At 43.2% G+C, this 144,179-nt stretch overlaps 1 protein-coding gene across 1 annotated transcript; it reads left to right on the top strand.

Moving 5' to 3' along the window:
* Positions 1 to 2,602: 2,602 nt before the first annotated feature.
* On the top strand, positions 2,603 to 100,956 carry LOC123766085 (zinc finger protein 271). The gene is made up of 2 exons (XM_045754929.2): positions 2,603 to 2,716; positions 97,559 to 100,956. Exon 2 carries the CDS (start codon positions 97,997 to 97,999, stop codon positions 99,473 to 99,475), a length of 1,479 nt encoding a protein of 492 aa, XP_045610885.1. The 5' UTR covers positions 2,603 to 2,716; positions 97,559 to 97,996; the 3' UTR covers positions 99,476 to 100,956.
* The last annotated feature ends 43,223 nt before the right edge of the window (positions 100,957 to 144,179 follow it).

Consider the following 144,179-nt stretch of genomic DNA (forward strand, 5'->3'; position numbering starts at 1 on the left):
GCCTTTAGCAGCTTCCTGACTTTCAGGTTCCTATTTACTGCAAGGTGAATAGAGGCATTAGTGTGTGTATGTTTGTGTCTGTGTGTGTGTGTGTGTGTGTACGTGTGTACGTGTGTGTGTGCGTGTGTGTGTTTGTGTGTATACTCACCTAGTTGTGGTTGCGGGGGTTGAGCTCTGGCTCTTTGGTCCCACCTCTCAACTGGCAATCAACTGATGTACAGATTCCTGAACCTACTGGGCTCTATCATATCTGCATTTGAAACTGTGTATGGAGTCAGCCTCCAATGTGTAATAGTCAACAAAATAAAATCCAGCCCATCAACCGTGAAGAGCTCAGTCCCCCAGGGTACTGTGCTTGCTCCAGTACTTTTTCTCATCCTCATTTCGGACATAGACAAGAACACAACATATAGCACTGTATCATCCTTTGCAGATGACACTAGGATCTTCATGAGAGTAGGCAACATAGAGGACACGGCGAACCTCCAGTCAGATGTAGATCAGGTCTTTCTATGGGCTACAGAAAATAATATGGTGTTTAACGAAGATAAGTTCCAGCTCATGCGCTATGGAAAAAATGAAAATATAAAAACGGAAACCACGTACAAAACTCAGGCAAATCATAACATAGAACGAAAAGGCAATGTAAAGGATCTGGGTGTACTCATGTCGGAAGACCTTACCTTTAAGAACACAATAAAGTAGCCGTCACAACTGCAAGAAAAATGACAGGTTGGATAACAAGAACTTTTCACACTAGAGATGCTATACCGATGATGATACTTTTCAAAACGCTTGTGCTCTCTAGAGTGGAGTACTGCTGCACAATGACAGCACCTTTCAAAGCTGGAGAAATTACTGACCTGGAGAGCGTGCAGAGATCCTTTACTGCTAGAATCCACTCAGTAAAACATCTAAACTATTGGGACCGACTAAAGAGCCTAAAACTGTACTCCCTTGAGCGCAGGCGGGAGAGGTACATAATAATTTACACGTGGAAAATATTAGAGGGGCTGGTCCCAAACCTGCACACAGAAATAACATCACATGAGACCAGAAGACATGGCAGGATGTGCAGAATACCCCCGTTGAAAAACAGAGGTGCAACTGGTACTCTGAGAGAGAACTCTATCAACATCAGAGGTCCGAGACTGTTCAACACGCTTCCACTACACATAAGGGGCATAACTGGCCGACCCCTCACAGTGTTCAAGAGAGAACTGGATAAGCACCTCCAAAGGATACCTGATCAACCAGGCTGTGACTCATACGTCAGGCTGCGAGCAGCCGCGTCCAACAGCCTGGTTGATCAGTCCGGCAACCAGGAGGCCTGGTCGACGACCGGGCCGCGGGGACGCTATAAGCCCCGGAAGCACCTCAAGGTAAGGTTGCTAAGTATTCTTATATATCTACGTCTAGCTTCCAAGACAAGCACGTTATTACTTGATTGCAAACTGTTTATTGCTCGTAGTGAGGAAAGAGGAAGTAATTAAGCAGTATTAATAGTATGAAGTATTAATAATTAATACTTCAGTGTTGTCAATAATTTCGAGAGACATGAGACAAGCCCATGACATTACTCTAACAAGAGAAATGTTGAACAAGAATACTTGCATAATAGACAAAACCCAAGATTCAAGAAGATTACAAATTCTTGAGGCAATTCACATAAGAATAGAGCGACCTACCATGAACACCCAAATGGTAATTACAGTCTTGGTAATTACAGAATCACGGAACTATTTACTCTACCCACCATGAGAGTAAGGACAAGACAAGAACATATCGATGCCAACACAGAAGACAATGTCCAACATAACAGGCCAATTACACTGGATTAATCTTTGTGTTTAGATAGGAGATGCCTCGTATGGGCCAATAAGCCTTCTGCAGCCCCTATGTTTATCCCTTATGTATCCCCCCATGTTTTCACCTTCATTGTATATATATATGTACATGTATGTATGAGAGTGTGTACATGTATATATAATATTAATAATTTTGTAACTAGTGTCACAAATTGTTATTTGCTTAGCTAAACGAACTAGAGGGTTCAGTTCCTGAACCGATTATGTGCCTCTGTAATTCTTTACACCACCGCCCACGGGATGGGTATGGGGTGCATAATAAAGAAAGAAATAGAGTTGAATTGGCCTGATTAAGACTTTATGACCATGTAATCTATGTTTTGCTCCACTACTTACTGGTTGAGTATGGGGTGCATAACAAATAATAGCCTCCTTCGGGGGCGCCTTGTTTCTAAACGTGTTAGTCTTAAATCCTTTAATCTCAAATCTTGCTACAATGTACCTCTTAATATATGTTATGTACTCTCGCAACCCAATGTACCTTCTTGTATATAAATAAATAGATTTCAACTGTAAGGGGGGTATAGTTTGCACCTTGTTATTCTAATAATGGATAAATAATTCTAATAATGGAAGCGCTAATTATATGAACAAGTGCCATGTATTTATTCAGACGAGAACAACAGCGAACACAAACCAGCGCATATACGAACGGAATGGTTTGTATGTACAAACTTCTCAGTGAACGAAGTTGTTTCTAGCCCGGTATCCGAAATTGCAGTATACGACTTGACCAGTCCCCCCCGTGTTGACGCTCCTGGACACCATACCTGGTGGCGGCTCCCAGAGATCTTTTACTCCACGAGCCCGGCCTGGGGCCGTCCTGCTGGGCTCCTCTCTCCTCCCAGGTGTGTACCGTCTGTCCCAGCCCGCCCCTGACTTGTCATCCCAGGTGTGTCCCAGCCCGCCCCTGACTTGACATCCCAGGTGTGTCCCAGCCCGCCCCTGACTTGTCATCCCAGGTGTGTCCCAGCCCGCCCCTGACTTGCCATCCCAGGTGTGTCCCAGCCCGCCCATGTCGTGTAATGCCAGGTGTGTCGCAGCCCGCCCATGTCTTGTCATCCCAGGTGTGTCCCAGCCCGCCCATGTCTTGTCATCCCAGGTGTGTCCCAGCCCGCCCATGTCTTGTCATCCCAGGTGTGTCCCAGCCCGCCCCTGACTTGTCATCCCAGGTGTGTCCCAGCCCGCCCATGTCGTGTAATGCCAGGTGTGTCCCAGCCCGCCCATGTCGTGTAATGCCAGGTGTGTCCCAGCCCGCCCATGTCGTGTAATGCCAGGTGTGTCCCAGCCCGCCCATGTCTTGTCATCCCAGGTGTGTCCCAGCCTGCTCCAGTGTTGTTTTCCCAGGTGTGTCCCAGCCCGCCCCTATCTTGTCATCCCAGGTGAGGCCCAGCCCGACCCTGTCATGTTTTCCCAGGTGTGTCCCAGCCCGCCCCCTGTCATGTCATCCCAGGTATGTCCCAGCCCGCCCCCTGTCATGTCATCCCAGGTGTGTCCCAGCCCACCCTAGCGTTGTCATCCCAGGTGTGTCCCAGCCTGCCCCAGTGTTGTAATCCTTGGTGTGTGGCCCAGCCTGCCCCAGTGTTGTCATCCCAGGTGTGTCCCAGCCTGTCCCAGTGTTGTCATCCCAGGTGTGTCCCAGCCTGCCCCAGTGTTGTCATCCCAGGTGTGTCCCAGCCTGCCCCAGTGTTGTCATCCCAGGTGTGTCCCAGCCTGCCCCAGTGTTGCCTTCCCAGATGTGTCCCAGCCCAACCCACTGTTGTCATCCCAGGTGTGTCCCAGCCCACTCCCAGTGATATCATCCCAGTTGTGTCCTAGCCTGCACCTGTGCTGTCATCCCTGACCCATGTATCAGTTGGGTCAACCGATCTATCAGATTCCAAAAATGTGCAACCATGTTGGAACAGACAGAATCCCAAAGAAAATTGTTGAAAACATCTTCATAACTTGATAAACAAGAATGATTTATATGTCAGAAGAAAGACGAAAACATAATCTATATGTTAAAATTCTACCAGGAAAATATTTTAAGTAAAACCGAAGATAATAATAATAATAATAATTTTTATTTAGGTAAGGTACATACATAAAGAGATTTTACAAAGTTTGTTGGCTTTATAGATAGAGCTAGTACATACAATGCCTAAAGCCACTATTACGCAAAGCGTTTCGGGCAGGAAAAACATTAATGACTAAAGCTTAAAACTAATGGGTAAAAAGAAAAGATGTGATGAGTACATATAAAAAATAGAGGTAAAAGAGGGGGGAACATTGTTGAAAAAGCAGCACAAATACAATTACAAATTATTACAGAAAATTACATTCAAACAGCGTTGATTTGAAAAACAAAAAAAACAAAAAACATACATGGGTTGACAACAGAGGGGTAAGGTGGGTTACATGGAATTTATTAGGTATAGCTTCGTTTTTAACTTAAACTGGTTGAGAGAGGTACAGTCTTTAACATTGTTGGGAAGGTCATTCCACATTCTGGGCCCCTTGATTTGTAGAGCATTTCTGGTTTGATTTAGTCGTACTCTAGGAATATCAAAACTTTATTTCTGGTGTGGTGCTCATGGGTTCTGTTACAACCTTCTATGAAGCTTTTGAGATCAGGATTGGCATTATAGTTTAGCGTTTTATATATGTATAATACACATGAGAGAATGTGCAGTGACTTAATGTCTAACATATTCAGAGATTTGAGTAGGGGTACCGAGTGATGTCTGGGGCCAGAATTGGATATTGTCCTAATAGCAGCTTTGTGTTGAGTAATTAGAGGACGTAAGTGATTTTGGGTAGTAGAGCCCCAAGCACAAATACCATAGTTGAGATATGGATAGATAAGGGAGTAATAGAGAGTCACCAGGGCAGGGCGTGGTACATAATATTTCAGATTCAGATTCAGATTCAGATGTTTATTCAGGTAAGGTATATACATACAAGTGATGTTACATTAATGGATTGATATATAGATAGAGCTAGTACATACAATGCCTAAAGCCACTATTACGCAATGCGTTTCGGGCAAGATCTTAGAAAGAATGCCCACAGTTTTTGAAACTTTTTTTGATATGTTTAGAATGTGTCCCTGGAAATTCAGCTTGTGGTCAATGAGAATGCCAAGGAATTTGCCATCTAATTTGTTACAAATTTGGGTATTGTTTATTTTGAGATTTATTTGATTAGAGGATTTATTGCCAAACAGAATATAGAAAGTTTTGTCAATGTTAAGGGTGAGTTTGTTGGCAGTTAGCCACAGATGGACTTTATTAAGCTCAGTATTTACTGTGGCATTTAGAGCAAGGGGATCAGGACTGGAGTAAATGAAGGTTGTGTCATCAGCAAATAGAATTGGTTTGAGGTGTTGGGAGGCATTTGGAAGGTCATTAACACTTTCGCGCTCCCTGGGAATAGGCTGACCGTAAGCCCTAAGTGGGCCGTTCGTGTCAGCCTACTGCGCGTCAGCACTAAAATGTTTATAATCTTTTCGGGGTGGGGAGCTTAATTTTGGCGGTATGTATTTAAATTTGGTATCATTGTGTTCGCGAGAGAATGCTCTAGAGGAATATATATATAAAATGTCACCAAAGACAACATGAGAACCACACCGAATAACAAACTGTGGCGTTCGTTAGCGGTGAGCGTAAAACCGGGCATCAATGTTTACGATGTTTTTATGTTTGCGAACCCCAGATTTGTTATTCGTGGTTTATTTTGGTATCATTGTGACCTCAATAAAATTCCCTACACGGACATATAAATATACACAATAAATAATGGTGTCGCCCCACCCACAGGAATGTGGGAAGTTGGCTTAGGGTTACCCGCTCCAGCGCGCCCAGCTGCACATGCACTCAACCACAACTGAAAAGTTTATACTCTCCTCATGTCTGTGACCCTCATTTTCGATGTACGTGTTTTTTTTTGGTATCACTGTGTAGCTAATGAAATGTTCTATAAGAACATATGTATAACATTTCACCAAAGCTAACATTACGCGACCAGCAACCAAAGAACTGCGTGCTTTGTTTCGCGCTCACGCTAAACTCCGCTAAACTCTCCCTATATGTTGCTACTCTGATTGTGTTTATCAAGTCAAAACTTGTTGCATATGGTTTTGTTTGGTATCACAGTGATCGCAATAAAATTGCCTACACAGACATATGCATAAAAGTGGGTTACACGTGCGCGCCTCACCCCCAAACGCGTCGATGCCTCACCCGCCCAAACACCCGTTTCCACACCCGCTACACCCAATACACCCGACAAACAAAAATATTGTTCCAATGGAAGTTTTTGTGCTACATTGTTCATTTTGGTGTCAAAATACTCGCAATAAGATGCACTATGTAGACATACCAATCTGAGCACTAAGAACCGGAATATATATAGAGCTACCCACAGCAAAGTATGAAGAAGTAATAACCTCAAAATGTGTAATATAAATTATGTGTACTTACCCACGATGTGATGAAGGAAGGTCAACAAGTTGAGCATTTGATTATCCACTCCACCGGCTTCAGGAAAATGTCCCTGAAGTTGCTCAACAGATGTTACGTTAGGTGAAGTGGAAGCTTGCAGAAGAGTTATTTCTTTGCTTTCCAAAATATCCTCTTGCGGTGATATTTTGTGTAGCATGGTGTGGGACATTGAGCAACTCCACATGTCCTGCACTGCACATGTCTTTTCTAATTCCCGACTTCATACAAACTTGGCACCGTTTCCGTTTAGCAATTTTCACTAATGCATGAGTCAACTTCCTGTTTAGCCTGTCCTCTGAATCAACAATGCGTGGGTTTTTCACAGGTGGAGGAGTAGCTTCAGCTTGAGGTGCAGGCGTTTCAGTTTCAGGTTCAGTGTCTGATGAGGATGAGGCATGTGGTTGGCGTGGAAGACGATGAAATAAAGGACACCTCGCTCCAGATGGGCCAGGTGTTGCCAAATCATGAGAAGGATCCTGGTAATCATCAGCATGTGGGAGAGGGCTTTCAGTAGCAGGCCACTCATCCATGTCCCACCTCAACAGGGCCCATATTGCTACTTCATAAACTGGAGTAGGGTCAGTTTCTTGGCATCAGTTGTGTACATCTTGTACAACACATAGGCATTGTGTATAGCCATCTGAAGGAAGTAAAATGTGATCTTCTTAGTCCACTTATGCGACTTCCTGGTGAACCTGTAATATTTGACCATTTGGTCGAAGTGATCAACTCCCTTCATGTTGTTGTTGTAGTCGCAAATGGCTGTTGGTTTGTTTACAGTTACAATCTGAACAGATGATGTTCCGTCACGTTTCTTCACTCTCTTCCTTCTCTGTACTTCCTGTGTGTCAGCATTATGGCAGTTTGTGATCACTGACACCACTCTCTTGTCTTTCCAAAGGATAACAAAAGTGTTATCCTTGCGCCTGAAAATAGTCTGATCAACAGCGAATTTACCTTTGGCAAGTTGTTGCAGCTCTTTAGGGGCACCACGCTGCAATCTGAGTGTTCCACAAGTGTACACGCCATTCTCCCTTAGCAATTCTGTGAGATGGACAGAGTTATAATAATTGTCCATATAAAGATGATAACCTTTGTTCAACAAGGGTCGCATAAGGCTGTTGAAGACGTCCTGCACGCCTCCTTACAGGTGCCTTGGGGCGGCCCACATCCGCTGCCTCATCCTCAATCCCCTCGCTACTCTCCTCACTCGATGATGAATCAAACTTATCAGACGACGCTGTCCCCTCATTATCACTACTGAAATCACTCTGATGCTCTTCCCCTTCAGCATCTGCCTCCACATCTGACAAACGATCCAACAAATCAGGAATTTTACTATGGGTAAGCTTCACATTGCTGAACCTTTTGTACAGCTCACTCAACTTATCTTCCGTGGTCATTTCACTATCCTTCTTGGGGGTAGAGGTGCTCTGTCCTTTACCACGATCCATGTTTGCAAGTAATAATGCGTTGTAAAGAGACAGGAACGAATAAACACTGCTACACAGGGCAGAGAGTGGCACAGGTTCTGGACGCGGGAGCGCGGTAGTCCGGTCACGAGAGACTTAAACAAAGGACTAGGCCGACCGCATGGCGTGACCCAGAATCCCATGCGGCCTATGGAGGATTGTGGGAAAACAATGCCGCTCATTTCAAAAAAAAAAAAAATTGAAGATCGCATAGAAACTTTTTTTTTTTACAAATTTTTATATCAAGTGACGCACCGATGCGTCACTGGAACACATTCAGTAGAAAAATGAGTGACGAGATATTAAGTCTGTGGAACGCGAAAGTGTTAATGTAGATGAGAAAGAGGAGAGGGCCAAGTATGCTGCCCTGGGGAATACCAATGTTGATGGGTAGTGTGGGAGAAATTGTATTATTCACAGAAACACATTGGAGCCTGTCAGTAAGGTAGGATTTGAGGTATTGTAGGGAGTGTCCTCTGACACCATAATGATGTAATTTAAGAAGAAGGTTTTGGTGGTTGACAGTATCGAAAGCTTTACGCAGGTCCACAAATAACCCAACAGGGAACTCATTTTGATCAAGAGCTGTATGAATCGAGTTAAGCATACTAATAAGTGCATCGTTAGTGCTTTTTTTGGGCCTGAAGCCATATTGGCAAGGGCTAAGTATATTGAGTTTGGCTAGATATGAGTAAAGCTGCTTATAGATTAGTTTTTCAAAAATTTTTGACAAGTTTGGCAGGATTGATATAGGTCTGTAGTTGTTAACATCTGTGAGATCACCACATTTGTGGACAGGCGTTACTCTCGCTTTTTTTAGAATATCTGGAAAGGTTTGGAGTTCAAGTGACTTGTTGAAGAGCAAAGCAATAGCAGGGGCTAAAGATCTGGAGGCTTTTTTGTAGATTAAAGTTGGTATCTCCTCAAGGGCACCAGACTTGGTTTTAAGGGAAAGGATTATCTCATTGACGTCAGTGGAATTAATAGGCTTTAGGTACAGAGACTGTGGATAGTTACCTGTAAGATAGTCCTTAATGTTAGTACTGGAAGATGGAATATCATTAGCAAGGGATGAACCAATGGAAGAGAAGAACCTATTGAACTCAATAGCAGAATCAGAGGCTGAAAGCTGACCATCGTTATTAGACAGGAGTGTTGGTTTGTTATTTATAGACTTCTTTGATCCCAATATTTGTGAAATTGTTCTCCAAGTTTGTTTAATGTTGCTCTTTATTTGGGTAAATTTATCTTCGTAGTATTTAGTTTTGGCTCGTCTAATTATCTTAGATAGCAATAATGAGTAATTCTTTGAGAATTCTTTGGAGACAATTCCTAACCTATACTTCTTCTCAAGGTCATGTTTTTTATTAATAGATTAAAGTATTCCCTTTGTAAGCCAGGGATTGTTAAGCCTTTTGGTTGTGACTTGTTTTGTAAGCATAGGACAGTGGGTATTATAAAGGCTAAGAGTTTTTTGAAGAAAAGATTGAACTGCTAGGTTGATGTCCTCTATGTTACCTAACTCGGACTCCCAGTTGACATTATCAGTAGCAGTTATAAAATTGTCTATAGCAGTTTCATTGTGTAGTCTAAAACGTATCTCTCTTGACTCAAGAGGTGGTTTGCTAATGTTAGTTAAGAGAAATGTGGGGTAATGGTCTGTAGTGCTATCGGTGATTATACCTGAAGTAAGCGGAGAGGTTATGTTTGTCCAGATGTGATCTAGAGTCGTGGAAGTGCTATCAGTGATTCTAGTAGGTCTAGTGATTAAGGGTATGAGGAAGCAGGAGTTCATACAGTTGAGGAAGCTAACAGCAGATATATGTAGTTGTATAATAGTTGCAATTTTCATCACTTGTCGAGCATGGAACCCGCAATATTCATCTCAGAACAATGTTTATCTCACAAAGATACATTAATAAATGTGTTTTATATGTCGCAAGAAAGATATAAATATAAGCTTCATTGTAAATACAGTACAACCTCAATTCAACATATTATATGGGACCAACCCTAGTGTGTTGGAGTGTTGGATTCATTGCACGAGGTGACCTTCAAGAGGCGTTTGCGTCAGTCTTTTTTTCTTGTAAACAATAAAAATGCATAATCATATTATAAACTGTACCTATATGTTACTACTCTACTAAAAAACTCTGTGTTACAGTTGTTATTTACCTTATTGTTGGAGTTATGTCCATCTTGAACTCTCATGGAGATGTGAATGCTGTACAGTAAATACGTACTGTACTGTATTATGCTGTTAGCACTGTGTTGATAAGTAGTTCAGCTGTTTGTTGAGTACTACAATATAGTTTATGAAAAGTATTTTACACTAAAATTACTGTACTGCAACCTTGATTTGAACACTAACACTATGCACCTAAATTTAATACTTATTCTAACTGTACACTCCACACACGATGTTCTTAGATGTTTTATCAGCTTTGCTGATGCTCGCTGCTGCTGTGTTTGCTTCAACTGCTTCTGAGATGGTGCTGGCTGCTGTGCTTGTGCTGGGTACAGCTGTGCTGGTTGATTTTCTGCTAAAATATTGCTTAATTTTTGGCATTAATAAGGCACTATTAGCAAGCCTCTCAGACATCTTCTTGTATAACAATACAGCCTCAGAGGCTTGCTTGTGCTGGGTACGGCTGTGCTGGTTGATTTTCTGCTACTAGTTCTTACAAAATATTGCTTAATTTTTGGCATTAATAATGCACTATTAGCAAGCCTCTGAGACATCTTGTTGTATAACAATACAGCTGTAGTCAAAAAATGGTAAATTCCATGATTATTCTTCCACCGGCGGATAAATTACAGTGGTACCTCGGTTTAAGAGTTTAAACCGTTCCTGGAGACAGATCGTATTCCGAAGCTAATTTCCCCATAAGAAATAATGGGAAATGAATTAATCCGTTCCTGACTACCCCAAAAACCCCACTTCAAACTAAATTTTATACCTAATTCATCTAAATAAACCTACAAAACTATGTTCAAGTTATTACTTACCCTTGTTGTTGAATGCTGTAGGCGTATGGAAGATGGTGAGGAGGGGGGAGGAGGAGAGGTGTTACTGTTTGGAAAGGGAGTCCCCCTTCCATTATCACATCAGGCAGTGAGGACCTTTCTGGTGTGCACTCCCTGGCACGTTTTGCCTGAGTACCACTAGGTCCTGGTTGTGGCTCACTGCTCGATTTTCTCACAAGAAATCTGTCCATGGAAGCTTGTTTTTCCCTTCTTCGCAAGCTGTCTCTGTGGTAAGGCATCACATTGTCATTGAAAAAATTAAGGCAACGGCCTACTACAGCTTTCTCTGGGTGAGTCTTTTCAATAAAAGTTTGCATCTCTTCCCACATCTGACACACCTTCTTAATTTGTGCAGAAGGGACATTTGCTACTGCCTCCTCCTCCACTGGAGAAACATCATCAGCTGGGTCATCTTGCTGTTCCTTTTCAAGGACTTGGAGTTCTTCGGTGGTCAGTTCTTCGTTGTGTTCTTCCACCAACTCCTCCACATCATCACTATCCAATTCCAAGCCCATTTGCCGGCCCAGAGTAACAATTTCCTCAACAATAGGCGCATCATTTACAGGCTCAAACCCCTCAAAGTCTAGTTCTGTCACACATTCAGGCCACTATTTTCTCCAGCCAGAGATCAGGGTTCTGAGTCACTTCTTGCCAGACTTTGTCAATGAGTTTTAAAGCACTACAAATGTTAAAATGGTCTTTCTAGAACTCTTTGAGAGTGAGGTTTGTGGCTTCAGTCACTTCAAAACATTTCCGGAAAAGTGCCCTTTCATACAGTTTCTTAAAATTCGCTATGATTTTCTGCTCCATAGGCTGAATTAGAAGAGTGGTGTTAGGAGGAAGGAACTTTATTGTGAGAAATTTACTGTATCTGTGCATCAATTCATCTTCCAATCCTGGAGGATGAGCAGGAGCATTGTCGAGGAGAAGCAAGGCCTTTAGTGGCAAATGTTTCTCCTGCAGATATTTTTCTATGGCAGGGCACAGCACTTCTTTCACCCACTCCGAAAAAATAATCCTAGTCACCCATGTCTTTTTATTAGACTTCCACATCACACACATTTGGGTTTTCTGCACTTTATACCGTTTGAAAACCCTTGGATTTTCAGAATGGTACACTAGCAAGGGTTTAATTTTCAAATCGGCACTCGCATTTGAACATAGCACAAGCGTAAACCTATCTTTCATAGGCTTGTGTCCGGGCAAGGATTTTTCCTCCTTGGTAATGTATGTCCTCTTAGGCAATCTTTTCCAAAATAATCCTGTTTCGTCACAATTAAACATTTGTTGCTGTAGGTATCCCTCAGCCTCTGCAAACTCTTTAAATTCTTCAATAAATCGTTCAGCGGCTGGTTTGTCTGAGCTGGCTGCCTCCCCATGCCTCACAACACTATGGATACCACTTCTTTTTCTAAATTTCTGGGGGGAGCCCCGTCGGCTCCGGGGAGCCTCCGGGTCTCACCCAGAAAATGGCGTTTCATTACATTCAACGCTGGTTTTTTCAAACCAGCCCCTGCTTGCCTTAAACTCTTAAGTATCTGCATCACTCGTTCCAGGGGTTTTCTTTACAAGGTCTTCGTGCAATACCCTGGCTTTCTCACAAATGATGGCCTCCGAAACACTATCACCCTTTAATTCCTTCTCGTGTATCCAAATTAATAACAACTTTTCCACTTAGTCAAGTATTTGTGGTGTTTGTTTCGTCATTGCTCTTACGCCTTTGGCACTTTAGCACTCATAATCTCATTTTTCTTCTTAAGTATAGTGCATATTGTTGACATGGCTTTGTTGTACTGCCTACAAAGTTCAATAACATGTGTACCGTTCTCATGCTTCCGAATGATCTCTTGTTTCTCCTCTATTGTCATCCTCACATGGGCTTTCTTGCCTTAATCCTTACCACTGGCTTTCTTGGGACCCATGGTGAGATATATAATAACAACTTTTATAGTCAAATGACCAAAAATCCAACAAAACACTGAAAATCCGGGTGAAGAATTGACGAGGGATAGTCACTGGGCGCGAGGCACTGGTAAACTGAGGAGCGGAGGGGCGACGATCACCGTACCACCACGCGCTAGGTCGGCCTGTACGCGTATCAACAAACTCGTGTTCCGAGGTAACCCTCACCTTCCGAGGCACATTTTACGAGGAAATCCGGCTCGTATTCCGAAAAACTCGTATACAGGGACACTCGCATTCCGAGGTATCACCGTACGTCAATCGCAGACAAAGCTAAGGGCACTGGGTGCCTACTGTACGAATGCAGACTTGGTCTATACACCCTACAGTAGGCTGGTGTTTAAGCCAGATCCAGTAACATAAATTTCTCTCAAATACTGTATTGGATTTATATCAAATTATATATTTTTGGGTTATATATTTAGTTTAGCAACATTATTACAATAATAAGAGCTATAAAAAATACTTATTTTAGAACCTATTTATTAATTTTATTATTTCGAAGCCGTAGGTCGCTGAACTGTGGCGACGAAATCGAACGAAACAGTCATGGTGGTGTGCACACGGATTAGACCTATCCACTCACGCTGGATTTGTACTGCCAATAACAAATAATTTCTCAAATAGCAGATATCTATCATATTACAGTATATTTTTAGTTTTAATTAGTTTAGTTTCATTAGGATAATAAAAAACTATGCAGGAATGGGGAGATGGATGGATGGATGGATGGAAGGATGGAGGGATGGATGGAGGGATGGAAGGATGGAGGGATGGATGGAGGGATGGAGGGATGGATGGAGGGATGGATGGATGGAAGGATGGAGGGATGGATGGAGGGATGGATGGATGGAGGGATGGATGGAGGGATGGAAGGATGGAGGGATGGATGGAGGGATGGAGGGATGGATGGAGGGATGGATGGATGGAAGGATGGAGGGAGGGATGGAGGGATGGATGGATGGAAGGATGGAGGGAGGGATGGAGGGATGGATGGATGGACGGGTGGAGGGATGGAAGGTTGGAGGGATGGATGGAAAGTTGGAGGGATGGATGGATGGAAGGATGGAGTGATCGAATGATGGAGGGATGGAATGATGAAGGGATGGATGGACGGAGGGAGGGATGGATGAATGGATCGAGGGATGGATGGATGGATCGAGGGATGGATGGATGGAAGGTTGGAGGGATGGAAGGATGAATATGGGGATGGAGGGAGGGAGGGAGGATTGGATGGAAGGATGGATGGATCAAGGGATGGATGGATGGGAGGTTGGAGGGATGGATGGATCGAAGGATGGAGGGATGGATGGATGGAAGGTTGGAAGTATGGATGGATGGAGGGATGGAAGCATTGATGGATTGTTGGATGGATGGATGGAAGGTTGGAGGGATGGAGGGATGGAAGGATGGATGAATGGAATGAGGGATGGATGGATGGAAGGATGGAGGGATGGAAGGATGGAGGGATGGAAGGATGGAGGGATGGAAGGATGGAGGGATGGATGGATGGAGGGATGGAAGGATGGCGGGATGGATGGATGGAAGGATGGAGGGATGGATGGAGGAATGGATGGAAGGATGGATGGATGGATGGATGGATGGATAGAGGGAAGGTTGGAGGGAAGGAGGGAAGGAGGGATGGATGGATGGAGGGAGGGAGGGATGGATGGATAGGTTTCGAGTTGAACAATGACCAGTGAAGCTGAGTGTGTGTGTGTGTGTAATTACCTAAGTGTAGTTACAGGATGAGAGCAACGCTCGTGGTGTCCCGTCTTCCCAGCACTCTTTGTCATATAACGCTTTGAAACTACTGACGGTCTTGGCCTCCACCACCTTCTCACTTAACTTGTTCCAACCGTCTACCACTCTATTTGCGAAGGTGAATTTTCTTATATTTCTTCGGCATCTGTGTTCAGCTAGTTTAAATCTATGACCTCTTGTTCTTGAAGTGCCAGGTCTCAGGAAATCATCCCTGTCGATTTTATCAATTCCTGTTACTATTTTGTACGTAGTGATCATATCACCTCTTTTTCTTCTGTCTTCTAGTTTTGGCATATTTAATGCTTCTAACCTCTCCTCGTAGCTCTTGCCCTTCAGTTCTGGGAGCCACTTAGTAGCATGTCTTTGCACCTTTTCCAGTTTGTTGATGTGCTTCTTAAGATATGGGCACCACACAACAGCTGCATATTCTAGCTTTGGCCTAACAAAAGTCATGAACAATTTCTTTAGTATATCGCCATCCATGTATTTAAATGCAATTCTGAAGTTAGAAAGCATAGCATAGGCTCCTTGCACAACATTCTTTATGTGGTCCGCAGGTGATAGTTTTCTATCTAGAACAACTCCTAGATCTCTTTCTTTATCAGAATTCTTTAAAGATTTCTCACATAATATATAGTTTGTGTGGGGTCTATGTTCTCCTATTCCACATTCCATAACATGACATTTATTAACATTAAATTCCATTTGCCAAGTGGTGCTCCATATACTTATTTTGTCCAGGTCTTCTTGAAGGGCATGACAATCATCTAAATTTCTTATCCTTCCTATAATCTTAGCATCATCAGCAAACATGTTCATATAACTCTGTATACCAACTATTAGATCATTTATGTAGACAATAAACATCACTGGTGCAAGAACTGAACCCTGTGGTACTCCACTTGTGACATTTCTCCATTCCGATACATTGCCTCTGATTACTGCCCTCATTTTTCTATCAGTCAGAAAATTTTTCATCCATGTTAGAAGCTTACCTGTCACCCCTCCAATATTTTCCAGTTTCCAGAACAACCTCTTATGTGGAACTCTGTCGAAAGCCTTATTTAGGTCCAGATAGATGCAGTCAACCCAACCATCTCTTTCCTGTAATATCTCTGTTGCTCGATCATAGAAACTGAGTAAATTCGATCCGGATATTATCCTTTACCTGCAATCCTCTGGATATTATCCTTTACCTGCAATTTGTTGTTTATGAATTTGTAGAATAGGCCCGGTTCTGTTTTACATTTATCCGGTATCCCTTTTTCAAAATTTCTTTCTACCTCTCTCCTTACTGCTGTATAGTTGTTTCTTGCATCTTTGTATCGCTGGTATGTTTGGGGGTTTGGCCTCTTCCTATACTGATTCCATTTTTGTGTTTTTTGGTCTCTTGCCCTCTCTCAATTTCTGTCGAACCAATCCTGTTTTCTGGCCCTGCATCTCTGTTTTGGTATGAATGTTTGTGTGCCTTCCTCGTATATTTTTAAAAATTTGGCATACATTTCATTTACTTCCCTGCCTAGCAACAATTCTGTCCAATTACACTCATTAAAATTTTTTTGAAGTTCCCCATAGTGTCCTATCCTTAAATCGAGTTTATCAACTGTTTCAATGTCCCCATTTTCTTCTAGATGATATCTTAAAGCATAATCAATGTCTAACAGGACGTGATCACTCTTTCCCAAGGGAGGAAGGTACTGGATGTCAAATATCTCTTTTTCTTTCCTGCTGAATACTAGATCCAGTACTGACAGTACATCTCCTTTCCTCATTCTTGTGGCCTGCTTTATGTGTTGATACAAGAATGTCTCCAAAATGAGGTTCACAAATCTGCATGTCCAAAAGTCCTCCATTCTTGCTTCATAGGCCTCCCAGTCTATTGCTTTAAAGTTGAAGTCCCCCAGTATCAACAGTCGTGATTTATCTTTATCTGCTTGTTCAATAATCTCTCTCATGACCATTATGAGGCCCTCTCGTTTGTCATCCAGTTCTTCCTTTGTCCATGTGTTGCTTGCTGGTGGGCTGTAGGCATTTAAAATTATCAGCTTCTCATCCTGATTCCAGACCTGCAATGCCATTATGTCAATATCTCGAGTGTTTTCAAATATTAACTCTCTTACCTTCAGGTGTTTTTTCACCAGTACAGCCACTCCTCCTCCCTTCCTAGTTTTCCTGTCACGTCTCCAAACTTAATAGCCTCTTGGGAATATGACTTCATTTATTATATTTCCTTTAAGTTTCGTCTCTGATAATGCGACAATATCTGGGACCCTAAGCTGAATTATATCTTGCAACTCCAAAGTTTTTGACCTCACTCCATCTATGTTGGTATATACAGTTTTCAGGAACATGTTCCCTTTTCCTTTGCTCTTTACTCCCCCTTCCACTACTGATCTTGTTGCTTTGTTTTTATGTACCATTTCACAAGCTTTCCAGTCCCTGTCATTTTGTAAAAAAAAGAATTTCTGTCTTCTTCATTTCTATCCCCATTTAGACGTTTTGCCTCAATTAGGTTCATTTTCAGCTTTTCTGTTTTCCTTGGAGAAGTCTTGTCTTATTGACCAAAGTTTGCCAACCTCATCACTCTGCAATTTCCTGGCATTTCTTAGCACATCCATCATGTTTTTCACTCCATTAAACGTCACCCTTAAGGGGCGGTTCTTTTCTTTCTCATATTTTCCTATTCTTCTAAAATCACTGACATTTTCCTTTGAGCCTTCTCCTAAACCTACTATTATCTCTATGATTTTCATCTCTTCTGCCGCTCGGTCCACCCTAGATGAAATTTCCTTCTCTAAACATCCAAAAATGATTATGGACTTAGTTCTATCTGCAGTGTTTTGTACCAGTTTACTGTTGGTAACCAGTTCTTTCCTAATTACTTGCCTAATTTCTGCTTCTTGTTGGTCATTTCTGGTTTTGACTTCCGAACACACTTCTTTGATAGTCTCTTTCTCTTTTACAACTTGAGCATATGTCTCTTTTATTTCTAATTTATACTTGAATACGTGAATATAAATATACTTTATACGTGTAATTACCTAAGCGTAATTACCGAAGTGTAGTTACAGGATGAGAGCTACGCACGTGGTGTCCCGTCTTCCCATCACTCTTTGTCATATAACGCTTTGAAACTACTGACGGTCTTGGCCTCCACCACCTTCTCACTTAACTTGTTCCAACCGTCTACCACTCTATTTGCGAAGGTGAATTTTCTTATATTTCTTCGGCATCTGTGTTTAGCTAGTTTAAATCTATGACCTCTTGTTCTTGAAGTGCCAGGTCTCAGGAAATCTTCCCTGTCGATTTTATCAATTCCTGTTACTATTTTGTATGTAGTGATCATATCACCTCTTTTTCTTCTGTCTTCTAGTTTTGGCATGTTTAATGCTTCTAACCTCTCCTCGTAGCTCTTACCCTTCAGTTTTGGGAGCCACTTAGTAGCATGTCTTTGCACCTTCTCCAGTTTGTTGATGTGCTTCTTAAGATATGGGCACCACACAACAGCTGCATATTCTAGCTTTGGCCTAACAAAAGTCATGAACAATTTCTTTAGTATATCGCCATCCATGTATTTAAATGCAATTCTGAAGTTAGAAAGCATAGCATAGGCTCCTTACACAATATTCTTTATGTGGTCCTCAGGTGATAGTTTTCTATCTACAACCACCCCTAGATCTCTTTCTTTATCAGAATTCTTTAAAGATTTCTCACATAATATATAGGTTGTGTGGGGTCTATGTTCTCCTATTCCACATTCCATAACATGACATTTATTAACATTAAATTCCATTTGCCAAGTGGTGCTCCATCTACTTATTTTGTCCAGGTCTTCTTGAAGGGCATGACAATCATCTAAATTTCTTATCCTTCCTATTGTCTTAGCATCATCAGCAAACATGTTCATATAATTCTGTATACCAACTGGTAGATCATTTATGTAGACAATAAACATCACTGGTGCAAGACCTGAACCCTGTGGTACTCCACTTGTGACATTTCTCCATTCCGATACATTGCCTCTGATTACTGCCCTCATTTTTCTATCAGTCAGAAAATTTTTCATCCATGATAGAAGCTTACCTGTCTCCCCTCCAATATATTCCAGTTTCCAGAACAACCTCCTATGTGGAACTCTGTCGAAAGCCTTTTTTAGGTCCAGATAAATGCAGACAACCCAATCATCTCTTTCCTGTAATATCTCTGTGGCTCGATCATAGAAGCTGAGTAAATTCGATACACAGGATCTTCCAGATCGAAAACCATACTGTCTGTCTGATATTATATCATATCTCTCTATTTGTTTTACCCATTTAGTTTTGATTAGTTTTTCCAATACTTTCACTATTACACTTGTCAATGATACAGGTCTATAATTGAGGGGGTCTTCCCTGCTGCCACTTTTGTAGATTGGAACTATGTTAGCCTGTTTCCACACGTCTGCTACAATTCCTGTACACAGGGATGCCTGAAAGATCAGGTGAAGTGGAATGCTGAGCTCAGATGCACATTCTCTCAGAACCCATGGTGAAACGCCATCTGGGCCAGCTGCTTTGTTCTTACCGAGCTCCTTGAGCATTTTTTCCACTTCGTCTCTAGACACCTCTATGTGCTCTATGTTGTTCTCTGGAATTCTTATTGTATCTGGTTCCCTAAAGATTTCATTTTGTACAAACACACTTTGGAACTTTTCGTTTAGTGTTTCACACATTTCCTTTTCATCTTCCGTGAATCTATTTCCCATTTTCAACCTCTGAATATTATCCTTTACCTACAATTTGTTGTTTATGAATTTATAGAATAGACCTGGTTCTGTTTTACATTTGTCTGCAATCCCTTTTTCAAAATTTCTTTCTGCCTCTCTCCTCACTGCCGTGTAGTTGTTTCTCGCATCTTTGTATCGCTGGTATGTTTGGGGGTTCGGCCTCTTCCTGTATTGATTCCATTTTTGTGTCTTTTGGTCTCTAGCCCTCTCGAAATTTCTATTGAACCAATCCTGTTTCCTAGTTCTGCATCTCTGTTTTGGTATAAATATTTTTGTGCCTTTATCATATATTTCACAAAACTTGACATACATCTCATTCACTTCCTTGTCTAGCATCAAGTCTGTCCAATTATACTCACTAAAAAAATTTCTAAGGTCACCATAATGTCCTCTCCTGAAGTCTGGTTTTTCAACTGCTTCAAACTCCTTATTTTCTTCCAGCTTATAACGCATTGCATACTTTATTCCCAAAAAGACATGGTCACTTTTACCCAAGGGAGGAAGGTACTGAATGTCAAATATCTCTTCCTCCTTCCTGGTAAATATCAAATCTAGCGTGGAGGGAACGTCCCCTTCCCTCATCCTCGTAGCTTGTTTAACATGTTGATACAAAAATGTTTCCAGGATGAGGTCTACAAATTTACAGGTCCAAAAATCTTCTGTTTTAGCTTCATATGCTTCCCAGTCACTGGATTTCAAATTGAAGTCACCGACTATCAACAGTCGTGATCTATCGGTATCCGCTCTCGCTATAATCTCTCTCATTATTGTAATAAGACCTTCACGTTTACTATCTAGCTCCTCCTTTGACCATGTGCTGCTTGGCGGTGGACTATATGCATTTATTATCATTAGTTTATCATCCTCATGGCAGATCTCTAGTGCTATTATGTCAACTTCTTGTGGATTGGCAGTCATTATTTCCCTCACCTTTAGGTGTTCTTTCACCAGCACAGCAACGCCACCGCCTTTCCTAATTTTTCTGTCCCGTCTCCAAATTGAGTAGCCCCTTGGGAATATGACCTCATTTAAAATTACATCTTCAAGTTTTGTCTCCGTGAGTGCAACAATGTCTGGTGTCTGCAGCTGTATTACATCACTTAACTCCAGTATCTTCGATCTCACTCCATCTATGTTGGTGTATGCAATCTTCAGGAACTTGTTCCCCCTCTCCTTATTCTTCACTCCCCCTCTCTCTATTGATTTTGCTGGTTTGCCTTTATGTACCACTTTACTGGTTTGCCTACCCCTATCACTTTGTAGAAAAAAGAATTTATTTCTTCTTCATTCCTGCTCTCATTTAAATGTTTTGCCTCGGCGAGGTTCAGTTTCAGCTTCTCTCTATCTTCTTTTGAAAGATCTCGTCTTAACGACCACCCTTTCCCATCCTCATCACTTTGTAATTTTCTAGCATTCCTTAGTACTTCTTCCATCTGTTTGGCACCATTTAGGGTGATCCTCAAAGGTCGATCTTTCCCTTTTACGTACCTGCCTATTCTGTAGTCGCACACATTCTCTATGGTTTTAAGACCTTCTACGAGGCCAACAATTTTATCTACTACTTTAGTTTCTTCTACAGCTCTTTCTGACCTAGATGTTATCGCCTTTTCTTTGCAGCCAAAAATGATCAGGGACTTACTCCGATTAACTGTGTTTTGCACCAACTTCGGGTTAGATGCCAATTCTTTCCTCACTTCTAGCCTAATGTTTGTTTTGTCTTGGTTGCTGCAGTGTTTGACTTCCTTTACTGCTTCTTCTATTTTTTCCTTCTCCTTTGCCACTTGTGCATAAGTGAGTTGCATATCTTTCTTGCACTGTTCTATTCCCTGTGTAACTTCCTCCATCTGTGCTGACAAAAGCTGTTTCTCCTGTTGAATTTCCTTGCCTAACCTATTGTAGTCATTTATGTTTAAATTTACTTTAACTTCTTCCAAAGCTATTTTTAAGAGTTTATTTTCTTCTTCCATGGCTTTGCAATTTGTTTCCAATTGATTCTTATCCTTGCGCAAGTCTTTCACTAAACCCTCAAGACATAAAACTTTGCTATTCAAATGGTCATTACTTTCTTTCAATTTACTAATTATTTCTACATGAGAGTTCACTATAGTATCTAAATTTACCAACTTGTTATGTAGACTGCTAATATCAATGCTTTCTTCATTGAATCCCTCAAAATCAAGCTCTGTTTTGTTTTTCCCCTTGCCAGTGGCCATCTTGAATGTTCTTCTCTGCACTGTAAACACTAGGGCAACTTTTTCTCATCCGATTTTTCACTTCCCTTAGCACTTTCCTGTTATCTCACCTATTTTTCAAGAGCACTATACCTTTATGTTCTCTGGGACACCACTCACTACCATCAACCTGTACTACAATACTTAGGATTGTTGAAATATGCTGGAGCTCCTCTGCTGCAAGTGTTGACCCTAGGGGTGTCACCTTTTTGTTATGTGTACTCACCTATATGTACTCACCTATATGTGCTTGCAGGATCGAGCATTGACTCTTGGATCCCGCCTTTCCAGCTATCGGTTGTTTACAGCAATGACTCCTGTCCCATTTCCCTATCATACCTAGTTTTAAAAGTATGAATAGTATTTGCTTCCACAACCTGTTCCCCAAGTGCATTCCATTTTTCCACTACTCTCACGCTAAATGAAAACTTCCTAACATCTCTGTGACTCATCTGAGTTTCCAGTTTCCACCCATGTCCCCTCGTTCTGTTATTATTACGTGTGAACATTTCATCTATTTCCACTTTGTCAATTCCCCTGAGTATTTTATATGTCCCTATCATATCTCCTCTCTCCCTTCTTTTCTCTAGTGTCGTAAGGTTCAGTTCCTTCAGCCGCTCTTCATATCCCATCCCTCGTAACTCTGGGACAAGCCTCGTCGCAAACCTTTGAACCTTCTCCAGTTTCTTTATGTGTTTCTTCAGGTGGGGGCTCCATGATGGCGCGGCATATTCTAAGACGGGTCTCACGTAGGCAGTGTAAAGCGCCCTAAAAGCCTCCTCATTTAGGTTTCTGAATGAAGTTCTATTTTTCGCCAGTGTAGAGTACACTGCTGTCGTTATCCTATTTATATGTGCCTCAGGAGTTAGATTAGGTGTCACATCCACTCCCAGGTCTCTTTCTCGAATCGTTACAGGTAGGCTGTTCCCCTTCATTGTGTACTGTCCCTTTGGTCTCCTGTCACCTGATCCCATTTCCATAACTTTACATTTACTGGTGTTAAACTCCAGTAGCCATTTCCCTGACCATCCCTGCAGCCTGTTTAAGTCCTCTTGGAGGATCCTACAATCCTCGTCTGTCACAACTCTTCTCATTAATTTTGCGTCATCCGCAAACATTGACATGCATGATTCCACTCCTGTAAACATATCATTTACGTAAATTAGAAAGAGGATTGGTCCCAGCACCGATCCTTGAGGTACTCCACTTGTTACTGTTCGCCAGTCCGACTTCTCGCCCCTTACCATTACCCTCTGGCTCCTTCCTGTTAGGTAGTTCTTCACCCATACTAGGGCCTTTCCGCTTACTCCTGCCTGCCTCTCAAGTTTGTATAGCAGTCTCATGTGCGGTACCATATCAAAGGCCTTTTGGCAGTCAAGAAATATGCAGTCTGCCCAGCCATCTCTGTCCTGCCTTATCCTTGTTACTTTATCATAGAATTCTAAAAGGTTTGTTAGGCATGATTTCCCTGTCCAGAACCCATGTTGGTGCTTGTTTACAAACCCAATGCTCTCCAGGTGCTCAACAAGTCTTAGCCTAATTATTCTTTCAAGTATTTTGCAGGGGATGCTTGTCAGTGATACGGGTCTGTAGTTAAGTGCCTCCTCCCTATCACCTTTTTTGAAAATCGGTACGACATTTGCCTCCTTCCAGCAACTGAGCAATTCTCCCGACATAAGTGACTCATTAAAGATCATTGCCAGAGGCACGCTGAGAGCCTGCGCTGCCTCTTTAAGTATCCACGGTGATACTTTGTCTGGTCCAACAGCTTTATTTGCATCCAGTGTTGTCAACTGTTTCATTACATCCTCTGCTGTCACCTCTATATCTGATAGTCTTTCATCTTGGGTAATCTCTTCTAACAATGGGAGCTGCTCAGGCTCGGTTGTGAACACTCCATGGAATTTTGCATTCAGTACCTCGCAGATTTCCTTGTCGCTTTCTGTATATGCCCCTTCTGTTTTCCTCAGTCTTGTCACTTGGTCATTTACCGACATCTTCCTGTGTGTGTGTGTGTGTGTGTAATTACCTAAGTGTAGTTACAGGATGAGAGCTACGCTCGTGGTGTCCCGTCTTCCCAGCACTCTTTGTCATATAACGCTTTGAAACTACTGACGGTCTTGGCCTCCACCACCTTCTCACTTAACTTGTTCCAACCGTCTACCACTCTGTTTGCGAAGGTGAATTTTCTTATATTTCTTCGGCATCTGTGTTTAGCTAGTTTAAATCTATGACCTCTTGTTCTTGAAGTTCCAGGTCTCAGGAAATCTTCCCTGTCGATTTTATCAATTCCTGTTACTATTTTGTATGTAGTGATCATATCACCTCTTTTTCTTCTGTCTTCTAGTTTTGGCATGTTTAACCCTTAAAGTGCACATCACTTCATATGAAGTGTAAATCGTTTTACCAGTCAACTGCGCTTCACTTCATATGAAGTGTATGGGTACCGCGCACGATTTGAATGGCCCGCGGTGTAACTGGGGGTCCCATACGCTGCCCAGGGGCTCTAGTAAACAGCGGCCATTTTGAAAAAAAATCCAGCTCACGATCCGATGGCATGGGAGGCCTCAGTTTAGCGAGAGTCACCATGGCGAGCGCAGGGTCAAACGCCTCACGGGCACGCACCACTCAGTCCCTCACCCCAGAGCAAATAGCCCACGAATTATTCTCTGAAGGTGAAGAAAGTGTGTTTGACGATTCAGACAACGATGAGGATTATACACAGTTGTCGGGTGATAGTAGCAGCAGCAGTGAAAGTGAGAATGACCGCCATGCCATGGCGAGGCCTATACGCTCTCCCATGCCTCCTCGCCCATTTTCTACCCCAATTCTACCACGACCTCACAGTTCCTGTGGATATTTTCTGTTTGAGGGTGACGAGTCAGAGGGAGGTGACTCCTTTTCTGGGTTTAGTGACTCAGATCAAAGTTTTATTGAGCCTGTGGCTGGTACCAGTGGTGTAACTGGGCGAGAAATTGTCGCGTCAGCAGCATCTCACCCGGCCAAGCGCCACCGCATGGCACCACATGAGGGACAAAGACCCTCGTGTTCACGTGCACCCACCTCACGTGCACCCACCTCACGTGCACGTAGCCGCCGTGCTTCTCGCAGACGGTATTCAGCTCCTGGTCGCCGGTATGCATCGCTTCCTCGCCGTCTTTCCTCTCTGCATCTCGCAGGACGCCTGGTGTACTTGAGTGGAGTGATGGTGACGATTTTATTCCTAATATTCCTCACTTTGACGATAAAGATGTAGGGATTACAAACCTTTTCCCTAATCAAGGTGAGGACATGGCTGAGATGGAATATTTTACAGCATTCTATGATGAACCACTCATGGAATACATTGTACACCAAACGAACCTGCATGCTGCTTACCTGATTGAGAGGGAAATCACAGAATTTTCACGACTGCAGCGTTGGAAAAATACCACAGTGGCGGAAATGTATGTGTTTTTGGCACTCTGTTTGTTGATGAAGCACTGTCACAAACATGCAATAAATGACTATTGGAGCAAGGACAAGACAATACCAACACCTTTATTCGGGAAATATATGTCACGAGACAGGTTTCAGATACTCCTCAGGTGTCTACATTTTGGAAGTGTTCAGGACCGAACACCTGATGATAGACTGTGGCGAGTGAGGCACTACATGAACGATGTTATTGGAAAATTCAGAGATTTTTACGTACCAGCACAGAAGCTGGTGGTTGATGAATCTCTCATACTTTTCAAGGGACGTGTTCCATTCAAACAGTACATTCCCTCAAAACGAAACCGATTTGGCCTGAAATTTTTTGTTCTTTGTGATTGTGAGACAGGATACGTGTTACACATGATTCTGTACTCGGCTAGTGATGTAGACATTCCCGGTAACGACGAACATGGATTCTCGGGGAGTGTAGTGAAGACCATCATGGCTCCGTGGATGAACAAGGGACACATTTTATACACAGATAATTACTATACAAGTCCCTTGCTAGCTCGGTTCTTGCTAGAAAATAGAACCGGATTGGTTGGTACAGTAAAGCCACAACGAAGGGAAATGCCTGTGTTTGACAACGACATTGCAGTTGGTGAGTGCCAGAGAAGGAAAAGTGATAACATTCTGTCAGTTCGGTGGAAAGACAAAAGAGAGGTGAACTTGTTGACAACAATTCATGATGGAACAATGGTGAACAGTGGGAAAGTGAGCCATAAAACAAACGCACCACTATATAAGCCAGACTGTGTTTTAGACTATAATATCAACATGCGGTTGATTGATAAATCAGACATAATGATTGGCACTGCAGAGTGTGTGCGGAAGACATGTAGGTGGACGAAAAAAGTGTTCTTCCATCTTGTGGACATGAGCATGCTGAACTGTTTCAACATGTACCTTGTGAGAACTGGACGTAAGCCCACTTTCCGTGACTTTGTATTTGATGCTGCAATACAGTTATTAGGAAAGTTTGCAAAAGATGTCCCAGGTATTCAGCGGCCCATCATAAACCCACTGTTGCAGCATGCTGGTACTCCACGCCTCGCTCACACTGAAGGCTTCCTAGCACACAAACTTAAGTATTTGCCACCTGGTGTGAAGCGTGCAATAGCCCAACGTGATTGCTTGGTGTGTAAAACAATGACACGTAGAGACAAGAAACGGAAGCTTGTGCAAACATGGTGTGAAACGTGTGGTATCCCATTATGTGCTGTCGACTGCTTCAATGACTACCACAGTCTAGAAATCTTCTAAGTGTGCTTCAAAGTGTGTATAGCGTGTGCGAGTGTGTAAATATGTAACATATAAGCAGATAGCGTGTGCGTGTGTGTAAATATATACAAATATAAGCAGAACATACAATATAATAGACTGTAATGACATATTATATTGCCGTAATTGAAAACATTTGTGTGCGCCTGTGTATACTCAAATATGCAACAATTATTGATACAAAATATGTTCAAACAGTATTTGAAACACAATTAGTGAAAAAAAATTAGATAAAATGCGCTTAGACATTGTAAATAAATAGCGCGAAAATATATTTGTGGCAACTCTGGCTGTTTGAGGACCGCGCGCAACACCTCCCGGGCGTGTACTGCATGAGCGAACATGCAGATTGTGACGTCATCACCGAGCTTCTCGGCTCTATTGCAACAAAAGTAAGTACAATAGAATTTTTTTTTTATTTTTCCCGTGATCAGTGAACAGAACTTAACAGATTAGCAAAAAAAAAAATTTTTTTTTTTTTCAAAATGACATGCGCCTGTGCGGATAGCAGGATATTAGACCCCGAGCATGTTAAGGGTTAATGCTTCCAACCTCTCCTCGTAGCTTTTGCCCTTCAGTTCTGGGAGCCACTTCGTAGCATGTCTTTGCACCTTTTCCAGTTTGTTGATGTGCTTCTTAAGATATGGGCACCACACAACGGCTGCATATTCTAGCTTTGGCCTAACAAAAGTCATGAACAATTTCTTTAGTATATCGCCATCCATGTATTTAAATGCAATTCTGAAGTTAGAAAGCATCGCATAGGCTCCTTGCACAATATTCTTTATGTGGTCCTCAGGTGATAGTTTTCTATCTAGAACCACCCCTAGATCTCTTTCTTTATCAGAATTCTTTAAAGATTTCTCACATAATATATAGGTTGTATGGGGTCTATGTTCTCCTATTCCACATTCCATAACATGACATTTATTAACATTAAATTCCATTTGCCAGGTGGTGCTCCATATACTTATTTTGTCCAGGTCTTCTTGAAGGGCATGACAATCATCTAAATTTCTTATCCTTCCTATTATCTTAGCATCATCAGCAAACATGTTCATATAATTCTGTATACCAACTGGTAGATCATTTATGTACACAATAAACATTACTGGTGCAAGAACTGAACCCTGTGGTACTCCACTTGTGACATTTCTCCATTCCGATACATTGCCTCTGATTACTGCCCTCATTTTTCTATCAGTCAGAAAATTTTTCATCCATGATAGAAGCTTACCTGTCACCCCTCCAATATTTTCCAGTTTCCAGAACAACCTCTTATGTGGAACTCTGTCGAAAGCCTTTTTTAGGTCCAGATAGATGCAGTCAACCCAACCATCTCTTTCCTGTAATATCTCTGTGGGTCGATCATAGAAACTGAGTAAATTCGATACACAGGATCTTCCAGATCGAAAACCATACTGTCTGTCTGATATTATATCATTTCTCTCCAGGTGTTCTACCCATTTAATTTTGATTAGCTTTTCCAATACTTTCACTATTACACTTGTCAATGATACAGGTCTATAATTGAGAGGGTCTTTCCTGCTGCCACTTTTGTAGATTGGAACTATGTTAGCCTGTTTCCACACGTCTGCTACGATTCCTGTACACAGGGATGCCTGAAAGATCAGGTGAAGTGGAATGCTGAGCTCAGATGCACATTCTCTCAGAACCCATGGTGAAACGCCATCTGGGCCAGCTGCTTTGTTCTTCCCGAGCTCCTTTAGCATATTTTCCACTTCATCTCTAGACACCTCTATCCGATCTATGTTGTTCTCTGGAATTCTTATTGTGTCTGGTTCTCTGAAGATTTCATTTTGTACAAACACAATTTGGAACTTTTCATTTAATGTTTCACACATTTCCTTTTCATTTTCCGTGAATCTGTTTCCCATTTTTAACCTCTGGATAAATCCAGAGGTTAATTTTATTTTAAAATTAATTTTAAATTTTAACCTCTGTTTAACCCTTAAAGTGCGCATCACTTCATATGAAGTGTAAATCGTTTTACCAGTCAACTGCGCTTCACTTCATATGAAGTGTATGGGTACCGCGCACGATTTGAATGGCCCGCGGTGTAGCTGGGGGTCCCATACGCTGCCCAGGGGCTCTAGTAAACAGCGGCCATTTTGAAAAAAAATCCAGCTCACGATCCGATGGCATGGGAGGCCTCAGTTTAGCGAGAGTCACCATGGCGAGCGCACGGTCAAACGCCTCACGGGCACGCACCACTCAGTCCCTCACCCCAGAGCAAATAGCTCACGAATTATTCTCTGAAGGTGAAGAAAGTGTGTTTGACGATTCAGACAACGATGAAGATTATACACAGTTGTCGGGTGATAGTAGCAGCAGCAGTGAAAGTGAGAATGACCGCCATGCCATGGCGAGGCCTATACGCTCTCCCATGCCTCCTCGCCCATTTTCTACCCCAATTCTACCACGACCTCACAGTTCCTGTGGATATTTTCTGTTTGAGGGTGACGAGTCAGAGGGAGGTGACTCCTTTTCTGGGTTTAGTGACTCAGATCAAAGTTTTATTGAGCCTGTGGCTGGTACCAGTGGTGTAACTGGGCGAGAAATTGTCGCGTCAGCAGCATCTCGCCCGGCCAAGCGCCACCGCATGGCACCACATGAGGGACCAAGACCCTCGTGTTCACGTGCACCCACCTCACGTGCACCCACCTCACGTGCACGTAGCCGCCGTGCTTCTCGCAGACGGTATTCAGCTCCTGGTCGCCGGTATGCATCGCTTCCTCGCCGTCTTTCCTCTGCATCTCGCAGGACGCCTGGTGTACTTGAGTGGAGTGATGGTGACGATTTTATTCCTAATATTCCTCACTTTGACGATAAAGATGTAGGGATTACAAACCTTTTCCCTAATCAAGGTGAGGACATGGCTGAGATGGAATATTTTACAGCATTCTATGATGAACCACTCATGGAATACATTGTACACCAAACGAACCTGCATGCTGCTTACCTGATTGAGAGGGAAATCACAGAATTTTCACGACTGCAGCGTTGGAAAAATACCACAGTGGCGGAAATGTATGTGTTTTTGGCACTCTGTTTGTTGATGAAGCACTGTCACAAACATGCAATAAATGACTATTGGAGCAAGGACAAGACAATACCAACACCTTTATTCGGGAAATATATGTCACGAGACAGGTTTCAGATACTCCTCAGGTGTCTACATTTTGGAAGTGTTCAGGACCGAACACCTGATGATAGACTGTGGCGAGTGAGGCACTACATGAACGATGTTATTGGAAAATTCAGAGATTTTTACGTACCAGCACAGAAGCTGGTGGTTGATGAATCTCTCATACTTTTCAAGGGACGTGTTCCATTCAAACAGTACATTCCCTCAAAACGAAACCGATTTGGCCTGAAATTTTTTGTTCTTTGTGATTGTGAGACAGGATACGTGTTACACATGATTCTGTACTCGGCTAGTGATGTAGACATTCCCGGTAACGACGAACATGGATTCTCGGGGAGTGTAGTGAAGACCATCATGGCTCCGTGGATGAACAAGGGACACATTTTATACACAGATAATTACTATACAAGTCCCTTGCTAGCTCGGTTCTTGCTAGAAAATAGAACCGGATTGGTTGGTACAGTAAAGCCACAACGAAGGGAAATGCCTGTGTTTGACAACGACATTGCAGTTGGTGAGTGTCAGAGAAGGAAAAGTGATAACATTCTGTCAGTTCGGTGGAAAGACAAAAGAGAGGTGAACTTGTTGACAACAATTCATGATGGAACAATGGTGAACAGTGGGAAAGTGAGCCATAAAACAAACGCACCACTATATAAGCCAGACTGTGTTTTAGACTATAATATCAACATGCGGTTGATTGATAAATCAGACATGATGATTGGCACTGCAGAGTGTGTGCGGAAGACATGTAGGTGGACGAAAAAAGTGTTCTTCCATCTTGTGGACATGAGCATGCTGAACTGTTTCAACATGTACCTTGTGAGAACTGGACGTAAGCCCACTTTCCGTGACTTTGTATTTGATGCTGCAATACAGTTATTAGGAAAGTTTGCAAAAGATGTCCCAGGTATTCAGCGGCCCATCATAAACCCACTGTTGCAGCATGCTGGTACTCCACGCCTCGCTCACACTGAAGGCTTCCTAGCACACAAACTTAAGTATTTGCCACCTGGTGTGAAGCGTGCAATAGCCCAACGTGATTGCTTGGTGTGTAAAACAACGACACGTAGAGACAAGAAACGGAAGCTTGTGCAAACATGGTGTGAAACGTGTGGTATCCCATTATGTGCTGTCGACTGCTTCAATGACTACCACAGTCTAGAAATCTTCTAAGTGTGCTTCAAAGTGTGTATAGCGTGTGCGAGTGTGTAAATATGTAAACATATAAGCAGATAGCGTGTGCGTGTGTGTAAATATATACAAATATAAGCAGAACATACAATATAATAGACTGTAATGACATATTATATTGCCGTAATTGAAAACATTTGTGTGCGCCTGTGTATATTCAAATATGCAACAATTATTGATACAAAATATGTTCAAACAGTATTTGAAACACAATTAGTGAAAAAAAATTAGATAAAATGCGCTTAGACATTGTAAATAAATAGCGCGAAAATATATTTGTGGCAACTCTGGCTGTTTGAGGACCGCGCGCAACACCTCCCGGGCGTGTACTGCATGAGCGAACATGCAGATTGTGACGTCATCACCGAGCTTCTCGGCTCTATTGCAACAAAAGTAAGTACAATAGATTTTTTTTGTTATTTTTCCCGTGATCAGTGAACAGAACTTAACAGATTAGCAAAAAAAAAAAATTTTTTTTTTTTTTCAAAATGACATGCGCCTGTGTGGATAGCAGGATATTAGACCCCGAGCATGTTAAGGGTTAATCCTTTACCTGCAATTTGTTGTTTATGAATTTGAAGAATAGGCCCGGTTCTGTTTTACATTTATCTGCTATCCCTTTTTCAAAATTTCTTTCTGCCTCTCTCCTTACTGCTGTATAGTTGTTTCTCGCATCTTTGTATCGCTGGTATGTTTGGGGGTTTGGCCTCTTCCTATACTGATTCCATTTTTGTGTCTTTTGGTCTCTTGCCCTCTCACAATTTCTGTCGAACCAATCCTGTTTTCTGGCCCTGCATCTCTGTTTTGGTATGAATGTTTGTGTGCCTTCCTCGTATAGTTTTAAAAATTTGGCATACATTACATTTACTTCCCTGCCTAGCAACAATTCTGTCCAATTACACTCATTAAAAAAATTTCGAAGTTCCCCATAGTTGCCTCTCCTTAAATCGAGTTTATCAACTGTTTCAATGTCCCCGTTTTCTTCTAGATGATATCTTAAAGCATATTTAATGTCTAACAGGACGTGATCACTCTTTCCCAAGGGAGGAAGGTACTGGATGTCAAAAATCTCTTCTTCTTTCCTGGTGAATACTAGATCCAGTACTGACGGTACATCTCCTTCCCTCATTCTTGTGGCTTGCTTTATGTGTTGATACAAGAATGTCTCCAGAATGAGGTTCACAAATCTGCATGTCCAAAAGTCCTCCGTTCTTGCTTCATAGGCCTCCCAGTCTATTGCTCTAAAGTTGAAGTCCCCCAGTATCAACAGTCGTGATTTATCTTTATCTGCTTGTACAATAATGTCTCTCATGACCATTATGAGGCCCTCTCGTTTGTCATCCAGTTCTTCCTTTGTCCATGTGTTGCTTGCTGGTGGGCTGTAGGTATTTACAATTATCAGCTTATCATCCTGATTCCAGACCTGCAATGCCATTATGTCAATATCTCGAGGGTTTTCAAATATTAACTCTTTTACCTTCAGGTGTTTTTTCACCAGTACAGCCACTCCTCCTCCCTTCCTATTTTTCCTGTCACGTCTCCAAACTGAATAGCCTCTTGGGAATACGACTTCATTTATTATATTTCCTTCAAGTTTCGTCTCTGATAATGCAACAATATCTGGGACCTTAAGCTGGATTATATCTTGCAACTCCAAAGTTTTTGACCTTACTCCATCTATGTTGGTATATACAATTTTCAGGAACATGTTCCCTTTTCCTTTGCTCTTTACTCCCCCTTCCACTACTAATCTTGTTGCTTTGTTTTTATGTACCATTTCACAAGCTTTCCAGTCCCTGTCACTTTGTAAAAAAAAGAATTTCTGTCTTCTTCATTTCTATCCCCATTTAGACGTTTTGCCTCAATTAGGTTCATTTTCAGCTTTTCTCTGTCTTCCTTGGAGACGTCTTGTCTTATTGACCAAAATTTGCCAACCTCATCACTCTGCAGTTTCCTGGCATTTCTTAGCACTTCCATCATGTTTTTCACTCCATTAAACGTCACCCTTAAGGGGCGGTTCTTTTCTTTCTCATATTTTCCTATTCTTCTAAAATCACTGACATTTTCCTTTGAGCCTTCTCCTAAACCTACTATTTTCTCTATGATTTTTATCTCTTCTGCTGCTTGGTCCACCCTAGATGAAATTTCCTTCTCTAAACATCCAAAAATGATTATGGACTTAGTTCTATCTGCAGTGTTTTGTACCAGTTTACTGTTGGTAACCAGTTCTTTCCTAATTGCTTGCCTAATTTCTGCTTCTTGTTGGTCATTTCTGGTTTTGACTTCCGAACACACTTCTTTGATAGTCTCTTTCTCTTTTACAACTTCAGCATATGTCGCTTTTATTTCTTCTTTATACTTTTCTAGTTCTTTATTCACCTCCTCTATGTGAGTTGTCAGTGAAGTTTCCAGTTGGAGATCCTTACCTAACTCTTTGTTAGCCCTTAGGCTTGCTTGGAGTTGTTCACCATATGAGTCTATTTTCTTGTTTATTTCCTCAAAGTCACCACACTTCACTTTCCATGCCTCATTTTCTTTCACTAGTTCCTTGATTTGCTCCTCTTGATTTGTTACCTTGTCTGCTAATGCAGTAATAATCTTACCTTGTTGAAGCATACTCCCTTTTAGAGTGCAAAGCTCACTCCAAAGAGCTCCATTGTCCTCTTCCAATTTAAGCACTTTTTCTTCATACTTCTTTTGCATATCCTCAATTATCTCTAACCTGCCAAGAACACCTCCTTTCCTTATATCTTGTGGTGAGAATCCTTTGAAACCATCATCTGTTGGTGTGGCTACATTCTGTGTGTGTGTGTGTGTGTGTGTGCGTGTGTGTGTATGGGGTGTAAGGGGGGGGGTGGGGGCGGTGTGTTGGTAGTGGGGGAGTGACTGGCTCACTCTGATAACCCTAACACACTACACCCTACAGTAGGCTGGTGTTAAAGCCAGATCCAGTAACAAATTTCTCTCAAATATTGGATTTACATCAACTTATATATTTTTGGGTATATATTTAGTTTTGCAACACGGTCATTCCATCTCAAATCTCCAAAAAGTCACCTATGGCTCCCACTCGACCCTCTCCAAATGCCATGAAATTGTGTTGTAAGATAGCCATAGACCCCAAATGACACTTTGCAAAATATTAGAGCTCAATCTGCTTTAGTTCTTAAATAACAGGTCCATATTCAATGGGCTCTCGTCCCGTTAATGTTTAACCCTTTAACTGCGCGGCCTATAAATATGACATCATCCCCCCCCCAGTGTGCAGGAAATAAATTGTCTTGAAAAAATTCTTTTGTTTTTTTAAAGTGTCAAAAACCCTTTCCCCAATATGGGTATGTAAAAAAAATTTCGAACTTGTACTAACTTTGGCTGCTATGGGGTCCGTAAGTTGGCGTGTGACGTCATCATTCCCCGTGCGCCCGTGCAGTTAGCTCCCGGGGCCGGTGGGGCGCCCGGGGCGGGGCAGGCAAGTTGCCGCGAATATATTTTTGTTCATTTTTTGCGCACAGTTCCAAATACATTTCATTTGTTTTTACGTGCTAATCCTATGTATAATGAACACATACACTATATTATGGCAGTAAAACATCCGTACTGTCTGAGGACACTGTGTTTCGTGCATGACACTTGTGTACACATATGTTGCATATATTTACCATTTATCATGCTAATTTATGTATATATACAATCTATTTACAGACTATACACTGTCACACACTATATACATTCACCATCAACACATTCAGAACACCGCGAGTGTGAGCAGCCACACTCGGACAGCCCTACCTCACTCCTCCAACATCTTACCAACATTGCTCCTCCAAATCATACAGTTATTCACACCAATGTTTCATGTTCATTTATGTATATTTACAACATATGTACACACTATAGACTGTCACACACTATATACATTCACCATCAACACACTCAGAACACCGCGAGTGTGAACAGCCACACCCAGCCAGTCCTCCTCACTCCAACATCTTACTCGCCAACATTGTTCCTCCCACAATACTGTTATTGTATTTATTACATGATTTACACATGTTATATATACCTATCTACATGTTTTATTTACCAGAACTATGCAAGTAAGCCGGTATTGTGTCCAAACAGTACAGTGGCCACCATACGCTGCATGACAAATCACACAGTAGAGAGCAGATGATATCACGATTACGACGTCACCTCCCTCACCAAAATAGCTCCTCACAACATACTCCTGGTGCTGTTATTACACTATTCCACACACACTGTATATACCCATGTACATGTGTGTTCCCCATAGCGAACCATGAAGCTAGTATGGTGAGCAAAACATGGTTACTGCCACACAGTGAGGCTACCTCAATTCTCTCCCTTCCTCCCTCCCTCGCCAAAATTCCTCCTTCCTACGCACAACGCTCATTATAACCACAATCCTGGTCACTTATACCTGTAAATGAATAATTGACCACAAGTTTATTTTGAAAAGGAACCTAAAAAGTCGTTTGAAGATTCCTAGATGGACGAAATAATGCTGTGGTGCTGTGGCTAGCGCTGTGAACATCGTGAACAGCATTGAATCACTGATATTTGAACATTGTACCCAGTCATTATCACACTCGGGCTCTTCTATAATACTATCATGGCTAAATAAAACAGATTATATATATATTTTGACAATATTAGGCGATGCTGTGGTCACACGCTGAACAGCAGTGCTGTGTGCTCATGCTGCGAGCGCCAGCCTCGGTTGCTCACTCACTACCGAGGCTCTGACACCCGGGAATGTGGACCATGATTTTTTTTTTAAGATGGTGTCTGTTTACAAGAGCCTTGAGGAAGCTGATGTGAACCCCATGTAGCCGCGGGAGTTTTGAATGGAACGTGAAAAATAAAAACACCCGGAGGCGTGTTGCACACCCGAAGCCTGGGCCTGCAAGCGCGTTGCGCAGTTAAAGGGTTAAGTACCACAAAAATTACCAACTTTGACCCTTTGTTAAATCACTTCTATTACCTGAAGGAGTGTGAAATTTGACATACCAGGACAACTTTTGGTGTAGAATAATGTAGTGTAATCGATAAAGCAGTATGGGTGTCCATTCAGCTATCCATCCATGCTAAAATCACTGCCAAATTTTGTCACGAGAAATTTGGATCCCAATTTGGAGACCACTTACTCATCAGCAAAAGGTCTAAACGCCATGATCTTTTGCAATGATGTATAACAAGCACAATATTATGCAGTGATGCAATAGCAACTCTGTTGTATCCATATATCCAAAGGTGGCCCACTTGAAAGTTGGCCAAAAAAAAATTATGTGCAAAACTAGCCAACTTTCAAGGCAAAATATGAATATGCGTCATTCCCAATTTGGTTTTAAATGACACCATTGGATAGAGCAGATTTTTCTGTACAAGAGTAGCTTTTATTTAGGTTGGGATCTGAATTCCTAGTTCAGCCAGAGGACTCTGAAAATGATATAGCTTGGTGCAATATCGAAAAAATGAAATTATGATTCTCCATCTTCTTTGTGCACTGATCATGATTTTTTTTCTTTCCATTCTCTCTGGGACACATTCGACTAAATTCTTCACCCTCAAAAAACTGTACTACCTTTTCCTTCACTTCCTCAGGAACTGACTTGCCCTATATTTTCTTAGGAATTGCTAATATTCCCTGTTCTTCTTTCAGCTTCCTAGCTTCGCGAACCATATATTCTGAAACTTTAAATTGCTCCATTGTCTTTTTGATAGACCAGCTTTGTGGCACGAGGGTTAGGATTTGTATTTTTTCTTGGCGCTTTGCTACATGGAATTTTAGCTTCATTTCTTCATTGAGTTTATTGAAGTCTTGGCAATTTGCGCACTGTTGGCCAGAGCTTGGTACCAACAGGTTTTGGCAATCAATATTTCCAATTGCAGCAATCTGCTCGGCAATTATTTCCTGTGCTTGGCTAATCTTAGGCTTTGCATAACCATGCTTATCCCTTGCACTAACTCATTGATATTTAATAGGTAAGATGCCTAATACTGATAAACTTGTGTTTACACTTTCACAGATTTCCATATTATCAGCAGGGCCATCAGATTCAGTAGAGCTGGACTCGCTTACCTGCTTACTGTTGAATTCCTTTCTGCATGATGTGCACAACTTTTGGCCAGGCTTAATACTGACTCAGCATATCTGATATTTTCTCTGCAGTAGCTACTGTGATTGGTCGCAAATCTTTTCACTGTACATGGCATTTCTTCTTGAAGGGATTGCAGCAAGTTTTTTGCAAAAATTCAAATTTCGTCAACAGCAAAGCTTCATGATGGAGGCATACTTGAGATTCTCCACCCAAGTTCAGTTCACTTCGCTTTGCTATCAGTTTTTGATCTTCTGCACTATACTGTTTTAGAAACTTCAAGCCTTTGTTGGGAGTGTAGGTTGTCAAGTGACATTCAGAAGAGCCACGCTCATGGCTAGCAATAGCACATTGCAATAAACCAATGGAATCCTGATTCATGACGTATCTGTAATCAAATTCAAATCAAATTATTTAACTGAATACAGTTATTTTAAGTGAGACCTGTAATACATTAATATTAATATTGCTTTTTTTTTATTTGTGTATTTATTGCAAGTAAATACACAAATAAGTAAACAGCAATGTTTGACCAGCTGACACGATACTACAAAGATGTAAAGATAAATATAGAACAGGAACCTAAAATAGCACTGATTGTTTAATAATAATTCTGAATCATACCCAAAAATGTTCTACCCAATGAAGCTTAACATTTTTCCAATCAGTTTAGATATCAATTTGCTAGCAGTCATGATCAGTGCCCAAAGAAGATGGAGAATCATAATTTGATTTTTTCGATATCGCACCAAGGTATGTCATTTTCAGAGTTGTATGGCTGGGCTAGGAATTCAGATCCTAACCTAAATAAAAGTTACTCTTGTACAGAAAAATCTGCTCTATCCAATGGTGTTTTTCAAAACCAAATGGGGAATGATGCATATTGAGATATTTTGCCTGGAAAATTGGCTATTTTTGCACAAATTTTTTTTTTGCCCAACCTTCAAGTGGGCCACCTCTGGACATATGGATACAACAGAGTTGCTATTGCATCACTGCATAATATTGTGCTTGTTACACATTGTTGCAAAAGATCATGGCGTTTAGATCTTTTGCTGATGAGTAAGTGGTCTCCAAATTGGGGTCCAAATTTCTCACGTCAAAATTTGGCAATGATTTTAGCATGGATTGGTAGCTGAATGGCTACCCAAACTACTTTTTTATTACACTGCTGTATTCCGCACCAAAAGTTATCCTGGTATGCCAAATTTCACACCTCTCTGGGTACTAGACATGATTTGATAAAGGGTCAAAGTTGGCCCTTTTTACGATATGTACGCATTAAAGAGATGAGAGCCCATTGAACATGGACCTATTATTTAAGAACCAAAGCAGATTGTGCTCTAATATTTTGCACAATTTCATTTGGGGTCTAGGGCTACTTTATTATAAAATTTCATTAGATTTAGAAAGGGTCGAGTGAGAGGCCTTTGGTGAATTCACATGGGAATTCATGAATTCACCCAACATTATTACTATAATAAGAGCTATAAAAATACTTGTTTTACATCTGATGTATTAATTTTATTATTTCAAAGCCGTAGGTCACTGAACTGTGGCGACGAAATCGAACGAAACACGCATGGTGGTGTGTGCACATGGATTAGACCCGTCCACTCGCGCTGGAGTTGTGCTGCCAATAACAAATAACTTCTCAAATAGCAAATATCTATCATATTAAAGTATATTTTTGGTGTTAATTAGTTTAGTTTAATTAGGATAATAAAAAGCTATTAAAACACCAGCTTTAGAAATTATTTATTAATCTGGTATGTTCAAACTCATGGGTCACTGAATTATGAGGACACAGACGAAAGTGAGTTACTGTACTTTATTCCCTTTATCTGTCCACCCTCACTCATCTTGTTTCATCACTGAAAATGTATATAAGAAGATTTCAACATATTAGCTAGCTATTCACGCTTCAGCCTTTAAATAATTGTCAAAGATACATGAGCCACAAATTGGTGAACGAAAATCATGGAAACACAGTCGTTCACTTGCGTGGACCACTCTGGCTGGTGTTTGGTTAATATGGTTCACTTGTCCACTTGTGTGATCCAACTTGTCATATGAGGAATTATTAATTGTAACCTGTGATGGAATGGGAAAGTTTTCCACCAGTCTGTGAACTCTGTCCCAACATCGTAAGCTTGTGGACCACTTGTGGTCCACTTGTGTGGTCCACATGTGTGGTCCACTTGTGTGGTCCACATGTGTGGTCCACTTGTGTGGTCCAACTTGTCATAAGAAGGAATTATTGTAATCTGTGATAGAATGGGAAAGTTTTCCACCAGTCTGTGAACATTGTCTGGACATCGCAAGCAAATTCGAACATCCCCTGCTTCAGCGAACCATTGTTCGTCAGATCGGGTGGGTAAATCCGGCCTGAAAAGTGTGTGAACTAGCCGGAGATTCGTTGAATCGGGGTACGTTGAAATGAGGTTGTACTTTACTCTACCATGGACATATTTAAAGTTTAAATGAAGATACATGTGTTTTTATAATCATGGAGTGCCGACCCCGCACAGACTGATCAACAGATCAACTCTTTCTCTCAGAACAATGTTTATTTCATGTAAATACGGTAGTAAACATAAATGGTTTATATGTCTCAGGAAAGAAATATAATCTTCATTTTAAGTCCTTTACCATAGACATATTTAAAACTCAAGTGAAGATACAGGGGTACCTCAGTTTAAGACTTTAATCCGTTCCTGGAAACGGTTCGTAACCCAAAAATTCGTAAACCAAAGCAAATTTCCCCATAAGAAATAATGGAGAATAATAATTCAAAAGAAATGAATTAATCCATTTCTAACTCCACAAAAACTTCACTTCAAAGTAAATTTTTATGCCTAATTCACCCAAATCTTCACTACAAAAGTATGTTCAAAGTTATTACTTACCCTTGCGGACGACACCTGATGGCGAATGGAAGATGGTGACGAGGGGGAGGAGGAGAGGTGTTACTGTTTGTAAGGGGAGTCCCCTTCCATTATAACATCAGGCAGTGAAGATTTCTCTGGAGTGCACACACTGGCACATTTTGACTGCATACCACTAGGTCCTGGTTGTGGCTCACTGCTTTATTTTCTCACTTTTCTCACAAGGAAACGTTCCATTGAAGATTGTTTTTCCCTTCTTTGCAACACTTGTCTGTAGTGAGGCATCACATTGTCATTAAAACGATCAATGTAACGGCCTACTACAGCTTTATCTGGATGATTCTTTTCAGCAAAACTTTGCAGTCCTTCCCATACTGCACACATTTTCTAATTAATGAGAAAGGGACATTCTCTACTGCCTCCTCTTCCTTCCCTGAAAATGAAGAACAACATGAGTACCATTTTCATGCTTTCGAATGATCTCTTGTTTTTCCTCAATGGTCATTCTCACATGTGATTTATTTATTTATTTATTTATTTATTTATTTATGCATATACAAGAATGTACATAAGGAATGTGAGGATACAATTATGGTAATTACAGTCTTGTAAAGCCACTAGCACGCGCAGCGTTTCGGGCAGGTCCTTAATCTAAGAAAATTTTAAGGAGGTAAATACTTGCAAAATTTAAAGACAAAAAAATGATAACAGATTACATGGAATGAAAAAAAAAAAAGATGAGAGAAAATTATAGGTACAGTATATTAAAGCACATAGGTAGCTATGATTGATTGCAATGACAGCTTAAAATGGTAGTTGACAACAAATTGGTAGGCACAATACAGCAGAAACAATATAAGATTGATTGCAATGACAGCTTGAATGGTAGTTGACAAAAATTGGTAGTCACAATACAGCATATGGCTAGCACATAAAAGAAGACAGAAATGAACACAATGATAAGGTTGTTTGATATTACATAAAAATTAGGAGATTGGGTACCACTAGGTACAGAGCAAATTTAAAGCTCAGTGTAGGAAACTAAATAGATGAAGTTAGGTACTTTTTGGTTTTGCTTTTAAATAAGGCAAAAGTTTTACAGTTTTTCAATTCACTAGGGAGTGAGTTCCATAGACTAGGTCCCTTAATTTGCATAGAGTGTTTACACAGATTAAGTTTGACCCTGGGGATATCAAAGAGATATTTATTTCTGGTGTGGTGATAATGGGTCCTATTACATCTGTCCAGGGAGAGTTTCAGAGCATGGTTTGCATTTAAGAACAGGGTTTTGTAAATGTAGTTGACACAAGAGAATGTGTGGAGGGAGTTAATATTTAGCAAGTTTAGAGATTTAAACAAGGGAGCTGAGTGTTGTCTGAAAGCAGAGTTAGTTATTATTCTGATAGCAGATTTTTGCTGTGTGATGATGGGCTTAAGGTGGTTTGCAGTGGTAGACCCCCATGCACAGATACCATAATTAAGATAGGGGTAGATTAGTGCATAATATAGTGAGAGGAGAGCAGAGTTAGGAACATAATATCTGATTTTGGAGAGTATACCAACTGTCTTAGAGACTTTCTTAGTTATGTGTTGAATGTGGGTGCTGAAGTTGAGTCTCTTGTCTAGGAATAGGCCAAGAAACTTGCCATCATTTTTATTACTGATGTTAATGTTGTCTATCTGTAGCTGAATTGCATTTGATGATTTGCTTCCAAATAAGATGTAGTAAGTCTTTTCGATGTTTAATGTTAGTTTGTTCGTTGACATCCATAAGTGGACTTTTTTTAATTCATTATTCACAACATTATTTAGTGTATGTGGGTTGAGGTTTGAGTAGATAAGGGTAGTATCGTCAGCAAACAATATAGGTTTGAGAATATTAGAGACATTAGGCAGATCGTTTATATATATAAGAAATAGAAGAGGTCCTAAGATGCTGCCCTGTGGCACTCCAACGGTAATTGGTAGAGTGGAAGAAGTTGTATCATTGATGGTTACATATTGGTGTCTGTCACTAAGATAGGATCGGATGTAGTCAAGGGCAAGGCCTCGGATTCCATAATGCTGGAGTTTAAGTAAGAGGTAGTTGTGATTAACAGTATCAAAGGCTTTTCTTAGGTCAATGAAGAGTCCAATCGGAAACTCATTTTTGTCAAGGGCTGAGTAGATAATGTCAAGGAGACTAATGGTTGCATCATTGGTACTCTTTTGGGACCGGAAGCCAAACTGGCAGGGGCTGAGTATGTCGAATTTTACGAGGTAGGAATAGAGCTGTTTGTAAATAATTTTTTCAAATATTTTTGATAGAATGGGTAGATTTGATATTGGTCTATAATTGTTTATGTCCGCCGGATTGCCTCCTTTATGGACTGGCGTTACTCTTGCTCTTTTGAGGATATCAGGGAAGGTGTGACACTCTATAGCTTTGTTGAACAGTAGTGCTATGGGTGGGGCAAGGGCATGGGAGGCTCTCTTGTACACAATGGACGGAATTTCACTGGTGTTCCCTGCCTTGGTTTTTAGAGAGTGTATGTTGGACACAACATCTGCCGGGCTGATTGGTGAAAGGAGAAGAGAGTTTGGATAGCTGCCTGAGAGATATGTGTTAATATGTGTCTGAGTCTGTGGGATTTTACTGGCAAGATTAGCACCAACCGATGAAAAGAAACTATTAAATTCATTTGCCATTTCTAAATCAGTTGACGGTATATCCCCATCCTTGTAGAGTTTTATTTGGTTATGTGAGTGTTGTTTAGTTCCTAGGATACTAGAGATAGTTTTCCAAGTGTTTTTCATGTTGCCTTTTGCTTCATTGAATCTATTCACATAATATGCAAGTTTTGCCTTTCTTATGATACTAGTAAGCATTGATGAGTACCTTTTAGCTACTTCCTTTGAAACTAGGCCAATCCTAACTTTCTTTTCATATTCATGTTTCTTGTTGATTGAGTTGAGAATGCCACTTGTGAGCCATGGATTGTTTAATCTTTTGTCAGTTACTTGCTTTGTAAGAAGGGGACAATGAAGGTTGTAGAGGCTTAGAGTTTTGGAGAGGAAGAGGTTAGCTAATGAATTTATATCATGGGTATTATTGAATTCAGAATCCCAGTTAATATTGTGAAGTGCCTCTGTAAGATTGTCTAAAGCTGATTCACTGTGTAGCCTAAATGAAAGTTTCTTGCTTTTTGGTGGTGTTATGTCCATGTTCGCTATGAGAAAGGTAGGATAGTGGTCAGTTGTTCTGTCGTAGATTATACCAGATACAAGGGGAGCTGTTATGTTTGTCCATATGTGGTCCAAGGTAGTGGCTGATGTTTGAGTGACTCGGGTAGGTTTGGTGATAGTGGGGATTAGCATACAGGAGTTCATGCTGTTAAGGAAATAGTCAACTTGAGAGCAGTTTTGTTGACCCAGGTCAATATTAAAGTCTCCTCCCAGAATGATGTGGTTTTTGTTGAGATTGTTGTTTATAATAAGATTCCTTAGGTTGTCTGAGAAAGAAGCTATGTTAGTATTAGGAAATCTATAGATGGCTCCAATAGTCAAAGAGGATTTAAGGGATTTAATTGTAAACTGAGCAAAAGTATATTCACAGTAGTCATCTCTGTCACTAATAACACTGTTGCAGATAAATGTATCTCGGTAATATATAGCTGAGCCACCACCTTTTTTATTAGGCCTACAGTTATGAATGGCTTTATAACCAGCTAAGTTGTAGAGTTGGGTATAGTCTTTACTTAGCCAAGTTTCTGTTAAAATAATGAACGATAGGTTAGTACCTAGTGCTGTGAGTAGTGCATTTAAATCGTCAAAATGTTTACCAAGTGATCTAACATTTTGGTTATAAACTGATAGATAGGTGCTATTTTGGAGTTTGTTTTTAGCCTGGTGTGCTGTGAAATACTTACAATAATGATGATCAATGTGCTGGTTGGTATAGATATGAGACAGAAGGTTTTGATCAGGATCAATATCAGTGTGCATAGAGATGCAGAGGGATCACGATACAAGATACACGATAAAGCAAAACACAAGAATAAGAGCAGATACAATAAAATAGTAACAATTTAGAAGTAAAATAAAGATCCAATAGATAGCCAGGGAGGACACAGAAGTTACATAAAATAAAACACAAAAAATCAGTAGAGACTGACAATATAAATGTAAAATAAAAAATAATAAGAAAAATAATAATCATAAAAAAAATGATCTTGAAGATAATTAGCTTAGTAATGGTTAATTAACAGGGTAATAAAAAGCCCTAGGTTTAGTGACAAGGGGATTAACTAAGAACAAATAATTAAGAGTATAAAACAGGCAAAGATGACAAACAAAAAATAAAGAAAAAATAAAAATAAAAATAAAAATAAACACCTTTGGAAAGGAAAGGCAGAGCTTAAGTACACTTTGGTTGTATGTGAGACTACAAATTATGTTCTGGTTATTCAGCTGATATCCCACAGTCATCCAGGAAAGAAGTGAGGTGTGCTTGCCTTGAACCTTACCACTGGCTTTTTTGGGACCCATGGCGAGATATATAATAACTTTTATGCTCAAATGGCCAAAAATCCGACAAAGAACTGTAAATTCTTGTGAAGAATTCAGGCGGGATAGTCACTGGGCACGAGACACTGGTAAACTGAGACGCGATTGCCGTGCCACCACGTGCTAGGTCGGCCGTACGCATATCAACAAACTCGTATCGTGATGCAAAGTTCGTATCCCTATTCAAATTTTCCGAACAAATCGGGCTCGTAACCCGAAAAGTTCGTAAACAGGGATGTTCGTAACCCGAGATACCACTGTACATGTGTTTTTATAATCGTGTCCAGTAGCTTGTCGATCATGGAGTGCATAAGCCTATGTAATTGCCGATATATTATGTAATTAACAAAGATACACTAATGAAGCCTAAAATATTATATGCTTTCAGAAAGACGGGTATATATTCTTTATTGTCAATGCATAACAGGAAATATATCCTGTTATGCAGGAAATATATTTCCTGCATAACAGGAAATATATCTTATCGGAGAATAAAGATACAGCAGTTTAAAATTGAGTTTTCATAGCGACTCTTGCCCCATCTATTGGAGATTTGAGAAGCGACCCCAAGCCTCATAACATTGCGTTTGGATCGTTGACTTTCTATGTTGTCACCTGCCACCTATTTAAGTCTAATTTTGTTATAAAATGAGATTATTTCCTTGTAAAAATGTTCATTTTTACGTTCTTCATTCAGTGGCAACATTATAGTGGGCAAATAAACCATATTTCTTCATTACTGTCTCCACTCGATCATCCGGACTATATGGGAAGGACCCCCAGCCGGATTATCACATTTTTCGGATGATGGTACTTTTTCACCTACGAGTCCAAAAGTGACCATTTCCAACTATTTTTATACTACAAACAACATAATTTGAATTGCCTTGCCACATACAATTATTAAATATTCAACTAGAAACCTCAACTTACCTTGTTGGTGTTCGTCTTCTTGATTGATGCCACACATCTTGAAGTTAAAAATACTTAACAATTTACGTAACCTATACTAACACAACACTAAAATTAACACTTAAAATTACTGTACAGTTCATTAAGCTAAGTTAGTTTTGACTGCCAGCTGCTGAAGCCTCACTGGTTGAGGGCATTTGGGTTGCCTGTGAGGCCTCACTTGTTGAAGGTGCTTGCTTGCACCTCACTTGTTGAAGCGCTTGCATGCCCTCACTTGTTGAAGGCGCTTGGCTTGCCTGTGACGCCTCACTTGTTAAAGGCGCTTGCTTGCGCCTCACTTGTTGAAAGCGCTTGGCTTGCCTATAATGCCTCACTTGTTGAAGGAGCTTGGCTTGCCTGTGGCGCCTCACTTGTTGAAGGCGCTTGGCTGCCTGTGACGCCTCACTGTTTGAACAACACGTAACTTGTCTTTAATTGCTAGGACAATCTTCTTCCTCTTAACACTTCCAGAACGATTGATGCTGCTACCAGACATATTCTTGGCCAAAAATGTTCAAAATTACTATGAAAATTAAGAAAGTTATTTAAAAAAATATTTCACTAATGGCGCAACACTGTGAGGCCGCACTGGTTGAGGCGTATAACTGTGACTTGTCTTTAATTGTTAGGACAACTTTCTTCCTCTTAACACCTCCAGAACGATTGATGCTGCTACCAGACATAGTCTTGGCCAAAAATGTTCAAAGTTACTATGAAAATAAAAAAGTTATTTAAAAAAATATTTCACTAATGGCGCAGCACTGTGTATAACACGAGGGACGGACGCACATGGGTTGACCAGTGTTGGACAGGTCCACTTGGGGCAGCCATAACGCGTTATGTAGGCCGCCAGGAGGAAAAAAATTCACAATATTTTTTAAGGAAACTTCAGCCTGTGCACAATGCTTTTAGGAAACTTATTTATTTGTTATTACATAATTACTAGTAGTTATTTTATTTGTTTTTGGCTATGATTAATTGTTCTAAAATTAATGGTAATTCCTGTACCCAGGTAGTCCCTCCTGACGCACCCCTCCCACTCTCCCAACACCACCCACCCACCCCACCCCCACCTACACCATGCGCCTCGAGTCTCGGGCAGACAGGATTAATACCGTATGGCCTGCCTCATGTTTTCATATACGGACAAAGGCACGATTATCTGGGGGACTGACCGGATAGTGTAATTTCTGCAGAAAACCTGCTTTAATCCGGTCCCTGTGGCTATTTTGGCCGGATATTGTGATAACTTTATCCATTCACGATTTTGGCCGTATAAGGGCGTTTTTCGGATGTTCGAATCCCGGATAATCGCGGGGTTACAGTATATTTACGAAATGTTATGAGGTTTAGGGAAGCTTCTCGAATCTCCAATAGATAGGGTGAGAGTCGCTATGAAAACAATTTAAAACTGATGTATCTTTTTTCTCTGATAAAATATATTTCCTGTTGTGTACTGACAATAACGAACATATCTCTGTCTTTCAGAAGGCATTTAATATTTTAGGCTTCATTAGCGTATCTTTGGTAATTACACGATATATCGATGGGTACATAGACTTCTGCATTCCATGAACGACAAGCTACTGGACGTGATTATATAAACGCTTGTATCTTCACTTGAGCTATAAGTATGTCTATGGTAAAGGACTTAAAATGCAGCTTATATTTCTATCTTTTCTGAGACATATAAAACATATGTCTCATATGTTTTATATGTAAATACGTTTATTAACGTACATATTTACATGTTATAAACATTGTTCTGAGAGAGAGTTGCTCCATCGACTGATCTGTGTTGGGTCGGAGCTCGATGATTATGAAAATACATGCACCTTCGTTACAGTTTGAAATATGCCTATGGTTAGGAATTTAAAGTGAAGCTCCTATTTCTATCTTTCTTGTGATAAATAAAACAAATGTTCATTAATGTATCTACGTGAATTAAGCATTGTCCTGAGATGAATATTGCGGGTTCCGAGCTCGACAAGTGATGAAAATTGCTTAGACAGATTCATAGTATGACAAGCAAGCAGTGAGCCACAACCAGGTCCAAGTGGTATGCCTGCAAAATGTAGGAGAAAGAGCACCCCCAGAAAAGTCATTACTGCCTGATGTTATAATGGAAGGGGACTCCCCTTCCAAATGCTAACACCTCTCCTCCCCCTGCTCCTCACCGCCTTCCATATGCCAACAAGAGTCGTCATTAAAGGTAAAATATAATTGTACGCACTGTAATACAAAATACAAGTAGTAAGTACAACCTCAATTCAACGTACTCTATGGGACCAACCCCGATTTGTTGCAGGGTTGGATTCATTGCAAGAGGTGTTTGCATCAGTTTTATTTTTCTTGTAAACAATAAAAATGTATTACCATATTATATACTGTACCTATATATTACTACTCTACTAAAAAATACTGTGTTACAGTTTTTTTTTTTTTGAGATATATACAAGAGTTGTTACATTCTTGTACAGCCACTAGTACGCGTAGCGTTTCGGGCAGGTCCCTGGAATACGATCCCCTGCCACGAAGAATCGTTTTTTGATCCAAGTACTGTACACATTTTACTGTTGCGTCAAACAGAGACTACAGTTAAGGAATTGCACCCAGTAAATCCTCCCCGGCCAGGATACGAACCCATGACATAGCGCTCGCGGAACGCCAGGCGAGTGTCTTACCACTACACCATGGAGACTGCACCACGGAGTTCTCATTTACCATATTGTTAGAGTTAAGTATTTCCATCTTGAAGTCTCATGGAGTTGTGAATGCTGTACAGTAAATACGTACTGTAGTGTTATTATGCCGTTAGCACTGTATTGATGAAGTAGTTCTGCTGTATGTTGAGTACTACAATACAGTTTATGAAAACTATTTTACACCAAAATTACTGTACTGCAACCTTAATTTTAACACTTTGTACTTAAATTTACCACTTATTCTAACTGTACACTCCACACACAATGTTCTTAGATGTTTGCATCAGTTTTGCTGGTGCTCGCTGCTGCTGTGTTTGCTTCAGCTGCTTCTGAACTGGTGCTGGGTACAGCTGTGCTCATGCTGGGTATGGCTGTACTGGTGCTGGGTACAGTTGTACTGGTGCTGGGTACGACTGTGCTGGTGCTGGGTACGGCTGTGCTGGTTGATTTTCTGCAACCGTTTCTTGCAAAATATTGGATCATTTTTGTTTGTTCCTTCCTTTTGTCATCTTGAGACAAATATCTTTCATCGTTCTTAAGTGTTGATAGAAGCCTGGTAGCTCAAGATTGTCAGTTTGTGAAACAAAATCAAGGAGTTTTCAACATGGAACAATGCATCACCAAATGTGTCAGATTTTAACATGCTATCATGCTCCTCTCCCTCTTTGTCGTCGTTGTCAACAGTGTCAGTAACATTTTGGATAATTTCATCTTCTGTTAAATAACCAGTGGGTGGATCGACTGCATCAGTATCTAAGCACTCCTCAACATTGTTCAAAGTCACCTCCACCTTGCCAGCCTCACGTAATTCTTGAAAAATTTCATTTGAAAATCCTTCAAAATCCATCTCTTCCTCAGTCACTTCATCAGCATTATCAAGCAACAGGAGTTTTTTCCAACAATTTCTTTATGTTGATTCTTTAACTTCATCCCAAACTTTAGCCCAGTTGTAAATTGCTCCCTTAATTGAGTATTTTTTGTAACATTCCAGTGTTGCTTTACCTCGCGAATCGGTTCCTTGTCTTTTGTCTTTGTCTGCTCAAACACCACCGTTATTTCTTTATTTTTGCTCGTTTGTAGAGCCTTTTCATTGCATATATAACACCTGTATCCATTGGCTGGATCAGAGAATTGGTATTTGGAGGTAAGGCCATACATTTGATGTGTCCATTACTTGACGTTAATGTGTCAAGCCGTACATGAGCTGGGGCATTGTCAACCAAGAGTAATGACTTGACATCATTCCACCTCACTCCACACTTTTTTTTATCAGAAAATCTCTTACTTCGTTGCAAAAACGATTTTTGAACCAGTCTATAAAAATGTCTCCAGTAAACCAAGCTGTTTTAAGAGTTGTAGTAAACCACAGGTACCTTGTTCATTAAATTTTTCAAAGCACGAGGAGTTTTTGACGTCCCCACAATAGCGGACTTTATTCTGTATCTTCCGTCTGCATTCGCACACAGCATTGCAGAAACTTTTTCTTTGTTTACCTTACGGCCAGGAACACACTCATCTAGCCTAGATGCCAAAGTATTGTTCTGCAAGCATTTCCAATTAAAGCCTGTTTCATTGGAACTGTATACCTGAAAATGGCTTAAATCATTTGTTATTTTGTAATCATATAAATTTTGCATAAATGGCACGATAGAACCTGTATCTGCACTTAATGATTCCCACAAACTTTCCTGTTCTTAACCACTAAGCTGCTCTGGGCTATTTGGCCTTTAACCCTTAAACTGCGCATGGCGTATATATACGCCCCGAGTAACATGTCCCACAGTGCGCACGGCGTATATATACGCCATAGGGTGCCAGGCCCGATTCAAATGGCCCGCGGCTACACGGGGTTCACATTAGGTTCCTCAGGGCTCTTGTAAACAGACGCCATTTTAAAAAAAAATCGTGGGCAATATTCTCAGGTGTGAGAGGCACAGTACTGTTGGAGCAACCAAGGCTGGCGCACGCAGCATGAGCGAACAGCATTGCTGTTCAGCTTGTGACCACAGCATCGCCGAAAAGTGTCAAAATAAATATATAGTTGTTATTATTTAGCGATGACAATATTACAGATGACCCCTGACTGTGATATAAATAACCAGGGTTGTGATAATAACAAGATTGTTGTAATAATTAGTGCTGTGGGAGGAGTGATGCTGAGAGACGGAGGGAGACAGCATCGTTTACTGACTGTGTGGCCACCTGTTATTGTTTGCATTCACCATACCAGCTCAGTGGTTCTCTATAGTGAACACAAATGTAGATACTAATATATAATGTGTGTATTAGTGTAATAACAGCAAAAGGATTATGCTGGGAGGAGCCATTTGGGTGACAGAGGTGACGTCGTCTGCACGATTTGTCTAGCTGTTTAGAGGGTGGCCACTATGCTCTTTGGGCGCACTACAAGCTTAGGTGTACAGTTACGGTGCATAAAACATGTAGATACTTATATATAATATGTGTATATAGGGTAATAACACTGCAAACAGTATTGTTGGTGGAGAAAGTTTAGTGCGTGTGACCTTGAATGAGTGAGGGAGCCGCCAGCTGTGTATAGCGACGACTCTTAGTGCCTGAACTAACTATATCAGCTTAGCTGTACAGTTGTGGTGAACAAAATATATACATACTTATATATAATGTCTGTATGTAGTGTAATAACACCACAAATGGTATTGTTGGGGAAGAAAGTTTAGTGCGTGTGTTGAGGGAGTGGCAGCGAGTGGCTGGCTGGTGTGTGGCGGTAACTCTTCATTGCTTTTCGACTCTCAATACCAACTTAGTGGTTCGTTATGGTGACCAAAACATGCAGATACTTATATATAACCTGTGTATAGAGTGTAATAGCAGCAAAACTATTTGTTTATTGTTTTATAGACATAATAATTGAATCACTAATATGCACATCATACTTTTGAGTATAGCGATTATTCACCACTTTTATTATATAAATATATTACAATACACACTATTGAATAATATTACTGCAAAAAAACTAAGAAAAAATCAATCGGAGACATTGAAACAATTAGGTAATAATATCTTTGTGGCAACTCCCACCTGTCAGCGCGGGTGACGCTGACCGAGTCTGAAGACCGCTCTGTCAACGCCCACTTTTTGCCAGACTTCCTCGGTCAATTGCGCCCAAAATATGTCACCTTCGATTTTTTTTATTTTTCCCATGCTCAGGGGACACAAATTAACATGTTTAGAAGACAACAAATTTTTTTAATTTTTTAATTTCTTGCGCACAGGGGTGTAAATGTCCCCAGGACCCCTGAGCAGTGTAAGGGTTAACACCCACAGGCACAAAAAAAAAAAAAAAAATTGTATTATAAAATTGTTCATGTGTGTTCCCTGCTCACGGGAAAAATAATAATAAAATTGTAGATGGCATAGTTTGGCTGCAATTGGGCGGGGAAGTCTGGAAAAAAAAGAGGCATTGACAGAGCAATTGTCGGTAACTGTCTGCTCCGCCTGAGCTGTCAGGCAGGGAGTTGCCACAAAGATATTATTACTTAATTATTTCAATGTCTCTGATTGATTTTTTATTTTTTTTTTTGTAGTAATATTATTCAACAGTGTAGTGATATATTTATATAATAAAATTTGTGAATCATTGCTATACTCAAAAGTAGTATGATTATATTAGTGATTCAATTATGATGTTCATAAAACAATAAACAAATAGTTTTGCTGTAATTACACTATATACACACGTTATATATAAGTTTCTGCATGTTTTGTTCACCATAACGAACGACTTAAGTTGGTATTGTGAGTCAAAAGCAATGAGGAGTGGCCACTCGCTGCCACTCCCTCCCTCAACACCTCACTCGCAACATTCCTCCTCCCACCATACTGTTTTTGCTTTTATTCACTAAATACAGACATTATATTTAAGTATCTACATGTTTTGTTCACCATAACTGTGCAACAAAACTGGTATGGTGAGTTCAGACAATAGGAGAGGTTGCTACACACACAATCAGCTGACTGCTGCCTACCTCACTGGTTCAAGGCCAGACACACTAACATTCCTCCTTCAAGTATACTGTGGTGTTATTACACTATATACAAACATCTATATAAATAAAAATTGAAATGTTCGTTTGTTCAAAATCGCTAATCTCCGAAAGTTCTTCACCGATTGCTTTGAAATTCTGACACAACGTTCCATTCGAATATGCACGTCTTTTTATATACCTACTATATAGATGCCACCTCTGTGACAAGTAAAAACATGCATTTTTGAAAAACAGTGCCATCTGTTGCACATAATAGCAACATGCACGCTTTACTAAATATGTCACAAATTCCATTTGAATGTTTCCAATTGCATTAATAAATTTTATTTTCATAGATTTCGATTTATTTTATTTTTTATTGAATAATGTTGTGTGACATTGTGTTGGAATTGAGCTGTGTTGTTTACCATATCGTTTATTCGTAAGTATTAGTATAGATGCCACACCTGTTACAGGTAAAACTATGCATTTCTTGAAACAGCGCCATCTGTTGCATATAAGACGAACACACATGCTATCTATATACAGTAAATAAAAATGTAAATGTTCATTTGTTCAAAATCGCTAATCTCCGAAAATTCACCAATTGCTTTGAAATTTTCACACAACATTCTATTTGCATCTGAGCAGGTTTTTATATACATACTATATAGATGTCATGTCTGTGACGGTAAAAAAAAAACATGCTTTTTCTGAAAAACTGTGTTTTTCATGTGAGGGACATCTTCGAAACCTCTCTACCAATTGCTTTGAAATTTTGACACAACGTTGCATTCAAATAGGCGCATCTTTTTATATATCTACTAAATACATGCCTCACCTGTGAAAGGAAAAACATTTTTTTTTTTAAACAGCACCATCTGTTGGACGTAAGAGCAACACACGCTGTAATATCGGAAAGTTCTTCACCGAATGCTTTTAAATTATGATACAACGTTGCATTCGAATAGGCACGTCTTTTTATATACCTACTATATAGATGCCACTCTTGTGACAGGTAAAAACATGCATTTTGGAAAATCAGCACCATCTGTTGCACATAATAGAGACGTGCACGATATAATAAATATGTCACAAATTCCATTTGAATGTTTCCGATTGCATTAATAAATTTTATTTTCATAGATTTCGATTTATTTGATTTTTTTTTAATTATTTTGTGTGACATTGTGTTGGAATTAGGCTGTGTTGTTTACCATACCATTCATTTCGTAAGTATAAGTACAGATGCAACATCTGTGACAGGTAAAACTATGCTTTTCTTGAAAAACAGCGCCATCTGTTGCATGTAAGAGCAACAAGCAAGAACAACTAAGGAGCAACTAAATATGTTACAATTCCATTTCAGTTTTTCCGATTCCATTGATAAATTGAATTTTCATAGATTTTGATATATTTTCATTTTGATTTAATTATTTTGTGTGAATTGCATTGGAAGTGAGCTGTGTTGTTTACCATATCATTCATTTCGTGAGTATAGTTTATTTGTTTTTATTTTTCATATTTTCATTTCATTTTTTTACTGTTTTTCTTATATTTCAGTGATGGAAACATCAGATCACTTGATGTTCCCAATTTTCTGGAGGGAACATCAGACCATTTGGGAAGGCATCGGATGAGGGAGGTGGTAATGGTGGGGAAGGACGAGGGGACGGTGGAGTTTGGGATGGAGGGGATGGGGGAATGGAGAATGGTGGGGAAGACAAAGGGACAAGGGGGTGGGAGTATGGTGGGAAGGAAGAGGGGATGGTGGAGTGGGAATTGGTCGGGAGGAAGAGGGAATGATGGAGTGGGGAATGGTTGGGAGGCCGAGGAGACAGCTGAGGGGGGGGAATGATGGGGAGGAATGGGGGTCAGGGAAGGTTGCTGTGGCTCAGCAATGCACATTCGTTGCTGAGCCACAGCAACACGTGGCCGGTTACTGCTAGTTATATATAAATATCTACATGTTTTGTTAACCATAACTGTACAACTAAGCTGGTATGATGCCCAAAGAGCATAGTGGCCACCCTCTATACAGCATGACAAGTCATGCAGATGATGCCACCTCCCTCACCAAAATGGCTTCTCCCAACACATCTTTTGCTGATATTACACTATATGTATATACATGTTATATATAAGTATCTACATATGTGTTCACCATAATGAACCACTAAGTTGGTATGCTGAGTCAAAATGCAGCGAAGAGTAGCCTCCACACCTGTGGGATATCTGGGGCTTGACTCAATTATTTAATTATTTGATTTAATAACGAAGGACCACCCACTTTTGAGAAAAGAGGGAAACTAATAAAAAGTGATCATTAGAAAACACAAGGAGGAACCAGTGTCTATGGATAAGTATTAGAAAGAATAATCACTTAAATAAATAATGGACTGTATGATTAATTAACTAAAGTCAAAGCCTCAAACACCTACATTGGGGGGGGGTATTGCTAGAACTTCATATACGTCTAGGAACTAGTGTGGTTTGTCACCAGTTCATTGTTAAGTAAATAATATTATGACCTAAAATTTTATAGAATCAATAGGTAAATTCAAATAGAGAATATTAATGATTATTAAAATTAAAGAGCAATCATCCAAGTAAACACATCAATTTCCAATAATCATATGGTAAAATTATTCGATATGATAATCTTGTGAATTTGTATAATAAAATGGAATAATTAAATGTGTACAAAAAGTCTTAGCTTTAAGACGATTTCTATGACATCGTTCGTGCTTCGTCCTCATGATCTCAGGATCTCCACATAGAAGCCATTAGAGGTGAATAACACGAATGCGGTTAACGACTCGTTGACTCCTCACATACGAGCTGTAATTTAAAGGATATTACGTAGCATTGAACTAGGCTACTTAGATTTCAATATTTATGAAAACAGAAAATAAATATTAATGTGGTACTAACGATGGATTTGGTGTCGTCCCACTATATAACGACAGACTACCCACGAAATATACAATCTCTAATGATGCATCAAGAAAGAAAATATACTTAGCATGAGCGCAGTAACTGCTGAAGTCTGCCGATATCGCGTCTATCAGTCCCAGACTTCCACGGTGTTGTACACGCGATTGAGGGTTTTGGCTTGATTCTCGACGCGTTATTGATTGGCCGAGCACTATGGAGCACGTGGAAGAATAATTATTCGTTATTAGTTGGGTATCAGTGTAATTCTTGCTGATAACTCCCCAACGTCACGTGTCTCTCCACTCTGACGCCAAGACCTTCCGCTGTCTAAGCACGCACGCTGCACAAACGCTCTACAATGGCGTCTCCGCCTTCTTCCCAATCCGCGTCTCGCATTCACCACAGAAATTATTAATCACGAATAATACTATTTCGCGCAATTGTGGTTGAAATACTTTAATAAAGGACTGGGTTGTGATTCTAGGGATTTAAATATTATCGCTTTCTCGTCTTATGGTGGTAAACGAAAAATGGAGAAGATTTTAGTTTTCTCCATGGCATTCACGCGTGACAGAAAAACTATTACTTGATAACAATTGTAACTAAAAACTCTCGATTTAGAATTATTGGGAGTTATGTTATCCGTAAATAATTATCACATGGAATACTGATGATTTTAGAGAACCACATTCAATTCTCTAGCACATTGGTAATAAATGTGTTTAACTAGACATTATCTGACGCAATATTGGTGCTTTATTTTGTAAGAATTCTAGCATTAATACACAGATATAATGGTTAGTTTATGTTAACACTACTGTTAGTAAATTTAGTGACTACTGTATTTAGTATATAATAATAATGATTTATTATAATACAATAGTAGTGTATTAGTGTTGGAAATTTCCATCAACACCAGCGAGCCAGCCAGTCATTGGCTGCCACTCCCTACCTCACCTCACTTGCCAAATTCTCCTCTCACCATACTGTTTTTGCTTTTATTCTCTATATACAGATATTATATATAAGTATCTGCATGTTTTATTCGCCATAGTGAACCACTAAATGTATAGTATAGTATATATATAGTAAGTGAAGACAGCAACAGGTGGTCACACAGATATGGCAGATGACGATACAGCCTTCCCACCCTCAACATTACTCCTCCTACAGCACAGCGCAAATTATAACAACAATCCTGCTATTATCAGAATCCTGGTAAATTTTATCACAGTCAGGGGGTCTTCTGTAATACTATCATCGCTAAATAGTACCAGTTACATATATTTTTTACATTTTTAGGTAATGCTGTGGTCACAAGCTGAACATCAGTGTTGTGAGCTCATGCTGCATGCGCCAGCCTTGGTGGCTCACTCAGTACTGAGGCTTTCATACCTGGTAATGTTGCCCACGATTTAAAAAAAAATGCATCTGTTTACAAAAGCCTCGAGGAAGCTGATGTAAACCCCATGTAGCCGTTTAAATCTTGCTCGGTACTCCAAAACGTCATATGAAGGGGTGTGCACTTTCGTGTCAGTCACTCAACACTTTATATGCAGTTTTGTGCAGTTTAAGGGTTAATATTATGTTATTCTTAAACCTTTGTAACCATCCTTCACTTGCTCGAAAATCTGGAATGTTAATCTTTTCTGCCAATTTATCTGCGGCAGTCTTAATGGCATCGCCACCAAGTGGCATACCCACAGAGTGCTCTTGGTTAAACCATTTATACACAGCTTCGTCTAATATTGTATTTGTAGAACCTTTTATCGTTTTTCTTTTATTTAATGTACCACTATCACTTACAGCAAGGAACTTTCTAATATTATCTTTCTGTCTCTTTATATCACACACTGTACTTTTCGACATTAATTTCTGCTGCTAGCCTAGTAACAGAGTAGGCATGTTCGTGTTTCTCTATTATGTCTAATTTCTGCTCAATGGATAAAAAACTGTCTGTTCCTCTTGGTAGATACGGCACGATTTAGCAAGCCCCTGAGACATCTTGCTGTACAGGGGTACCTCGGTTTAAGAATTTAATCTGTTCCTGGAGACGGTTCGTAACCCGAAAATTCGTAAACCGAAGCGAATTTCTCCATAAGAAATAATGGGAAATGAATTAATCCGTTCCTGACTCCCCAAAAACTTAACTTCAAAGTAAATTTTATACCTAATTCACCCAAATCTTCACTACAAAAGCATGATCAAGTTATTATTTACCCTTGCTGATGACTCCTGTTGGCATATGGAAGATGGTTAGGAGGGGGGAGAAGGAGTGGTGTTACTGTTTGGAAGGGGAGTCCCCTTCCATTATAACATCAGGGAGTGAAGATTTGCTGGAGTGCACTCTCTGGCACGTTTTGCCTGCATACCACTAGGTCCTGGTTGTGGCTCACTGCTTGATTTTCTCACAAGGAAACGTTCCATTGAAAATTGTTTTTCCCTTCTTTGCAACACTTGTCTGCAGCGGGGCATCACATTGTCATTGAAAATGTTATTGCAACAGCCTACTACAGCTTTCTCTGGGTGAGTCGTTTCAATAAAAGTTTGCATTTCTTCCCACATCTTACACCACTTCCTAATTGTTGAGGAAGGGACATTTTCTACTGCCTCCTCCTCCTCTGAAGAAGAAATATCCTCAGCTGCCTCTTGTTGCTGCTCCTTTTGAAGGGCTTGGAGTTCTTCGGTGGTCAGTTCTTCGTTGTTTTCGTCCACCAACTCCTCCACATCAGCACCATCTACAGGTTGTGCATGTGCAGTGTATAAAGGGAATAAAATGAGCATGTCTAGTACACGGAGATTGAACAACTGGGCAAGCACGACACAGACTGAGCTATTGGGTATTTATCTAGCCACTGAATACCTTAAGCTCAATGGTGGTGGAATAATATTCTGTGACTCTAAAAGTGCTCTGCAGTTCTTAAATAACCCATCACAATGTATGTGTGAAGTAGCTTGTAATATTAAATGGAATGTAATTTTTGCCAATGATAATAACTATTGTATAAAATTTGTGTGGATCCCATCCCATGTTGGAGTTGGAAAACATGACTTTGTAGATCGATTGGCCAATGAGGCTTGCAGGAAAGAAAACACTGATTATGACTTTGGACTATCTAATGCAATTATTAGAAACATTCAAATTAAAGAGAGTAATTCAGATTTAGAAGAACTAAGAAATGCCCAGAGACCTGAAAGCTGCAGTATTAAAAGCTATGACAAGTTTTGTAATAACAGGTATTTGTATGGTCAGCACAGTAATAGGACCAGGCAATGTGATGTAGTCATTGCACGAATTCACCTTGACTATAGACACATCTGGCAAGTTAGTGAAGCTGAGCCACTACCAGAATATTCAGATTGTAAACTCTGTGATAAACCTCTAATGCATTCACTAGAACACTCTATTGTTGAATGTGAAACCGTAAAAGATTTTAGACCTCCTGGCCTCTTGTACCACCAACTGTGTAACTATTTCATTGACTCAGGTGTTCTGGACAACATCCTAACAATTTATCCAAAATTTGCTTATCCATTTTAAAGAATGAAGAACAATTTTATTTAAATTACTTCAAAGCTGCATCACTTATGAACCCATCCCTGCCCTTTTGTGGCAGTGCACAATAGAAAGTTGTTTTCACATATTCATACATTAAAACATTGATTGTAACCATGATATATATATGTGCCAGTTTAGACCTATTGTCTTGTGTATGACCCTCTGTCCTGCGTGACAGTGAATACCAGCATTATCCTCACTTTAATAGGACTTAATTGAAATCCTCAGATTAGGCAAAATTGTAATTAATTTTGTCAATAAACATGTTAATAATAATATATCTATTTCCAAGCCCATTTTCTGGCCCAGAGTAACAATTTCCTCAAAATAGGCACTTCATTTACAGGCTCACACCCCTCAAAGTCTAGTTCTTGCGCACATTCATGCCACCATTTTCTCCAGCCAGAGATCAGGGTTCTTTGAGTCACTTCTTGCCAGGCTTTGTCAACGAGTTTTAAAGCACTACAAATGTTAAAAATGGTTTTTCTAGAACTCTTTGAGGGTGAGTTTTGTGGCATCAGTCACTTCAAAACATTTCTGGAAAAGTGACCTTTCATAAAGTTTTCTTAACTCTCAAACCGCTAGGGGCCCAAATGGAATTCACACCCACAGGCGCAACAAAAAAAAAAATTCCAAAAAATTCTTTCGTCTTATAGAAGTGTTCATTTTTGTTCCCTGATCACGGAAAAAATAACAAAAAAATCGTAGGTGGCATATTTTAGCCGCAATAGGGTAGGGAAGTGTGGCAAAAAAGGGGCGTTGGCAGAGCCTTCGCCAGACGAGGTCTACTCCGCCTGAGCTGTCAGACGGCAGTTGCCACAAATATATTATTACCTAGTTATTTTAATGTCTCTGTTTTTTTCTTTGTTTTTTTGCAGTAATATTATTCCATACAGTGAATTGTGGTATATTTATATTATAAAATGTGTGAACCATCGCTGTACTCAAAATTATGGTGTGCATATTAGTGATTCAATTATTATGTTCATAAAACAATAAACAAATAGTTTTGCTGTTGTTACACTATATACACAGGTTATATATAAGTATTTGCATGTTTTGTACACCATAACGAACTACTAAGTTGGTCTTGTGAGTCAAAAAGCAACGAGGAGTGAAACTCCAAACACCAGCGAGCCACTCACTGCCACTCCCTCCCTCAACACCACCTCATTCACCCCTCATTCACCTCCCACAATACTGTTTCTGTATTTATTCACTATACACAGACGTTATATATACGTATTTACATGTTTTGTTCACCATAACTGTACATTTAAGCTTGTATGGTGAGTGAAGGCCATAAGACGTAGCTACTCACACAGTCAGCTGATCGGCGGCCGCCCTCAAGGCCAGACGCACTAATATTTGTCCTCCAACAATATTGTTTGTGGTGTTATTACGCTATGTACACACATTATATATAAGTATCTACCTGTTTTATTCACCATACCTGAACAAATAAGCTGGTATGGTGCCCAAAGACCATAGTGGCCATCAGTAAACACCATGCCAAGTCGTGCAGACGACGCTCCTCCCTCACCAAAATGGCGGCTCCCAACCTACTCCTCTCGGTGTTATCTCACACTATACACACGTTATATATAAGTATCTACATCTGTGTTCACCATAGCGAACCACTAAGCTGGTATGGTGAGTGCAGTCAATAAATGGTGGCCACACACAGTCAGAAGACGGACCAAAGAGCCAAAGCTCAACCCCCGCAAGCACAATTAGGTGAGTACCACAACCCTCCCTCCACAGCCTTACTCCTCCTCCCTCCGTGGAGCACAGCGCTAAATATCACCACAATCCTGCTATTATCAGAATCCTGGTCAGTTTTATCACAGTCAGGGGGCTTCAGTAATACTATCACTGCTAAATAATAGCAGTATCATTAATATTATTGTATTTGTAGGCGATGCTGTGGTCACAAGCTGAACAGCGGTGCTGTGAGCTCGTGCTGCGTGCGCCAGCCTTGGTGGCTTGCTCAATACTGACGCTGTAACACCCAAGAATGTTGGCCTGGATTTTTTTTCTAGGTGGCATCTGGCAACTATCGGTCGTGGCTGTACTATAGCTGCCCCTATCCCAGGCGGGGCGTTTAAATTATAGCGCTAGACACGAAATCATACATAAATGATGTGCGCGGTTTCGGTTTTGTCACTGATATCATTTATATATGATATGCGCGGTTTGAGGGCTAAAATTCGCTATGATTTTCTGATCCATAGGCTGAATTAGATGAGTGGTAATAGGAGGAAGGAACTGTATTGTGAAAAAATTAAATTTGTTCAACAATGCATCTTGCAAGCCTGGAGGATGAGCAGGAGCATTGTCGAGGAGAAGCAGGCCCTTGAGTGGCAAACTTTTCTCCTGCAGATATTTTTGTATGGCAGGGCACACCACATCATTCACCCACTCCGTAAAAAAATCCTAGTCACCCATGCCCTTTTATTAGCCCTCCACATCACACACATTTGATTTTTCTGCACACTATATTTTTTGAAAACCCTTGGATTTTCAAAATGATACACAAGCAAAGGTTTAATTTTCAAATTGCCACTCGCATTTCCACACAGCACAAGCGTAAACCTATTTTTCATAGGCTTGTGTCTGGGCAATGATTTCTCCTCCTTGGTAATGTATGTCCTCTTAGGCAATCTTTTTCCAGAACAGCCCTGTCTCATCACAATTAAACACTTGTTGTGGTAGGTATCCCTCAGCCTATACAAAATCTTTAAATTCGTCAATAAATCTTTCAGCCGCTGGTTTGTCTGAGCTGGCAGCCTCCCCATGCCTCACAACACTATAAATACCACTTCTTTTCTGGGGGGAGCCCTGTCGGCTCCCTGGAGCTATCCAGGCTGAATGTATATGTATAACTTTCTGGCATCAAAGTGCTAGGAGTTCTTGCCTACCGGGGACCACGAGCCAGAACCTGGCCCCCTCAGAGAGGCACAAGGATCAATGGCCTATAGAAACCCCCTTGTGGTTGGGAGCATTCTATGTCTGCCATCGAACGGGATAGGCACCCAGAAAGGTAGGCACCCCAAAACAAACTCCTATTCTGGTAAAAATATTGTTACCGAAAGCCGAACGAGTGGACAGAACTCCCCAAACAAAATTATCTAACTAGCATGACGTCATCACGTCGCTGCGCCACCGTCTGCGCAACCCCCCCTCCCCGGGAGGGGGAAGGGGGAGCCCCAGACCCTCCACGCCAGCGATCCAACTGGCAGTTCTTGGCTGATGGGATTACTGGCTGGTCGAGTGCCTCTGGCACCGGTTTTTGTTTCAGTTCTGTGCCTTGTGGTGTGGACTGTTTCTACCGGTGGGGTGTGAGCCAGGAGTAAGATTCCACGGTACTCGGGCTGCATGTGCCTAGGGCTATCTTCCCTAGGTACTCTGTAAGTACTGCCCTTGGGGCTTGGGGCCACCTTCCACAAGTCTCCTTGGGTTCTACCTCCGCTGTGTCCTTTACTGCTCGGTACTGGGCTGCCCTTGGAGTCGGCTGGGGGTTTGTTACCCTGGTTTGTCTCTGGGTAGGTGGTAGTTTTCGTCACTGGTAAGGTACATTCATATAAGGTACATTCATATAAGGTGTGAAACACGCGTTGATGGATTTATATATTGCCGTGTACATACAATGCCTAAACCACTTCGTATCGTTGTCCCTGCATGTCCCTTGCTCAGGGGGGGCTTGTCGTGGTTCCCGTTGGTTCGCGAGTCTCTTCGTACCTTCCAATATTATTGGAACGTCTGTTGATTTTTTATGAGGTTTCCCTCTGGTCTTTTGTCAGCCTAGTTGGTTACCTTCCGTCATCTGTTTTCTTTTGCTTCGTTTTCGCCTTGTTTTGTTTTCATGTTGTCTCTACTTCCATTTTTGGCGTTCTTCGTCTTCGATATGCACGCCTTCCTGGTGTTTGCATTGTGTTTGTACGTTGTGTGTACGATATGTATGTCCGCCTGGTGTACGAGCCACGCCTCCCGGTGGACGGGTGGGGCATTCGTACCTCGTGTGCTGGGGCTGCAGTGTACGTTTTGTTTATGGGCGGTATGCTCGTGTGTTCGTGTTGTTTCTCGGGTTTTTTCAACGGCTTTTTGTTTGTTTTCTCCCGCCGGTCGTGGCCCTCTGGATGCTGAGGGTGTTCTGGATTTATGTCTGGGGGTGTCACTTTGTTCTTCCTCTGCTTCAGGGTGTGGGATGGCTCGGCGTGGCGCCGCTTCCTCCCTCTCTGTCCTGCTCTGTCTTCTGCGGGGCGCGTGCCTCTGGACGTATTTCTCCTTCGACTTCCGAATTTTATTCAGGTAACGGTACATTCCATGTCTACTGCCTCGAGTATGCTTGGCTTTCGGGCACACCATTAGCGCTCTCCTAGTATGTTACTTGGCTCGCCTGTGTTGTTGCATGGTCGTTTGTCTGCTCTGCAGGTGAGGTTGTCATGTCTGGCACTTCTGTTGGCCATGGGCTGGTTCTCACTTTTTGGTGGGGAGCTTGCCTAGTTGTGCTTGCAGGGGTTGAGCTCTGGCTCTTGGGCCCTGCCTCTCCTGTCAGTTAACAGTTGTGCAGTTTCCTGAGCCTCCTGGGCTCTGTCTTCTCTACGGTTGCTCCTGTGGGTGGAGTCTGCCTCCACCACATAGTTTCTTAGTGCTTTCTGCTTCCTTTCCCCTCTGACATTAATCGGGTTCTTTTTCGTGTCTGTGGCTCCTTTGGGTACTGGCACAAAGTACCATCCCAATAAGATACTTGCTCTAAACAGTGTCACAGTGAGAGGTTGATTTAGCTGGAGCTCTGGAGTAACATTATTATTGCAATAATGGAAGGATTAGTGAAGGATTTGGTGAGTCGGGTTGGAGCTCTGAGAGCAGAGATGGATTCCCTGCGGGAGGAGGTACGACAGCTGAGACTTCGGGAGGAAACGAAGGAGACCAGTGTTGACGAGACCTCATCGTGGAGAGTCGTGAAGGACAGGGGTCATAAGAAGACCTTGACAAGGCCGCCTACAGACGCCCTAAGGACAGCAAATTCATTTGCCGTGTTGGAGGACGAGTGCTGTGGTGCGCCTGCAGCGAGGAAATCAGAGAGGAGCGGCGGAGCGCAGGCCCCTCAGGCTGCTCAGAAAGTTAAGGAGGTGCCGAAGCGAATTTTGGTTGTGGGAGATTCCCAGGTGATGTATTTAGACAGAACGTTTTGTGCCAGAGATAGGGGGAACAGATTAAGGGTTTGCTATCCGGGAGCTGGAATTGGTGATATTGTTGGAAACATGAATGATATTATGATGGGAAATGGGAACAAACCCATTATTTGTATTAGTGCAGGGGGTAATGATGTTGGGCGAGTTAGGAGTGAGGAACTAATACAGAGATTCAGGACAGCCATTGAATTAGTTAGGAGCAAGGGAGGAATCGCGATCATATGTGGCATTCTTCCAAGAAAGGGAGTGGGAAATGAATAGATGTCGAGGGCACTTGGTGTCAATTGCCGGCTGGAAAGATATTGCAAATCAAATGCAATATCTTTCATAGACAACTGGGAACACTTCTATGGAAGAAATGAAATGTATGCTCGTGATGGGGTGCATCTATCGAGGGCTGGGGTTGTTGCTGTTGCGAACTTGTTGGAACCAGTGGTTTGAGGTGTTTGTTTGGGTTTAAATTGTTAGTAGATAGTGGTATGGGAATTGATTTAGAGGAAGGAGGTAATAAAAGTATGTGTTCTTGGGAGAAAAGAATTGACAAAATGATCAGGGAAAGAAAAGGGCCTCAAAATAACAATTCACTTAGGATATATTACACTAACAGTAGAAGTCTAAGAAATAAAATTAATGAATTAAATGCTCTTGTCTGCACAGAAAAAATAGATATTATTGCACTTACCGAAACGTGGATGAATGTAGAAAATAGAGAACTATTAGCTGCATATCAGATAAATGGATTTAAACTATTTCACACAGATATATTAGACGAGGAGGGGGAGTAGCCATATATGTTAGGGACAATTTGAAATGTAGTCTCAAAGAGGGAATCAAAACTGAGCCACACACAGAAACTATTTGGATAGAATTAAACGAAAAAGCAAATAATAATATACAGTAATAGGAGTTATATATAGGCCATCAAATTTAGACAGATTGGAAGCAAAGCATCTATGGGATGAAATATCTAGAGCATCTAGATCTAACAGTATTTATGTCATGGGTGACTTTAATTTTAGTGGAATAAACTGGGTGAACAAAACAGGGAATAGTGAAGCAGAAGATTTTCTAGAATTAATTGACGATTGCTTTCTTACGCAACACATTAACCCTTAAAGTGCGCATCACGTCATATGACGTGCTGGACGTTGTTCCAGTCAACTGCGCATCACGTCATATGATGTGTTGGAGTACTACGCAAGATTTAAACAGCCCGCGGATACACGGGGTTCACCACACCTTCATCAGGGCTCTTGTAAACAGACGCCATTTTAAAAAAAAATCGTGGGCCAAACTCCTGGGTGTTATTGGCCTCAGTATTGATTGAGCAACCAAGCCTGACGCACGCAGCATGAGCTAACAGCACTGCTGTTCAGCTTGTGACCACAGCATCGCCTAAAAATGCCAAATTATACTTGTTCATGCTATTATGTAGCGATGATATTATTACAGAAGACCACTGACTGTGATAAAACTGACCAGGGTTCTGATAATAGCAGGATTGTGGTGATATTTAGCGCTGTGCGCCATGGAAGGAGGAGTAATGCTGTGGGAAGGAGGGTGGTGGCGATGTCTTTTGACTGTGTGTGGCCACCTTTTATTGACTGCACTCAGCATACCAGCTTAGTGGTTCGCTATGGTGAACACAAATGTAGATACTTATATATAACGTGTGTATAGAGGGTATAAACAGCAAGAGGAGAAGGTTGGGAGCCGCCATTTTGGTGAGGGCGGTGGCGTCGTCTGCACGACGCCACCATGCAGACAACGGTGTTGTTTACTGGTTACCACGATGGTCTTTGGGCACCATACCAGTTTATTTGTACAAGTATGGTGAATAAAACAGGTAGATATTTATATATAATGTGTGTATATAGCGTAATAACACCACACAGTATTGTTGGAGGAGAAATATTAGTGTGTCTGGCCTTGAAGGCGGCCGCCGATCAGCTGACTGTGTGAGTAGCCACATCTTTGTGCCTTTACTCACCGTACAAGCTTAGATGTACAGTTATGGTGAACAAAACATGTAGATACTTATATATAACGTCTGCATATAAGATATATAGCGTAATAACACCACACAGTATTGTTGGAGGAGAAATATTAGTGAGTCTGGCCTTGAGGGCGGCCGCCGATCACCTGACTGTGTGAGTAGCCACATCTTTGTGCCTTTACTCACCATACAAGTTTAGATGTACAGTTATGGTGGACAAAACATGTAGATAATGTCTCCACTCGATCATCCGGACTATATGGGAAGGACCCCCAGCCGGATTATCACATTTTTCGGATAATGGTACTTTTTCACCTACGAGTCCAAAAGTGGCAATTTCCAACTACTTTTATACTACAAACAACATAATTTGAATTGCCTTGCCACATATAATTATTAAATATTCAACTAGAAACCTCAACTTACCTTGTTGGTGTTCATCTTCTTGATTGATGCCACACATCTTGAAGTTAAGAATTCTTAACAATTTACGTAACTTATACTAACACAACACTAAAATTAACACGTAAAATTACTGTACAGTTCATTAAGCAAAGTTAGTTTTGACTGCCAGCTGCTGAAGCCTCACTGGTTGAAGGCATTTGGGTTGCCTGTGAGGCCTCGCTTGTTGAAGGCGCTTGCATGTGCCTCACTTGTTGAAGCGCTTGCATGCCCTCATTTGTTGAAGGCGCTTGGCTTGCCTGTGACGCCACACTTGTTGAAGGCGCTTGGCTTGCGCCTCATTTGTTGCAGGCGCTTGGCTTGCCTGTGAAGCCTCACTTGTTGAAGGCATTTGGCTTGCTTGTGATGCCTCACTTGTTGAAGGCGCTTGCTTGCTTGCGCATCACTTGTTAAAGGCGCTTGGCTTGCCTGTGGCGCCTCACTTGTTGAAGGCATTTGGCTGCCTGTGACGCCTCACTGGTTGAACAACACATAACTTGTCTTTAATTGCTAGGACAACCTTCTTCCTCTTAACACCTCCAGAATGATTGATGCTGCTACCAGACATATTCTTGGCCAAAAATGTTCAAAGTTACTATGAAAATAAAAAAGTTATTTAAAAAAATATTTCACTAATGGTTCAGCACTGTGTGTAACACGAGGGACGGATGCACATGGGTTGACCAGTGTTGGACAGGTCCACTTGGGCTGGGGCAGCTATAGCGCGTTACGTAGACCGCCAGGAGGAAAAAAACTCACAATATTTTTTAAGGAAACTTCAGCCTGTGCACATTAATTTTAGGAAACTTATTTATTTGTTATTACATAATTACTAGTACTTATTTCATTTGTTTTTGGCTATGATTAAGTGTTCTAAAATTAATGGTAATTCCTGTACCTAGGTGGTCCCTTCCGACGCACCCCTCCCACCCTCCCGACACCACCCACCCACCCCACTCCTTCCTCCACCATGCGTCTAGAGCCACAGACGGGATTAATACGGTATGGCCGAATATTCATCCGGCCAAACCAGCTTTTATCCGGTTCCTGTGGCCATTTTGGCCGGATATTGTGATAACTTTATCCGATCACGATTTTGGCCGTATAAGGGCGTTTTCTGGATGTTTGAATCCCGGATAATCGCGGGGTTACAGTACTTATATATAACGTCTGTATATAGTGAATTATAGCAAAAACAGTATTGTGGGAGGAGAATGTGGGTGAGTCAGGTGACTTGAGGGAGGGCGGGAGTGGCTGGCTGGTACACGGCGGTCACTCCTCGTTACTTTTTGACTCATAATAGCTACTTAGTGGTTCGTTATAGTGAACAAAACATGCAGATACTTATATATAAACTGTGCTTATAATGTAATAACCGACAAAGTATTTGTTCACTGATTGATGAACATAATTGAATCAACAAAATGCACACCATATTTTTGAGTACAGCAATGATTCACTCATTTTATTATATAAATATATCAAACTACACACTATTGAATAATATTACAGCAAAAAAAGTATGAAAAATCAATCAGAGACATTGAAATAATTCGGTAATTATCTCTTTGTGGCAACTCCGGCCTGAAAGCTTGCGAGCAACAGACCGCCTGGGACGCGCGCGGAGTCAGCGCCTATAATTTGCCAGACTTCCCCGCCCTATAGCGGGCAATATATGCCACTTACGATTTTTTTATTGTTTTTCCCGTGATCAGTGAACACAAATTAACAGGTTAGAAAGAAAAAATATTTTTTTTTTTTTCAAAATGACATGCGCCTGTGGGGATGACTGGATATTAAACCCCGAGCATATTAAGGGTTAAGGAACCAACGCGGGAAAATAATATTTAGATTTAGTGTTAACTAACAGGGAAACACAAATTAATGACATCAAAATAGGGAGTGAGCTAGGGAACAGTGATCACAAAATAATCAGATTTAGCATAGAATGGAATAGACCTGTAGGAGAAAATTCTGTTAAAGTGCCAGATTTTTGAAAAGCTGATTTTAATAGCCTAAGAAATTTTTTGGGTCAAATAGATTGGAAAGTCTTGGGTATGGTGTGGGTCGGTCTTAGAGCGAGACATGAACCCAGCAATAGGTGACGTAAAAGGGGATTTCGATGTGGATTTATTATATAACTTATTGAAGAATATTCTAAACAAAGCACAGGAACGTAGTATACCATACAAATTGAATAGATCGAATACTAATGACCCAAAGTGGATAACAAATAATTTAAAGAACCTTATAGGTAAAAAGAGAGCTTGGTACAAAAGGATTAAGAATGGGGAAGTCAGTTTAGAACAGGAATTCATGCAACTGGTTAGAAATGTTAAAAAAGAGATTAGGAAAGCAAAAAGAAACTATGAAGTTCGCATAGCAGAGCAAGCAAAGTCAAATCCTAAAGGGTTTTTTCAGTTATATCGAACTAAGACTAGGGAAAGGATAGGTCCATTAAAATCTGAGACTGGTCAAATAACGGATAATGACAAGGAGATGAGTAGTATTTTTAACAAATATTTTATATCTGTATTTACTAAAGAAGAACTTAACAATATGCCTTCAGCCGAACAAGTCTATGTGGGTGGGGATGAGGACAGGTTGACTAGTTTAGCAGTTACCAGGGAGGATGTAATTAAACAATTAGAAAAACTAAAACCAAACAAATCCCCATGGCCGGATGAAGTGTTTGCCAGGGTGCTTAAAGAATGCAAAGAGGAGCTTTCCGAGCCACTGTCTACCATATTTAATAAATCAATAGAGTCATGGAGGGTAGCTAATGTGGTACCAATTTTTAAGAAAGGAGATAGATCACTTGCGTCAAACTATCGGCCAATTAGCCTAACGTCTATTGTGGGAAAGTTACTTGAATCAATAATTGCAAATTCAATTCCTCTCCATCTTGAAAAACATAAATTAATAAATGAGTTGCAATATGGTTTTACAAATGGCCGTTCATGTTTAACAAATTTGCTAACTTTTTATTCCAGCATAGTTGAGGCAGTTGATAGTGGTAAGGATTGTGATGTTGTGTACCTTGACTTTAGCAAAGCTTTTGATATAGTGCCACATGAAAGACTAATTAAAAAAATAGAAGCTCATGGTATTGGGGGTGCTATATTAACTTGGATTAGGGCATGGTTATTCCAAAGGAAACAGTTAGTATAAATGGGGTTAAGTCAGAATGGGATAATGTTGTTATTGGAGTACCTCAGGGCTCTGTCCTGGGACCTCTGTTGTTTATAATATATATAAATGATTTAGATTCAGATTTGAGTAGCAACATTTGCAAATTTGCCGATGATACGAAAATCGGTAGGGAAATTAATTCGGAGGAGGACTCACTATCACTTCAAGTTGATCTAGATAGGGTTTAGAAATGGTCAAAGGATTGGCAAATGCAGTTTAATGCTGATAAATGTAAAGTTCTGAGGCTAGGTAATGATGACAGAGTTACAAGATACGAGCTAGATGGTGTTGAGATTGCGAAAGGGATCTGGGAGTTATGATTAGTAAGAATTTAAAACAAAAGGATCAATGCATGAATGTTCGTAATAGGGCGAATAGGACACTGGGATTTATTAATCGAAGCGTTAGTAACAAGACTCCTGGTGTGGTTCTTAAGCTATATCTTGCTCTGGTTAGGCCCCATTTAGATTATGCAGTTCAGTTTTGGTCGCCGTATTATAGAATGGATATAAATTCACTTGAACGTGTCCAACGTAGGATGACTAAGTTAATTCCCCAAATTAGAAATATTTCATATGAAGAAAGATTAACAAAGCTTAAGTTGCATTCACTGGAAAGGCGAAGAGTTAGGGGTGACATGATAGAGGCTTACAAGTGGATGAATGGACATAACAGGGGGATATTAATAGGGTATTAAAAATATCAACACAAGACAGAACACGAAACAATGGGTATAAATTAGATAAGTTTAGATTTAGGAAAGACTTGGGTAAATACTGGTTCAGTAACAGGGTTGTTGATTTGTGGAACCAATTGCCGCGTAACGTGGTGAATGTGGGGTCCCTCGATTGTTTCAAGCACGTGTTGGACAAGTATATGAGTGGGATTGGGTGGTTATAGATAGGAGCTGCCTCATATGGGCCAATAGGCCTTCTGCAGTTACCTTTGTTATGTTCTTATGTTCTTAAACGCATTAGCCTAATGAGAGAAGCAAAGCTCTACGGAGGACCAATCATGGAACTCAAACCGTTCCAAACTTCCAGTTAATATGCCTGCCAACCTTGGAGAACGGCGAGGTTGTCATGTCTGTGCTGGTCGGTTGTGTGCCTTACTTTGCCATCCTTTGTATGTACTTCCTCCTGTGTCCCCTTGTGCATATGACCATACAGACATAAGACCAGAGGAACTGCAGAGGGCCTATTGGCCCGTACGAGGCAGCTCCTATTTCTTCCCAACCATTCCCGCTCATATATATGTTCAACCCACGTTTGCACAAATCGTGGGGCCCCACCACCACGTTACACGGTAATTGGTTCCACGAATAACCAAACCTGTTACCGTGCCGGTCATTCCTCAGGTCTTTCCTGATTCTACACTTATCCCTTTTATGCCCATTGTTTCGTGTCCAAAATGTGCTGCAAGGGTGGCATGTGCCTCTGTCCAAGTTCTATTGTTTCGTGAAGATTGGTGACAATAAACACAACCACTCAGAGGCTACATATGTTTTGTTGCGTATACAGTGGTATGTGGGTGTTATTTTGGCGGGCAATGGTGCGAGTTCAGCGCACTGGGAGTCGGTACGGTTTCTCGCAAGTGTCTGTTCTAGACCACACTTGCAGGTCGACTAGTTATTATTCGCTACTCTGCTACTTCTATGCTCGGGCAATACCTCGCCGTTCTCCAAGGTTGGCAGGCATATTAACTGGAAGTTTGGAACGGTTTGAGTTCCATGATTGGTCCTCGGTAGAGCTTTGCTTCTCTCGTTAGGCTAATGCGTTTAGAGCAAGTATCTTATTGGGATGATCTGCTCACTCCACCACCCTTGTCCACTGCTCCATCCTTGTTTACTCTTCCCCGCTTGGCGGGATCGAGTTGATGGCTCCTAAAAGGGGTGTTTGGTGTGGTGTGTGTGGTTACTTTGTGTGGGTCTTCAGTGACTTTTGTCCCTGTCTTTTGTTCTTTGTTGTCCTGTGGGGCTCTGCTCCGCATTTCGGCGCTTTTAGTTTCGTTGTCGACACCTGGGTCTTTTCGCTCTCGGGACACTCGTTCCTTCCCTAACTTCGGTGCCTGACTGCACCCTGCTGTCCATGAGGTCCATCGGGTATGTACGCCCTCCTCTACACATTTTGTGGTTGGTCGTGTGCCTTACTTCCCGGCCACTCCTTGGGCCGCATTCGGGGTTTTCCTTACCTATTCCCGTTTTTCCTCCTCCCATGCTTCACCTATTTGTGTATCTGGGTCAGTGCTTCTGGCCTATCCTGTTGTTTGGTGCTCAGGTGGACCTCTGTCCATGTTCAGTTCCCTGCTTTTGGACTTCTCCGGTGTTCTGTTATGGTACCGAGTTCCTGCGATTTTCTGTAATTACCTAAGTGTAGTTACAGGATGAGAGCTACGCTCGTGGTGTCCCGTCTTCCCAGCACTCTTTGTCATATAACGCTTTGAAACTACTGACGGTCTTGGCCTCCACCTCCCCTAACTTGTTCCAACCGTCTACCACTCTGTTTGCGAAAGTGAATTTTCTTATATTTCTTCGGCATCTGTGTTTAGCTAGTTTATATCTATGACCTCTTGTTCTTAAAGTTCCAGGTCTCAGGAAATCTTCCCTATCGATTTTATCAACTCCTGTTACTATTTTGTATGTAGTGATCATATCACCTCTTTTTCTTCTGTCTTCTAGTTTTGGCATATTTAATGCCTCTAACCTCTCCTTGTAGCTCTTGTCCTTCAGTTCTGGGAGCCACTTAGTAGCATGTCTTCGCACCTTTTCCAGTTTGTTGATGTGCTTCTTAAGATATGGGCACCACACAACTGCTGCATATTCTAGCTTTGGCCTAACAAAAGTCGTGAACAATTTCTTTAGTATATCGCCATCCATGTATTTAAAAGCAATTCTGAAGTTAGAAAGAGTGGCATAAGCTCCTCGCACAATATTCTTTATGTGGTCCTCAGGTGATAGTTTTCTATCTAGAACCACCCCTAGATCTCTTTCTTTATCAGAATTCTTTAAAGATTTCTCACATAATATATAGGTTGTGTGGGGTCTATGTTCTCCTATTCCACATTCCATAACATGGCATTTATTAACAATAACCCATCAATTGCGCATCGCATCATATGATGCATTGACCGACTTGCAGTAAATTGCGCATCGCATCATGTGATGCTTTGGAGTACTACGCAAGATTTAAACGGCCCGCGGATACACGGGGTTCACCACACCTTCATCAGGGCTCTTGTAAACAGATGCCATTTTAAAAAAAAAATTGTGGGCCAAACTCCAGGGTGTTAGGGGCCTCAGTATTGAGTGAGCTACCAAGCCTGACGCACGCAGCATGAGCTCACAGCACTGCTGTTCAGCTTATGACCACAGCATCGCCTAAAAATGCCATAATATACTTGTTCATGCTATTATGTAGCGATGATATTATTACAGAAGACCCCTGACTGTGATAAAACTGACCAGGGTTCTGATAATAGCAGGATTGTGGTGATATTTGGCGCTGTGCGCCATGGAGGGAGGAGTAATGCTGTGGGAGGGAGGATGGTGGCGTTGTCTTTTGAGTGTGTGTGGCCACCTTTTATTGACTGCACTCACCATACCAGCTTAGTGGTTCGCTATGGTGATCACAAATGTAGATACTTATATATAACGTGTGTATAGTGTGAGATAACAGCGAGAGTAGGAGGTTGGGAGCCGCCATTTTGGTGAGGGAGGAGCGTTGTCTGCAGGACTTATCATGTTGTTTACTCATGACCACGATGGTCTTTGGGCACCATACCAGTTTACGTGTACAAGTATGGTGAATAAAACAGGTAGATATTTATATATAATGTGTGTATATAGCGTAATAACACCACAAACAGTATTGTTGTAGGAGAAATATTAGTGCGTCTGGCCTTGAGGGCGGCCGCCACCAGCTGACTGTGTGAGTAGCTACGTCTCTCTGCCTTTACTCACCATACAAGCTTAGATGTACAGTTATGGTGAACAAAACATGTAAATACTTATATATAACGTCTGTATATAAAAGCAAAAACAGTATGGTGGGTGGAGAATGGTGGCAAGTCAGGTGAGGTGAGGTGAGGGAGGGAGTGGCAGCCAGTGACAGCCAGTCACTGCCACTGCCACTCAGCATACCAACTTAGTGGTTTGTCATGGTGAACAAAACATCCAGATACTTATATATAACCTGTGTATATAGTGTAATAACTGACAAAGTATTTGTTCACTGTTTGATGAACATAATTGAATCAACAATACGCACACCATATTTTTGAGTACAGCGATGATTCACTCATTTTATTATATAAATATATCACACTACACACTATTGAATAATATTACAGCAAAAAAACTACGAAAAATCAATCAGAGACATTGAAATAATTAGGTAATTATCTCTGTGGAAACTCTGGCCTGACAGCTGGCGATCAACAGACCGCCTGGGACGCACGCTCAGTCAGCGCCTGATTTTTGTCACACTTCCCCGCCTTATAGTGGGCAATATATGCCACTTACGATTTTTTTATTATTTTTCCCGTGATCAGTGAATACAAATTAACAGGTTAGGAAGAAAAAATCATTTTTTTTTTTTTTTTTGGTATGCGCCTGTGGGTGTCAAATGGTATATAGCTATGCGCCATTTAAGGGTTAAAAGTAAGTAAATTTACCAATTTTATTATAATATTTCAACATAGTTTTTTTTCAACAAAAGCTACATATTAATCTCTGCAAATGTATATTCTATCATTAGCAGAGAAAAGGTGAGCTCAAAATATTTCATCTTGGCTCAGTGACAAGGCTCGATCACCATTGTTATGGCCTGGCCGCCACAGCCAGTGTCGTAACATTAAAAATACATTACCTGCACTGTTCAAGTTAAAACAAAACACATCTCTAAAATTTTATTGAGAAAATGATAACAATCACTGATTGATACATGAAATATTTTGCAATACAAAGGAATGAATCAATTTTTTCCCACCCATCTGGACTTGATCAGACCGTGTTCAAACATCATCCAAGCAGCAGCCACCAGCTGGCTTAATCGTCGGCGTGGCACTAAATTGGAACGCAATTACACAATGAACTTTATTTAATTTTAGTTATACAGTATAAAATATATCCTACCTGAATGTTACTTAAAAAAATTACCCGACCCGACTTAACTTTGGAAATAATGGAGCTCCGGAAATAACGACCAGGGTACAGCCCCATATAGGCCGTTCAATTGAGTGGATACTGTACAGGCCATCCCTGCTGACAAGGTGGAAGGCCTTCATCAGTTCTACGAAGGCTACGAAGAGTGGTTGCTTCTGTTCCCTGCATTTCTCCTGCAGTTGTTTGAGGGAAAATTCCATGTCGATGGTGGACCTGTTAGCTCGGAATCCACATTGTGATTCTGGATATACTCTCTCTGCAAGTACTTGGAGCCTCTTCAATGTGACTGGAGCAAACAGCTTTCCGACAATACTGAGAAGGGAGATGACACTGTAATTGTTGCAGTTGCCCCTGTCACCTTTATTCTTATACAGCGTGACGATGTTGGCATCCCTCATGTCCTGTGGCACCTCTCCTTCTTCCCAGCAGAGGCAGAGAATTTAATGCATCTCCATGAACAGGTTACCTCTGCAGCACTTCAAGGTCTCAGCAGGAATACCGTCTTTTCCAGGAGCTTTGCCAGAAGCAAGTGAGTCTAGGGCCTCGCTGAGTTCTTCCAGGGTCGGTTCGCTGTCGCGCTCCATTAACACAGGCAGGCACGCAGTGGCACTCAGGGCGTCTATGGTAACCACATTCTCCCTGGCGTATAGCTAAGAGTAGTGCTCGATCCAGCGCTTCAGCTGCAAAGTCTGGTCCTGAATCACCCCTCCTGTGGCAGATTTCAGGGGAGCGGTCTTCTTCTGGAATGGGCCGAGGGTCTGCTTGATGCTGTCATACATTCCCCTTACATTGCCTGTATCTGCTGCAGTCTGTATCTAGGAGTAGAGCTGGAGCCAATAGTTGTTGGCATATCGCCTGGCGCTCTGCTGCACTTTGCAGCGGACAGCCCGAAGGATTCGTAAGTTGCGCAGACTTGGGCAGGCTTTGTAAGCTGCCAAGACGTTTCTCTTCTTTTCGATGACAGGTGTCATTTCTTCCGAGTAAGCCTCGAACCAGTCTGCCGACCTGCTGGTCTTCTTGCCAAAGGTGGACAAGGCAGCGTTGAACACAGCGTCTCTAAAGTGCTCCCATCTTTTACAGGCGGTGACCCCGGCTGGGCCAGGGAGAACTTCCTCGAGCACACGTGCAAAATCTTCCACCTTATCCTGATTGCGGGTTTTGGTGGTGTCGATGCGAGGTCTGCCCTCCTTTTTCGAGTGGTGAATCTTCTTTGTTTGCATCTTGACCCTGCTACATACCAGGGAGAGGTCGGTGTCACAGACAGCACTCTGGTAGCTACCCCTAATCTTGATGCTGGGTTGACTTGCACGCCTGGTAAGAATCAGGTCAAGCTGGTGCCAGTGCTTGGATCTGGGGTGTCTCCAAGAGACTCGGTGTTGAGGCTTTGTGTCAATGAACGTGTTGGTGACACAAAGACCATGAAGGCAGCAGAGTTCTAGCAGACGTTGCCCCGTTCTCATTTATCCTCCCTATGCCGAATTAACCCAGACAAGTGGGCCAAAAGTTGTGATCGGCACCCACTCTGGCATTGAAGTCGCCGAGGATGGATAGTGGCTCCTTTACAGGGATTCTCACTATGACTCTGTTGAGGTCATCGTAGAATTTTTCCTTTGCCTCTGCTGGAGAAGTCAGGGTTGGTGCGTATGCATTAATTACATTGACTGGTCTTGTTTGGGAATGCAGTTGGAGAGACAGAATTTGTTTGGTTTCCCACGTCGGTGGCATAATGTGTCCCAATACTGTAGACACTCGCTAATCCGAAATTTGACTATCTGGAAAATGCCCCAATCTGGCCAAAATGGTGGCCGGATAAAGTTACCTCCCCATCCGGCCAAAATATCCATGGGAGCCGGACTAGCAGGTGTTTGGCCGGATCAGCAGCCTAACACTCGTTGTACACCACCACCAGGAAGGGAGGGAGTCACCCCTCACTGCTACTCACTTCCTCTGTCCTGCCCACATTTACTGCCTCCCTCCTGCCCTCCCTCCCTCCCCAAGAGATCCTTCTGTTGGTGGCAGAAGATTGCCAACCTGGAGAATTTCCATCTAATACAATAAAGCATTCATGAAACAAGTATTTTCTGGGGGGAGCCCCGTCGGCTTTCCGGAGCTATCCCAGGCAGATATGCTAATGTCAGACTTTGGCATCAGTCATGTGTATGGAGTTCTTAGGCCTACCGGGGACCACGGCCAGAACCGGGCCCCCTCAGAGAGGCAAGGGGAGCAATGGCCTATAGAAGCCCCCGTGTGGTTGGAAGCATTCTATGTCGGCCATTGACCGGAACAGGCACCCAGAAAGGTAAGCGCCTCAAAACAAACCCCTATTCTGGTTAAAATTGCTACCAAAAACCGAACTAGTGGATAGAACTCCCCAACCGAAAACAAGCAAACTAGTGTGACGTCACACACCGCCGCGCCGCTGTCTGCGCAGCTCCCCCCTCCCCGGGAGGGGGAAGGGGGAGCCCCAGACCCCCCACGCCGGCTACCCACACCTCAGTTCTTGAGGCTGATGCTATAGGCGATGGTCGTGTGCTCTGGCTCCGGTGTCGCTACTGCACTGTGCTTTGCGTGTGGTGTTGGTTTTGTGGGTGCGAGAGCCAGGAGTTATCTTCAGTACTCGGGCTGCATGCGCCTAGGGCTGCCTTTCCTAGGTGCCCTGTAAGTACTGCCCTTGGGGCTTGGGGCCACCTTCCACAGGCTCCTCGGGGTCTGCCTCTGCTGGTCCGTTTTACCTTTCGGTTTTTCGGCCGCCTGTTGGGCTCTTGGGTGTTCTGTTCTCCCTTGTTACTGGCAGGTAAGAGGCAGTTTGCACTGGTAGGGGCGCAGGGTGCTGCTCACCTTGTATTTCCCGAGATCGCGGCCGGCTCTGTTCCTTGGCGTTCGCTGTCCTCTTGCGGGGTTTTGTTTTTCTTTTTGTTTTTGCCTGGTGGGGGGTTCTGTCATTTTATTCAGTTTGTTTTTGCCCTTCCACTGTTCTCCTAGGTGGCGCCCCCTGCTAGGTCCCCGTGAGTGTACACGTCCCTGGGGTTCAGCTTTAGAAGTTTGCTTGGTAGTTTTGGGTGCCGGTTTGCAGCACCTTGCCTGGGACTACCTGAGCGCGAGTCCTCTTAAAGTAAACGCTCAGGACCCTGGGAATCCCCTAGGGGGCGCGTGGGTCCGATGGATGTGACCCCGGAGTTCCCACTCGCTGTGTGCGAGTTTGAGGGTTGATCGGTCCCCTTGTCTCAGGGTGACCCTCATTGTTTTTGCCTCTGTCACGCTGCCTGTTGAGTCGGTGATACTTTCGACCCTGAGTCCTGTGAGTGTTGCTGCTTGCTTGTGACTCAATTTACCCACTCCTCCGATGATTCTATTCGGGTACAGGCGGCGCGTGCGTTGCAGTCTAGGTTTCGTCTGTTGCAACGCGCTCGGTTGGTTGCTTCCCCGGATGCCCCGGGGCTGCCCCGCTTTGCTTTTCGAGACCCGGACTTGGGGGTGGGGGTCGCTTCGATCCTGGTTCAGTCCGCACCTCCTCGTCCTTCCCCTTCTGTTCGTTCTGGTCCCCCGCCCCTGCTTCCGGCCCCGAAGCGTCTGAGGGTTTCAGGGTCGGAGCAGGGGTTACTTGATCTCGAGACTCGGGCAGCTTCGGGGGTGCCCCTTCCGGGGGGGTGGCAGAGGCATTCGAGTCTTGTCTCCCGGCCGAAGCTTCAGGGTCTGACCAGTGGGCCCCCCTTCCTCCAGCTTTTCCGGCTGCTCCATCCTTGTCTTGTGGGGTCGGGGCTTGGGGAGAGGACTCGGCCTCGGGTCCTGTGGTGAAGGACCTCGAGGCTGGGGAGGGGCTTACTTGGGGGCCTTGGGCCCCGCTGGACCCCGCCTGGGTTTTTCTTCCCACTGAGCGGGGCTTATTGTTACAAGGAGTGGGGTTTTTCTTTTCCCCCCTCTGTGTACGAGTTGGTTTTGGTGTCGGCCCCTCCCCGGGTTCGGTTCCGTGTTCCCCCGGGTACATCGGTTCCGTCCTTCCGGAGGTTTTCGGCTTATCGCATCCAACCTGGAGTGGTGCGAGCGGCCTTTGCAGCTTACCTCCTGCGTGACCCGGATTATGCCTCGGAAATGGATCCGTCCACGTTCAGGTTTGGGACTTCGTTCCCTTTCTGGCTCCGTTACGAGGTTCCGGAGTCGTCCTGGCTAGCAGACTGCCCCTTGTTTGGTCTGGATTCCTGGCATTCCTTCTGTCGTTCCCGCACGCTGGAGTGGCGGGAAGCTTCCACGGTGCTTCAGGTTTTCCTGGGGGGCGAACTTGAGTACCTGAATGAGTGCTTGTTTGCCCCTGCCCTTCCCCGCGATGTGGGCGTTATTCAGCTCCATGTGCAGGTTCCCTCCCTTTCGGCAGCGCTCGTTGCGGAGGACTTGCGCGCCCGGGGCCTTTTGAGTTCGGCCTTGCGGTTCTTTTCCCTCCTGGAGCTGTCTTCGGATTGGCTCGTGGAGGATGTGGGGACGCTTGGGTCCGTCCCGGGGTCCGGCACCTTGTCCTCGGCTGCGCGTTCGTCAGCTGCCTTGTTGAAGCTGTTCACGCCGATTTTGCGGGATGCGGTTTCCCTGTTTTATGCTTCCTGTCTCGCGTGTCGGCAGGCGGTGCTGGGTTCCTCCATGGAATCTGCTTGGGCTCTGACTCTTAGGCGTTCTTCACCTTTTTGTCCTCTCCTGTTTGCGGAGTCGGCCGTGGCGCAGTTTATTCAGGCTGCGTCGGCGGCTTGTCGTCCGATGTCGGACTTGTTGGTTTTCCGGGGATCCCGGGGTGGGTCTTCCCGGAAAGGTCGTGCCAGGGCTCGGGGTTCCTCTCGTCGTGGTAGGCCTCTGGTGTCAGGTTCGGGGTTGGCTCCTCCTGCGGACTCTCCCTCGTCTGGTCGGCGCGGTGTTCGCGCTGTGCGGGGTTCTGGGTCTCGTAAGGGTCGCCGGCCCTTTCGCGGTTTGCCCCCTTGACGGGGCGATGGGGGGGGCGGCTTGCACTGTTCGCCCGCACCTGGTCCCATGATTCGTGGGCCTTTCGGGTCGTGTCTCGCGGCCTGCGGTGGCGTTGGGTGGCCCCTCCCCCCTTTGGGGGGTCGGGGCTGGCAGGGCAGGTTTCTTCCTCTGCACTCTGTCGAGTCGTCTTGGAGTGGGTACGCTTGGGCGTCGTCGAAACGACGTCGTCCCTCAGATGGGTTTCCCGTCTGTTTCCGGTTCCGAAACGGGACTGCGCGGACCTGCGGTTCATTCTGGACTTGTCCCGTCTGAACCCCTGGGTTCATTGCCCCTCCTTTCGGATGACTATGCTGTCTCAGGTTCGGCTCCTCTTGGAGCCGGGAGCTTGGATGGTGTCCCTGGAGCTCCACGACGCTTATTGGCATGTCCCGATTCATCCGCGGTTCAGGGACTGGCTCGGTTTTGTTGTGGGGTGTCTGAGTTACCGCTTTCGTTGTCTCCCGTTCGGGTTGAACCTGGCACCTCGCGTGTTCACGCGCCTTACACGGGTTGTGGTGGCTCGTTTGCGTCTCCTAGGTGTTCGGGTGTTGGCCTACCTCGACGACTGGCTGGTTTGGGCTCCCAGCCAGTCAGCTTGCTTGCTAGCCAGGGATTTGGTTCTTTTCCAGCTCGCCGGGTTCGGGTTCTTGGTGAACTGGAGGAAGTCCCATCTGATTCCCTCTCAGGTTCGGACTTGGCTGGGTCTTGTTTGGGACTCTCGAACCGCCTCCTTGTCTCTCCCTCCGGAGTCTCTCCTGCGGCTGCGGTCCCGCCTTCGTCTGTTTCTGGAGGGCCCTCGGGTCACCCGGCGGTTGCTCGAGGGGCTGTGCGGGAGCCTGAACTTCGCGATGGTGGTCTACCCGCCGGGTCAGGTTTGGCTTCGACGGCTGTTCTGGTTCCTTCGGGGTTCCCCCTTCCGCCTCTCTCACGATCGCAGAGTTCGACCCCCGGGGGCCTTTGCGTCGGTTGCTGCGTCACCGGCTTCCTCTTCGGGTTTTTCGGGGTTCAGTGCCTTGGCGCCTACCCGAGCCCTCGCTCGATGTGTACACGGATGCGTCGTCTCTCGGCTGGGGTTTTGTGACCAGTGCTCACCAGGCCGGCCAGGGGCGTTGGGATCCGTCCTTCCGTCGAGCTCACAGCACGGTGCGGGAGTTCGCGGCAGTGTGGTTTGCTCTGGGGAGGATTCGGGTGGCCCGCGGATCGACGATTCGGCTCCATTCGGACTGCTCTCCGGTGGTTCATTGCCTGAACCGCGGGGGTTCGATGCGGTCCTTGTCTCTTTTGGGTTGGTCACTTCGGGTGACTCGTCTGCTGAGTTCTCGGGGTTTGGCTCTCCTGGCGGTTCACGTACGGGGCGTGTCCAACGTCTTGGCCGACGCCCTGTCTCGCTTTGTTTCCCTCTCCATGGAGTGGACGGTCGACGACGAGTCCTTCCGTTGGCTTTGCCAGACGTTCAGGCGCCCCGAAGTGGACCTCTTCGCGTCAGCGTGGTCGCGGCGTCTTCCCGTTTATGCGGCGCCCTTCCCCGATCGCGAGGCCATCGAGGTGGGGGTTCCTGTACCTCTTTCCCCCAGTTCGGCTGTTGCTCCAGGTCCTGACTCGCTTGGAGATTTACCAGAGGAGAGTTGTCCTTCTGGCCCCTTGGTGGCCGGCCCAGCCTTGGTTTCAGGCGCTGGTTGCTCGGTGTCCGAACCCGAGGGTTTTCCTGCGGCTCCGCCTCTTTCAGCAGATGGGGCCGGTACGTCACGTGGCTGGTTCGATCTTCTCCTCGAGTCTTCGCGTATGGTTTTTTTGACTCGAGTCTATCATCATCTCTATGGTGATCAGGTGGCCTCCTTGTTGGTGTCCCACCTGAGGGCTTCTTCTCGGCGGCAGTATGAAGTTTCCTGGCGGTCCTTCCGTTTCTTTTTGCGTCTTCGTCGTGTTAGTTCCTTGTCTGTTCGGGTGGTCTTGTCCTTCCTCTCGTGGTTGTTTCAGGACCGTCATCTTATGCCAAACACTGTCGCTTCGTATCGTGCGGCGCTGGCGGAGCCGCTTCAGCTTGCTTTCGGTATCGATGTTACGTCTGCGCCGTTTCGCAAGCTGTCTCGTGCATTGTTTCACCTCCGGCCTGCTCATGCGTCGCCTGAGCCGTCCTGGTCTTTGGACAGAGTGCTCGCTTTCCTTTCATCTCCTCGTTTCGTTGTGGCCCCTTCGGTCCAGGATTGTTTTTCCAAGGCACTTTTCTTGTTGGCTTTGGCCTCTGGGGGTCGGGTAGGGGAGCTTCATGCTCTCCTCCGGCGCAGGGGTTTCTGCTCTTTTGGTCGTGGTGATTGTTTTGTTCGTTTGCAGCCGTCTCCTTCTTTTCTGGCGAAGAATGAGACTGCTGCGTTCCAGAGGGGTCCATGGGTGGTTGATGCTTGGTTGGTCAGGTCTGGGGTGCATCATGTTTTGTGTCCGGTTGCAGCGCTTCGCCGTTATTTGCGCGCCACAGCTTCTGTGTCCGGGGACGCGCTGTGGTTGATCCGGTTTCCCTTCTTCCCTGTTCGCGGGTGCGGGTCTCTCAGGTCGTCCGCAGGGTTATTAAGTCCAGCCAGCCTGCGGTCTATCCCCGTACCCATGATGTTCGTAAGTTCGCGGCTCTTGCTGTCGTCTTTGGGAATATGTCTTGGTCTGATATTCGGGTGCGAGGATTTTGGCGGTCGAACAGGGTCCTGGCTGCTCGTTACCTTGTGAATGTCCCTGGGCCTCGTCGGGCCTGTATTGCTTTGGGTCGGCGGTTGCAGCCAGTTGTCTCGGCTTCGAGTTGAGGAGTGAGCGACGACCGCCTCCCGGGTAAGTCCCTCTTTTTCTGTCTGTGGGTAGTTAGCTCCGGGGGGCCGACGGGGCTCCCCCCAGAAAACCAGCGTTGAATGTAATGAAACGCCATTTTCTGGGTGAGTCCAGGAGGCTCCCCGGCATCCCTCCCTCCCTCCGGTCGGCGTTTTTTCGCGTTTTTGACATCCAGCCTCAAGAACTGAGGTGTGGGTAGCCGACGCGGGGGGTCTGGGTCTCCCCCTTCCCCCCTCCCGGGGAGGGGGGAGCTCAGCGGCGGGGAGCACAGCGGCGCGGCGGTGTGTGACGTCACACTAGTTTGCTTGTTTTCGGTTGGGGAGTTCTATCCACTAGTTCGGTTTTTGGTAGCAATTTTAACCAGAATAGGGGTTTGTTTTGAGGCGCTTACCTTTCTGGGTGCCTGTTCCGGTCGATGGCAGACATAGAATGCTTCCAACCACACGGGGGCTTCTATAGGCCATTGCTCCCCTTGCCTCTCAGGGGGCCTGGTTCTGGCCGTGGTCCCCGGTAGGCCTAAGAACTCCATACACATGACTGATGCCAAAGTCTGACATTAGCATATCAGCCTGGGATAGCTCCGGGGAGCCTCCGGGACTCACCTAGAAAATGGCGTTTCATTACATTCAACGCTGGTTTTTTTATAACTTTTTATTATCCTAATAATATTGCTAAACAAAATCTGTAACCAAAAATATATATGATCATGTACATCCATAATTTAAGAAACAATTTTGGCTAACGGGGTCGAGTGTAGGTTTATCTTGAGTGAGCCCGTCCCTCCCCCACTACCTACACACATCCCCCACCTGCCCCACATCCCATACTCACACTGCTTAAAGGTCAGTAGTTCAACTGTCCATAATTCATAAGTAAAAATGTTTTTGTTTAATCAATAAACAGAAAGCAATAAAACATATTAATGATTATTAATGTATCGTAATACTGTACTGTACACTTAACACAAAAATCAACATATAATGGCATAAAGCTAAGATAAAAATTTTAATATGGGCGGGAGGCTTTGGTCGGTGCTTTGTCAGCGAATTAACACGCTGACTTCATAACACATCCCTCACTACCGCTCCTTCACTGACTGGACTCTACTGGACTGACTTTGACTGATTGACTTGACTTGACTTGACTTGACTTGACTTGACTTGACTTGACTTGACTGACTGACTGACTGACTGACTGACAGACTTGGCTGACTGACTGACTGAATGACTAGACTGGCTGACTGAACTGAACTGACTGACTGACTGACTGACTTGCCTGCCTACCTGCCTACCTGCCTGCCTGCCTGCCTGCCTGCCTGCCTGCCTGCCTGCCTGCCTGCCTGCCTGCCTGCCTGCCTTCCTTCCATCCTTTCATCCTTCCTTCCTTCCTTCCTTCCTTCCTTCCTACCTTTCCCTGCCTGCCTTTGGATAACTTAAGTTGGCAAACCAAGTGGCTGTCTGTACAAACATTTTTGGAAATGTGCTAATGTGAACCTTAACCCTCAAACCGCTAGGGGCCCAAATGGAATTCACACCCACAGGCGCAACAAAAAAAAAAAATTCCAAAAAATTCTTTCGTCTTATAGAAGTGTTCATTTTTGTTCCCTGATCACGGAAAAAATAACAAAAAATCGTAGGTGGCATATTTTAGCCGCAATAGGGTAGGGAAGTGTGGCAAAAAAGGGGCGTTGGCAGAGCCTTCGCCAGACGAGGTCTACTCCGCCCGAGCTGTCAGATGGCAGTTGCCACAAATATATTATTACCTAATTATTTCAATGTCTCTGATTGATTTTTTCTTAGTTTTTTTGCAGTAATATTATTCCATACAGTGAATTGTGGTATATTTATATTATAAAATGTGTGAACCATCGCTGTACTCAAAATTATGGCGTGCATATTAGTGATTCAATTATTATGTTCATAAAACAATAAACAAATAGTTTTGCTGTTGTTACACTATATACACAGGTTATATATAAGTATTTGCATGTTTTGTACACCATAACGAACTACTAAGTTGGTCTTGTGAGTCAAAAAGCAACGAGGAGTGAAACACCAAACACCAGCGAGCCACTCACTCCCTCAACACCACCTCACTCACCCTCATTCACCTCCCACAATACTCTTTTGTATTTATTCACTATACACAGACGTTATATATACGTATTTACATGTTTTGTTCACCATAACTGTACATCTAAGCTTGTATGGTGAGTGAAGGCCATAAGACGTAGCTACTCACACAGTCAGCTGATCGGCGGCCGCCCTCAAGGCCAGACGCACTAATATTTGTCATCCAACAATATTGTTTGTGGTGTTATTACGCTATATACACACATTATATATAAGTATCTACCTGTTTTATTCATCATACCTGTACAAATAAGCTGGTATGGTGCCCAAAGACCATAGTGGCCATCAGTAAACACCATGCCAAGTCGTGCAGACGACACTCCTCCCTCACCAAAATGGCGGCTCCCAACCTACTCCTCTCGCTGTTATCTCACACTATACACACGTTATATATAAGTATCTACATTTGTGTTCACCATGGCGAACCACTAAGCTGGTATGGTGAGTGCAGTCAATAAATGGTGGCCACACACAGTCAGAAGACGACGCCACAACCCTCCCTCCCACAGCCTTACTCCTCCCTCCATGGAGCACAGCGCTAAATATCACCACAATCCTGCTATTATCAGAATCCTGGTCAGTTTTATCACAGTCAGGGGGCTTCAGTAATACTATCAGTGCTAAATAATAGCAGTATCATTTATATTATGGTATTTGTAGGCGATGCTGTGGTCCCAAGCTGAACAGCGGTGCTGTGAGCTCGTGCTGCGTTCACCAGCCTTGGTGGCTTGCTCAATACTGACGCTGTAACACCCAAGAACATTGGCCTGGATTTTTTTTCTAGGTGGCATCTGGCAACTATCGGTCGTGGCTGTACTATAGCTGCCCCTATCCCAGACGGGGCGTTTAAATTATAGCGCTAGACACGAAATCATATATAAATGATGTGCGCGGTTTCGGTTTTGTCACTGATATCATTTATATATGATATGGGCGGTTTGAAGGTTAAAAGGTGTACATGTGTTAGTGCCGGGCCTAACACTCGTACACCACCACCACTAGGAAGAGAGGGAGGGAGGGAGAAGTGTTGAGTGTGTGGGTACCAGATGTGACTCACTTAAGCCAATCGAAGGAAGGTGGCATTGGAGGTGTTGCAAGAATCATTGCAGGTGTTACAGTCTCCGTGGTGTAGTGGTAAGACACTCGCCTGGCGTTCCGCGAGCGCTATGTCATGGGTTCGTATCCTGGCCGGGGAGGATTTACTGGGCGCAATTCCTTAACTGTAGCCTCTGTTTAACGCAACAGTAAAATGTGTACTTGGATGAAAAAACGATTCTTCGCGGCAGGGGATCGTATTCCAGGGACCTGCCCGAAACGCTACGCGTACTAGTGGCTGTACAAGAATGTAACAACTCTTGTATATATCTCAAAAAAAAAAAAAAAAAAAAAAAAAAAAAAAATTATATTGTTTTCTTATTGCTGTGGAGAGCTAGTTACGAATATTAAATAACACACTATAAAATATGAACAGTAAGTTCAGTATTTGGTTTGCTATTTACAGTATTCATTTAAATATTTACAAGAAAATAAAATGGGATTTAACAGAACTTAACCCCTCAACTGCTCGACTTCCAAATATGACACTTCCCCCAGTGCGCAGGAAATAAATTCTCTGGAATTTTTTTTTTTTTTTTTTTTTTAAAAGTGTCGTAAACCCTTCCATGAGTATGGATATGTTAACAAAAAGTCGAAATTGTAGTTACTTTGGCTGTTATGGGGTCCGTAAGTTCGTGCGTGACATCATCAATCTCTGGTCACCCGTGGCGTATGCCCCCAGGGCCACTAGTGCACCCGGCTCAAGATGCGCCAGTTGCCACGAATATATTTTTGTTCATTTTTTGCACACAGTTCCAAATATATTTTATTTGTTTTTCGTGCCAGTCCTATGTATAATCAACATGTACACTGTATTATGGCAGTAGAACATCCGTACTGTCTGAAGACACTGTTACGTGCATAACACATGTGTACACATATGTTGCACATGTTTCCCATGCATCATGCTAATTTATGTATATATACAATCTATTTACACACTATACACTATCACACTATATACATTCACCATCAACACACTCAGAACTCCGCAAGTGTCAGCTGCCACAACAGCCAGACTCCCTCACTCCTCCAACATCTTACTCGCCAACATTGCTCCTCCCACCATACTGTTACAGTGGGGCCTCGACTTACGATGGTAATCCGTTCCCAGAGACGGATCGTAAATCGAAGCGATTTTTCCCATAAGAAATAAAGGGAATTAAATTAATCTGTTCCTCACCCTCCAAAATATTAACTTACAAATATATTTTATACTGAATACAATGTTTTTTCTAATTACAATACAGTACATATGTTTATCTTACCTTTATGGAGGACTTATGATGCGTATGGAAGATGGTGAGGAGGGGGGAGGAGGAGAGGTGTTACTGTTTGGAAGGGAAGTTCCCTTCCAATATAACATCAAGCAGTGATGACTTCTCTGGGGTACACTCTCTCTTACGTTTTGCCTGCATACCACTAGGACCTGGTTGTGATTCACTGCTTGTTTGTCTCACTAAAAACCTTTCCAGAGATTTTTGTTTTAATATATGTTTTAATTTTTGTCTGTAGTGAGGCATCACAGTGTCATTAAAAAGATTAAGGCAACAATCTACTGCACCGTGATTTGGGTGAGTCGTTTCAGCAAAAGTTTGCAATTCTTTCCATGCTGCACACATTTTTTTAATTAATGAGGAAGGGACATTCTGTACTGTCTCCTCCTCCCCTGAAGAAATTTCCTCAGCTGTTGCTGTTCCTTGTGAAGTTCTTTGGTGGTCAGTTCTTCACTGTGTTCCTCCACCAGCTCGCAACACACAACACTCAGAACACTATGAATGCCACTTCTTTTTCTAAATTTCTCAAACCGTCCCCTGCTCGCCTTAAACTCTTTCGCATTTGCATTACTCGTTCCAGGGGTTTTCTTTAAAAGGTCTTCATGCAATTTCCTTGCTCTTTCACAAATGATGGCCTCTGAAACTCTATCACCCGCTAACTCCTTGCTGTGTATCCAAATTAATAATAGCTGTTCAACATCCTCAAGTATTTGTGTTTTATGTTTCGTGATTATTTATATGCCTTTTGCCACTTAGCACTCATAATGTCCTTTTTCTTAGCCAGTATGGTGGATATCGTTGACTGACATTTGTTGTACTGCCTAGCTTTTTCAACAACCCGCACACCATCTTCATATTTACGAATGATCTCTTGCTTTTGCTCTATGGTCATCCTTACATCGGTTTTCATATGTTGAACCTTACCATTGACTTTCTTGGGACCCATGGCATGATATATAATAATTACTTTTATGTTCAAAAAGCTAAAAATCATCACAAAAACTGAATTTCTTATAGGCGTGATCGTCACTAAGCGGACAGCTGTAGTAAACTGAGGCAGGTCAGCCCGCGTGACAGGGAACCACGTGCTCGGTCGACCCAAACATGTACCAACAAATATCGTTAGACGATGACACCATCGTATGCCGAGTCGCATTTTTCGATCAAATTTACATTGTAAATCGAAGTTATCATAAGTCGGGGCTATCGTAAGTCGAGGTGCCACTGTATTGTTTTTATTACACTATTTACACATGTTTTGTATACCTATCTACATGTTTTGTTCACCAGAACTATGCAAGTAAGCCGGTATTGTGTCTAAACTTTACAGTGGCCACCATACACTGCATGAGAAATCACACAGCAGCCAGCAGACGACACTACGATTACATCACCTTCCTCACCAAAATAGTTCCTCCCAACATAATCCTGTTGCTGTTATTACACTATATACACACATTGTATATATCCATGTACAAATGTGTTCACCATAGAAAACTAAGCTAGTATGATGAGCAAAACAAGAGTGGCTGCCCGTACCACAATGCCTCCTCCCACTATACATGGTATATATACATGGGTATATACACACATTGTATATAAACCCATGTTCATATGTGTTCACCATAACGAACCACTAAAGCTAGTATGATGAGCAAAACAAGAGTGGCTGCCACACACACACAGTGAGGCTACCTCAGTTCTCTTCCTTGCTCCCTCACCACAATTCCTCCTCCCACAATACTACGCACAGTACTAATTATCACCACACTCCTGCTGTTATCACAATACTGGTCACTAAATCCTGTAAATAAATAATTGACCACAAGTTTATTTTGTAAAGGAACCTAGGAAGTCATTTGAAGAATCCTAGATGGACGAAATAATGCTGTGGTGCTGTGGCTGGCGCTGTGAACATCGTGAACAGCATTGAATCACTGATATTTGAACATTGTACACAGTCATTATCACACTCAGGCTCTTCTGTAATACTATCATGGCTAAATAATACAAGTTATATATAAATTTTGACATTATTAGACGATGCTGTGGTCACAAGCTGAACAGCAGTGCTGTGAGCTCATGCTGTACTCACCTATTTGTGCTTGCAGGGGTTGAGCTTTGGCTCTTTGGTCCCGCCTCTCAACTGTCAATCAACAGGTGTACAGATTCCTGAGCCTACTGGGCTCTATCATATCTACATTTGAAACTGTGTATGGAGTCAGCCTCCACCACATCACTGGTGGAGGCTGACTCCATACACACTTTCAGATGTAGATATGATAGAGCCCAGTAGGCTCAGGAATGTGCATCAGCCTTGGTTGCTCAGTACTGAGGCTCTCACACCCGGGAATGTGGCCCACGATTTTTTTTTAAATATGGCGTCTGTTTACAAAAGCCCTGAGGAAGCTGATGTGAACCCCATGTAGCTGCAGCAGTTTTGAATGAAACGCTAAAAATATAAATACCCGGAGGTGCGTTGCACACCCTTGTCAAGGGCCTGCAAGCGCGTTGCGCAGTTGAGGGGTTAAGGCGCAAAGTGATCGTAGGGTTTGTAAACACCCACGTGGAGGGGAATTGGGGAGGCTGGCGTGAGGTAGGGGGAGAGGTGACCAGGAAGGAGGTCACAGACGTGTGATCTGTCTCTTTCCAGTCTCGCCTACCCACCCACCTGCCTGCACGCCCACCTACCCACCCACCTGTTCACCCACTCACCTGCTCGCCCATCACCTGCCTGATAGCCCACCCCACCCACCTGTTCACCCATCTGCCTGCTTGCCCACCCACCCACCCAACCACCTGCCTGCACAGACCTGCAAACCCACCCACCTGTTCACCCACCTGCCTGCTCGCCCACCTGCCTGCTCACCCACCCACCCACCTGTTCACCCACCTGCCTGCTCGCCCACCCACCCACCTGTTCACCCACCTGCCTACTCACTCAATTGCCTGCTCACCCACCTGCCTGCTCACTCACATGCCTGCTTGCCCACCCACCTGTTCTTTCACCTGCCTGCTTGCCTACCCACCTGTTCACCCACCTGCCTGCTCGCCCATCCACCCACCTGCTTGCTCACCTACCCACCTGTTCACCCACCTGCTTGCTCGCCCATCCACCCACCTGCTTGCTCACCTACCCACCTGTTCACCCACCTGCCTGCTTGCCCACCCACCCACATGTTCACCCACCTGCCTGCTTGCCCACCTGCCTGCTCACCCACCTGTTCACCCACCTGTTCACCCACTTGCCTGATAGCCCACTCACCCACTTGTTCACCCACCTGCCTGATAGCTCACCAACCCACCTGTTCACCCACCTACCTGATAGCCCACCTGCCTGCTCACCCACCTGTTCACCCACCTGCCTGATAGCCCACTCACCCACCTGTACACCCCACCTGCCTAATAGCCCACCCACCCACTTGCCAGCCCGAACCTGCTTGCTCACCAAGCCTATCTGCCTACCATCCACCCATCCAAAACCTACCTGCCTGAACCCACCTCTCCCTGCCTGCTCACCCACCTATCCCTGTCTGCCCACCCACATTCCCTGCCCACCTACCAGCTAGGCAGCTAACTACCCACCCAGCCCCACACACTAATTAGTGTGTGTATATTCAAATCATGATTGTGGTATAAAATTTGTTGGAAATGTTCCCTTTTGGACTCAAAGGTGAAAAAGTATGTAATCTGGAAACCGTGATAATCAGGCTGGGAGTCCTTCCCATATAGTCAGGATTAGCGAGTGAATACAGTAGTGCATTCCTGATGACAAATTTCACACCATGTTCTCTGGTCTCATCTGGAGGTTTTCCTTGCCAGAAGAAAGAGAAGGCCCTCTCTCTCACAGATCCTGATCTTGGAAGGCTAGTCTCTTGGAGAGCAACAATATCCATCTGCAGTTTGCTCAGCTCCCTATCGATGATTGCTGTTTTTCAGGCGTCGTTGATTTCTTGCAGGTCATCAGAGAAACCTAGTGTCAGTGTCCTGACATTCCATGTGCCCAGTAATAACTTAGTAATGTTAGTAATATTAGTATGTTCCTGACATAGCTGTTTTAACTCGGTTTGTCAGGGATTAGTAGTCACTAATTAGATGAGTCAAAATTTCCGATACCAGTAAGCAGCAGTCATTTTGAAAAAATTCCCAGAATGCCTTAGGGCTGCTGACTGGTTCAGTTCTGAGTGTGCAACCATGGGTGGCAGACGCGCCTATGGCTCCCAATCCCCTGTCGGACGCGGTGTTGGAAGATTGCTCTCTGATGGTGAAATTCAGACCTTATTGTTTGAAGAAGATAAGGGTAGTGATATTGATGAAGCAAGACACAATAAAGACCTAACACAAGTGTCGGATACAAGTGATACAGCACGGATGAGGTCGATACAGTGAGTGTATCCAGTAGAGGCTGAGTGCTCACTAGGTGTGCTGCAGCCTCCCACACCATTATTATCATACCCATGTCTGGTTGATACCTGGTTGATACCTGGTTGATGGGGTTCTGGGAGTTCTTCTACTCCCCAAGCCCGGCCCGAGGCCAGGCTCGACTTGTGAGAGTTTGGTCCACCAGGCTGTTGCTTGGATCGGCCCGCAGGCCCACATACCCACCACAGCCCGGTTGGTCCGGCACTCCTTGGAGGAATAAATCTAGTTTCCTCTTGAAAATGTCCACGGTTGTTCCGGCAATATTTCTTATGCTTGCTGGGAGGACGTTGAACAACCGCGGACCTCTGATGTTTATACAGTGTTCTCTGATTGTGCCTATGGCACCTCTGCTCTTCATTGGTTCTATTCTACATTTTCTTCCATGTCGTTCACTCCAGTACGTTGTTATTTTACTGTGTAGATTTGGTACTTGGCCCTCCAGTATCTTCCAGGTGTATATTATTTGATATCTCTCTCGTCTTCTTTCTAGTGAGTACATTTGGAGGGCTTTGAGACGATCCCAATAATTTAGGTGCTTTATTGCGTCTATGCGTGCCGTATATGTTCTCTGTATTCCCTCTATTTCAGCAATCTCTCCTGCTCTGAAGGGGGAAGTGAGTACTGAGCAGTACTCAAGACGGGACAACACAAGTGACTTGAAGAGTACAACCATTGTGATGGGATCCCTGGATTTGAAAGTTCTCGTAATCCATCCTATCATTTTTCTGGCTGTCACAATATTTGCTTGGTTATGCTCCTTAAACGTTAGGTCGTCAGACATTATTATTCCCAAATCCTTTACATGCTGTTTTCCTACTATGGGTACATTTGATTGTGTTTTGTACTCTGTATTATGTTTAAGGTCCTCATTTTTACCGTACCTGAGTACCTGGAATTTATCACTGTTAAACATCATGTTATTTTCTGATGCCCAGTCGAAAACTGTATTAATATCAGCTTGACGTTTTTCAATGTCCTCAGCCGAGGTAATTTTCATACTGATTTTTGTGTCATCTGCAAAGGATGATACGAAGCTGTGACTTGTATTTTTGTCTATATCTGATATGAGAATAAGGAAAAGCAGCGGTGCAAGGACTGTACCCTGAGGTACAAAGCTTTTCACTGCACTTGGACTAGATTTTATATGGTTGACAGTTACTCGCTGAGTCCTGTTTGACAGAAAACTGAGTATCCAGCGTCCTACTTTACCGGTTATTCCCATTGACTTCATTTTGTGTGCTATCACGCCATGGTCACATTTATCGAAAGCCTTTGCGAAGTCCGTGTATATCACATCAGCATTCTGTTTCTCTTCTAATGCCTCAGTGACTTTGTCGTAGTGCTCAAGTAGCTGTGAGAGGCACGATCTTCCCGCTCGAAATCCATGTTGGCCTGGGTTGTGAAGGTCATTGGTCTCCATGAAATTGGTGACCTGACTCCTAATCACTCTCTCAAATACTTTTATGATGTGCGATGTTAGTGCAACTGGTCTATAATTTTTTGCCAATGCTTTGCTCCCTCCCTTGTGTAGAGGGGCTATGTCTGCTACTTTAAGTGCATCTGGTATCTCCCCCGTGTCCAAGCTCTTCCTCCACACTATACTGAGTGCCTGTGCTACCGGCACTTTGCATTTCTTTATAAATATTGAATTCCATGAGTCTGGACCTGGGGCCGAGTGCATGGGCATGTTTTCAATTTCTTTTTCAAAATTTAGTGCGCTCGTGTTTATATCAGTTATATTTACAGGGGTTTGAATATCCCGCATAAAGAAATTGTCTGGATCTTCCACCTTCATGTTGTTTATTGGAGTGCTAAACATGTCCTCATACTGCTTTTTTAGGATTTCACTAATTTCTTTGTCATCCTCCGTGTATGAACCTTCACTTGTACGAATAGGTCCAATACTGGCAGTGGTTTTTGCTTTTGATTTCGCATATGAGAAGAAATATTTTGGATTTTTCTTTATTTCCTGAATTGCTTTCTGTTCTAACTGCCTTTCTTCAGTTTCATATGAGTGTTTCAATTTCCGCTCGATTTCTTCAATCTCCCTATTTAAATTATTCCTTCTTTGACGGGAAATTCGTGTCTGCATAAGCAGTTCCGTTATTTTTTTCCTGCGTTTATAGTGTCGTCTGCGTTCTCTTTCCACGTTAGATCTCTTTCTGGCTTTCCTCAAAGGAACATGTTTCAGACAGACTTGATACGCTTCTGAAGTCAGTTTTTCTATTCCTTCTGTAGGACTTGTATTATTTAGAACAGTTCCCCATGGAATGTTTGTAAGTTCGCTGTTTATTATCTCCCAGTCTATCCTTTTATTATTAAAATTGAATTTACTGAATAGCCCCTCTCGCTTTATCAACGTTTTAGGTCTATTCTGAGTATTGATGGTCGTTTGCACTTCAATGAGTTTGTGATCTGAGTATGTGGTATCTGATATTGTAATGTCTCTGATAATGTCTTCATTGTTCGTAAAGACCAGATCTAGAATATTTTCATTTCTCGTTGGCTCCGATATCTGCTGATTGAGTGAAAATTTGTCACAGAATCTAAGTAGTTCTCTAATCTGTGGTTGGTTAGGTCCTGATAGATTTCCTGGTATAATATTATTGTTTGCTATTTTCCACCTGAGACTAGGCAAGTTGAAGTCACCTAGGAAGATAATATCAGGTATCGGGTTCTCCAAATTATCAAGGCTATTCTCTATTTTGCTTATCTGTTCTGTGAATTCCTCAGCCGTTGCATCTGGCGGTTTGTATATTAGTATAATCACTAAATTTATTTTCTCTATTTTTAATCCCAGTACCTCTACCACCTCATTTGTAACGTTTAGGAGCTCCGAGCATATAAGGTCTTCCCTAATATACAGACCCACTCCTCCATGTGACCTAATTTTCCTATCACACCTGTATAGGTTATATCCTGGAATCCAGATCTCACTGTCCAACAATTCCCCTGCATGGGTTTCTGTGAAAGCTCCAAATACTGCATTTGACTCCGTGAGGAGGCCATTTATGAACTGTACTTTGTTGTTTGTTCTTGTTTTCAGTCCTTGTATGTTGGTAAAGATGAATGAGGTTACTCTATTAGTGATAGTTTGAATGGGAGACTTTTTCGGCACGTCCATTAATCATGGACATAATGAGTTTGTTCTGACCAGTACTGATTGTTGTAGGGCAGTTTTCTGTCGTAGTGGTAGTTCCCTTTCGGTGGGTAATTGTATCTGTAATTCTGGAATGCAAGTGGATCTGGCATCCAGTTCCATACACTCTCCATGCTGCTCCTTTTGATTTCTCTGCCGGTCTGGTATAAAAAATTTACAGAGTTTCCTCCAAATTCATTATCCTGCTTGCCACTCTTTATGTAGCGTTCCGTGCCTTTCACGTGAAAGTGTGGGCAGCTAAGGTCATAGCATTTTCTGTCCTCCAGTGAGGTTTGGCACATGTCAGGATGGAAAAACCTACATATTGATCCAAATCGACACTCACCTTTCCTAAGCATATTTAAACATTTTTTGGGATGTTGGTAACTGCATTCTAATCCTTTCTTATTTCCAGCATATCTATGTCTGCATATGCCCTTTGCATAAAATTTGCATAAGTCTGTCCTTCTGTTCTGAATTGCTCTATTGAGAACCGTCGTGGTGTCTGTACCTATCGAGCTGTCAGTGCTGTCTGGTACACTTTCTAGTTTACTGTCATCTACATCCTGGCCTACTGAGTCAGAGTTTACAACTTCCTGAGTTTCAGCCTCAGTTTCATCCCTGACTATAGCCTCCGCCCCTTGTATATTAGAATTGTTGTTCCTTTCCCACTCCTTCTGGATGGCTGGTAGGCTTCCAATGAATGATGTTTTCCGTTCATGCGTCATGTTATCTAGAAGGTTTTTTAGGATATTCCAAGCTGGCAGGTCATTTTTACACACCCAGAGCAAGTGGCCAGCTCTCAGTGCCGTAGTGTTACTCACTCCTGTACAAGCTGAATGGAATCTAGTCTTACAGATATAACATTCAATTCCCGTTACCTTCGTCTTTAAGAAGTTGTTACAGTGGCCACAAATTTGTTTATTTACTCCCATATTGCCTTGTTTTGTTGTATATATCTATATATTTATAATATTATATGTATATTGTATATTTGTAACAATATATATGTATATATATATGTTTAATATTATAATATTATATGTATATCGTATATTTGTAATATTATGTGTGTTATTTTGTTCAAACTTTATGGCAGGTACTTAGCGTAGGTAGCGAGGCTGGTCCCCCGGTCAGTACAGGTGACCTCTTGTGGCCCAGGTTGATGTCACCAGTTTCCAGTTACCCAATTTATAACCACTGATGCCGCCTCTTGCCACTATTCTATATTTCTAGTATTCTATATTTATAATATTCACTTCCAACTTATATGTTGTTGTGATACCCGTTCCACATCACTGTTCCACGAATCACCGTTCACTATTTTTTTTTTTTTTTTTTTTCTAATACACGCATGTACACAAAGCCTCGTTCACTGGCTCACACGTGGTCTCCCGTTTATTCTCTATTTAACACAAAGTTCTATTGTTAATGACTATTTTCAATTTTCCAGCGGGTCACTATGCACTTTGTTATGTCTGTAATCAGTAATCCACGGCAGTAGTCCAACGAATCCCTGTTAATGTCACGATTTTAATTTTAACGGTACGTCTACCCCCTCCCTCGACCTCCCTCGACTCCTCCCTGTCATCTCTAATTTTTTAATAAAGTGATACTGTACTATATATGAATCGTTTTCTTGGTTCAGTGATGATGCCTCCGATACAAGTAGCATAGATGAACAGTGTGTTAGCGACTTCCATAGTGGTGTTTATGCCAGTGGTGGTGGTGTCACTACAAGGGTGACACGGGTGAATTTGCGAGGTAGGATTGTGATAATTTTGTACCACACAAATCACAATTTGATGATTCTGATGCTGGTCTTGCACCCGCTTTTCCATATACAGATGAAGATATGAGTGATACCAGGACAGATATGAGATACCAGGATAGAATTTTGTAATTGATCTTTTCCTAGATCTTTTCAAGATAACCTTACACATTGAACTTTTCCTAGATCTTTTCATGACTACTGTACACTTCTCAAGCTTGGCTACATACCACCTACAGGAACTAAAGGCAAGGGTGTACGTGAGTGCATTGTTTGCAAGCACACATAATGAAAAACCAGGAAGCAAAAATCTTTGTGTATCATGTGCATCGAGTGCAAAGTCACGCTCTGTCTCATGGACTGCTGCTTTGAATATCACTCACTTCTGCAGTACTGAGTGTGTAATACAATGTGTAAATAGTGTGTGAAATTGTACATATTGTAAATATATTGAATATTGAACAAGTAATATTGCAACAATAAATATTATTTGTGGACACATTATTGACACTTGTATCACAGTTCCTTGGAACATTATGAACGTTCTACTGTATACAAATTGTAAAGGACACAAATGTGCATCAGATATGATATAAAAAACAATTAGAAATTTAAAATGAATTGAACAAATAAATGAAAATATATTTGTGTCAATTCTCGAATCTTGAATCGCCTGTGTGACCGCCTCTCGGAGCTTCACTCACGAGCGCACCGACTGTAATGACATCACATCACATCTTCTCCACGTCACCATAGCCAAAGTTGTTTTTTATATTTTTTTGCATATACCTGTTCAGGGAAGGGATTTTAACAAATGACAAAGAAAAAATTGGGGGTACACTTTATTTTCAGTGCACCACCAAAATGTCACAATAAACGGGTGCAGCACGGAGGTTAAAGTTCCAGTTATTCAGATTTAATGGAAGTCAATGACCTCACAAGCACACACCACACAACGTGTGTGTGTGGAGTCTCTGACCACACTGTCATCCTGGAGTGCAGGGAAGATCCTTTCACAAAAATGCCTGTGAAAACTTTACATATTCAGAATCATCCACATATACGATAAAGAGTACTGGGGAGATAGAACACCATGAGCGTAGCTATTATCCTGGAACTACACAGGTAATTACATTTACTAATACTTACACTCAAACACAAATGAAACATTAAAATTATCACACTAAAAACAAAATAGTATTTTAACTAAGAGAAACATTTACAGCAGTAATAAGAATAAAAGCTAGACTTTATATACCATTCATTACATTACATCTTAAGCTAGAATAATACAATATTTATTTACTAAGTAAGAAATCTCTTGATATTCCTAATAAACATTAACATAAATGTATAATAATAGATTACAATTAATAACATTCTAACCTGTTGCAGTATTGTTTTAAGACGTTTATAATAGTAAATAAAGTAAATGTTATAAAGTATGGTGTTCATTTGTAATTTTACAGGTTTATAGTAATATGATGACAAATCTTGATATACTCTGAGATGTGTTTGTCTTGGATTTTCCACAGATCTCTGGGAGTGTTTCATTTAGACATTGTACACTACATCATGTAGCCTTGGCACTCTTGTACTCTGGCAAGACATCACTAGTGCCCCACTGCTGGATACCATCTACTTGTAAAATACATTACGGTTCATACAAAACAATTATCAGTGTATATAGTGCTTAAACTTTAAAAATAGGTATTCAAGTATTATCTGTGTCTGTGTTCAGAATAAGAAACTATTGGTGTAATCTATATTTATGTTAAAATATATTTATACATATATATATTTTTATAACATGAAAATGTCTTCAGGAATTACTGCAATTCATTCTTTTACTTTTTGTTTCTCAAAAAAAGGTCTTCTTTAATTAAAAGTTCATTCAAATGACAAATAATGCTTAAATTCAGACTTTTATAACTTCTTCACTGAAACTTAGTGACCTAGTCCAGTTACCCATAATGAAAGTTGTTATTGGAAAGGAACCGTATCAGTGTCCCGAGTGTCCAGAATGCTTCTCAGATGAGTCTACTTTAATGAGACATATGGCAGTTCATACAGGAAAGAAAACTTACCGGTGCTTAGAGTGTCTAAAAGACTTTGCAAGAAAATCTTCCCTTACCAATCATATGAAAATTCATGCAGCAGAGAACCAGCAGTGTCCTATATGTCAAAAAATTATTACAAAGAGATGTAATCTTTTAACGCACATGAGAGTTCATAGTGGAGAAAAACCATATCAGTGCTCAGAATGTTCAAAGAATTTTTCAGCAAAATCCTATCTGGATAAGCACATGAGAGTTCATTCAGGGGAAAAACCATTCCAATGTTCAGAGTGTTTCAAAGGTTTTACAAATTATGCTAATGTGTTAACTCATATGAGAATTCATACTGGTGAGAAACCATATCAGTGCTCAGAATGCCATAAATCATTTTCACAGAAGGGTAATCTAGTAAAGCATAAAAGTATTCATACAGGACTAAAACCATATTTATGCTCAGTGTGTAAAAAAGGATTTACAGTCAAATCAGTTCTATTGCAACACATGAGAGTTCATACAGGAGAAAAACCATATCAGTGTACAGAGTGTCTCAAAGAATTTTCAGAAAGGTCTGTTCTTTTGAAACATATGAGAGTTCATACAGGGGAAAAACCGTATTCATGTTTAGAGTGTTTAAAATGCTTTTCACAAAAATCTACTTTAGATAACCATGTTAAAGTTCATACAGGAGAAAAACCACATTCATGTTCAGTTTGTCAAAAGGGCTTCTCCAAAAAGAGTTCTCTAGCTTCTCATATGAGAGTTCACACAGGAGAGAAACCATACAAATGTTCAATTTGTACAAGATACTTCTCAGAGAAATCTTCTTTAATAAAACATAAGAGGCTTCATTCTGGAGAGAAGCCATATCAATGTTCAGTGTGTCTAAAAATGTTTTCAGAGACATCTGGTCTCTCTAAACATATGAAAGTTCATACGGGAGAGAAACCATTCAAGTGTTCAGAGTGTCTAAAGAGCTTTTCAGGAAAATCTAATTTAATAAAACATATGAGAGTTCATACAGGAGAGAAACCCTTTCAGTGTTCAGTGTGTGCTAAAGAATTTTCTGAAAAATCTGCACTATTGAAACATGTACGAACTCATACAGGAGAGAAACCCTACAAATGTACAGTGTGTATTAAAGAATTTTCACTTCAATCTAGTTTAGTAATACACATGAGAACTCATACAGGCGATAAACCATATAAGTGTTCAATGTGTCCCAAAGCATTTCCAGACAAATCTGCTCTATCCAAACATATGAGAGTACATACAGGAGAAAAATTATATCAGTGTTCAGAGTGTCTTAGAGCCTTCTCAAAAAAATCCACTCTATTACGACATAAGAGAGTTAATTCAGGACAGAATTCACATCAGTGTTCTGAAATTATTATGTAATTAGGTATTCCCAATAGGGATACCTTATTCATTTTGTGACAATTAATATTTGTTTATAAATGAGTTTCCCTGATTTGCAATGATTGGGATCTAGAGCCATTATGGGTCATTGATAATTTATGATTATCAATGTATCCTCCCCGTATTCTGGTCGGGGAGGATTTACTGGGCGCAAATGCCTAACTGTAGACTCTGTTTAACTCAACAGTAAAATGGGTACTGTACTTGGTTGTAAAAACGATTCTTCGTGGGGGTCGTATTCCAAGGAACATAGGAGTAAGGACTTGCCCGAAATGCTACGAGTACTAGTGGCTGTACAAGAATGTAAAAACTCTTGTATATATAAACGAGATATCACACCATACTTTACAGTTCAATATGATACGACTGAACTCGCACTGTGTACATTGCAGTGCTGTGTAGCATGTTATATACTATCATTATAAATTCAGACTGCACTCAAAATACAAACAAGTGCACTTTATACTCTGTACAGTATACATGAAATTCACTTTGTAAAATACTGTTCAGTTAATATAATAAAATCATTTAAACGTATACTTACAAAGAAAAAAGATGCACCCCTTTTGCCAGTTCCAGATGAATTTTGAAATTGTTAGTAGTATTACATGGAGTGTGAAATGAAGGCTTATTGAAAGGTAGGAAATGGATAGCTGTTTTAAGTAGGAGCCCCCTATTTGAGTATTGTAGTGATTTATGGTTGTGAAGGCCTTCTCTGTATTTCATATGGTGTACTCCTTCTGCCGAGATTTGTGTAATGGTTGACCTTGCCAATGAGTCTTCTTCCTCTGCATGCTAGCTGTTCTACACCTGATACCACAATTCCCACTTACTCTTAAAAACTTGTATAGAACACTGACTCTGCACCAGCCCAGGAACATCCCTGTATGAAATGCTCTGACATCTCCCTGATCACCTTGTAGAACCTCTTTCACTGCCACTTTTGTGGTGGCTTCATTCCACATATCACCAAGTGTGATGATTACTTTAAAACAACTAGTGAGAAACTGCTTAAAATATTAAAGGTCTTGTGTTTCCATTGTCAACAAAGAAAGAGCACAAAGTCCTCATCAATGTTGTCTTTGTTACATAAAGTCAGACAAACATGGATACATTTTTTTACAATCTATTTAGACCAACGAACATGGATAAATACTTTAATTAAGACCACTGGGATGAGGCTGTTAGAGAGGAGTTAAAATTGGCATGGAATTCATACAATACATAGGCACCAATGTCATTTTCCAATCCAACATTTTAGCACATGAAGTATTGAAATGCAGTCTGAAAATCAGGTAGACCACCTTGCTACAATTTAACATAATAGTAATGCTTCAGTTATAATCTCATAATATATGAGATTAAACTCTTGCATAGGAATGATCATCATTTTTCACATTACTTCGGTTGGAGATAGCCCTAAAGGATTGTCATGACTATAAAGATATTTTAGAATGCTAGAGGCATTTCATTATCCTGATTGGCAAGTATACCATTCTTCATAATAAATATTTTTAAATATTTTCAATATTTTACAAATTATTTTGACTAGTCAAACCCTTCTTTCTTTGTGATAGCTGTTTATAAATTACTTTGAAGTCCTTATTATTCCCTTGACTCTAATATCTATTAGGGTCATTGGAATATACAGTACTGTATATACATATCTAAGTGTATACCAGTTGATCCTCCATAATACTGATGCTGAAACAGGTAACCTGGACAACTGTTAACACATCCCAGCCATTTGCTCAACTGTTCATAGGCCTCCTACATACACAATGATGGCTGATATTCACCTTCTCATCTCCCAACATCTCTCATCTCTCATTGTCTGAAGCTTGTGTTCTTAATTGGAGGTTGTGGTGGAGCCTAGAGTATGTAGAGTGAGATAATAGTAGTTTGGTGTATAGCAGTCCACTAGTGCCACATCACTCTTCCCCCTCTAGCACTCCTCTTGGGTCTTACTCCCCATCCTTTGGTGCCACTGTTCACCCAATGGGAGCACCTTAATTGCCCACAGGGTTAGAGTTCCCTGAACCCAGCTGTGCCCCTGTGGCAAGTAAAGTATGACTGCTCCCATTTCTTCATCCAAAGTGCCCGTTGACACGAAGAACTAGGCTTCACTAGGATGGCTTGCCCACCATGAAGGTAACACAGTTTTACACTTAAGCTGACTAATGCCACATATTCCGTCATAAAACCAATATATGGAGTATGCAGGATGATGCAAACGGTGTCAATAATTCAAAAATTTGTAAAAATTCCATTTATTGTCCGAATACTATGAGACTTGTTGTAAAATGAGCGCCAACTTCTTCCATTTCTCTGTATATCCTACTCCTGTATATCATCCTGACCGTGCTGTGTAGCTGTTCACCCACGCTGGAGGCTCACTGTTCTCGTGACCTTGCTTGAGACGGTTGCAGCCTCCCCTCGAGTCAAAACGTTTCCCCCTCCCCATTCTGGTTATATTAACTCAGGTATTTGTTGTTACCAGCTTCATGAACACTGCAAATTGATTTTCAGGTGGATACGGATCAAGAACAGAGCCAATCCATGATGAAAGCAGTGAAAGAAACACATAAGAGGGAAAAGCTGTTGGGTTTTCATTGAAAGTATAGAAAAGTGAGACTTATATGTCCTTATATGCAAATATCCCTTTGCAATATTCTGTTGCATACAATTTGATACCAAATTGAACGACATACTGTTGCATGAAAACTGAGGTCAGAAAGCTAAAAAGAGTAAAAAGTTTTGGGTGGTGGTGAATCACACGCTTCGCTTGGGCTACCTTCCCCCTCCCCGCTCAGCTCGTTGTCGCCGTGTGGGAGCTTAGTGGGCGGCTGCCAGAGTGTGATGCTCCTTAGGACAGTCCTCTGTCCTTTTCTAGCCTTGTGCTCCTGCTGCTGTCCTCTCCAATTCTGCTGGGCATCTTTTCCTTTTCCTTCTGTTTCGTTTTTCTCCCCCCTCTTCTCCTATCTGCTTGCCGTTTCCTGCCGACCTTTTGCTCGTTCTGGTTCTTCCCTTGGACTTCTTCTATTTTGATGCCTGGGTGCTTGAGGAGGCATACTCTTGCACCCGTAGAACTGTAGTACCCGACGTCGAGAGCGAGGGGAACCTTTTATTGTCAATCCCCCTTTCGTCACTGAACCCGATCTCGACGGACTGTCGGTTTCTTAAGGTGGCGTATACTCGCGACGCACCCCTAGGAGGCCCCGACAAGATCGGCGATAGCTTCTTGTTGGGTGTCCTGCCTCTAATTGTGGCTCCATGGTGGGTGTGGGGGCACATTCGTGAATGAATTCTTCTTTTCGTCAAGATGATAACCCCTGTTTCGGCTTCTTCTGGTTTACCTTCTCAGGCACGTGGGGTGGGCGACCAAGCCTCCGAGTCGGTCCGTATTGGAAGACCGGGCTCTGTAGCCTCCGCTGCATTGGGCCCCGACCTTGCTCCTCCTTTGGCCTCTCTGACTCCTTCCCCTGGCTCCCCTCCCTCCTCTGTGGTTGGGTCGAGCCCCAAGCCCCCAGTGGTGACTACCTCGTCCCCTGGCGCGGCTCCATCTCTAGTTGTAACTACTGCGCCTTTTAACCCCTCTCTCTCTGGGGGTTCTCACCGCCGTCCTCGTCACGGCCGCCCTCGCTCGATTCCTTCCAGTTCTGCTACCTATCAAGCCTTGTTTGGTCCCGCTTCGTGGGCCAAATATTTTGATCTTCTCCCTCTTGATTCTGCGCCTCCTGACGATTTCTCCCTCCATCGACATCTCATTGATTCCGTGGATGCCTCCATTACTTTCAACCCCACTCGTCTCAGTACACGTGTCGTTGCTGCTCCTTCTCAGGATGCTGCTTCCCGCTTGGCTGCCTTATCCTGCCTTGGCGAGACCCCCGTTCGGGTCTCGAAGAACGCTCAGTTGAATGCCAGTGTTGGCACTATTTTGCTCCCGCCCCATGTTGCGACCGGTGTTCGGGACCTGCGCTACTGCCACGACGATATTCGACATATCCTCGCTGCCCAGGGCCATTCTATTCTCCAGGTGGACACGTTTACTCGTCCCCCTCGTGGTAGTCGCCGTCAACCCCTCCGGGTTGTGAAGATTACCTTTGATGGTAGGACCCTTCCACCCTCTGTCATTCTTGCTGGTGCCAGGTGCTCTGTCCAGCAGTACATTCCTTCTCCTCGGCTCTGCAACAAGTGCTGGAGGTTTGGGCATGGTGCCCTCTGCTGCTCCGGGACTGTCTCTCTCTGTCCTTTGTGTGGTGGCGAAGGTCACTCTAAGTCGGAGTGCACTTCTCCCCAGGCTCGTTGCCTCAACTGTGGTGAGGCCCATCCTACCTTCTCCCGTGCGTGTCCATTACAAGCTTGAGGCAGCCGTCCTCAACTTGAAGCACCGGGAGCGTTTATCTTTTACTGAGGCGAGGCGCCAGGTTCGCCGGCTCCCGCCTTATGCTAATATCTCTTATGCTCGCGTGTTGCGCTCTTCCTCTCCTCGTCCTTCCCGCCTTCCTCAGACTCACAACCGTTTCCGGGCCTTAGACCCTGATGCGCCCACTGCCCCCTCCTCTGTTCCTTTGGGTTCTCTCCCGAAGGATCCTCCTCCTGGTCCTCTGTCTGGGGTTCCCCTTCCTTCTACCCGGTCTGTCGTGTCTTCTGTGTCTTCTTCCTCGTCCCCCTCCGATCCTCCTTCCCATCCTCTTCCTCCATCTATCGGCTCTCCCCACCGCCTGTCGGTGCGGGCGGATGTCCATCGCTCTCCTAACGGCCGTCGTGTGTGCTCTCGTTCGGCTTCTCCTGTTGAGACACTGGAATCCGTTGCCCGGTACGTAGTTGCTGGGACACCGGTCTCTTTAAGTCAGAAGCGTAAGCCTGGCTCCTCTCCTTCCTCTTCCCCGGCGGGTAAGAAGGCTTCGCTTTCTTCCTCAGCTCCTCCTTCTGGCTCTGTTGCTCCTTCCCCTCCCGTTTCAGTGCTTGCGCCCCCTGTTCCTGCTATGGAGGTTTCTTTGGCCCCTGCTTCCCTTTCGGTTGCTGCTCTTGCTGGGGTGCGCTCCCCTCTTCCTGCTGCTGTCCTTGACTGCTCCTCTCCGTTGTCTCCTCCTCTTCCTCCTCCTCCTCCTCCTCCTCCGGACCCTGCCCGCCCGCCTCTGATCTGTTCTCCCGTTTCCTTCCCTCCGTCTTTGCTCAGTTTACCCATGCCCCCTAACCCTGACTTTGCTGACCCTGATCCCGACCCTGATATTCTTTAACGTGCTCTGTTGCTCTTTCGCCTTTGTTTCTTCCTTGTTCTCTGTTTTTGTCCTTTCTCTTCTCGTCGTTGTCCATTCTTCAATGGAACGTTCGAGGTTAGTACGCCAATTTCCTCGAACTCCAACTTCTGATTTCGCGGTTTTCGCCCCTTTGTGTCTGTCTCCAGGAGCCAATGCTTGGTGCTCGTCCTGGTCGTTTTCGTGGCTATTCCTTTCTCCCCCCCCCCCCAGCCATTGCTGGGGCTTCTAATTCTTCTGCTCTCTTGATTCGGGCTGATGTTCCCTTTGTTCCTTTACTTTTTCCTTCGCCTCTCCATTGTTCTGCTGCTCGTATCTTTGTGGGGAAATGGTACACAGTTTGTTCCATTTATCTCCCCTCGAGTGTCCTGCTCTCTCTTCCTGATTTGAAACACCTCCTAGACTCCTTGCCGGAGCCTGTGCTCCTGCTGGGTGACTTCAATTGTCGTCATTCTCTTTGGGGTGACGTTCTGACGAATACCCGGGGTCGCCTCCTTGAGCCGTTTCTCCTCTCTTCTTCCCTGTCTCTTCTGAATTCTGGTGAGCCCACTCATTTGGACTCTCGGACTCGCACCCTTTCTTGTCTTGATCTTTCTCTCTGCTCTTCTTCTCTTTACTTAGATTTCACGTGACAGGTTCTTGATGACCTCCATGGAAGTGATCATTTCCCCATCCTTGTTTCCTTTTTCTCTTTTCGCCCTTCCCTCTCTTTCCCTAGGTGGCAGTTTGCTAAGGCAGACTGGACCCTATTTACCCTCAGTGCTGCTCTCTCTGACCTCTCCCTTCTGCCTCTCTCTCGCGCTCTCCTCCTTTTTCATGACACTGTCTTCAACGCTGCCCTCCGCTCTATTCCTCGCTCTTCCTCTCGGGGTCCACGGAAGTGCGTTCCCTGGTGGAATGAGGACTGTGCTTGGGCTGTCCGCTGTAAGCGTGCAGCCTGGAAGAGGCACCGCCGTAGGCAGACGACTGATTCTTTTCTTTTCTTTCGGAAAGCGAGTGCTGTGGCCCGTAGGGCCATCCGTACGGCTAAACGTGAATGTTGGGCATCTTATGTCTCAACGATTACGTCCGAAACCCCTCTGGCCCAGATCTGGAAGCGTATCCGCAAGATAGCGGGTAAGTTCGTTCCCGATGTTTCACCGGTCCTTCACCTCCATGATACTCTTGTGGCGGACCCGTTGCAGGTCGCTTCCGAACTGGGTTCCCACTTTTCTTCTGTTAGCTCTGGTCTTCATCTTCCCCAATCTTTCCTTCTTCGTAAACCTGTCCTTGAGTCTCGTCCTTTAGATTTCTGCACTCATCTTCAGCTTCCCTATAATGATCCCTTCTCTCTCTCTGAACTTCGTTCTGCCCTGGCCCTCTGCGGTTCTACGGCGGCGGGCTCCGATGGTATTCATTATGAGATGCTTCGCCATCTCCCTCCGAGCACGTCTCAGTATTTACTGAGTCTGTATAATCGGATCTGGGAGTCGTCGTCAGTCCCTGAGGACTGGCTCGATGCCGTTGTCCTCCCTGTTCGCAAACCGGGGTCTCTGGGCACTTCCCCTAAGGACTTTCGCCCTATTGCTCTCACAAGTTGTGTCTGCAAACTCTTTGAACGTATGGTTAACATTCGTCTGATGTGGTTCCTGGAACACCATCACCTCCTCTCCCCTTCTCAATTTGGTTTCCGCAAATGCCGCAGCACGACAGATGTCCTGGTGAACTTGGAGGTCTATATTCGTACTGCTTTTGCTGCGAAGACCTCCGTTGTTGCCGTCCTTTTTGACCTAGAAAAGGCTTACGACACCACTTGGCGTTATCATATCCTATCTCAACTTCATTCTTTTGGCCTTCGTGGTCATCTCCCTCTCTTTCTCCGCAGCTTCCTCTCTCGTCGTTCCTTTCGGGTGCGCCTTGGTACCGCTCTCTCTCCCTCTTTTCAGCAATACGAAGGTGTGCCCCAGGGTAGTGTTCTGAGCACTTCTCTTTTTCTGGTTGCCCTCAATGGTCTTCTTTCCTCTCTTCCTTCTGGTGTCTTCTCCGCTCTCTATGTCGATGATCTTACCCTTTGTTGTCAGGGTGATGATTCGCCTCTCCTTCAACGCCGGCTTCAACTTGCAATTGATGCCGTGTCGTCTTGGGCCACAGGTCATGGCTTCAAGTTCTCTACTTCTAAGACTTGTGCCATGACTTTTACGCGGAAACGGGTTGTTCTTCGTCCCTCTTTGTCACTTTATGGTCATCCCCTTGAATACAAAGATTCCGCGAAGCTTTTGGAGTTATTCCTTGACACTCGTTTGTCTTGGTCTCCCCATATCTCTTACCTCCGTGTTGAGTGCTCTAAGGCCCTTACCCTCCTTCGGGTCTTGTCCCATACTTCTTGGGGGGGGCAGATAGGCGCACTCTCCTTGCTTTACATTCCTCTCTCGTCCTGTCTAAGCTCGATTATGGTTGCCCTGCTTACTCGTCTGCTTCTCCTTCTACTCTTCGCCGTCTTGATGCTTTGCACTATACTGGGTTGCGCCTCAGTTCTGGTGCCTTTCGTTCGACTCCCATCCTTAGCTTGTATGTTGACACTGGCTTCCTGTCTCTCCAGGACCGCCGTGATCGCTACTGTCTTCGCTATCTTGCGCGGTCCTTGCAACATCCTTCCTCTCGCCTCTGTCGTGCTTTAACTTTTACCCCTCCTGCGGTTCCTGTTCCTCTTCACCACCTCCCTCTTTCTGTCCGGTTATCTCGCCTACAGGATTCTCTTTCCGTTCGTATTTCTGATGTTTCTCCTCGTGTTGTTCCTTCTTTGCCCCCGTGGAGGGTCCCTCTTCCGCGGTTTAGTACATCCTTGACCCGTATCACTAAAGCTTTTACCCCTCCTACGGTTCTAAAACGCCTTTTCCTCGAGCACTTTTCTTCTCACTCCCGCTCCGTTTCTGTCTTCACCGATGGGTCTAAGTCAGCGGACGGTGTTGGCTACTCTGTTGTTTTTCCTGATCGCACTTATATGTGTCGCTTGCCTCCGGAGACTAGCATCTTTACAGCGGAGCTTTATGCTATTCTCTATGCTCTTCGTCTCCTGCTTTCTCGTTTTCAGTCTTCCTTTGTGGTTGTTGTTGACTCTCGTAGTGCCCTCATGGCTCTCGGGTCCTTTAATCCAGTTCATCCAGTAGTTGTCGAGATCCAGCATTGGCTGTTTCTCGTTCACAGTAAATTTAAGTCGGTTGAGTTTTGTTGGGTTCCCAGCCATATTGGTGTGTCTTTAAATGAGCGTGCGGATGCTGCCGCCAAGGAAGCTGTCCGCTCTTGTCCCATCTCTCGTAAAGGCATTCCGTATTCCGACTTTTACCCGGTTATCCATTCCTCAGTCCTTACCCGTTGGCAGGCTTCTTGGTTGCCTGTTACTGGTAACAAGCTACGTACTCTTAAATGTTGTGTTTCCTCGTGGCCGTCCTCCTTCCACCGTAACCGGCGGTGGGAAACAGCTCTGGCGAGGTTGTGTATTGGCCATACTCGCTTAACCCATGGTCACTTGATGGAGCGCCGCCCTGCTCCTTATTGTCCTAGTTGCATTGTCCCTCTTACGGTCGTGCATGTCCTTCTTGAATGTCCTGACTTCCAGGACGAGCGTGTGTCTTGCTTTCCGACCGCCCCTCGCGGTCACCTGTCCCTCGATAGAATTCTTGGTGACTTACTTTTGATATCGTTCGCCTTATGCGTTTTTGTTCTCGTATTGACATCCTTGGTGATATTTAGCGCCCTCTGATTATTTTGCGTATTTGATGGTGCTACATAGCCTTCCCGGTTTGGTGCCTTCTTTTGATAATTACTTACTTGGGCTACCTTGAGGTGCGCGGTGGGTTTGCCCGCCTGGGCAATGAAAGTGTTAAGGTCACCAATCTGACCTGTACTCACCTTAGGCCAGAAAATCTCTTCTAGTCGCAGTGGTATACTGGTTCCAGTCCTCTACTTATTCAATATTGTTTGGTGCTCAGAAACCTCAGACAAACATACAGAAAAATGGAGAAGAAGCAAACACCACATTAAAATTATTCACCGTTTGTTATAATTTGGCAGGAAGAGTTTCTTGCTGTAATTCTTCCTTTGTTGTTGTAATTGACTCTTGCAGTGCTCTCGTGGCTCTGGAGTCCTTTAATCCTATGGTCATCTAAATTCAATATTGTCTGTTTCTTATCTCCAGCAGATTTAAAACAGTTGAGTTTTGCTGGGTTCCCAGCCATATTGGTGTTTCCTGACACATTAGCATATAATAAAGGACCCTGAGATAGAGAATTTCCAAAACATCTTTAGTTTTCCTAATACAAATGTTCAAAGTTCCCCCAAAAAATTATGCAAATATGGCATGTTTATTGCTATTATAAAATCAATAAATGAACTTAGAGAAAAATGAAATCTCACCAATGTAGAGAGATGCCCTCCACATATACTGTGTAAGTTTCATGTAAATTGAATAAAAAATGAATCAGTTTTGTAAACATTTGTGTCAATTGAAAAAAAAAATAATAAAGTCTAAGGTTCTAAAATCTGTGGCCGAGGTTGACATCAACCAATTTTCTCCAAAATAGGCATCCTTACAATCAGGTGTGTAAATTTGATGCAAATCGTCCAAAAAAAAAGTGAAAAAAAAAATACTTTTTTTTTTTTATCTTAAATTTTTTTCCAATTAAACTAATTATAATATTTGTTTAATATATGCTATTGTGATAGCAAAGAGTCATAGCTATGATTTCAGTTGACACTTTTGATTGATAATCGATTTTGACCATTTTGGCATAATTTTCACGACTACTTCAATATTTTTTTTCTCCCTTCCTATTTACGCTATGATGCTGAAACTTGGACCAGATGAAACAGTTTTCACATAGAACTTGTCAAAAAAGTTTTATTGAAATCGAACGAGTTTTCATTTATTGCATTTTTGGAACCTAATGCCCCCTTATATGAGTGTGTGGACGCTGCCGTGAAGGAGGCTATCAGCACTTGTCCCATTTCCCGCAAAGGTGTTCCTTATTGCGACTATTATCCTTTTATTCATTCCACGATCCATGCCCATTGGCAGGATCGCTGGTCTTCTGTTACTGGTAACAAGCTGCATGCTCATAAGGGTAGTGTGTCCCCATACCTTTCATCCTACCACCATAACCAGCTATGGGAAACTGCTCTGGCAAGGTTACGTATTGGACATACCCATTTAACTCACGTGCACTCAATAGAGTGCTGCCCTGCTCCTTGTCTGAATTGCGTTGTCCCTCTTACCGTCGTGCATATCCTTGTTGAATATCCTGACTTCCAGGATATGCGTGCGTCTTGCTTCCCGACTGTCCCTCGCGGTCACCAGTCCCTTGATAGTATCCTTCATGAATCGGATGCCTTTGATGTTGTTCGCCTTATTCACTTTTGTTCTTGTATTTGCATCCTTAGTGGTCTTTAGCGCCTTTTGAACATCCAGCACTTTTGACGGTGCTACATACCCTTCTCCAGCTTGGTGCTTTCTTTTTGGTAATTACTTACTTGGCAGGAAGAGAAACGAATGTGGGTTCCACATGCTGTTTATTACAATAACAACAAACAGTGATGTCACCGGATATATGTTACATGACTTACTATTTACAATGCTTATAAAACAAAAGAGCATCTGCTCAAAACATGATGCACCTAACTTATGTAATACTTAATCTTGTAAAATACCTTAATCCTAACATTCCTTCCCTTTTAATTAAACTCTACCTCCTACAGGTTAAGTCTATCAGGTAATCGTATGGCTCTTCCCGATTTTCTCAACTGGGGAACCAAACCTGTTACTTCTGGGAAACATTCTTCTGAATTACTAACTGCAGAGTCCATAGGGTTAGCTGTATACTCATTACCCTCTGTTGACCCTTGCTCTGCCTCCCTGTCTCCTGCAGGTGCTGCTACCCCTTCATTATTATGATGGGTATCACTAGTTGCCCCATCCTAAGCCGGTCGGCCGAGCGGACAGCACGCTGGACTTGTGATCCTGTGGTCCCAGGTTCGATCCCGGCGCCCGCGAGAAACAATGGGCAGAGTTTCTTTCACCCTATGCCCCTGTTACCTAACAGTAAAATAGGTACCTGGGTGTCAGCTGTCACGGGCTGCTTCCTGGGGGTGGAGGCGTGGTCGAGGACCGGGCCACGGGGACACTAAAGCCCCGAAATCATCTCAAGATAACCTCAAGATCCTCACCTGAAGGGTCTTCAAAATTCCCCATGAACCTTGGCATGAGTTGATCTGCATGTCTTTTCCAATTAATATTCCCAAAACCCTGCACTTGCACGGTGAAATTCCTGCAGCCCAGGACTTCCATAAATTTCCCTTCTACTCAAGGCTTACCTATTCCAAAATTCTTTGCATATACTGCATTTCCACCAGGTTAACATTCTACTGAAATTAAATTCTTCTGTAACAGGCAATCTACTTAATGCATCAGCCACTACATTTTCCTTGTCTGGCTTAAATCCGAAGTCATATTCTGTCTGTGAAAGTAGCACTGCCCATCATTGAATTCTAGCATTGGCATTAACTGGAATTTGTTTACCTCTGCCAAACAATCCTAGCAGGGGTTTATGGTCTGATCTAGCAAGAAATTACCTACCCAGCAGAAAAAACTCTGTTTTTTTACGGCATATATCAGAGCTAAGGCTTTGTCTAATTAGGAATAAATCGGTTCTGCAATAGATACCTTGCTAGCAAAATAGGCTACTTTTTCCTGACCATTTACTTCCTGTACTAACACACTGCCCACACCTACTGGGGAAGCATCTACCTCCAGTTTATAGAGGGTTTACCAAAAAAATTAGTGGGCACTGGAGAATTTATCAATTCCTGCTTAATGTTCCTGAAAGCCTTCTCCTCTCTTGCTGCCCACTTAAATCTAGCCCCTTTTTTCAATAAGTCCCCCTCCGTGGTGTTGCCTTGCCGTGGTGAGGGGGCTCACGAACACCTCCCTGGGACCGGTGAGGGTTGCTTTTGTCCCCTCTTTGCGTGTTGTATGTGCAAAATGGCACCAATGTAGGGTCCTTGTGAGTCACCGGATCACCCGCTGGAGGTATCGCCCATGAAGGGCTGCCCTAAGTGGATGGCTGGGCAAAAAGGAGAAGAGGGTCTTTGCACCAGTGTGGGAGAATGGACGAAGCAGTAAGACTTCCCTGTTATAAAGGGGGAGCACTCCTTGACCGTCCTAACTGTGGTAGGGTCGAGCCCCAAGCCCCCCCAGTGGTGACCACCTCGTCCCCTAGAGCAGCTCCCTCTCTCATTGTGACCACTACACCTTTTACCTCCCCCTCCCCCATCACTGGGGGTTTTCAGTACAGACACACTCGAACGCTTCCTTCCCATGCTAATACATTCCACACCTTGTTTCGTCCTGTTACATGGACTAAATACTTTGATCTCATCCAAATGGGTTCTGACTATTTTTTCCTCTATAAACACCTCGTTGATTCGGTGGATGCCTCTGTTACTTTTAATCCCACCTGGTTTGGTACACATTTCGTTGCTGCCCCTTGGTTAAATGCCAGTATTGGCACTGTTATCTTCCTGCACCATGTTGCAACAGGTGTTAGGGACCTGAAAGACTGTCACCAGGATATTAAACATGTCCTTGAAGCTCAAGGCCATCCTGTCCTTTAGGTTGACACTTTTACTCGACCCCCTCGTAGTCGTCGTCATCAGCCTCTTCGAGTTGTGAAGATCACGTTTGATAGCAGGACCTTTCTATCTTCTATAATTCTTGCTGGTGCCAGATGCTATATTCAGGAGTACATTACCTCTCCTAGACTTTGCAAAAAGTGCTGGAAATTTGGGCATGGTGCCCTCAAATGCACAAGTACAGTGTCTCTGTGCCCCATGTGTGGGGACTCTGGTCACTCTAAGACATGGGGTTCTACTACCCAAAATCATTTACGTCCTCTAATTACCCAACACAAAGCTGCTATTATAACAATATCTAACTCTGGCCCAAGACAGCACTCGGTACCCTTACTCAAATCTCTGAATATGTTACATATTAGGACACTGCACATCCTCTCTTGTGTACGCTATATATTTAAAACTCTGAATTGTAATATCAATCCTGACCTTCAATGCTTCCTAGAAGGTTGCAACAGAAGTCATGGGCACCACACCAGAAACAAATACCTATTTGATATTCCAAGAGTAGGACTTAATCAAACTAGGAATGCTCTACAAATCAAGGGACCCAGAATGTGGAATGACCTTCCCAGTCATGTCAAAGATTTTATTTCTCTCAACCAGTTTAAGATGAAAACTAAGTACTACCTAATTAACTCCATGTAACCTACATTACTTCTAAATGTCAACCCATGTCTTACTATTTAAAGAAAAATGCTGTTTGTTGACCAACTTGTATATTGGCTATTTTCTACCATGTTCCCCCTTTTTTTATCTTTTATTATTTTTTTTTGTTCAACACACTTTATACTTTAAGCTCAATTACTATTAAGTTTTAGTCTAAGTGTTTTTTTCCCCACCTCTCCTTGCCCGAAACTCTATGCGTACTAGTGGCTTTAGGTATTGTATGTACTACCTCTATCTTTAAATATAACAGAATGTTTTTTTTTTTCCTTTATTGTGTATTTAAAGGTTACAAAACATACAAGACAAATGCCTAAAGGTTATGGATCTCTTGAAGCTCCTCGGCTTCTGGACAGGAACCGAGGACGCAGCAAGCATTTCCCCTCTGGATCGCCACACTGAGACGCTGAAATAAAAAACTGGAAGCCCTTGGGTCTCTGGTGACGTCAATGAGCTTGGACCCCAATTCCTTGAGAAATCCCAAGGCACTCTTGCCCCAGGGGCCATGCGTCTCAGACGCTATGGGAACAAAGAGGTATTGACCTTCCAGTCGCCTGTACTTGAGTGATTTTGCTGTTTCCCTGTGGTTGGCCGCCCCACCTGCTTGATCAGCTCCGAAGTGTACATAGGTGTCAGCCAGGGTGGATACACATGTGTAGTCCCACACCAACTGTCTACCCTCCTTCCATGAGTATATGGTGATGCCATCAGGGCGAAGTGCTGGGAAATCCGGGTTTTGGACCCCTAGGATGCGAGGTTCTCTCTCCGCTGGGCACCCAGCTGAGACGAGGCTTCTCTTGATGATGTCATTGACCTCGTTGTGTCTTGCATGCCAGCCCTTTGTGCTTCCGCAATGCAACCCATGCAGTCCGTATTGGTCTGCTTCCACCCTGTTGCAAATACACTTGTATTCAGTGTGAATTGGGGCACCAAGGCGGAGGGCCACTGCTACACGAAGGGATTCTGGATCTAGGCGCGTGCCCATTGCAGACATGGGTACTGCCAGGAGGAAGTCTCCTGCATGGGGGGCACGCACTGCTCTGAGGCGGGCTTTCTCCTTGTCTGATGTTGCGATGCTTAGCATGGCATCAGCTACTTTTTCCACTAGAGGGTGGTCCCAGCCGGACTGTTTGTGTTGTTTTGTTGGCTCTATAATGGTTGCTGGGGCTGCAAGAACATTCCACTGATTTGAACATTCAGTGAAAGCAGGATCGTGTATTCCTGCTGAATCTCTCAGGGTTGCAGGTAAAATATCTCTGACGAGGTCGTGCGATGCATGAGAGGAGGAAAGGAAGGCTGGTAGAGCAATTTGGGAGGCTGTGCGGACACCAAGGCCGCCGAGTCTTACAGGAAGGGTTGCTTGCTCCCACTGAGAGTCGTCCAATGGCAGGTTCAGGACTTTCACCAGCATGGACCTCAGAAGGGTGTCATACACATTTAACTTAGGGCTGCTGTAGGATGGAGAACATCTCAGAAAGTAGGTCAACTTAGGGAGAGACAGGCATCTTGTAAGGAGAAAGAGAGCATCATGGGCATCGATCTTGTCAATCCTGTCCTGCATTCTCTTTAGGTCAGTGATTTTTGCAGCCAGGACCTCCTCGATTGCTCGTAGGCCAATGGGGGCACCCAGGAGAGTGCAGTCCGGTGGCTCGACAACGAGAATGTCTGGAAGAGCATTTTGTATTTGCCCAGTGATGTCTGGGTTGCGGGAGATTATTTCACATTTGGATGCATTAAGAATGAGGCCTAAGGCTGCTCCCTGCTCCTGGATTTTCCTTATATCCCCCAAAATGGTTTCCGGAGTTCCAGCTAGAGTGCCATCATCCAGGTACCAGATGTTTAGCTCGCTTGTCAGACTATCAGTGACCTCTTTGATAGCTAGGCAGAAAAGGAGGGGGGCTAAGGGGTCACCTTGTTGGACACCTTCACTGGAGTTTATTTCATGCTCCCCAAAAAGAAGCTTAGAGTCCCCACTGTAGCACGATCGGATGAATGGGTAAAGGGGACGGAAATGGTTGTGTACAGCCCTGAGGACAGCATCTCGTCTGACTTGATTGAAGGCATTTTTGAAGTCAAGCTTTACTAGTGCCTTCTGGTCCGGGAGATCAACAATGTAAGCCCGCGCTGCATGTGCTGCAGCTTCACAACCTAGGGGAATCCCAAACCCGAGCTGATGAGGTTTCACCAAGGTGGCTGCTTCCTGGCTGATAGATCTCACTGCAGCCTTAGCTACAAGGCGTCGGAGGGTGTTGCCAACGGCAATGGGCCTGATACCCCTATCCTTCTTCTTTAGAGCACAGAATGTTTGTATTGTAACTCTGCAACTATGTATGTACTGTTCCTAAATAAATAATAATAATAATTATTATTATTATTATTATTATTAATGATCACTGCATTATGTAGGAATGCGGAGGAATTTCTGATGGAGGAGAAAGACAGTTGCACAGCGCGTTCCACGGCGCAGTGTGCGAAGCGCCGTGGGGGCCTATATAAAGAAGAGAGGAGAGGTCATGCGTTCTCTCTTGCTCCAGACACGCTCCGCTTCGCAAGTCAAAAGAAAAAACCCACCCTCCTCCCCTTCCTAAGTACAGCAGTACAAAGTACTGCTTCCTAAGTACAGCAGACCCTGGTACTTTGGTTTGTCTTCGGGCCACGCACCCTATCTTTTGCAATGCGACCAAAGGAGGATACAGAGGGCCATAGTTCCTCTAGCACGGACTACGCTGTTGACTCGGGACCACAACAGCAGTTCTCGTCACCAGTTGACACTCGCACCCCTACACGTCGGTCAGAGATGATGATATTTACTCAGGTAGGGAATTAGCTTTCTTTTTTCAGAGCACAAAGAACGCTAATTCTGTAAGTATCATATAGTTAAGTAGGAAACCCCTTGCTTCTGTCCTGTAGAGACCCGGCAAGGTATTCCTACATTCTTGGACTACCCTTTCACTTTTGAAACAATTAAAAGATTCATTTGTTTTCGAAACTATCGGTTTCATTTATTTAGTAGGATTTTCTTGCCCTTATTCTCTTATACTGAGTACCGGGTACAAGATTTCCTGCGGTTTTGATTGACTAACTATTTAACATCTAATATTAACGTTAATTGTTAACGAATAAATTTCCACAGGATAGTTACCAGTTACCACGTCATCCTGTTACTGACACTTATAATATCACAGGTATGTTCGCTGTACATTTATTTGCTATCTCAAAATGTTTCGTCTGTCAGCATTTCGTAGTGATCCAGCAAGTGAAGTAGGGAACTTAATTCGTGCCAGGAGGACAGAATTACAAACTCTAGCACATGAGTATCAATTAGATGTCCCCATGGAGCCAACAAAACTGACTTGCACAACATTATCTTGGACCACCTCTTAGATGAAGGAATTATTGACTCTGATTCCCACGAAAACTATTCCATTGCAGATAGACATGCTCTGGCAGCTATGAAGTTAAAGCTCGAACTAGCGAAAATAGAGCGGGAACAATAAAGAGAAGCTCTCCAGATAAAGAAAGAAGAGGCTGCCATAAAGAAAGAAGAACAGGAACGCGAGGCGGCCCTAAAGAAATGCGAGGCTGCCCTACAACGAGAGCGTGAGAGGGAACAGCTAGAAGCAAGAAAACGTCACCTGGAGATGCAACGTGAGCACAATAAGAAGCAAGCTGAGTGTGTTCTAGCATATCGTCAACAAGAACTCAACTTGGAAATTACACACCACAATCAGCGCCAACAAGCTACAGCTAGTCTTCCAGTAAGCTTCAATGTCTCCCATGCAAGTAAGTTAATGCCACCATTCGTTGAGACAGAGATAGATGTGTTTTTTACTAATTTTGAGGCCCTAGCTAAAAAACTTAACTGGCCTGAAGATCAATGGTCTATTCTTCTCAGAGTGCATCTCACAGGTAGAGCTGCGATTACTCTCAGTACCTTAGCGTCTGAGAATGACTACCAGACCCTGAAGCAAGGAGTTTTAGACGCCTACCTTCTCTCCACCGAAAGCTACAGACGAAAATTCCTTGATTATCTAAAGGCAAGTACCACCACCTTTTTAGAATTTGCCAATACTAAGAAAAGATATTTCATGAAATGGCTGGAAGCAGCACATGTCTCTACATTTTCAGAACTCGTCAATCTCAATCTAGTTGAGGAATTCTTTAGACGTGCTCCCCCCTTCCATCCCTTTATATTTAGCAGACAAAGAAGAAACCGACTACATCAGATGTGCGAAGTCGGCTGACACCTACAGTCTTATACACCGGCTAACACCTGACCCACCTTCCAGTAAGAAGTCTTGGGCTAGTTATGACAAAGTGAGTACCGATCAGGCGAGCTCTTAATTGTATTGTAAGTATTGCAAGCTCTATGGACATACCATAGATAAATGTGGAAAAGCCCAATACAAAGGCTATAGTGAAACTCCTAAACCCAAACCGACTCCTCCTAAGTCCGGTAAGCCTGTGATGAATGTTGGTGTTCCTGTTAATGATCTTTCTCTCTTCAGCAAATGCCTGTATCCTGGAACTGTCTCTGCCAACAGTATAGATTCGGAGGGACGTTTCAAATTGAAGATCTTGAGGGACACAGCGGCTCTTCAGTCCATAATATTGAAATCGGCTGTGCCTAACGTCACCTACACCGGGGAAACCGTCCTTATCACTGACCTTACTGCTACCACTCCGTATCCACTCGCCAGAGTCCACCTGGATTGTCCTTTCATGACCGGTGAAGTCCAAGTCGCCATCAGGGAAAAGCCTTTTCCCATGTCAGGGGTACAACTTCTCCTGGGCAACGACTTGGCCGAAGATCTGCAACCTTCCAACCTGATCATCATGGACAAACCCCAGGTACGTGACTCTGTAGTGGACAACCCCATCTTGAAGTATGTTCCAGCAGAGGTCCAAGAAAGTGATGAAGTCTCTCCTCCGGTTTTGGTGACAACCCGTGCGCAAGCTGTACGCCCGCAACCAGCTAACTCTACTGCAACAGCTGTCCCTCAAGACCATCAGAATCTACCACCGAATCTTTCTATGTTGGAGTTCCGTAAGTTACAGAGGGAGGATCCTTCATTAACACCATTATTCTTCCAGGCCGAGACTCAATCTGACAGTATCCCTGAGTTCTTCCTAGAGAATCAGTTGCTCTACCGCAGGTACAGACCCAGGAAGCTGACGGAGGATGACGATTGGGCTAATGTCGACCAACTAGTAGTTCTCACCAGCCTACGGCCTGATAATCTACACCTGGCCCACGGAGCGCTTTCTCACTATGGTTTTAACAAAACCTATCACGGAATCAGACAAGATTACTACTGGCCAGGTATGGTTAAAGATGTAAAAAGTTATGTGCAACAGTATCATGCATGTCAGATGGCAGGAAAACCTAACATCCCGATTCACAAGGCTCCTTTAATTCCTATCCCGGTGCCTGCGGAACCTTTCCACAGACTCATCATAGACTGTGTTGGTCCTTTACCCCGGACCAGTTCTGGCAACGCTTATATGCTAACCATCCTGTGTCCAACCACCAGATTCCCCATAGCAGTTCCTGTAAAGAACATTATGGCTGCTACGGTGGTAAAACAACTATTGAAGATCTTTACCCAATATGGATTTTCTCGGGAGATTCAAAGTGACTGTGGCACCAACTTCACCAGTGATCTCTTCAAGAAGACACTGGAAGAATTCAACATCACTCAGGTATTGTCCAGCCCCTATCATCCTGCTTCACAGGGTTCTCTTGAACGTAGTAGTCACCAAACGATGAAATCACTCCTAAAGAAATTTCGCAATGAAACCATGAAAGACTGGGATAAACAACTTGACATCATCATGTGCATTTTCAAAAGTCTCCCAAATGAGTCTCTAGGAGTATCTCCTTATGAGATGCTCTACGGACATAAGCCCCGTACTCCTCTTAAAGCTTTAAAAGACTCTCTACGTAATGCCACCTTCAGTGACCCCTCAGCATGTGCCCCAGTTTCTTCAAAACTTAAAGCACATTCTAGAGAGAATACGAAATACGAAACATATATGGCACGCATAGACGCAATAAAGCACCTAAATTATTGGGATCGTCTCAAAGCCCTCCAAATGTACTCACTAGAAAGAAGACGAGAGAGATATCAAATAATATACACCTGGAAGATACTGGAGGGCCAAGTACCAAATCTACACAGTAAAATAACAACGTACTGGAGTAAACGATATGGAAGAAAATGTAGAATAGAACCATTGAAGAGCAGAGGTGCCATAGGCACAATCAGAGAACACTGTATAAGCATCAGAGGTCCGCGGTTGTTCAACGTCCTCCCAGCAAGCATAAGAAATATTGCCGGAACAACCGTGGACATTTTCAAGAGGAAACTAGATTTATTCCTCCAAGGAGTGCCGGACCAACTGGGCTGTGGTGGGTATGTGGGCCTGCGGGCCGCTCCAAGCAACAGCCTGGTGGACCAAACTCTCACAAGTCAAGCCTGGCCTCGGGCCGGGCTTGGGGAGTAGAAGAACTACCAGAACCCCATCAACCAGGTATCAACCAGGTAAATTTGCTAATGACAGTCTATTGAAAGCTCAAGATAGGATGAAGACTCATTTTGACCAACGCAGCAAAATCAGGAAATTTAAACCAGGAGACTTCGTGTTGGCATAGTTTCCGATCCCTGGTTCTCCATTGCAAAATAAGTTTTCAGGACAAAACCGCATCAAGGAGTGCAGAAACAACCACAACTACGTTCTTGAGACTCCAGATAGGCGGCGGAGGACCCAGTTGTGCCACGTCAATCTTTTAAAGGAGTATAAAGGTATCCCCCCCATTGTGCTAATATCACTCTCCACTTTCAAAGATCCATACCTCCACTGTGAGACCTTCCCTGCTTCTCCTCCGGAAAGCACTAACTCTGAGTCAGTGCCTTCCAACTCGGAAATCCTTAATGATCTTCCTAAATATTTACAGGACTGTAATAGTGCTTCTCTCATCAAAGTTCTTCAAGAACATCAGAAGTTGTTCAGCGATGATCCCCAGGAGTGTAATGTGGTTTAGCACGACATCCAGCTGCTTCCTGATACCCGGCCGATTCGTCAACCCTTCTACCGTATCACCTCGTACAAAAAGGAAGTTATGCGTGCTGAAGTACAATACCTTCTGGATCATTGGCTGGCCACCCCTTGTGAGTCCCCTTGGGCCTCACCCTGCATCTTGGTGCCGAAACCGCACGGTAAATTACGCCTTTGTACCGATTATAGGAAACTAAACCTTGTGACCGTCAAGGATGCTTATCCTTTACCACGTATAGATGATATCCTTGACGCAGTAGGTAATGCAAATTATTTATCCCAAATTGATTTGTTAAAGGGCTATATCAAATCAGCCTGACAGAGAAAGCTAAGGAAATATGTGCCTTCACCACTCCTTTTGGCCTATACAGATATGAACGCCTTCCTTTTGGACTGTGTAACGCCCCGGCCACCTTCCAGCGACATCGTTGTGGCAAACAACACCTGGAGCGAACATCTGCTCCAGCTGCAACGATTGTTCTCCAAGCTCCTGACAGCCGGCCTTACCATCAACTTGGGCAAGTCTACCTTTGCCAAAGGTAAAGTGCGTTATCTGGGTCATGTGATAGGGAGTGGCAGCATAGCTCCTTTAACAATTCACACTCAAGCCATTCAGCATTACCCACAACCTACGACCAGGAAGCAGCTCCTGCACTTCCTTGGACTTGCCTCTTACTATCGTAGGTTTGTGAAGAATTTTAGTACAGTAGCGACACCATTGATTAATCTGACCAGCCCCAAGCAACGGTATCATTGGACCATTCAACCGACCGTTGCCTTTGAACAACTTAAATCTCTGCTATGATCTGATCCCGTTCTCGCCTCTCCAGACATTATGAAGCCCTTCATCATCAATGTGGTACCGGCATCGGGGGCATATCCTAATGCAACAACGAGGCGAGGAGGTTCTTCCTGTCAGCTACTACAGCTACAAGTTGAAGCCCCATCAAAAGAACTATAGCACTATAGAAAAGGAACTCCTCTCCATCGTCCTGAATCTGCAACATTTCGAACCTTACCTACAAGGGAATCGGTCTATTACCATCCACTCAGACCACAATCCCCTAAGGTTCCTTCAACAGGCCCAATTCAGCAATCAACGTCTTCTAGGATGGGCTCTGTACTTGCAGAATTTTAATTTGGAGATCTACTTCATCAAGGGTATGGACAACATCGTAGCCGACGCCCTCTCCAGAGTCTACGAGGTAGAGACAGCTACTCCTACCTCTACACCAGCTACTGAAGTAACTTAACCCGTAAGAGCAGGCTTCGGGAGAGAGCTGTTACGATAATCTCCTTCAAGAGAGATTTGACCTGCTCTTTCCTATCATCATGTTACTTCAGTACATCTACAACATCTAGATACTACAAGCAAGTGTAGCACATATTGAGTTAAATACGTTTCTGCCAGACGCATACGTATCCGACACTCGCTCTCCACCTCCCCCCTCCACCTTCGTCGATCACCAAACCACCACTTCCAGCCAGCAGGAGTCTAGCCCTAGCTTCGGTACGGGGCGGACGTGTTGAATCGGCGCTCCAGCAGTTGGTGTTGTTTGCCCGTTTCGGCTGGTTGGGGGCGGGTGTGTCTCTGCTCGCCTGTGCTGACGTGGCGTTACGATGGGGGTCCCTCTACCCCCTGTCGTCCGGGCTCAGTCTGTGGGACTAGAGTTCTCTGTGCGGGCTGGTTACCCGGAGATTGCCCTGGCTTGTGAAATGCTCTCTGTCCCTGTGTTTGCGATTTATGGGGTCGAGTTGGTAACGGCCCATAGGGCAATTGTGAAGTTTGCAGAGGAGGTGGCGTATCGCGATTTTCTCCGGCGATACGAGGGGCGGACACTGCCCCTGCCGGATGGTGCGGGCACTGTCACCCTCTCGGATACGAGTGGTGCACTTACTTACATCAGTGTGCATGGGGCTCCCTTGGAGTTTCCAGAGGCTCTGCTACGGCGGTATTTCGGCCGGTTTGGCGCAGTTGTTAGTGTGAGAGTGAACGTGGTGTCCTCTAGTCCTCTTAAGGGTGTGAGGTCTAACATTCGCACCCTGGGCATGAGACTCCGGGCGGATATTCCGTCCTCTGTGCGCCTTATGGGGTACAACGTTCGGGTGTTTTACGCCCGTCAGCTGCGGACGTGTTATCGTTGTGGTCTTTTGGGCCATCAGGCTGCTGACTGTTCTGCGCCTGCTGTTGCACCAGTGAATCTCTTCAGTGAGGAGGATTTTCCGCCCCTTCCTGTGGGGGATGATTCGGTGGGTATGGACGTCTCTTCGGCTGAGGTGGTGCCCTCTGTAGCAGCTGTTGCTCTGCCTGTTGCGCCCCCTGTTGTTGCCGCATCTCCTCCGGAGGTTGGGCCCTCGCCTAGTGCTCCAGCTGGTATCCCTGAGCCTCTTCCGCCTGCCGTTTGCTCGGACCCCTCGTCTTCCAGTTCTTCCTCTGCTGTGTCTGTCCCGGTCCCTGCGCCCTCGCCGTCTGTTCCGGCTGTGCTGGGAGCTGAGGTGGTTCCAGCATTCCCTCCTGTGCCTGGCCTGGTGCCCCGTGTGGTTGAGGAGGCTGCCGTGCTGCGGCGTGCGTCGGTTCGCTCGGTTGGTGCTGCGCGGGTCGCTGAGTCTGCCTCCGGGTCTGATGATGTGCGGCCCGAGCCTAAGCGTTCCCGGCGTTCTTCTGCGTGGGCTGATGTTGCCGAATTCGACACGTGTCGTCCTTCCGTTGATGGTGGAGTGGCTCCGGATGTGGTGCACACTACGGTGGTGGCGGAGGTACACTTGCCTGAGGATGCCGGTGCCAGCGTTTCGGCCTCAACTTCTGGTCCGGTGTCCGAGGGTCCTGCTTCAGGTGCGTTGCCTGCGTCGGATGGCTCCGCTTCTTCGTGGGCGGTGGTTCCCCCTGCTGTAGTTGGTGGTGAGCGGGGTGGCCTGGTAGTGATGTTGAGAAAGGATGCTCGCTCTGGATGTTCTGTGGCCCCTTCCTCGTTACCCGTTTCCTCGGCAGCGGTCTTGCCGCCTCTTCCGTTTTCTGCAGTCCCTTCCGTGTCTCCTGTGGTATCCGTGGAAGTGCTATCGTCTCAGCGTCCGGCACCTGCTCCGATGAAAAAGGCGTGGCAGGCTCGGCGACCCTCGTCCGCTTCTCCGGTGTCATCTGCTTCCTCGAAGGGCGTGGTTAGCGCTCCCCAGCCTCGTTATGCGACTTGTGTCAGTGACCTTGGGCGTTGGCCGATGCCGCCAGATATAGATGTTCCCAAGTTTATGATACCCGCTCGAGAGCGGGGGGGGGGGGGGTCGAAAACCCTACCGACCTTGAAGATCTAGTCTGGGAAGCTTACAAGGCGAAATATCCTCATGATCTTTTCCCGGAGAAGTACGTTAATTTCTCACGAGGTTCCTCGCAAGTGATTTCTATGTATTTTGTGTTGCCTGGTTGTGGGGTGTGTATGTGAGTGGGTGGGGTGGGTATTGTTTCCCGGTTCCTGCGTGCTCCGGTTTGTATTGTGGGTTTTTTTGTATGGCTAGTGGGGGGGGGGTGTGCGGTTCCTATGCGTTTGTGTGTTCGGTTGTGGATGTCGTGTGCGCTTGTTTGTCATCTTGTGTGCCCTTCAGGCTGTTGGGGTGTGCTCTTTGTTATGTGCGCATTATGTGTGTGTGAGGTGTTAGCGGACTTGTTTTGTATGTTTCTCCCCTCTCTGTTTCCCTTATGTTTGTTTTGCGCTGTGTTTATATGTGTGTTATGTTTGTATATGCATTTTTGTTTTGTGGTCAGCCCTTCTGGCTGGTCTTCTCTTGATTTGTTCCTTTGTCATTGTACGTGTGTGTGCTTTGTACTTTTGTTCTATGTTATATTTGTTCTGTTTTTATTGTACATTATACGCATGCTTGCATGTAAAAATAAAAATAAAAAAAATAAAAAACTTCCAGCCAGCACACGTCCCATTGGTGAATCGTCGTCTGCCGCGCCATCTAAATAGCCGATGACTGAACATGCACGAGCAATTGGATTTAGAATATTCTGTGCTCTCAAAGCTGACACACCTATCTAATATCAACCCGTTCTCACACAAGACAGCACATATATGACTTAATGCTTAAAGTCAATATGTTGAATATGACTTAGTAAATATGTGATATATTCCCAGTTACTTTTTTTCCAAAACCCAAACTCTTCCTCACGTACCAATTTACGTTTCACAGTACCCGTCCGTCAACCTAGATAGCAGAATAGTCGTGATTGGTTCAATTATAAGGAAAATTATAGTTTTCAGATCCCACATGGGTTGTAAAATTTACCTACTATTGTCCATGCTCTTAGAATATTACAGATCAGCTACTTCCTATTGAAGGCTCGTAGTTTTGTTTTGAGAAATATTAGTTGTTCTTAGTAAATTATAATAAGCACTAAAAATTATTACATAGAATAACAGTCCTTCGTCAATCAATATTATATACCATAGTTTGTGCTTTACAAATCTTTAAAGGATGTTTTGTAGGAACGCTAACAGAAAACGATGTTACGTTGGAATGTCTATGGGGTAAACTACTGCAAACAGGATATTATTGTGTCTACTATACCAACTATAGCTAGGATGGGTATATTGTCCACTACCACCTGTTAGGTGGGTAAGGGATCCAATACCACCCACAGGATGGGTATGAGGGTCACATCCACCCACAGGATGAGTATGGGGACCACATCCACCCACAGGAAGGGTATGGGGTCCAATACCACCCACAGGATGAGTATGGCGTCCACTACAACCCACAGGATGGGTATGGGGCTCCAACCACCCATAGAATGAGTATGGGGCTCCAACCATCCATAGAATGGGTATGGGGTCCAATAACACCCACTGGATGTGTTTGGCGTCCATTGTCGAGCTCGAAAACCGCAGCATTCATCTCAAAACCATGCCTATTTCACGCAGATTTCTTAATAAACGTAAGAGTTTTATATGTCACAAGAAAGATAGAAATATAAGCTTCATTCTAAATACCTTACCATGGGCATATTTAAATTTAAAGCGAAGATACGTGTATTTTTATAATAGCCGAGCTCCGACCCCGGACAGATCGATCGACCGAGCAACTCTTTATTTATTTATTTATTTATTTATGCATATACAAGAATGTACATTGGGAATGTGAGGATACATAATATGGTAATTACAGTCTTGTATAGCCACTAGTACGCGCAGCGTTTCGGGCAGGTCCTTAATCTAAGAAAATTTTAAGAAGGTTGTTACGAACCCGGATCCAGCGTCCGAGCAAGGAGCGGTGGCGGCTGCGCCATCTGTGGGTCAGCTCCCGAAGCCCCCGCCAAACGAACGACGACACCGGATGAGGACGGCGAAATATCGGCCACAGAGGCCAGTTTCCAGTCCTGTGCAGCTCACAACGCGGCCGCTCCTGACCTCTGGTGAGGTGGTGCTCCGACGACAGCGCCATCTGTGGGCTGGATACGTCAGGTGTTTGTGCCCGAGCCCGTGAGTGGGGTTTTAGTGTCCCTGTTATTGATGACGTGTCTGCTTGCAGAGCTGACCTGGGACCGCTGTGATGGAAGTGGAGTCAGTCTACCCGAGGCAGCCAGTCTCCATACTGTGAAGTTTGCTGCAGCTGTTGTGACGTCGTCCCCCCGGAAGAACACTGTGGTGTGTTAGCCTGCCAGTGGAGTGGCAGTGAAAGGATTTACCCGGGACCGACTGTTGGAGACGATCATCCACTGGGGTATTGAGGACAGGAGGGTGATTTGTGATATCACACGAGACTCCTGTCTAGGGCGTACCCCTTAAATCGTTCGTGGAGTGGCCGTACCAGCCTTGGTGGCTCACTACCTGCCAGCAGACCTGCTGGACGTGTGGTTGACGGCCTCCACGACGGTGCCCCCAGTGGACCTGTGTTTTGGCTGACCTGTGGCCAGGGTAGGCTCGGCATTCTCAGAAGACACGTCTTGAGGCCACGAAGAAAGCACCGCGGACTCAGCACCTAGCTTCTTGATCAAGAGTCTTCAGCAGAAGACTAGATTGTGCATGATCCCCTTTGTAAAGTGTTAATACCCCTCCCCCTTGTGTACGTTTTAATTTTATATATTTAAATGGTGATGGTGAACATTATAATATTAAGTTCTTAACTTTCTTTCCCTACTCCCTTTTAAGTTACTTGCGTCACGGATCTCATCCCTTGATAGCCACTACTGGCTTGGGAACGGATACATATATCTTCCTCTAACAACATCAGAGTGAGAACCCCGTTGCGTCCCGAGAGGGCCGTAACATAATTGGCATCCCCAGCGGGATCCGTCCCCTTGTTAAGTATGTTTGACAGGGGTGGTGAAGTGGCGTAATCCCTGTATATAATTCCCCCTGTGTGACGATTGTGACGTTATACGTCCTGTGCGGTGCTCAGAGTGACTAAGTGCGATATTGTGCAGTGCGGTGCTCGCTGTGATTAAGCGATTAAGTGCAATATTGACTAGTGCGGTGCTCAGTGATTTAGTGCAATATTGTAGAACGAAGTGTTCGCTTGGACTCGGTGCAATATTGGGTAGTGTGGTGCCCGAAGTGATTACGTGCAATATTGGCAAGTGCAGTGTTTGGTGCGATAAAGTGCAATATTGGCGTAGAACAGTGCTCGGTGTGTTAAGTGCTAACGTGTAAGCAGTGTGTTAAGTGCTAAGTGTTCCATCTGTGACAATGGCAGACAAAGCTACCATCGATGATCTGGACGAGGTTCAGGCTTTTCTGAACAGAGAAGATTGTCTTGCCAGATTAAAATATCTGAGTAAACCAGAGCTTGTACTAGTGAGCGCCTACCTGGAGATAAAGATCCGTGCCAGTGATTCCCGTGTGGAGATCTTGTCCAAGGTACACCGGCACCTGAAGGCAGAAGAGAAACAGGAAGGCGAGACTCCTAGTACAAAGGAAAGTGCAGACATAGCTTCCACGGAAAAGGAAGATAAGGGCAGTGACATTGACAGTGATGCAGGTGAGCTTAATATCAGCTTCCTAACAGTCAAAATGCGTGCCCTAGAGATCAATCGTGAGATAGAGTGGAAGAAGTTAGAATTAGAACGGGAATTAAAAGATAAAGAAATGGAGATGAAAGAAAAGGAATTGGCGATGAGGCGTTTAGAAATAGAACGAGAAAGAGAAAAAGAAGAACGAGAAAGAGAAGAGAGACGGGAGAGAGAAGAACGAGAACGAGAGAGAGAAGAACGAGAAAGAGAAGAGAAACGAGAGAGAGAAGAACGAGAAAGAGAAGAGAAACGAGAGAGAGAAGAACGAGAAAGAGAAGAGAAACGAGAGAGAGAAGAACGAGAAAGAGAAGAGAGACGAGAGAGAGAAGAACGAGAACGAGAGAGAGAAGAACGAGAGCGAGAAAGGGAGGAAAGAGAGAGACAACATGAACTAGAAGTTTTGCGATTAGGCGGTGGTCGGAGGCAAACAACGGACACCAGTAGCTTCGATCCGGTACGCAACATCAAAATGGTCCCCAAATTCCATGAGAAGGAAGTGTCAAAATTCTTTGCAGCCTTCAAGAAAGTCGCTGCCTCTTTGGAGTGGCCAAGGGAGAATTGGGCCATCATGATACAGTCAGTCTTGACTGGGAAGGCCCAAATCGCCTACTCTACGTTATCCCTTGACGACTCCAGCGATTATGCCAAGGTGAAGAAGGTTGTGCTCATGGCGTACCAATTGGTACCTGAGGCGTATAGGCAAAAGTTCAGAAACCTGAAGAAGACCTCAGAGCACACTTTCACCGAATTCGCTACAATCAAGGAGCGACTTTTCCAGGAATGGTGCGCCTCTCGGAAGGTGGAGACCAGGGAAGACCTCGAGCAGCTGATTCTGCTCGAGGACTTCAAGGATTGTTTGTCTGGAGACCTCAAGACGTACTTAGAGGAACAGCAGGTAGAGACCTTGAGTGCAGCAGCCACCATGGCTGAAGAGTACATCCTGACTCATAGGCCGTCTGCTAAGTACGTCCCAAGGAATTACCAGCGCCGGTTTGACAGACCTCATGATGAAGAAAGACCCGTCCCACAAAGCGCTAAGAAGACGCCCCCAAAGAACAAGTCCTAGCAGTCCGAAACACCGGAGCCCGAGGAGGAATATGGTGTGCTGGACTTGTGGGCAGAAAGGGCATATAGCTGCTAGGTGCCGAGGCAGAAGAGGTGGCAGCGCACGAAGGGAGGTGATGTTGATCAGCTGTGTTACACCACCAGCAGGAAACCAGTCTACGACGAAGCAGGAAGGACCAAGTTTGTTGGCCCCTCACACTTCAACCGGGTATGTAACGAGTGATCATACTGGTAGATCAGTTGTAGTGCTCAGAGATAGTGGAGCAGCCCAGTCCCTGATCGTGAAGAGCTCGTTACCCGAGGGAGTAAGTGTGGATGGGAGACCAGAGGTTATCCTGGTTGGGTTTCCAAGGACGCAGTACATCGCCCCCTTAGTGCCAGTACATCTCGACTCGCCTTATTTCAGCGGCACATGTGCGTTGGCAGTAGTCGATACCCTCCCTGTGGCTGGGATGGACGTGGTACTAGCCAACGACTTGGTGACCGATTGGAGCACCAATCATCCCAAGGTTGTGGACGAGTCTACCGGAACAGCACGGTCTGAGGTAACAGGCAATGGTAATGTCCAGGTAAAGACAGACCCGGATTTGAACATGTCTAATTTGTCCTCTCCCCCGCAGATCGACAGTTGTCTAGCAGTGTCTCCTGATTCTTCTCTCGACAAGGAACATGAGGTTAAGAAGGCAGAAGTACCTGAGCTAGAACAGAGGCCTTGTGTGCAGACACCCACGGATACCAACGAGTCTGGAGCGAAGGCTGAGGTGTGCTTGCGGTATGGCAAGTTACAGCGTGTAGTGGACCAGCCAGAGATTCCCCAGACGTCAGAGGTATGTGAGGTGTGTTCAAAAGGTCTAGTGCCCTCTTCGGTTCAAGCCAGGCTAGTGGATGGTGCCGGCTATGGACATGACTGGCTCGGGAAGCTTATCCCTCAATTGGCCTCATGTTTCTTAGCGATATTTTGTTTTATTCTCCTATGTATTCTATGTGTTCTCAGTAAGGATCAGTGGACGACCCGAAGGATGGTGGCTCCCGTGAACATCGTGAAGAGGTCCCAGGGATTGGAGATTTGTACTGCAGATGTTGCAGTTGAAGAAGGGACATGGAAGGTGATGGTTGATACAGGAGGTACGACATGTGATAATATGAGTGACTGTTTCCGACAGGTTGGCACCCCCCGCGTGATTGCTGAGCCTCAACACAGTGTTATACGGAACGTTGGTCGACCTGACGGTGACAGAGCGAATGCCATCTGCGACGTGCAAGCAGCCCTGTGGAAACTAGGTGTAAGCCTAGTAGAGGCGTATGCAGTAAGTATCGACTTATCCCCTGTCGCTATCACTCTGAATTATCAGACCCCTGTATTCCAGGTTCCTGTCTCCCTGAAGGACCATCAGACCGGCACCAGAAATGCCGTCTGTGGTCAGCCATCATCGGTGCCACGACATAAGGAAGTGTCGAGTCACCCCAGATCGTGTCTACACCGATCCTTACTCGAGAGGTGTGAGGTTATGCTCCGGATTAACATCTCGGTGGAGACGGTGAAGATGTGGAAGATTACACCAGGCAGGACCTTGCCTTCAATTTTAAAGTTCCCGTTGTGCCGGAATTGCCCAGTAGGACAGTTCTGTAGACGAGACAGCCTCGCCATTCCAGATTATAATGCATGTGTGTCCATTTGGAGTTGTGTCGTCGTACTAATTTTGGTTTGTGTTTCTTTTTATAGAACCCCAAACCAAATTCCTTTTGGTGGGGAGGTGTTACGAACCCGGATCCAGCGTCCGAGCAAGGAGCGGTGGCGGCTGCGCCATCTGTGGGTCAGCTCCCGAAGCCCCCGCCAAACGAACGACGACACCGGATGAGGACGGCGAAATATCGGCCACAGGGGCCAGTTTCCAGTCCTGTGCAGCTCACAACGCGGCCGCTCCTGACCTCTGGTGAGGTGGTGCTCCGACGACAGCGCCATCTGTGGGCTGGATACGTCAGGTGTTTGTGCCCGAGCCCGTGAGTGGGGTTTTAGTGTCCCTGTTATTGATGACGTGTCTGCTTGCAGAGCTGACCTGGGACCGCTGTGATGGAAGTGGAGTCAGTCTACCCGAGGCAGCCAGTCTCCATACTGTGAAGTTTGCTGCAGCTGTTGTGACGTCGTCCCCCCGGAAGAACACTGTGGTGTGTTAGCCTGCCAGTGGAGTGGCAGTGAAAGGATTTACCCGGGACCGACTGTTGGAGACGATCATCCACTGGGGTATTGAGGACAGGAGGGTGATTTGTGATATCACACGAGACTCCTGTCTAGGGCGTACCCCTTAAATCGTTCGTGGAGTGGCCGTACCAGCCTTGGTGGCTCAGTACCTGCCAGCAGACCTGCTGGACGTGTGGTTGACGGCCTCCACGACGGTGCCCCCAGTGGACCTGTGTTTTGGCTGACCTGTGGCCAGGGTAGGCTCGGCATTCTCAGAAGACACGTCTTGAGGCCACGAAGAAAGCACCGCGGACTCAGCACCTAGCTTCTTGATCAAGAGTCTTCAGCAGAAGACTAGATTGTGCATGATCCCCTTTGTAAAGTGTTAATACCCCTCCCCCTTGTGTACGTTTTAATTTTATATATTTAAATGGTGATGGTGAACATTATAATATTAAGTTCTTAACTTTCTTTCCCTACTCCCTTTTAAGTTACTTGCGTCACGGATCTCATCCCTTGATAGCCACTACTGGCTTGGGAACGGATACATATATCTTCCTCTAACAACATCAGAGTGAGAACCCCGTTGCGTCCCGAGAGGGCCGTAACAAAGGTTAATACTTGCAAAATTTATAGACAAAAAAATGATAACAGTTACGTGGAATGAAAAAAATAAGATGAGAGAAAATTGTAGGTACAGTATATTAAAGCACATAGGTAGCTAAGATTGATTGCAATGACAGCTTGAATGGTAGTTGACAAAAATTGGTAGGCACAATACAGCAGAAACAATATAAGATTGATTCTACATTATTCTACCTTCTACCTTCTACCTAGGTAGATTGATTCTACCTTCTACATTAATGACCTTCCAAATGCCTCCCAACACCTCAAACCAATTCTATTTGCTGACGACACAACCTTCATTTACTCCAGTCCTGACCCTCTTGCTCTAAATGCCACAGTAAATACTGAGCTAAATAAAGTCCATCTTTGGCTAACTGCCAACAAACTCACCCTTAACATTGACAAAACCTTCTATATTCTGTTTGGCAATAAATCCTCTAGTCTTATAAATCTCAAAATAAACAATACCCAAATTTGTAACAAATTAGATGGCAAATTCCTTGGCATTCTCATTGACCACAAGCTGAATTTCCAGGGACACATTCTAAATATATCTAAAAAAGTTTCAAAAACTGTGGGCATTCTTTCTAAGATCAGATATTATGTACCACGCCCTGCCCTGGTGACTCTCTATTACTCCCTTATCTATCCTTATCTCAACTATGGTATTTGTGCTTGGGGTTCTACTACCCAAAATCACTTACGTCCTCTAATTACCCAACACAAAGCCGCTATTAGAACAATATCCAACTCTGGCCCCAGACATCACTCGGTACCCCTACTCAAATCTCTTAATATGTTAGATATTAAGTCTCTGCACATTCTCTCATGTGTATTATACATATATAAAACGCTAAACTATAATGCCAATCCTGATCTTAAAAGCTTCATAGTAGGTTGTAACAGAACCCATGAGCACCACACCAGAAATAAATACAGTTTTGATATTCCTAGAGTACGTCTTAATCAAACTAGAAATGCTCTGCAAATCAAGGGGCCCAGAATGTGGAATGACCTTCCCAACCATGTTAAAGACTGTACCTCTCTCAACCAGTTTAAGATAAAAACTAAACACTACCTAATAAATTCCCTGTAATCTACCTCACTCCTCTATTGTCAACCCATGTCTGTTATTTTCTTTTTTTTTTTTTTTTTTTCTTTTTTAATCAACACTGTTTGTCAACCTATTGTATTTGTGCTGCTTGTTCAGTCATGTTTCCCCCTTTTTTTTATCTTTATTTGTATTTGTTCTCAACGTCTTTTATTCTTTATGCTCAATTAGTATTAAGTTCTAGATATTAATGTTTTCTTGCCCGAAACGCATTGCGTAATAGTGGCTTTAGGCATTGTATGTTCTAGATCTATCTATATATCAATCCATTAATGTAACATCACTTGTATGTATATACCTTACCTGAATAAACATCTGAATCTGAATCTGAATCTGATTGCAATGACAGCTTGAATGGTAGTTGACAAAAATTGGTAGTCACAATACAGCATATGGCTAGCACATAAAAGAAGACAGCAATGAACACAATGATAAGGTTGTTTGATACTACATAAAAATTAGGAGACTGGGTAACACTAGGTACAGAGCAAATTTAAAGCTCAGTGTAGGAAACTAAGAAGATGAAATTAGGTACTTTTTGGTTTTGCTTTTAAATAAGGCAAAAGTTTTACAGTTTTTCAATTCACTAGGGAGTGAGTTCCATAGACTAGGTCCCTTAATTTGCATAGTGTTTACACAGATTAAGTTTGACCCTGGGGATATCAAAGAGATATTTATTTCTGGTGTGGTGATAATGGGTCCTATTACATCTGTCCAGGGAGAGTTTCAGAGCATGGTCTGCATTTAAGAACAGGATTTTGTAAGTGTAGTTGACACAAGAGAATGTGTGGAGGGAGTTAATATTTAGCAAGTTTAGGGATTTAAACAAGGGAGCTGAGTGTTGTCTGAAAGCAGAGTTAATTATTATTCTGATAGCAGATTTTTGCTGTGTGATGATGGGCTTAAGGTGGTTTGCAGTGGTAGACCCCCATGCACAGATACCATAATTAAGATAGGGGTAGATTAGTGCATAATATAGTGAGAGGAGAGCAGAGTTAGGAACATAATATCTGATTTTGGAGAGTATACCAACTGTCTTAGAGACTTTCTTAGTTATGTGTTAAATGTGGGTGCTGAAGTTGAGTCTCTTGTCTAGGAATAGGCCAAGAAACTTGCCATCATTTTTATTACTGATGTTAATGTTGTCTATCTGTAGCTGAATTGCATTTCATGATTTGCTTTCTCTCAGAACAATGTTTATTTCACGTGAATTCGTTAATAAACATATATGTTTTATATGTCTCAAGAAAGGCAGACATATAAGCTTCACTTTAAACACTTTACCATAGACATATTTAAAGTTCTAATGAAGATACATGTATTTTAAAAATTACGGAGCTCCCACCCCGTACAGACTGAACGACAGAGCAACTCTCTCTCAGATCAATGTTTATTTCACGTAAATTCGTTAATAAACACAAATGTTTTATATGTCTTAAGCAAGATAGAAATAAGAGCTTCATTTTAAATACATTACAATAGACATATTTATAGCTCAAGTGAAGATACATATGTTTTTATAGTAGCGCTCAGTAGCTTGTCGGGCATGGAGTGCAGACGCCTACGCACTTGCCGATATATTGTATAATTAACAAAGATACGCTAATAAAGCCTAAAATCTTATATGCCTCCAGAAAGACCGAGATATGAACATTATTATGATTGCACCAAATGAAATATATCATGTTCGAGAACAAAGATATATCAATTTTAAATTAAGTTTCGACTCTTGCTCGGGCGAGAGAGATGGGGCGACTCTCGCCCCATCTATTGGGGATTCTGTCCACTAAAGACCCAAAGCTACTCAAACCCTCCTAGCATTATTTAGGTAGTGAAGTAATATGGTATATATACTCACTATAATGTGGGTGTTGAATGCAGAACATGAGAAAACATATATTTACTCCAAACTAATGTAATTTCATTATGAAATAAGTAAATAAGTAGCATCAAAGGAAGTCGACGGTCCAAGCGTCAATGTTGTGGAGCGACTTATCCAAGATATATCGTTGTTTGGAAAGTGTTTGTTGGCATATCCAGTTGTCGCACTTCTCTGCACAAATTATCACAAATTTAAATTATAATGTTAACAAGTAGAATACATATTTTTAATAAAATCTAACATAACTAGCCAGAAAACATTTAACATTTATTAAAAATATATGTTTGGAAGTTAAATCGACTTCATAGGACAATAGTTTTGTTATATTACAAAAAAAAAAATATATACTAGTTATTCGTTGACATGCGTTCGTTACCTAAACTACCATGTACTGTACTTATGTAAAATCTCCCATGTCTCTTCGCTCATCTCACCAAACCCTACAGACTCTGTGATATATTGTTTAATTAATTGAGATTCACAAATAAAGCTTATAATTGTATATGTTATCAAAAAGGCAGAGCTTAGTTTAGTTCATTTATTATGCACCCCATACCCATCCTATGGACGATAGTGGCGTGTTACGGAGGCACATAATGGGGTCAGGGACTGAGCCCCACAATTCATATAGCCAAGCAAGTTATAATCTTGATAAGCTAGTTACAAAAGTCAATGCACATTGTCACATCAACAATGGGCTCGAGACCGACCACAAGTACAGTTTATAATTTAAGCAACTGACATATATGGAGGGCTAGTGTCACAATTGATATGTTTATCCTACACATAACCCCCTCTCCCCCATCAAATGGGCAGCGGTGGATAGGTTACAATCAAGTCGTTTTTTGCGTTTTATTCAGAGATTAGATCTTATTGGGTGAGGAAAGATATTCATATTTTAAAGAAGGCTTCTTGGCTGATGCTCTCCATTGATGGAAAATATACAACCTTTTGAAAATCAATGTTAGTTTGATCTAGATATTGTAATTAACGAAAGTATTTGTCATCAGAAAGGTAGACATATAGGCTACATTTAAAATCCTTTGTCATAAATATAACTGAAGTGAAAACGAAGATATATGCGTTTTGATAGTTACTTGATGGCTAGCTCTGAGAGTGTGAAGCCCTGCACACCAGCCAATAAATTGTATAATTAGTTTCCATATATTTTAATTAATCTTAAAAATCTATATGTCAGAAGAAAGGAAGATGTAGCCGTTAATGTGACAACATTTAAAAATATATATCTCTTAAGTTAAATAAATAATACCACCTTATCGCCTGTGTCCGGACACATGAAAACTACCTAGGTATCAGTATCCAGCCAGGCGGGGATCACAGGCTGCACAATACTGATAAATTATGCAATGCACTACTTGTGGTCGATCTCGAACCCATTTATGATGTGACGACTTATAGTGAATTTTGTAACTAGCTCATCAAGACTGTAACTTGCTTAGCTAAATGAATTGTGGGGTTCGGTCCATTCATTTTCTTTCTTTATTATGCACCCCATAATACCCATTCCGTGGGAGGTGATGTAAAGGATTACAGAGGCACATAATCGGTTCAAGAACTGAACCCTCTAGTTCGTTTAGCTAAGCAAATAACAATCTTTTGACGCTAGTTACAAAATTATTAATGTACACATACATGTACATATACATACGTATACATATATACATACACATACATATTTAATCAACCAAACAAATACACACATCAGTAATCTTTTGTCACAAGTAATTCAACAAAAGGCTCACAACAGTCACTATAAAAGGCACTTTACGTCTATGAGGAGTCGCAGTTACTAGTCTTGCTCCACACCCACCCAACTGGGCGGCAGCTTTACAGTCATTTGCTGCATACTTACCCAACTGGGCGGCAGCTTTACAGTCATGTGCTGCACACATACCCAACTGGGCGGCAGCTTTACAGTCATTTGCTGCATACTTACCCAACTAGGCGGCAGCTTTACAGTCATGTGCTCCACACCCACCCAACTGGGCGGCAGCTTTACAGTCATGTGCATGCATTACCTACAGTAAGCAAATTTTGGATACTTCGCTAAGATTTCGGGCAACACATCATTATGAATGAAGTACTTATACACATTTCATGGACACTATATATTGATGTTGTTATCTTTAAATTCCGCGATTTTTTCGCATTCCATTATATAATGACGCAAAGTATGCGAATAGTTCTGCTGACAGAGTATACATTTAGTCAAATCTACATCATCAGATGTTACAAATTCCCAGAGGTACTTGTAGCCGAGCCTAAACCTAGCAGTGGTAACATCTAGAAGTCTGCATAGCATTATTGGATGACCCATAGACGTGCGATTCATCAAAGTTTATACAATATTGTGAAATTGAGAGTCAGTGTTGTAACATAAATTGGTAAATCATAAATATTGTAAGTTAAGAATCTGATGCATGTGTGTGTGTTGGGGGGGGGGGGATATACCCTTGGTAAGCGAGAGTGAAAAGTAACCTTACACGTTCTGCGGTCAATGTGGGGGGCGAGGGAGGGTGGGAGAGTCAAATCCACCCTCCAACATCTGGGCATAGTACCACCAGCCTCCACAACACTCCATCAGCCTCCAGCTGATGCTTGTAGATGCCTCATCTAACCTCACCTATGTCACACATTAACCTACAGTTCCTGTGATAATTAAACTCATCACAGTGGCGTCTCGCCAATATAAACTGTATTGGATTTTGTCCCGAAATAGCTATATGCTGACTGGACGTGTATGTATGTATGTATGTATGTATGTATGTATGTATGTATGTATGTATGTATGTATGTATGTATGTATGTATGTGTGTATGTATTCCCAATCACGTTAAAGACTCCTCCTCTATCATCCAATTAAAAAGAAAAACAACTATGTACTAAATAATCAACTCCTTGTAACTTTAATTATGCTGACCTTCCTATCTGCATTCAGACTGAGCCTACCATCATTATAGGTGATTATAACGCTAGGCATAGGAATATTGGTAATTCGCAGTTCAATAATCGTAACGGCAACCAACTGTTGTCACTATTAGGTAGTCACGATGATGCACAGATTGTGGGTGACCTTGAACCGACGAATATCTACGGGGGTATTCTTGATCTATGTCTCGGTTTCAACGTCTCCCACGCCGTGTGCGCCTCGTCAATAGTGCCAGATATGGCGTCTGATCATCTGGCCATATTAGCCACTGTAAACATTGGCAGCTCTATCCTCCCTGGTGGAGTGTTCAAGCGGAAGAGGCTGGCTCTGCCCATCGATCAACGAGACAATTTTGTTGCCCATGTGTCAGATTGGTGCAGTTCATCTGAGCCTTCATCAGTTGAAGATTTTAACAATGAGCTCACAGATACTATCGACCAGTTTATAGAAACACTTGATCCATCGTCCAGGCCACGTAACCCAAATTACACTGGTCATAGCACTTATGCTTATTATAATGATTCTAAATTGCATGCACTAAAACGCACTGCCAGAATAATTGGACCAGCTTATAGAAGGACCCGCACTGCTGAAATGCTTCGGCTCTTTCAAGCGGCTCTGGCTAAGGCCAGGGAACGTATGGTGGAGCTGAGGCAGACAGACTGGGAAACTTTTGTCCGTGGTCTCAATTCTCACACGCCACTAAGTCGAGCATGGAAGGATATCAACAAGATCAAAGGGAAAAATGCTGCAGAGATCTCGTACCCTAATCCTCTGCACAGAGCAAATGAGCTTGTTGATGCTTGGGCCACGACTTCCAGCTTTGACAGTCTTCCTCTACCCTCACAGAATGAATTAAATAATAGATATACTGATAGGGCAAGGCTCCTTGACTTCATGCGTCATCAAGAGGATGACTGTGACATGTTTTTTACTGAATACGAACTAGATTCTGCTCTACATAAAGGCAAAGCTACATCACCCGGGGAGGATGGAGTTACTTACGGCACACTGCATATGCTTCTGTTAGTTCCAGAGAATCCCTTGCTTCAATTGTATAATATGAGCTATGTAACTGGGGAGCTTCCTAAGTCATGGACCAACAGTGTTATTATTCCCATTCCTAAACCTCACCAGCCGAGTGCTTTTCGCCCAATCTCCCTCACTAGTTGTCTCTATAAGTGTCTTGAGAGGATGTTCTCAACCGTCTCCTTTACAAAATTAATAATATGTTGTCTCCCCAGATATATGGCTTTACGCATGGAAAAAGTGTACATCACTGTATTACCACATTCCTCACCCTGCATACTGATAGGTCATATACCACTTTCCTAGATCTTAAGTCAGCCTTTGACATTGCTAACCCACACGTCATTCTGAGAGAACTTGCTAAAATGAATGTAGGAGGATGGCTTCTACGGTGGATAAGAGGCTATCTATCCAACAGGAAGTCATCTGTACTGTTCCAAGGGCATAGGCGTGTAACGAGAGATTTTGAACTTGGCACTCCACAGGGAGGTGTCCTCAGTCGTACTCTGTTCAATGTGTTAATCAATGCACTTTTAAACTTAGTAACTAGAAGGTCCAGCGAACACATCATTAGCTATGTGGATGATATACTGATCCACACCAATGGGTATACCAACACCCAAAATGTTCTGAACTCTGTATTGTACACATGTCAGGAACTATGATTAGTCATCTCAGTAGAGAAAACAAAGATCTTGAACCGACACCCACCCAGACGAGGTGGGGCCGTTCGCAAAATGCAGTTGGATGATGGCTCTCTGCTCGACTATGTTACCAGATACAAATACCTTGGTCTTGAGGTTCTACTGTACCGCAATGTTTTAGCCAGACTGGGTCGCCAATGTAGAGAGAGGCTCCGTGCTCTCAAGGCTGTGGCAGGCTGTGGCAGGCAAACACAACTGTACCGTACAGTGTTATATATTTATTTCAGTTTGAACAATTTTTAACATTAAAGGATAAATCCTTTAATTGGTTGAAATTGGTTTTAACATTCGAAATCTAATTTGTTGATGTTAAATAATATAAGGTTCAAATTTATTAAGATACATACTTTAAAAACTATTTCTATTTGATACCAACAGTATCACGTTAAGAGAAGCGTCTCGCCTTGCTAACCCAAGTATAAAATACAGTATATAAAGAAACGGTGCAACTGTACTGGTATCTGCAGTACAAATATATGTCCCTATTTAAAGAAAAAATAAACTGCACCAATCACTGCCACTCCTCACACCAATGCAACAATAAGGAGAGTGATAACAGTGCTTCACATTCGACAATGTTAAATTATTTAACAGATGACGAGATAATGAACATTGGAACAAATGTACAGCTCTCTGACCTTCATATAAAATCTGCATGTGACCTCATCAAACAAACTGTGCCAAGCGTAGAAGGCCTTCATGACCCAGCGTTGTAGCGGGACCTCTCCTGGCCAGTTACAATTGGTGAATTTATTCAAATTATCCAAGTTGATGGTTGTCACTGGGTCACCGTTTCCAACATTAGAGTAACGGGACAAATTAACATATACGACACCAGGCATAAATTACCATCCAAATCTACTGAAGTTATCTTGTATGCTCTTGCTAACTGCCAGGATACCTGGTTGATACCTGGTTGATGGGGTTCTGGGAGTTCTTCTACTCCCCAAGCCCGGCCCGAGGCCAGGCTTGACTTGTGAGAGTTTGGTCCACCAGGCTGTTGCTTGGAGCGGCCCGCAGGCCCACATACCCACCACAGCCCGGTTGGTCCGGCACTCCTTGGAGGAATAAATCTAGTTTCCTCTTGAAAATGTCTTGGATGATAAGCTTGGATGATAAGCTGATATGCAATGTAATGAATGTCAGCAGACACAGGGACTCAAGTCTCCGTGGTGTAGTGGTAAGACACTCGCCTGGCGTTCCGCGAGCGCTATGTCATGGGTTCGTATCCTGGCCGGGGAGGATTTACTGGGCGCAATTCCTTAACTGTAGCCTCTGTTTAACACAACAGTAAAAATGTGTACTTGGATGAAAAAACGATTCTTAGCGGCAGGGGATCGTATTCCAGGGACCATAGGATTAAGGACTTGCCCGAAACGCTACGCGTACTAGTGGCTGTACAAGAATGTAACAACTCTTGTATATATCTCAAAAAAAAAAAAAAAAAAAAAAAAAAGTATGAGTGGGGTATATGCTGCGGCGTTTGATGCATCACTTGCAAGTGGTGTAGATCCGGTGAACCTCGTATGATGTGCAGAATATGAGACAACATCTTCAAGAGAACTTCAAAGGAAAGTGTCTCACCTCATTCCCTGCAGCTCAGACACTGAGAAGAAAACGAATCATCCCGTCATGCTCGATGGAAGTGTACTGCATTTGCAGAAAGCCAAATGATTTGAAGCTGATGGTATGCTGTGACCGTTGCAATATTTGGCACCATGGATCATGTGTAGGTGTTACAGAATGTAATGATGATTCGTGGATTTGTTTCTTGTGCGCTAGCAAGTTGTGAATTATAATTTAAAATAATTAATACATTATTATTATTATTATTATTATTATTATTATTATTATTATTATAACTTTACCAAATGCTTTGCTGAATCAAATAATGTTATTACTTTCAATGTGTTACAATAGCATAATTAAGTGCTGCAAGTGTCAGGTCTTTTATATAGTCGGTATTTGTTATATTCTGTACTCTTTTTATGTTATTTAAATTTCAAATAGAAATAGTTTTTAAAGTATGTATCTTAATAAATTTGAACCTTATATTATTTAACATCAACAAATTAGATTTCGAATATTAAAACCAATTTCAACCAATTAAAGGATTTATCCTTTAATGTTAAAAATTGTTCAAACTGAAATAAATATATAACACTGTACGGTACAGTTGTGTTTAATTATGTTTTGTGATTCCTTTGGAAAAGGTATTTGTGCACCAAGTACTACTAGGTCATTATGAGATATGCTGAATGTTGTCAATATACCATCTGAATACGCCTCACTTTGCGTTAATCATTGGACGTCCTAATGATTAAGGTCCCCAAAAGGACTTAATCAGACCTCAGTGGACATTTTTACTCTCACTCTCTCTCTCTCTCTCAGAGCATCCCCTTGTGTGATGTATGTGGGTGCTGAAGTTCAGTCTCTTCTCTATGTATAGGTGAAGGAACTTTCCATAATTGTTATTGCTAATGTTTACTTGTAATACTGGGTATACATCCGGTGTTCTTACCCTCGACCGCGGCGAGGGTAAGCCGCGGCCGTACGGTCTGAAACACACAAATATTTACAATGGGGAGGGGGGGGGGGGGATAACATTTCCTCTTCAAGCACGCGCACACAAATGAACTATGTTACTTAACTGGAAGCACTCGTACAACATAATTTACACGATTTCTCAGGATAATTATACTTCTTACCAGCATATATATACAGTATAGTACCTAGGAGGTTCTCTTCAATGATATCTAAGATAATTAAAAGAACCCAAGCAAACTACTGTGGAAATGTGCAGGACAAACATATCAATTGTGACACTAGCTCTCCACATATGGCATTTTCTTAATTTAGAAACTGTACTTGTGGTCGATCTCGAACCCATGTTGTTGATGTGACGATGTATTATGAATTTTGTGGCTAGCTCCTCAAGATTGTAACTTGCTTAGATAAATAAATTGTGTGTTCAGTCCCTGAACCCATGATGTGATAAATTAACTAAACTAAAAACTACAGTATGGCGACGAAACCTGAACTGCATAATGTAAATAGGGATAAACCAGAAAAAGATATAGGTGAAGAATAACACCAGGTAACTGTAAAGCTGCCGCCCAGTTGGGTGGGTGTGGAGCACATGACTGTAAAGCTGCCGCCCAGTTGGGTGGGTGTGGAGCACATGACTGTAAAGCTGCCGCCCAGTTGGGTGGGTGTGGAGCACATGACTGTAAAGCTGCCGCCCAGTTGGGTGGGTGTGGAGCACATGACTGTAAAGCTGCCGCCCAGTTGGGTGGGTGTGGAGCACATGACTGTAAAGCTGCCGCCCAGTTGGGTGGGTGTGGAGCACATGACTGTAAAGCTGCCGCCCAGTTGGGTGGGTGTGGAGCACATGACAGTAAAGCTGCCGCCCAGTTGGGTGGGTGTGGAGCACATGACTGTAAAGCTGCCGCCCAGTTGGGTGGGTGTGGAGCACATGACTGTAAAGCTGCCGCCCAGTTGGGTGGGTGTGGAGCACATGACTGTAAAGCTGCCGCCCAGTTGGGTGGGTGTGGAGCACATGACTGTAAAGCTGCCGCCCAGTTGGGTGGGTGTGGAGCACATGACAGTAAAGCTGCCGCCCAGTTGGGTGGGTGTGGAGCACATGACTGTAAAGCTGCCGCCCAGTTGGGTGGGTGTGGAGCACATGACTGTAAAGCTGCCGCCCAGTTGGGTGGGTGTGGAGCAAGACTAGTAACTGTGCGACTCTTCATAGATGTAAAGTGCCTTGTATAGTGACTGTTGTGAGCCTTTTGTTGAATCACTTGTGATACAAAAGATTACTGATGTGTGTATTTGTGTGGGTGATTAAATATGCATGTGTATGTATATATGTATATGTACATGTATGCATAAGTATGTGTACATTAATAATTTTGTAACTAGCGTCAAAAGATTGTTATTTGCTTCGCTGAACGAACTAGAGGGTTCAGTTCCTGAACCGATTATGTGCCTCTGTAAACCTTTACACCACCGCCCACGGGATGGGTATTATGGGGTGCATAATAAAGAAAGAAAATGAATGGACCGAACCCCACAATTCATTTAGCTAAGCAAGTTACAATCTTGATGAGCTAGTTACAAAATTCACTATAAGTCGTCACATCATAAATGGGTTCGAGATCGACCACAAGTAGTGCATTACATAATTTATCAGTATTGTGCAGCCTGTGATCCCCGCCTGGCTGGATACTGATACCTAGGTAGTTTTCATGTGTCCGGACACAGGCGATAAGGTGGTATTATTTATTTAACTTAAGAGATATATATTTTTAAATGTTGTCACATTAACGGCTACATCTTCCTTTCTTCTGACATATAGATTTTTAAGATTAATTAAAATATATGGAAACTAATTATACAATTTATTGGCTGGTGTGCAGGGCTTCACACTCTCAGAGCTAGCCATCAAGTAACTATCAAAACGCATATATCTTCGTTTTCACTTCAGTTATATTTATGACAAAGGATTTTAAATGTAGCCTATATGTCTACCTTTCTGATGACAAATACTTTCGTTAATTACAATATCTAGATCAAACTAACATTGATTTTCAAAAGGTTGTATATTTTCCATCAATGGAGAGCATCAGCCAAGAAGCCTTCTTTAAAATATGAATATCTTTCCTCACCCAATAAGATCTAATCTCTGAATAAAACGCAAAAAACGACTTGATTGTAACCTATCCACCGCTGCCCATTTGATGGGGGAGAGGGGGTTATGTGTAGGATAAACATATCAATTGTGACACTAGCCCTCCATATATGTCAGTTGCTTAAATTATAAACTGTACTTGTGGTCGGTCTCGAGCCCATTGTTGATGTGACAATGTGCATTGACTTTTGTAACTAGCTTATCAAGATTATAACTTGCTTGGCTATATGAATTGTGGGGCTCAGTCCCTGAGCCCATTATGTGCCTCTGTAACACTCCACTATCGCCCATAGGATGGGTATGGGGTGCATAATAAATGAACTAAACTAAGCTCTGCCTTTTTGATAACATATACAATTATAAGCTTTATTTGTGAATCTCAATTAATTAAACAAGGCGATTAGTCACAATAACGTGGCTGAAGTATGTTGACCATACCACACACTAGAAGTTGAAGGGACGACGACGTTTCGGTCCGTCCTGGACCATTCACAATCGACTTGAGAATGGTCCAGGACGGACCGAAACGTCGTCGTCCCTTCAACTTCTAGTGTGTGGTCTGGTCAACTTAATTAAACAATATATCACAGAGCCTGTAGGGTTCGGTGAGATGAGCGAAGAGACATGGGAAATTTTACATAAGTACAGTACATGGTAGTTTAAGTAGCGAACGCATGTCAACGAATAGCGAATATATATAACAAAACTATTGTCCTATGAAGTCGATTTGAAGTTAGTGATAGACACCAATGTGTAGCCATCAATAATATAACCTCTCCCATTCTACCTATAACC

Source organism: Procambarus clarkii, chromosome 9 (assembly GCF_040958095.1).
Source record: "Procambarus clarkii isolate CNS0578487 chromosome 9, FALCON_Pclarkii_2.0, whole genome shotgun sequence".
NCBI lineage: Eukaryota > Metazoa > Arthropoda > Malacostraca > Decapoda > Cambaridae > Procambarus > Procambarus clarkii.

Bases quoted from the DNA above. Each gene is read 5' to 3' on its own strand.
- LOC123766085 (XM_045754929.2), top strand. From the start codon at position 97,997: ATGAAAGTTGTTATTGGAAAGGAACCGTATCAGTGTCCCGAGTGTCCA.